Source organism: Arachis hypogaea, chromosome 13 (genome assembly GCF_003086295.3).
Source record: "Arachis hypogaea cultivar Tifrunner chromosome 13, arahy.Tifrunner.gnm2.J5K5, whole genome shotgun sequence".
NCBI classification, from domain to species: domain Eukaryota; kingdom Viridiplantae; phylum Streptophyta; class Magnoliopsida; order Fabales; family Fabaceae; genus Arachis; species Arachis hypogaea.
This window is the reverse complement of record NC_092048.1, coordinates 137,720,476-137,862,700: the sequence shown is the minus strand read 5'-3', so window position 1 is coordinate 137,862,700 and position 142,225 is coordinate 137,720,476. Positions and strand designations below refer to the sequence as shown.

Genomic DNA, 142,225 nt, shown 5'->3' with positions numbered 1-142,225 from the left:
GGGGGACAGTCTAAGGTTTTCGGACTTGTCGGGTTGGCTGGATAACCGACAGATGGGCCCCATCAGCCATAGGACAGGCATGCATCATATGCATTTGTTTGTATTGATTGCTATGCATTTTTTTGGGTATGCCTAATTGATATATATTACCTGCTATTTGTTATACTTGTTATTTGTACTATTTGATCATTACTTGTGCGTGAACTTGTTTGGTTGCTTGTTTCTGTTACATTCTGAATGATGAAAGGATGGAGAAAACGGAGGAAATGGTTTGATGTTAGGTTAAGCTTGAACTTGAGTAAGTTAGGCAGATTTAGAATACCTACCCCTGTTTATGGCTTCTGTTTAGTACTTAAGTTGGTTAATTGAATAACGGAGTTCTAGGATTGCCTATGGCATTCTCAGGACCGTATTTCTTATACGCGTGGCACTTTTACCATGCTGAGAACCTCCGGTTCTCATTCCATATTGTATTGTTGTTTCTCAGATGCAGGTCGAGAGGCTCCTCGCTAGGCGTCTGGATTCTGGAAAGCGAAGTAGTCCTTGGGTATATTTTGGTTTCTATTTGTATATATGTATGTATATGTGTAGCTTACTCTCCAAGTAACTTATGTATGCTGCTCCTCTTAGAGGTTGAGGGAGAGATAGGAGTTTACTTTGGTATTTTGGTATATTTTGGGGACACTTATGTATGTTTATATGTATATATGTATCCTCCGGCCAGCCTTAGCTTCGCAGGCTGAGTCAGAGGCTAGTTATGTTGTTCCTTGGCTTTTCTTTATCCCTTCGTTTATTGTTTTATCATGTTCCTATTAGGTTTCTTAGCACGCAAGTAATCCTATTCCTTGAGCGTTGCGCTTTTTATTTTGCGATTTTTGTTTACCCGCTCTGTTTCAAGGCTCCTAGTATATTATTTCTTTCAGTATTATATGTATATCCTTACTATTAAAGGTCTGTAATACCACACTACCTCTGTTCTATGACTTAAGCATAAAACACTGTGTAGTAGGGTGTTACAGTTTGCTTAGATGTTGAAAAGAAAATGGAAGGAAAGAAAATAAGAGAAAAGAAAATGGAAAAAAAATTGAGTTATTTGTGTGTTGTTTGGATGAATAGAAAATAGATGGAAAGAAAATAGAGGGAAAATTTTCTTTTGTTTGGATGAAAAGAAAAGTGAGAAGAAAGAAAATCATAATAGTATAAAATTATATTAATACCCTTATCATAAAATAAAGTATAAATATTTTTATTTATTCATGTTTTATTATATTTTATAAATATTATAAAATATTATAATTTTATATATTTGATTTAAATTATTTATCTAATATATAATATTAAAAATATAAAATTTTATTATAATAATATATTAAAACTAAATTTATATTAATATTTATTAATAATAATATAACTAAGGGTAATATTAGAAATACAAAAATATAGTATTTTTCTTCTTTTTTTTTGTTTGTGATGGAAAGAAAATTTTTTTAGTGAGACTCACACAAAAATTTTCTTTCCTTCCTATTTTCCTTCGTAACCAAACAAAGAAAAATATTATTTTTCATCTATTTTTCTTTTATCCATTTTCTTTCCATCCATTTTCTATCAAACCAAACATAGTGTTAAGTACTAAAATAACTTTTTAGAAAGTTATAATTTTATTTTGAAAATTGTATCAAATATTAATACTACACCTTTTCAAAAATTAAAAGAAAAAAATCACTTATAAACCTATCCAAACGGGTCCTAAGTCACAAACAGAAAACAAAAAAAAGGGTTGCAAAGTCTTATTAACCAGTAATACCAAGTAATTAATTGTTTTCGGTCAATATTAATTAATTTTTTAAGAATTATTTATTTATTTTAAATTTATATTTTAAATTGTTCTATTTGTATCCTTAACGTTTATAAAAGTGATTCAATGTTATTCTATTATTAATTATACTAACAAATCAGATTATATTTTTTAATTATTCTTACTTGGATATATTCATTCTCAATTAGATCTCACTTGAATGTGTTTGATTTTAATATTATACCCACTATTTGTGTTTAGATTCAATTATGTCCCTAAAAAAGTGAATTATGTAAATATTGTAAGAATTAGTTTCAACTTTTGATGAGTTATTTTTTGGAGTGGATTATCGATTCAATCCCAGACATTTGTATTCTAACTTTAAGAAGAGATTTTTAAAACCCAAACTAAAGTATTCATGATGTGTAATTGACGGCAGGATAACATTGAATCACTTTTACAAACGGGATACAAATAGAACGATTTAAATGTTAATGACACAAATAGAATTAACCCCAAACGTTGAAGACAAAAACAATACTTCACTCAAAAATTAATTATCTGTACTTTTTCATTTACATAATATTCTTAACAACAATTGGCCTATGATTTTGGTTGATTACTCCAATGCAATTTTCAACGTTAACTTTAGAGAAAAGTTTGTCACAAGAAAGGAGAATAATATGATGATGGTTTTTTATTTGTTATTATGACTTTTCCAATCCATCCAAATAAATTAGCTGGAAATCAATGAATGTTGAGGGATTTAAAATTAACACAATTTTGTATGGGAAATTTCAAGTGTGAGCTTCTATATATATCACATTTCTATCTCCAAATTAAATTAATTAGGCAATTAAGTAGACATATATAAGAAATTTTCTATTACCTAAGCTAGTTGTCGGAGCAAAGGCAAACCAACACCAACCAAGATTGGGAATATAATCATGAAAAATGCTGTGTAAACCCATGTGATTATGCCTATGGTTTATACTCCTCAACAGTAGCTACAAATAATAATGTCGGAGTTCGAATTCTACTTTGTGCATGTATTAATCTATTGGCCAGTGGTAACCTCTTAAATAAAGTTCAGTACTGTAATAAATTAGTCCTTAACCTGTCGGATTAGAAGATATTGTGAAAAACAAAAAAAAGCTACAAATTAAATAATAATATTACAAACAAAGAGGAATTATAATATACTCTTTCACATATGATCAGAAAATTTCTCCACTAAATAACAATCTCACCTTTTTTTTTTGGAGCTATTCTATATAGAGTGAGTAGTAGAATTAGAAATTAATCAGCCTGTGTATCCTTTAATTCATCATGAAAAATAATTTAGCACCAACTAACAATGCTAAATCTTATTGTTATTCACATACATTCTCTTAATTTTATATAACTGGGGAGATATTTCTATATATAACTTTATGTATATAGTGCTTTGGTATATGCTTTAAAAATATTATTTTCCAAGGTAAAAGGAACGTCACATTATTTAAATTGGTCCAACAATAATAACAACAACACAATTATATCTCGTTTGATAAAATCAATTACATGAGATGATACGTATTTTAAATGTTTGTAATATAAAAAATTTAAATATTATTTAAAATTTATTAGTTAATATTTTTAGAATATTTAATTTAATTTAATATATTTTAATTTTTGTTTATTTAATTATTAAATTAAGTTTTATATTAGTAATGGATTTAAGATTTTTATTATTTTAACTTAATAAAAAAATTATAAATACCTCATAAATGATTGTAGTCATTGTATAGGGTGATTAAAGAAATGTGAAAACACTTTTTGTTGGTTACGTGATAAAACTATGGTATAGACAAATAAGATTAAGTAAATCCCTCTCTTATTACATCGAAGAATTAGATAGAAAGTTGAATGACTCTTTTTTATTCAATTTACAAACTATAATGTGAACAAATTAAATTAAAATGTCTCTTATTTATTACATCAAAAAATTAGATTAAGTTAAAAGAAGATTTATTGACAACAAAAAAAATCTAAAATGAATATTAACACACCAAACCAAAGAGAATTTACAACAGTGTAATCATCTAGAGTAAACTAATGAAGTCATCTAAAGTTAAACTATATCACAGCACTGCACACCAATATATACATAGTGTTGCAAAATATCTAAAACAGAATCAATGCAAAAAACCTGGCTAGAAAAACTACTCTAACAACTTGTTATACTTCTTGACAGTTATCAGTTTTTTTCCCCTTTTATATCCTCAATAAAAAATAATTATATTTCATATAATCAAGATTATATACATGGGGTGATAAATACATTACTATAAAATAAGTCTCTTGGTTTTAGGTTTAGGAGACCAACATTTCATGTCTCTCAATTATTGCAACCCAATAGCTGTCAAAGTTTAACACCACAGATATAGCATACCAAGTTTCGTTGGGTGTCACATGTCAAAATAACAATTATCCAATGAGCTTAATTTTCCATAAAATCAGGACACTAATTTCAACATTTTATTCTTTTGATATAGTAGTAATAGTTAAGGCTGTTTGCCAATACTTCTCGATTCGATTGATTAGTTTTGTTTCAGTTAATTTGATAACTAAAATTATCAGCGTAAATCAAATGAACATACATAACAGAACCTTGAGTACTGGTGCTCCGAGTTGGGCCTAGTCCATTGGGCCTTGTTGGGCCCTTAATCCTAGGCCGTACTTCCACAACCAAAAAAAACGTCACCATACTTCCCTGACCCAAAAAATAAAATAAAAGAAATAATCACCATCGTTCTTCCAATCTTGTACAAGAGTTAATGCTATTAAGACATAGATTAATTTAGTAGTAAACATTTACTGTAAATTAAACCCTTTTTTTTTTGTTGCCACGGTATCCCCCAACCCGACAGGTCAACGACTAATCCGTCGCGGATTTGAGCTCCAATGCTCCATTTAAGGGTCTGCCGCTGGCTAATGGTTGCTACATGCACAAAGTGAGATTCGAACCCTGAACACTTGCTTAAGCGGATAAGTGAGCTGACCACTCGACTAATCCAAATTGGTTATAAATTAAACCCTATTTAACAACCAATTTATAAGCATTTTGTTGATTGAAAATTAAAGAACTTATAAACAAGCTTTTTTTTGTTGAACAAAACTACTTATTTTACTATATCATGTTTAGACAAAAATAATTCCTTTGAATGTATTTTTGCTATAGTCAAATTAATTAAACACAACTAATAAATGATTACACCTTCATTCTTCTTAAAACAAACCATATTTTTGTCTGAATTTTAACACCAATTATCTAAAGAGTGAACCGAAATGGACCTTTTATCTGTTTCATTAAAAAAACACTAATTATAGTCATGTTATGTTGTTGCATCAGTATGATTGAATATTTAATTTTAATTAGTTAAAGCCCAAAATGTTCAAACCATCCATCATTCAGTGACTATTGACAACTTGACGGATATTTTATTATTTTATGAAGAGATGATGGTTGAGTGTATAATCAGCTACTATATAGTTCAATCAGCCTCAACTTTGATTAATTAATCAAAATGACATACTATTTAAGAATTATTATTCTGTTTTATTGTTACTTTCATTATATTTTTAATTAATATCAAATTACTAACATCGTATTTTAAAACACATTTCACAAATTTAGCTTTTCCAATCAAAGTCATTTAACCATTTTGCAGATTACTATTTGTTTATATTGTGAATAAATGAAATGTGAATCAAAGGTTCATTCTGATGAGAATCTAATCGAATCGGACGGGTTGACTAGATTAATTAAAAATTAATCACCAAATTAATTTGTTGCAAAATAAAAATTATTGATTGTTAATGAATCTGTTAAAATCTAAAAAAAAAACGATAAAAAAATTTGGTATCGAATTAATATTTTTTTAGTAGTTAATTCCAAAAATATTATTCGTACATTAAAATTATATACTAAAATCAGCCACTAATGTATTTGTTTATAAATATATGTGTGATTTAATTTATTTTTAATGTGTATTTATATTCTAACATGTATTTTATACTGATAGTTAACTTTGATAGCTGATTTTGGTGTACACATAACATAGTTATAATTTAAAATAATAAAACACAAATATTTTTTTAATATATTTTATACAAAAAAATATTTTATTATATTTAGTTCAGCCTGATTGAATCTCAATTAAACTAAACCTTTAAGTTTTTAACTCTATCAATTCAATGATACATTCAATTTTCAGAACCTTAATCAAAATCATATATATTCTTAGAAGACTTTTGATTATGCCATGAATTCCATCAATATAATAACCATTAAATTTGAAAATCTCACTACATAGATCAATCTAAGAAAGTTTCCTAAAATCTAGAATTAATTTGATTCGAGCCATTTACTAATATGTTATTATTGATAACTTCTACACCAATAAGCAAGAAAATTAGACGAAAAAGGAAGACTCGGCTAAACAATATAATAGTAAACGGTATCACTATCATCATAATCGTCATTCATGAATATCATCTAATAGAAGAAAGTGTTTTTTTAAAAAAAAAAAGAGACTATAATTTATGAAGGTACAAAGAATGAATTGAGGTTGACGAAGCTTTTGCTCATTTGGATTATTACAAAAGAAATAGAATGAAATATGAACGTATAATGTTGGAATATTAATTATTATTCCAGTCAAGAATATAACGTCTAGGAATAAAGCTTAGAGAGGACAAAAATGGAGGCAGAGGAAGTTAACAGAACGGCAGCAAAAGAAGCGAGATCAATGGCAGTGACTAAGGGAATATCCTTCAACTTTTCTAATATTCCCACTTGAACAATCATCATCACCGCATGCCCTATTTTCGACTTTGCTTCCTCAATTGATTGCATCCCTACCCACCCAGGACCACCACCTGTCTGATCAAATAAATTTGATAGCTGATCGTTAAATGATTTGATATCTATCGGCTTTAACTATCAACTTCACCTGAAGTTAACTGAGGTTCCACCGTATATTCATTCATTTCATAATAATGATAATCATTAAAGTTATTTAATTTGTGATACCTTTGTATAGAAGAGATCAAGTATGTTTGATTCACTATGCATGGATGTTGCATCTTTTTCTTTCTTCTTATTATTATTAGTAGTCCTTGACCCCACGAACATTGTGTATAAACCCGCCCCAAAAACCAGCAAGGCAGTTCCTACAAGGAACATGTCTAAAGAAAAGAGAGTATAAATTTGAATACATACAAGTGAAGTTGATAATTAAGAGTGATAAAAATTTAGTTAAATAATCAAATTATTTAATTGCTTTTAATTATCAACTTTACGTGAAGTTGATTACACCTAAATTTTTTACAGGATATACAAGTCTTATTCATATATATATTTGTTGATTGTAATTTGTGAAACAAACCTATGGCTTCAATAAGTAGTTGAACGAGGTGATGCTGATCCAGCCTTTGACCCAAAGTATGGAAATAATGGCCGTAACACTCCACAACAAGAACACACCCCTTCATTAAATTAATTAATACCAACGAACCCACATGTTATTATTACATAAAAAAAAGAAAGAAAAAGAAATTAAATAATATTATTATTGTTATTACCTCAACAAAACAGAGTAGCGAGCCAAGTAAAGATCCTGCTACCGCAAGCAGTGTAAAAAATCTGCAATCAATTATTGCCTGCCACCACAAGTAGTAAAACCTAAGATTATATATTCTTAATTATTATATTAATTCCTTTATATTATGTTAAGTACAGAATTATTACCCTTTCAATGAGCATCTCGGGGTGTAAAATATTATTCCATGGCTTATTGATTTTGGCAGCCACGGATGCCGCCTTCACAGCCACCACTGGTTTTCTTTGTCTCGTATTATCTCCATTGTTGCTGTTCAATGAAGTGGCCTTGCTGCTTTGGTGCGTGCTCACACATTTGACAAAGCAGGAAGAAGAAGAAGAAGAATGAAGAAATCGAATAGGCCTATAATAATTAGTACTAGTGCGCAACAATCTTGCCATTGATTCACAATTGAATCAACTACTTTAATTTGGTCCAAGTAATAATATTATTATTATTATTTATGCTTTGGACATATATATACCACAAATATATGCATGCATGCATCAACAAAAGAGAATGAAGAATGAAGATTCGAGGCATATTATAGGTGAGTTTGGACACATGTAACTCTCACGTGACAAATTCGGGTTCGGTTTCTAAAGCGTGTGGGTCCTTTAATTTCCCCATTTGCCAACAATTTCTCTTTTAATTTAAATATTTTATATACTAAAAAAATTCACCAGTTATTTCTATATAAATTTAATAATTAAAAATTATTAAAATTTAATTTTGATATACTATAAAACATTTTATATAATCGTATAATTACATCTATTTTTTTTGAACAATTATTCACGTGATCAATATATAAAGTAGTTGATTTTACGTAATTAAATATATGTGTAAAATATTTACAGTATCTTAAAATTAAATTTATATTAATATTATTTTTATATAAAATAATTAATTATATAATAGGTTACTTCCTTGTATTTTTCGGATGTGGTAGGGTGACAATGCAAGTATGCAACCGCCATGTCATGTTGAACATATATTGATTGTGTCTGTGGCTATTATTTAAAGGCAATGGAAAATGAGAAAAAGTCTTAATGATTTTGGAGTTTTGTGGTTATATTTCAGCTATGAGGAAGCTTCAGGAACTACAAATCCAATTCGAACCAAAATGCTGAATACAGAATTGAGATATCTAGCACTTTGTTGACCGAACACAAAAAATCTAGCATCCCTGATTAGAAAATTAACTATTAATTTTGTTTGTATTTGATGAATTTTCGGAAAATGTATTTTGGACCGGCACCGATTGATTCGTCAACGAAAGCCCGGGCCATATTGTGTTTTGGGCCTTTGCAACTCGGTTAGGTCCAAAGTGTCTAACATTGCTTTCCAATATTATTATGCTCAGGAATGTGAGGAAAACGTTGGGATTGTATAATGCTTTTGGAAGGTTTTCAAGTGTTCCAGAAATATTAATATTTCAGTTGTTTTAACGGTTGATTTGTAATAAATTAAGATCAATAATTAAAATATATAAAACACATTATGGGAGCAATAACACGTCTACTCCAAAAAATACACATTTACACATTTAAAATTTTAATATCATAATTACATAACAAGATATTTGTATAAACAAAATTCAAACTTGTGGATGAAATTAGCTTTGCTTCGTCCTTTTTCTGTCTTTTTTTTCTTTATTTCTTTTTTTTTTCCTTCAGTTGTTAAGTGAACCGATCTAGCACCAAATTCACACGTTTTTCTAACCTTTTTTGACCATGCCTGCGTAAATCAATTTCCATTCTTAGCTACAATGGTAGGAATTTGGCCATGGTTAGCAAAATCAATCTTATTCAAGCGTAAGCTGCACAACACTTGCTCTGGAAGTTCCTCCTGTTTATGTGCCTGTGGAATAATAATAATAATAATAATAATAATAATAATAATAATAATAATAATAATAATAATAAAGGTATTAAAATGTGAGCATTTAAAATTATTCAGGAGTAGTGTGAAGGACATAATATATATACCTCAATAGTTAAACCTACATCGAGTATTACATTTTTTGAATGGTCTCGAATTGCAAGAAGCCCTTTTCTACATACATAGCTAAAGCGATGTATATCCAGATCAATCTCTAGATAATTAGGTCCCTGCACAATTTAAAAACAAAACAATTTACTATTACAAAAATATGAAGCCCATTAGCAATTTACTATTTTAAATTGAGGTTCACATATGTTACTAAAGTAATGCTTTGTACTATGATATTTCAACAAATTAAAGTTATTATAAAACTATAGAAGTGTGGGTTATTGAGAGAGAATGCACTGCCTACATGCAAAAACTATACAAGAGTAAATTACAAATTATTTTTATCATAATAGATTTAAAAGAGTCGGTAATTCTAAATTAACTCGACATTTTTTTTTTGAAATAAGAAACTCAACACAGTGGTGGAGTATTTAAAAAGTCCAGAGTTACAATACAAACAATTGACTCGACACTTATTATTATAGATTAGATTAATTCGACAAAATTACTAAACAATTAATTATTTTGAATAGTTTTCTTGAGCTAACTATTTTAAAGAATATATAAAGAGTGAGTTATTATTTAAATTTTTAAGATTTGGGTCAAATTTTAATTTTTTTTAATATTTTTAATATCCTATTTTAATTTCAAAAAATTTTAAATGTGAATCAATGTTATCCGTTATTAAATTTAACATAAACAATTAGCATATTAAAAGATTAATAATGTTTGATTTTAATATATAAGTAAAATCGTTTTACCAATAGTCTCTAATGTAAAAGTTTTTCATTTTATTTTAGGATGTTGATAACTTATTGTTAATATTTGAAATATTGTATAAGAAAGAGAACAAGAAGAAAAAATGTTATAAACAAGTTTTGGTTATATTTAGCTAAAATGCAAGAATAAGAAAATATGATTTAATTAATGATGTTGTTAACATTTACATTACTTGCTTTATACAATGTGTACAATGTGTACATATTAAACTCGTCTAAAACTTGTTAAGATAGAAATAAGATGTTTAAAATGTTAAAAACCAAATGATGATTTGGCTTAGTCGTTAAAAGACGAAAATAATATTTTATAATAATAAATAGTAATTAATTTTGCTATACCTTAAAGAAATTGTGATGAGGGCGTGAAAGCACTGGCTTGCCATTGTAGGCATCTATACACTTCTTCTCAGCAGCAGTAAGAGTAAGATCGTCTGGATTAACCACCCCAGCCAAAATTTTTAGCCTCTCCCTAAATGGAACCAAGTTGTCTTTCGTAAACCCTTGCACCTTGTCCATATCATCATTCACCAATTTCTACAAAATCAACCATTTCTTTGTTAATCGCTATATTAACTTTATACAAAAATAATGTTATATTAATACTATAAATTTTGCAAACAAATAAATATTCTGAAAATTCTACAAAAGATGAAGCATGTATAAGAGAAAATAATATAATACCCGGATGCTCTCTTTAAAGTGTGGAGAAATCTGAGTGTCGAAATTCTCGGACAATTTAAAATATAATACAAGGCTCATTCCTTCCCCATCACCATCATTAAGAAACATGGATGGTGTGTATGTTGGCAACTGAAAAAGATAAATTAAAGATAAAAATAAAATGGAACACATTAAGGCTCGTTATTATTAATAATTTTGATCAAAATGCAAAGAATGAAGTAAATGTATATAGTTTGAGATGGAGAGTAAACCTGTATATTAACAATAAGGAGAGAAGGTACATTCTGATGTTCTTTTACAAAGGGAAGTTCAAGATGTTGAGCAATGTGATTTACCTTCCTTGGACACAAAAATAAATCTACACCCATAGGTACATAAGGGCTGAAATCTGGAGCAGGACATTTCTCCTTATTTCTGCATAATTCTTAATTAATTATTGCCATATTCTAATTTTTTGAAAGAATTATGCATAGATTTATTTATTTATTGTTTAATGCTAAAAATTTTCAAAAACAATAAATATTATGCTCTATATTTTTTTTTTTATAAAATTTTTGATACCATATTATGAAACTACTTATTATAAAAATTTATGTTGTTAGGTTAAGTCCAACAAAAACACGGGCAATTTATTCAATTTGTTAACATGCCTGAAAAAATTTTCTCCGCGAAGATGGAAGACTGAAGGTGAAATTTGTGACCAAGAACCAGGGGGAGGCTTATCTTTGGTTGAACCAAGAACTTGAAGCCCTGCTTTAGGACGACGAGCAAATCTTTCAGGTGCTCCTCCTACCCATAACTGATTTAACATTTTAATTCATAACTCTCACAATCTGGATTTATGTATCTATTGTTGTTTGACATGAACTTTTGATCATGCATTGCCTTGACCTGTTCAAACTTCAAATAATAATATTAGAAACAAAAAACCATGTGAAAAGAATGCTACATACAAGTGGTTGGCAAGGAATGCTCCTAATCTTAGTCATCAATTGTTTTTACAGGTAATTTTAAATCTTCTATATATAGTGAAGTATTAATTCATTTCAACACACCATCAAATTTTATATATTTGGCCCCATTTTTTATTGTATTTGTTTATTTATAAAGTGCAATAATATTGCAATGTTCCCTTTCTTTTAAATGTTCACATGCTTAATTAATTGTTTATGTATAAATAACTTTAATTATTTGTAACCATGTTAAGGATACCCCCACCCATCATTATCTATAATTATTCTAGGACTTTATTTTGACCAATTTCTCAAATGTTCAAAAATCAAAACGGGGCTTCGTATTCTGCATTCCAATTCCAATTCCAATTCCAAACAGAAGACAGAAGCCATTATATTGGAATCTGTCTTTATCTTTCACTTCCAATAAGATGGTGACAAGCAAATTCCTTTTTCTTTTCTTTGGGTGTAACTGCTCTTTGCCGCAACAATAATGAAGCGAATAATTTTTTCGGCTTATTAACGATTCTGTGTTTCTTGTCTAAAATACTTTTAGTCGCCTGCATCAAATTTAGTTGTGATGTATTCACCGTATAAAATAATTTAATATATATTTAATTATATAAAATTATATTAATAAAATAATTATTTTTTATATTAAATATGTGAATAATTATTTAAAAAAATAAATATAAATAAATAAATAAATAAAATATTTTATATCACATATACATTAAAATTAAACTCTATATTAATATAGGTTTTTTGTACTTTTTATATTTAAAATGATCTAACCACGTATTATTTGCATAAAACTAAATTATATTAGGATCAAATTCTTTTAGTTTGAAATAAAAATATTAAATAATTAATATATTTTTTTATTTTTATCTCATTCTTAAATCAATACTGGTCAAGTCTTTACATTTATCTAAAATATTACTCTCCTAATGTTTTCTTTAAAAATATGATATTGAAGTATTTTATTTTTATGGAATAAAATTTGATTTTAATAAAATTATTGGTTTGAACTATTTTATTTCCTCTTCTCACTTCTCATAACACCATCTCCAATAGAAAACTCATCCCAGTTCCTGTTTATGACCCACCTGTCATAAAAAGTAACTCCACATTAATTTTTGCGTCATAAACAATAAAGAGGAACTCAAAACATCGCCATTTTCTCCATTAGGAGAAACTAACTTTAGTCCCTATTGTGGTCCTACTTAATTAATTAATTAAAATACTTGAAATTAATGTAATTAATTTTTTCAATAATGTAATTTAAATTTATAAATTTAAAAATAATTCACTATTAAAAGATATTAATATTAAATAAATTTATATATAATAATAATATACAATATATAATTCGGGGTTACACTAATTGTAACATTACTTAATACAAAGAAAAACATAATTAAGCTTTATAGTTGACGACAAGCATTGTGAAATTGTCATATGTGTTCAATCAAGTCCTCTTTCAATTGTCTATGCTGCTGCCTATTTTGAATTTGGGCATTTCTTTTGAGAAATTGATGGTATGGTGCGAAATCTTCTTCTCCCAGCTAAGGTTGTGATAAGCCATTTTCGACATCATCATACTCTAAGCCCTGAGCAAAATTTCCTGCATAAGTGTCTCTTTCATCATCAACAACCATATTATGCAATATAATACAAGTTCTCATTATGTTGGCAAGCTTCTTCTTTTCCCAAAAACGAGCTGGACCACGTATAATTGTAAAGCGTGCTTGCAATACTCCGAATGCTCGCTCCACATCTTTTTTTTGTCCTTCTTGGTATTGTGCAAATAACTTGCGTTTCTCCCCTTGTGGCTTTGAGATTGATTTGACAAATGTGGCCCATTCAGGATAAATACCATCTGCTAAATAGTATCCCATAGTATAATTATTACCATTAATAGTGTAATTTACCTCCGGAGCACAGTCGTTTAGAATATCATCGAACACTGGAGAACGATCTAACACGTTGATATCGTTATTTGAACCAGAAACTCCAAAGAACGCATGCCATATCCAAAGATCTGAAGATGCTACAACCTCAAGTACTATGGTTGCAACCCCACAATAACCACTCATGTACATACATTTCCACGCCTTTGGACAATTTTTCCATTGTCAATGCATGCAGTCAATGCTACCCAACATGCCAGGGAAGCCACGACCCTCCGCCATTTGTAGCAGGCGTTGTACGTCATTTGGTTTGGATTTTCGCAAGTATTCATCCTCGAATACTGAAATGACACCTTCAACAAATTTTTCCAAGCATTCAATTGTAGTGCTTTCGCCTATGCGCACATAATCATCAACAGCATAAGCTCCTACGCCATATGCTAACATGCGTATTGCAGCGGTACATTTTTGGAGTGATAACAAGCTTCTTCTTCCAGTTGCATCAACCCTCTGTTGGAAATACGGATAGACGTTTGAGAGAGCGTCTACTATCCAAAGGAACACATGTCTTCTCATTCGAAATCTTCGTCGAAAAATGTCAGCATTATACACCGGTTCATCTGCAAAGTAATCTTGAAAAAGGCGATCATGTCCTGCTTCTCGATCTCTGTTGATCCATCTACGAGTAATTGGAATAGAGTTTCTATCGATATCTTCTTCTTCTGAATCTTGGAGTAAACACTCATCGATCCAATTATCTATGACTGTGTTATCTTGCCGTCTTCTTTTGCCATACAAAGCCTCATTAAACATATCATCAAAATTTCTAGCCATATTTAGAAATATAATTTTTAGTTCTCTTTCGAGGTGAGAAACAAGAATTGAAGTGGAGTTGCAGAGACATGGATAGTTGATATTTATAAGTGTGTCTGCAATAACTACCTTAACGGCTAGTTTTGCAACGACTAGTTTTGCAACGGCTACTTTTGCAACGGCTATTTTTGCAATGGCTAGTTTTGCAACGGCTACTTTTGCAACAGTTAGTTTTGCAACTGTCACTTTCATGAACAATAAGGGCACAATAATATTGACTAATTTAAAAACTTACATCAGAAATAAATAAAACAAACTACATCATAAACCAGTAATACGCAATAAAAATAAGAACATATTACATAACTCTACGAATACAAGGAACCATTAAGTAAACCACTTGGCGATTATTTTCTCACATGCAATCTCATGAAGAGCTCGTCATTTTCACTCATTGTAGACGTGTCAGCATTAAGTATTTGTATATCCATTTCCCTTTCCCTTTCCTTGGCCATCCTTTCTATTTCCCTTTCTTTTGCTTTTATCTCCATTTCTTTAATATACCTTTGAGTTTGTAATTCTTTTTCTTTCATTGCTGCTTGAGCTTGTAATTCTTGTTCTTTCATTGCCGCTTGAATTTGTAACTCCTTCTCTTTGATTGCCATAATCTTTGCTCTATGTTCCTTCTCATCTTCTCTTTCTTTTTCCTTATCCATTAGTTTTTTTCTCTAATATTCTTAATATCTTCCATGAGAGATAATTTTTTGACTACCGATGATTTTCTTTCGCTAAAATTTTCAAACATCTATGCTTTTCCCTTACCTTTTCGCTTGCTCTTCTTTGATCCTTGTGGGTGAACGGGAGAATCCACACCGGGTTCGTCAGCCAACGGTGTTTCTGGGTTTGATGAGGATGAGTATGCTCCAGTTGTACTAACCTTGGTTCTTTTTGAGCCGCCACTCTGTGTAGGTAGTTGGCTTCTCTATTTTTGCTCCAACCGAAGCATGTTCCAATGCCTCTCAAAAGTGAACTTTTGACCATAATTTGTGGAATAAAGTTTATAAGCCAACTCCTTTATATCATCAGCGTTCGAACCACTCCTTATGTTTTGATTAGCTTGATCGTAGCAACCAGCAAATTGTGCAACAGCCTTATTGATCTTATACCATCGTTTCTTACATGCAACTACCTCCCTTATCATGTCGGAGAAAAATTCTACACAGTAGCTATAAATTCGATTCCAAAATGTTTCTCCCTTTTGATCGGTACCAACTACAGGGTCAGTTGAAACATTTAACCATCCACTGATCAGCATCTCATCCTCTTTCCAATGCCAGTGTTAAATACTATCTTGTCTCCGATCTTCAATATCATCATCATTAAGGTCGATAGCATCTAATCCACGATGGTTGGCAAAATCTGAATATTGCGAATTTGGACTAGATTGTATAGAAGTCTGAGAGGATGGGTTAGAAGAGCTACCAACACCAGATGAGTTATGTCTTGATGCACTGAATTGAGTTGGAAAAGGTAAGGAAGTTGGAGTAACATTTTCGATAGAGGGGTTAAATATGGACGAAAATGGAAAATGGGGTGTTTGTGAATTTTGATTTTGCGGCTGGAATATAGGAAACTGATTATTATAAGGAGCTTGAAAATTGAAATTAGAAACATTTTGTGGATTTGGATTTTGAAATGAATTTGGTAGTGTGAAGTTTTGATTTGGAACTTGAGAGTTTGAGGTTTGAGATTGTTGGGTATTTGAAATTTGAGGTAAGTTTTGTAAGTAATTGAAGAAAGAGTTGAGTTGGTTTGGATCCATTTTTTCGAACAAAAAATAATGGTAGCAAAACTTTGATTTCGTAAACTTGGAAGAAGATAAAAAAGAGTAGTAGATAGTGTGAGAATAGAAGTGTATCTAAGTGGTATATATAGAGTAACAAAATATTAATTTATTAATAATAACGGTAACATAATAATGGCTAGTTTTGCAACAACTAATTTTACGATGGCTAGTTTTATAACGGCTAATTTAATATAATAATATAAATATAAATAATATTTAATATTAATTATGATTTAAATAATTAATATAAATTATTAATTAAATAAATAATTAATTATTTAATCTAATTAATTATTATAATTATTAATAAATTAATTATAATTTAATTACTTAATTAATTATTATTTAGACAATTAATATAAATTATTAATTAAATAAAATTATAATTATTTAATATAATTTAATTATTTAATATAATTATTTATTTAATTATAATTTCATATATATTTATTTAAAAGGTAACTTGCCATGTGGCAAGTTACCATTGGTTATGCTTGAGTCCCTTCCACCTTGAACTCCGTGAAAAAACTCGTCTCTCTCCTTATCCAACGGTAAGTTCTTCAATGTGTCAGAAAAAAGTTGAATGGGGATCACCCATTGAAGGTGCTCTAAGTGACCCACTACTGCTGCCCATCCTTTGCACTGGCAGGCCTGAACCAGACTATTTACACTTCTCTTTTTCGGTGTTTCTTAACGGCTCCTTGATTGTGGTTAACCACCGCTCATCGCCACCTTGTTTGTCGTCGCCTCACTGCCTTCTCCATCACACTCGCACTGCCTCATTGGCTCACCGTCTTTGTTCATCAGCTGCGCTTAATTTTTAAGAATAAAATAATACAAGATATAAAAAACAAAACACAAAATATTGTATTTTTATATTCTATTTGATGATAAACTAAAATAAATCATAAAAATTTAATTTAATTTTAAAAAATAAGTTGTGTCTCTTAATAGTGTTTTAGTTTTTTTTCTGTCAGGATAAATATAAAATATACTAATTCAGTATTTTTGGATATAATGCCTCCGACTTTTTACCTATATTTCATTTGTTAAACGATTTTGTATTTCTATATCTTTATCTTAGTGTCTCATCTCTATAAACAAATACGGTCTTAATTCCTTACTTTTCATTTTTGTTAGGTTTCTTCGTCGTGGAGTTCTAGCATTCTACTTTTACTTCTATAATTTTACTTCTCATTCAGTCCTATTTTAGTTCTAGTTAATTGTTTTTCTTTACTTTTGTTTTAGATTTTAGTTTTGGTTAATTTAATTTGATATTATCGTTAGATATTACATTTTTCTTTTAAATTCTAATTGATTGGTTAAACTTGGTTAATTAATTTTTATTTTATTTTTTGAATTTTTAATGTTCTTTTCAGATTATCTGGTTGCGGATATCGAACTCAATTCAATAATTTCAATACAGATCAAATTAAAATTTTCATCATATTTGATCTCTTCCAATCTTTGACCACTCTTACTTTAAACAAATAAATTGTACCTATATCATTGTGTCTCAGTGTCTGTATTCTACTATTCTTTGGTTTTTGTCACTTTAAAACTCAAACGCACATCCAATAATTATAACAAGAGGGCATTTACCGTATTGACCTCCAGTTTTACAATAATGTATTATAAAAAGCAATTTCTTTGATGAAATAAAAAAAATAATAAAATAGTATAATTGATAAATAAACATATAATATAGAAAAAGTTTGAGTGTTTAATTAAATTAGTTTTACTTATCAAATAAAAAAAAATGAATGAATCATCTTTTGAGTGAACAATAAAATCTGATCCATATTATATCATCAAAGAGCATATTTATAATTATAATTTTATTTTAAAGTAATTACTCTAATAAAGATGTCAAAAATATCTTCTCATATAATTTTAATTTAAAAAATATAACTTATTTATTTTGTTATATTTTAAATAAAAATAATATTTTTATAACATATAAAAATTAAGTCCTAAAATTTATTATTCAGTGGTTTAAATAAAATATTTTTACATGATAATAATTATAAAAATTTTATTGGAGTATCACTTTATTGTAATTCACAGTGACATCCACTATTTTAGGAAGAGAAAAATAATACTTACATTTAAAAATATAATTATTTATCTATTTTTTATTTACTTAAAATTTAACAAAAAAATAATAACAAGATATAATATCAAAATTTAATATAATATAATATTAAAATGTCTATAACCAAAAATTTATAGTAGTTTAATTTTTATTAGATTCTAAAATAAAAATAGTATTTGACAAATACAAAATGGTCTTAGATAAGACTGAATTTTTTTAGTTTTTTTAATTATTTAGTAAAATATTATCTCGTATAATAATAATACATTATATTTTATCAAAAAATTAAGAAAAAATTGAGAAAATCTATTTTGCAATGCGCCATTGACCCTCAGAATGCCACGGTATGAAAGTGTAGTGTAGTTGTCCTAGAACGGTGACTTGACCTATGGGGCTATGGTTGTCAATTTGTCATACGGCATGGTGGCCAGTTATCCGTCTATTCAAATCACGTGTGTCATTTCATTATAAAATAAAAATAAAAATTATTGATTGACATTGTATTAATAAGAGCTGGACTGCCTGGATATGTTTTAAAATAAAATTTAGAGTAAAGTATCGTTTTTGTCTCAAAACTCGAAGAAAGAAGAGATAAGAGGGCCCTATGGAAAATATGCTCAGAAATTCATAATAGAGTCCGACCACAACGACCGAATTCATTATCTTCATGCATAAGTATACTAGATTACTTAGTATAAAAGATTGAAAAATCATCGCAAACCTCTATTTTTTATTATCTTCTGTTTTTAATTATCTATTGCAATCTCCTTATTATTATCTAATTTTAAATCCATATATTTATATAATGATTTTTCAACCTTCCATATTTCTATATAGAAATAAAGAGATAGACTAGAAACGACATCTCTTATTTTACTGACACCAAAGAGGGGGATCTAAAATAAGTGGAATTTTGATATGGGTGGAATATAATGAAATAGAGCCACTTTGAGGTTCACTTTGAAATGACACATGGAACGGAGCCATTGCGAAGAAGTTCCACCAGTTACGAAAGAAACTTCGAGCTCATATTGGTCATGGGTTGAGAACGGGAAATTTGATCTCTAGTAAGTCTCAGAGTTATCTCTAACATTTCAATCGTCCTATTTAAGTCAATAATGTTTTAGAATTGGTTCAATGTTGTCCTGTCGTTAGAGATCCGTTAACAGAATTGACGGAGGGACAAAATTGAAACGATTTTGAAATGTTAGGGACTTAAATAGGACGAAAACGTTGGGGACAAAAACGATACATAAAAATAAATTTTAGTTTTATCCTCCAATAATATCAATTTTTTACTGTATATAATATTTAATTATTTTTTAATCACATCTAAGTAAATTACACTTAATTACACTACTTTCCTTCTAAATAATTTTTTTATATTTTTATATTAACTTATAACTTTAAGTGTAAAATTATAAAAAAAATTATTAAGAATGAAAGTAATGTGATTAAGTGTAATTTACTTAGATGTGATTAAAAAATAATTGAATACTATGTATAGTAAAAAATTGATATTATTGGAAGATAAAATTAAAATTTATTTCTATATATTGTTTTTGTCCCAATATTTTCGTCCTATTTACGCCCATAACATTTCAAAATCGTCTCAATTTTGTCTCGCCGTCAATTCTGTTAACGGATTCCTAATGACAAGATAACATTGAGCCAATTTTAAAACGTTGGGGATTTAAATAGGACGATTAAAACGTTAGGACAACTTTATAATTTACTCCAAATGTTAGGAACAAATATAATATTTTACTCATTAAATTTATTAAATTGGTAATAAATATATATCCCATTCTAATCAATAAGATATAATTAATATATAAATATAAATAGAAACATAACAGTGAGATAATACATGATCTCTTTTTCGCATTTAGCAACACTTTCAACAATGTCACGGGTATAAGTCACCACTCATCACGGGATCAAACCAAAACCATAATCTTTTGTCTTCTGCGTACACCACCACTCCCTTGGCTTTGCATGCGTTCTTTTATTTATTTATTTTTTAATATATAATATACGGTTACTAATATAAATAATTAATAAATAAAACTAGGGATTGGGTGAGATAGATCTTGACAACATGTGCCAAATCCAACTATCTTAAAATTAATTAATTTATGAATTTAATTTTAATATATGATCAATATAAAATAATTTTATATATTATTTAATTAAATAAAATTATATTAATAAAAATAATTATTTTTAATATTAATTGTGTGAATAATCATCTAAAAGAACGGATCTAATTATATAATTGTATAAAATACATACAAATATTAAAAAGTCAATTTGTGCCTTGTTCTGTTATGTTCTTAAACTATTTGTGTTCCATGTTTTTGTTTTACTCCACGAGTTTAATATTCCCCTATAGGCTATAAGTTTTGTATTATTTGGTACATATACACTATTCAACCCTAATAAGTACTATTAAATATATATAGACTATACAAAAGTGAAAACAACTTTCTATTCGGGATTCACATTTATTGTAAAAAACAGTAGAGATAATCATAATAAGAATGTGATTATGTAATAAAATAAAATCAATTACATTTGTGTTACGGATTGCCAAGATCGTCCAGTCTAGCTAGCCGTCGGGTCAGAATACCACTCCCAATTTAGACTCAAATCATCCGCGGCAAGAAGAGTCCGACGAGTCGGGTCCTACCACCCGATCCGGAACACGCCTAATTTATCTTCTGTACGACTCAGGTCGTCGGTTGGGTTAACATCTTTGGGGTAGCACTCGGAGCCTCAACCTGAAGTCTAGGACGACCTGTCCTTCCTACGTGGACTAGGACAACTCATGGCAGCCTCTCGATCAATGGGCTAGGTCATTCATGGGCCTGTCCAGCACAGTATATAAGGGGAGAGGTAAGCTCTCCCTCCGAAGTACGTCACATTTTTACTTAATTCAACCACCACCTCGTATGGACATTGACTTGATCGTTGGAGTGTCCTTGCAGGTGGCCACCCCCTCGTTATTTCCTCTTCCGGCATCATCAACTTTTCGTTCGGACCAGTGGCAGATTTTGAAACAAAATTTTGGGGGGCCAGATAGAGGATAATTGTCAATATATTTTTTATATGGACCCCATTTAAGATAAGTTCGTCTAACTTCATCTCTCTGATTTGGTTGATATTGTCAAATTTGAAACTGTTTTCCAAGGTCTTGTTCCAAAGAATTAAGGCCAAAATCATCAGATTCAACTTTTTGAACTTTTAAAGGTTGTATCTCACTTTCTTTGTAATTCATTAAAGTAGAAGAACTATCTACAGGTGTTGATATTGTAAAAGTTATATGTTATCCTTCTTAAATATTAGTCTTCCTCTTAAAAATTCATCAATTTTTTTATTTTTCATGATTATTTTATATAAAAATTTGAATATATATCCTGTAAAATATGTAAAAAAGAAGTTAGAAGGACAAATATTAAAATTTATAATATTTATTGAATTTCTTTTATCAATTTATACAAATACAATAATATCAATACTTAGCGAATATTTTAATATTTTTTATCATATAAAAAATTAAATTAAATAAATAAAGAATACTTAATTTTTCATATTTGAACTCAAAGGTAGAAAGAGTGTTGCTTATTGAATAGAGAGCTGCGAAATGCGAATACACTCAATTCAGTCTAAATCCATCATGTTTTGAATGTTTAAAACTAAAAATTATTGTGCAATAAAAATAAAAGATAAAGATTAAATTTAGATACTTTAAATCATAGTAAAATATTTGAGCCAATAAAATTATTTTTTATTTTTTTAAAAAATACTACTAATTCTTTTTATGAAAAGTTTGGGAAGACCATGACCTCTCCTTCTCTCAATTAAGCTCCGCTCCTCGTTCGAACCTCCACGCCTGCGCCAAGTCCACCTGGGATTCTGCTCACCCACCTCTCCACCCGAACACCCGAAATCGGTAGGTAACGAACAACTTGAATAGAAATTTTCATATAATATAAGCAGTGGTGGTGTTTGGAATTCGATACTTTGTGCTCAGCTCAATGCTACAGCAGAGACTTGTACGAGTTTTTCCGTAGACGACACCGTAGATCCAAACAAATTCAATGAGCTGCTGCATCGACGTAACATAACAATAATTTATCCAATTCTATTTTTTTCAATTGCATATCCGATAAGTATTTTAAATATTTGTGACATGAAAAATTTAAATATTATTTAAATAATAATTAGTTTATATTTTTAAATGTTAGAATGTTAAATTTAATTTTATATTTTTTAATTTTGTTTATTTAACTAGTAAAATTTTTTATTTTAATTTAATAAAAAATTATAAATATTTTTAAATTATTATAACCATCTATGATAAAATCATATATGGACAAATAAAATTGCATAAGTATCTCTCTTGGGGTATTAGATAATTAGATAAAAAATTTGAGTAATTTTTTTATTTAATTTTTCGTGTGGACAAAAATAGATTAAATGAGTAATTTTTTTATTGTATCAAAAAATTAATAATTTTTTATATTCAGTTTTAATTTATTTTTTATTTTAATTTTATTTTTTTTATTTATGGGTATTTTTTTCTCGTATTATATTAATAACCTTTATTATTGAGAAAGTTTGAATTTTATTTTATTTAAATAAATTATATTGAATTTATTGGGCTCCACTTAAGTGGGACTCGTGACCCAAAATTAAAAGACAAAATGCGTTTGGACGAAACGGAAGCAAGTCTAAAAAGGCACTGAGTTCTTAGTTATGATTGTAATTGTGTAACAGTAATATTAGGAATCAATATATTTTATGATTCATAGTTATTAATTAGTTATTATTAATATTTTGAATAATATGAGATTATATTTAATAAATAAAATTATATATTTTTTTAATAATTAAATACTGAGTAAATTTTAATAAAAGTGTTGGACTGAAAATTTAGATATCTTTGTATTTGTATATTACCATATTCCAACAGCACGTACAGCATGTGTGCTTTCTCTAAAGTCGCTCTCTTACCACTTTGCATCCTTTAATGTGTTATTTTTAATTCTAGTCATTTTCATTCTTTGAAATTTGGGAATGTTACGTTGCATGAATTGGCTTTTTCGCTTGAAATTTGTGATCGATACAGATTCTAAAATTGACCATGTATTGTATTCGCCATTTATAAATCAGTGGTCAGGGAATAATGATAATAGAAAAAGAAAATGCTGGTTTTATGGATTAAAAAACATATTGAGCCAAATGTCAATAGCCATTAAGCTAAGCATACTTCAATGGAATTTTTCAAACCTTGATGTAAGCTAAGCTGACATCGCAACTAATCAAGATCAACCATATCGGTTGTGAATTGTGTTTGGTTTACACGTGATGATGTGCGTGTTAGAATGTAATAAAATAAATACAACGATTTAAATGATAGAAATATAAATTAAATAAAATTTACTTTAAATATTAAGAATAAAAATAATATTTTATTTATTAAAAATAATACTTTATTTATAAATTAAAATAAAAAATTATATATTTACATATAAATATATATTATTTAATTTATTTTAATATATATTTTATATTTTAATATTTATTGTATAGCAATAATTAATTTTAATGATTAATTTTAGTATATATTTAATATAATTGTTGTATATATGTAGATTAAACCAAAATGTATGGTTAGGTACGATTGGTTATACATATGTAGCTGCTATAACATGTGCATGGTGCTACGCCTGATATTTTTCCCTAGCAATATATAGCATCAACTGCCCCACACTTGATAATGGTTCAAGTGTTCAACAAAACAAGGTAGGTTAGGGTAGACCCCAAAAAATGACAAATAATATACGATAGGAACATAGTAGATAAATCCTTGGAGAATAGTGGTTTTTTATATTTAATATTGGAGAAGATATATAGTATGGTTTGTTGTATTATGAAAACCAGAGGTGTATTACGAAATTGTAAAGGATAATTAGAAGAAATTTAAAAGTTAGATTTGAGGTAAAAAAAATTGAAGATTAGATTTGTGTTTATACCAAAAATTTAATGGTCAAATTTGTGTATATACTTTTTTTTATTTTTTTTAAGTTATAAATTTAACGGCCAAATTTATATATCTAAAAGATTCTATTATGAAATTTGACTATCAAATTTTATTTATCTTCACACTAAAAATTAAAAGAAAAACTCATTATCTATTTTAGTGGATAACACATCATGTTTATCTATTTAAAAAAAAAAAAACTAAACTAGAACAGTGAAGTAAAAAGAAACTGACACAAAAATTATACAAAAATATTATGTATATATTAAATGTTAATTATTAAATTAATTATTATATATTTATTTATAAATATATATATTAGTTAAATTATTTTAATATATATTTTATATTTTAACTTATATTTTTTATGATTGAAAAGCTGATTTTTTTTTGTATATACTTAATATTATGGTTGAAAGATATATTGTACCAACAAATTGATAAAACTGTTTTTTTTTTATAATATAACTTCCGATAATAAGCTCTAATTATAACTGCATTATTTGTTTATTATTTCCCTATATATGTATTATTTCTTTTACTCTTCATTCTTACAATTATATTTGATCGAATAGTGTTCATCACTTTTATTTTTTGGATAATATATATGCTACGAAATGTGTGTAAGTTAAATCAACAATTTAAGATTTTTTATTTAAATTAAATAAATATAATATTTACGAAAATAAATAAACGGTAAAGTGATTACAAAATCAAAAATACATCTTCGGTCGTATCTCAGATGCCGAGAATATTTTTAAAAAATGAGCATATTCCGAATGCACAGATTCTGTTTTTTGATACAGTGATTGCGAATTATATCTTAGATGCACCCGTGATATAAACATGCGCTAATATTAGACACTAAACATCTGAGATACACGTGTTTTGTGATGGGGTCTCAGCATCCAAGATAAATTCATCTTCCAATATATGCGTACCTAGAAACAAGTGGAAACCTGACGACGTCGTAACCCACCAGACTAAAAGACAGGAACCTATGGTAGATCCACCATACAAGAAGCGGCATACACCCCACAATGTCTGTCACATCACACGATGCCGCAATGCACAATGAGTAGTAGGTACGACAGAGCAGTGCAGATTCCCATGACAACCAGCTGCAACGATCGAAATCCTCCAGCAGCGGCAACCATCTCAAAGGGACAAGTGTAGCCGACTTGTCTGTGAATAAAAACACCCCAATTAGCATCATCAAATAGCATCGGACATACTGACAGAGTGTATCTGGAATTGTCCTATCAGGAGTGTGTGCCACCCGGTCCTTGACCCATGTCATCCTGACCCAATAAAAATCCACTTCCCTTCCTCCGACTGTGGTGGCGGCCTGGCCTCCAGTAAATCTGCAACTCAATTTCATGTTGGGTGTCCATGTCATTGCTGGAAGTTTCTGGTACAACTCTTAACGGACTTACTAGCAGTGCACAGTCCAATGTGGTAGACAACATCTTGGAGCGTAATGTTGGCCTCACCCCATGGAAGGTGGAATATGTGGGTCTTTGACCTCAATCGCTCGACAAATAATGCAGTGATCAATGAATTGTCAAATATAAAATTCCTCAACTATACTACATGTCCAAATCCCGCCTCCCTTATATAGGGCAACAGGATGGTGGCAGCGGAAGACCTAGGGTCACATGGCTTGAAATAGTAATAGTGGTTTATGCAATTCCTAAAATATTTACTAGCGCATATTAATTACATCAAAATAATTAATTGTTGTTAAACTTTACTAAAACTTATAATCCACCTAGATAAGCATTTACATTAAATGTAATAAATATCTATTTATTGTACTAACAGGTTCAATGAAAGTTACTTATTTTATTTCTTTAACTTAATTCACAATTAGGTACCTATTTATTTATTTAACTTAATTGATTATAATCAATTATACAGAGTATACAACGATCCTATACCAAACAAACTAATGTATGTAACTCTTTTAACTTCACCAACTCATTATACCTACTCCACTAACTAAGTCACTAAAGACTAAACATATAAACCTATTATTAACTAACAATAAAAAATCTTAAATGACTAATCTCAAAGTCTAACGCTTCAACTACGTGCCAAGTAGCATTCAGTCTGTTGATGTCTCATTCGCGGACATATTGTTATGGGGCCATATTTTCTAAAGAAACTCGATTTCACACGTCAAGAAGCTCATAAAAATGGAATAAAGAATTGTAATACACGTTATTCTCGGATGCTGTGACTTATATACGCAATCGTCCTTATCTCGGATGCTGAGATCCCATCATAAAACACGCGTATCTCGGATGCTCAGTGTCTAATATCAGCACATATTTATATCATGGGTACATCTGAGATATGACTCGCAGTCACTCTATCGCATAACGGGTCTATGCATCCGAGATATGCTTATTTTTAAAAAACACCTTTAGCAATCGAAATATGATTGAAGATGTATTTTTGTAAATACTTCACCGTTTATTTATTTTCGTAATTATTATATTTATTTAATTTAAATAAAAAATTCAACAATTTAAAACTAGAATAAATAACATTAATATGGAAAAAAGGGAATTATAATATTTGGTTTGCTTGGTGTCATTTTTTAAAGGAAACATATTTTACTCACTTATTTATTTATTTTTGGTGCAAAGGGATGACAAAATGTTGTTTAGCTCATTCTGTCTTAATCTAAAAAAAAAAGAAAAATTAACCACTAGTTTAAAGAAAATAAGTAAAACTATTATTTTTTTGGATATCTACAACAGTAATTAGATTAATTGAGGGATGCAAATTATAAAAAGGGCTTTATATATTATTGTGAAGTTTGGATCTCAATTATTGTCTTGGGAAGATCTGAAGCCAATTGAATTTTGCGATTACAAGTAGAAAATATAATTAATAATAATAATAGTTAAAATATGTCTTAATAGTATATTTTAAAAGTATAATAATATACTTTTTAAATTTTTTATTATTTCATATACTGCAAATATAAATTAAATGTATCTTTTTAATTATCATTTTTAATAAAATATTTTTTATAATACTCTTAAAATATATTATTAAGACATAATAATAATTTAATTTTAATGTATTTATAATGTATAATTATTTAATTAAATTAATGTGTTTGGATGATTCTTTAAATAATAGACCTAAAAATGAATTTTTCATTGATATAATATTACATGATTGAATTTTACATTGTATAAAAAATAAATTTTAATAATAATAATAATAATAATAATAATAATAATAATAATAATAATAATAATAATAATAATAATAATTTAACCACCATATATTCTTAAAATACAAGTTAAAATTATTATTAGTAAAAAAATTTAAATATTGTATTTTATTTAATACACAATAATTGGATTTAAAACTAAAGTTTACACAATTTTTTATAATAAATTTATTAATTAATAATTTAACTTGTGTTTTTAGAATACAAATTAGCTAAACAACAACAACAATAATAATAATAACACTTTTTTTCCTCTTCTCTTCTGAGAGATGTTAAAATGATACTTTTTTCTATTCTATTTGTAAAATATATATTCCTCTCTCTTATAACGTTTAAAATATTTTCTCAATAATCCATTTAAATTTTTTGTGTTAACTAATGTTAATTTTATTCATTTTTCAAGAAAAAATAAATGATTTTTTTATAAAAAATATCCTTTAGTAAAATTTTTATTTTTTTGACATTAAATTTTTCTTACCAAAATATTCTTTAATAAATTATTTGTTATTAATTAAATTATTTTTTCTAAGATACCTTTTAATAATTTTTTAATTATTAAATGATGATTTTACCAAAATTTTTGTTAACAATTATAGTTATATTTTATTATTAATTTTTTGATATCAATATATATTATTTTAACATTAAATAAAAAATATTGGTAAGATTATTTTTCGATATCAATATATATTAATTGCTATACATATTAACAGTGGTAAGATTTTTTTATTTAATGTTAAAATAATATATATTGATATTAAAAAGTTAATTGTAAAATATAAAAATAATTTTTAACAAAAATTTTGGGAAAATTATAATTTAATAATTAAAAAATTATTGAAAGGTATGTTAAAAAATAATTTAATTATTAAAATTTTTAAAAGTATTTTAGTAAAAATATAATTTAATCAATAAAAAAATAATTTATTAAAATGTATTTTAGTCAAAAAATTAGTGACAAAAAATAAAATTTTTACTAAAGAATATTTTTGTAAAAAATAATTTATTTTTTCTTGAAAAATGGATAAAGTTAATATTAGATAATACAAAAAAGTTAAAATAAATTAAAAAAATTTGTTTTAAAAATTATAAAAAAATAATATATATTCTATAAATAGAGAAGAGAGAAGTGTCATATTAATATTTGGGCAATTTACGCAAATAAAATGATTGAAGAAAACGTTTACGCAAAAACAACATTGGCAATTTCCAGACGCAAATGCAACAAATGCAACTATATATAATCCGCTATACCATACAGCGGAACTTAATTGCACGTAATCCGCTACAGGGTATCGCGGATTACGTTGAGGGCGGGATACTCATAAACCGCTACACCCTGTAGCGGTTTATGACCAAATGTCTTTTATGCATAATCCGCTACACCTTGTAGCGGATTATGAGTATAGTGGTGTTTATATGTTAGGGTTTAAAACCCATGATGCAAAATGCACTAATTGATACAAAATATAATCGTCATTCGCAATAACTCGTACAAAAATAATACAGATATAACTGTCACAAGTCGTTAACCCTAACAGAAAATAAATAAGTCATAATTCATACATGGATAACTGTTGGAAATTAAGAGAGTCGGACGCTACTGCTGGTCACCGTCAACATCACGATCGCCTCCGAATGGACCAAGTAGGTGCGAGCTTGTGCCACATCGAGTCGGACGCCTAACCCTAGCCGCTCGCCGATCTCCCGGCGGAGCCTCCTGTGCTCCAACTCCAAATGCAGATGGTGGCGTCCCCCCCATCCCGAACCAACTGTTGTACGGGCTGCCTGTGGACTCATTCAAGTCGACCGGGAGCTGGGTCTTAGGAACATGGGTCTCAAGAACCTGGGTCTCAAGCATATACGCTGGCTGTGGCCTATACTCCGTAGGGTCTGAAGGGCCACCTGGAAACGGGCTCTGGTACTAATGAACGTCGTCATCCCGTATGAACTCATCAAAATCCGCATAGAACTGGGGTCCACCCAACTGATCGTCCAAATCCATGGTGAAAGAAGTGGTAGCAAGATCGGCTAACTGCTGTGTGCTACACCCATCTAGTACCTGAGAGCTAGATACGTGGGTAAAAGGTGTACAACCCATACTAGCCTCCGCGGTGCCACCAGCATGAGTGTCTGTAGGGTGCTGACGGGACGATCCTGCCTCGTCATTGTGGTGGACGGGAGGTGCTCTTCCACCACGAGCAGCCCGTCGTCTAGCAGAAGATCGACGAAGGCGATGATCTACGTGGCCTCCGTCATCACCACCAACCTGCTCCTCCTGCATCATGTCGTCTAGCCAGCGCCAGTCGCGATCAGTGGCACGTGTACCGATGCGCAGTCTCCGCTCCAAACATTTGTTATCTGGCATATCGGACGCTGGAACTCTAGTCGGCGCCTGCGACGACCCTCTTAGTATAACATCGTCAATCGATGAGTCAGTCGATCCAATGCCAGACGATACTATATAATCCGCTGTTCCTTCCCATCAGAAGAGGGCAAATATGTGGCCCATCTGAGTAGCAGAAATAGCACGTAAGTATGTAATTTAAAATATAGAACGTAATGAACTTGAAAGAAAGAATGAATTAAAGTATACTTGGATGCCAATGGAAAAGAGAAGGCATCAAAACCCGGCGGCCTCAACGTGGAGAACGGCCAAAAGATCCATGACTGTAGCAACTGTAGGGGTCCAGCCAAGTTAGTGACATTTCTGTTCGCCACCCTGCACATGCATCGGTACAGCCAAGCCAATGCAGCGGCGCCCCAGCTATAGCTGCCCATATCGTAAAGTCTCGCCACAAAAGGCAACCAGCGAATGTGGACTCGATTAGCACTCTTGTCCATGAACAACTGTGTCGACAGAAGCATCGTAATATACGCGCGTGCATATATGCGCACGGTCTCCTCCGAAGCATCCGCTGGTAACACCCTGAATCTCTCATGAAACCATGTGAAGTGGACTGTGTATAACTTTCTCTTATCCGGTGGCGGAAGCTCACCAAATAACTTCTCGAACCACTCCCATACCGGTCTGGCCCCCTCGATGTGCATGTGGAAGTCTGTCATGCACCCGAAAACAACCTGGCCATCCACGGGCAGCCCGAGCTGGTATGCCACGTCCTGGAGCGTGATAGTACACTCTCCGAATGGTATATGGAAAATGTGGGTCTCAAGCCGCCACTCTCAATAAATGCGCTGACCAGAGGTTCATCCAACCAGAACCAATGCGCGTTCAGCCTAGCCAGGTGGTACAACACAGCCCTCTCTAAGTAAGGTGTGATCCTATCATGTAACGGTATATTCTGTTGCCTACGGACGCTATACACACATCGGGTTGGCTGCATTTTCAGAAATAAAGAACATCGACTTAATTTCTAACAATAACATCACCAACCAAACTATAGCTTGTATTTCTAGTCTTAAGCTACTTGGGTTTTGAAATTACTAATTTACCTCTCTACCTTGACTATTAAATGTTAGATGTCAAAGTTTATATTTCAAATTTCCATTTACAAACCAAAACATAAACTAAGTCTCTATCTATCTAATTAATGAATTACTTCCTTAATATCGAATAAAATATACATTTATTAAAATAGTGTTTGGAAATACAGACACTTACCTCTGCATCGATGGTTTCGGCTACGTGAGCAACGCCGTCGAGCCAATACAACCGCCGTTCATCCTCCATTCTTCCAAACTGCTCAAATATTTTAAATTTTCTCTCCCTTTTCTCTACTTTCTCTCTCTAACTTTCTTTCCAAAATAACTCAAATTATTTTCGCTACAGCCTCACGCGGTATATATAGACAATCCACTATACTCATAACCTGCTACAGGGTGTAGCGGATTATGCATAAAAACCATTTGATCATAAATCGCTACAGGGTGTAGCGATTTATGAGTAATCCCACCCTCAACGTAATCCGTAATACCCTGTAGCGGATTATGTGCAATTAAATTCTGCTGCAGGATATAACAGATTATATAAAATTGCCAATGTTATATTTGCGTAAACATTTTCTTCAATCATTTTATATGTGTAAATTGTCCTTAATCTTTTAAGAAAGTGAAATTTTTTCTAATAATAATAAAAAAAAGAGTGAAGTTGGCCTCCCAATACTCTGTCTTTTAGTTATTTGTCTTCTACCTCAAATTTTAGTCTTTTCCTTGCTTTAACTTGGAGTCAACTTCTCATTTAATAAGGTTGAGAATGTTTATAACTACGAGTGTATTGGTTACATTAACTGTGTCGCTAAGTATATACATAATGGGTTGATCAATGTTGTGATGCTGCAAGGTACATATTAAAATTACAAACTGAATTTTTTATTAGAAATATAAAAATTTAAGTTTTTAATATATTTATTTTATATTTATTAAAATAAAAAATTTAAAATTTTTTATTAGTAATGATCTTGTTTTATGTTCTAAAAAATACACGTTAAATCCATATATAATTTAAGAATTTAGTTAATATATATCCAAAAAATACATAATAAAATTATTATTAGTAGAATATTTTAGATGTTATTTTTAATAAATATAAAATAAATTAATAAATATATTAAAAATTTAAATTTTTTATATTTTTAATAAAAAGAATTTTGATTTATAATCTTAATATATACTCTTAAGATACAAAATAGTTAAATTCATAATTTAATTAAAACTAGAGTTTTGTTAAGTTAAGAAACATTAATTGTATTTGTTAATTATAAATTTTTATGGTATTTAATAAGAAAAAGTCTAAAAAGCCAGCAATTTTATTAAATTTTGATTAGCATGTAATTAATAAAAGAAAAATGAGTAATTTTATGCTATTTGATGAAATTTTATACCATTAAAAATATTATTGATAGTTACTTGATAGTTACAAATCACAAAATTTGCTACCCTTAACACTCTTTATTTAATAAATAGTTAGTCCACTTAATTAATATGATTTTTTTTTATATTTTTGACTAAATAATAACTAGTTTTATGACTAAATTACGAGTTGAGCAGTAATGAGTAATTAATAGAGAATGATAGAGTACTGAGAGATTAAATATGAGAGAGATGGCTTTAAATTGAAACAAAGTCATGCTTGCTGGCACATACATACATACAAACACCGAAACATGATTTGCCCCACTTCTCCTTAAAAAGGTAACACTAGCAGGTTGCAGCTGCCGGAATAGCCTTACCCCTACTCAATACAATAACACAACTACTCTGTTAAATTAATAAGATTTACATGATAATTTTATAGATAAAACTTAAAAGATAGCATGATTATTAAATACTCTTATTAATATAGCACGTTACTCCATGAAACAGGTAAAAATCTTTCTTTTTTTTTTTCCAAACAGAAACGCACCACAAACATACATATACAGAAGGAGAGAAACCCAAAAAGTGAAAAGGTGTGCCCCAATGTAATTATGAGCATGGAAAGAGAAAGACAGAGAGAGAAAGAGAACATACGCCACAGTAGTCACAGATCTCTTGACTCTTGAGTCTTCAAGAACAACTACAAATAAAGTGTCTGCACCCACCACATAAAAAATAAAGAGAAAAAGAAAAAAAAAAAAAACTCACACACAACCCAAGAATCATTATCCAGGAAAGATTATTTCTTTACCTATTTCATAATCTGGGGTTTGCTTTCTCGTCAAGCACTGAACCACACAAAACCTCTCATTACTTGTTTCTTCACACCCACCACCACAACTACCACCACCTCAATTCTCATCTTTTTGTTTTGGTTCCATCCCAACATGTCATTCCAAGCTGCTTTCTTTCGTGTTTGGTTAACTTAAATCTGGGATTTTTTTCCCACCCCATTTATCCCATTTAACAAAAGAAGAAAATGAGATAACAGTGTTGAGTGTTGTGAAAAAAGCAGCAAAAAGCAGTGGTTGTGTTCTCTGATTAGTGTTCCCTTCTGCATTGCTTTTGTATGCCTTTTTGGTTCTGCTTCTTCAGAAACGTTTGCATTTCAACTTGTAAAATATGAGGAAGCATGGATGGCAGTTACCTTATCATCCACTCCAGGTAGGTGTCAATTTTAAAGTTCATTTCTTTTTTTCTTTCCCTTCTCTTGAGTGTTGTTTTTCCTTCAATTTAATTTATTTCCTGGTAAAATGCTTGTGTAGGTGGTGGCTATTGCAGTGTATTTGTCTCTGGGGTTTGCCTTCTATGTCTTCTTCGCTCCTTTTGTTGGTAAGAAGATGTATCAGTATGCTGTCATGGGACTCTACACGCCGCTGGTAACCCATCTTTGAATTTATTATTTTTTTTGGTGTTTTGAAAGGAATGAGATCTATGTTTTTTTTTTTAATTTTATTTTACATTCAAGTGTTTGATTTCATTTGTGTTTCTGACCCTGATTCCTTCTCATAATTTACCATTCAGTTTAGATAGTAATGTGGCTTGAGGTTTTAGAGAAAGTGTGCTTCTAAAGGGAGTGTCATTAATGGTGTAGTAGATAGTGACAAGGGTTGATACCACCATTTGGGAGCCTTTATGTTTTTTTTTTTTTTTTTTGTGAAGGGGGGGGGGGTTTGGTTGGATCCATGGAGGGACACTGGCTTGCCCTTCTCTGATGGCTGACACACTGATTTGGGGTTCAGAAAGAAACCATGTGCCGACGAGACCGAGGGCCGGCTTCCCTCAGCTACTGCTTGCCCTTTGACACCTTCCCCTCCCAGTGGATACTTCCAGATGCTGGTTTTCTGTAATGACCTTGCTAGTTGCCACCACACCTCACCACTATCTTTTATAGTTTAATGAAAAAGGGGAGGTGTGGCATAGGGTGGAATGGACAAATGTAAGTAAACCTTCTTGTTTGAAAGAATTTTTAGAGGGAGGAGTGTCCCATGGTCAAGGAGCGAAAAAATGTCTATTGCTTGCCATCCAAGATCCCTATTTTTAGTTTAGAACCTCCAAATTGGAAGGTCAAGGAGCGACACACTAAAAAATCTCATACATTGCCATTCTTTTCCATCATAAAAGATATTATACATCCAAACAAGAGAGTGGCATTTTCTTCTATTCCATTATGTGATTTCTTGAGTTATGTTTCCTTAACTTCATCTTCTAAAGTTGAAGACAACAAATTTGAAGAATTCCAAAATAGGGACAAATTTGCTAGTAGTACTACAATAATTGATACATTTGAGCTACTTCAGTACTTCCTCTGTTTTCAAATAAGTGCCCATTTATAAAATTTTATTTTTTCCACAAATAGCTGTTGGCAAATCACTGTAAGATTATTATTTATTTTAGTCATACCCCTATTAGTACTACTTTAGTCAATCTCGGAATAAGTGGTGACAGAGATAAATGGATAAACTAATTAGAGAGAGAATTATTACTGTAATAATCTAATAGGTAATTTTGTTAATTCACTTCTAAATATTGAAACTCCAATACATTACAATCGTTTTCATACTCCAAGTAGAAATTTAAAGCGGCACTTAGTTTATAACTGTGAGAGTATATATGATAAAGCTTCTGGAATGTTTCTTAGGTCTTCTTTGTGAATTTGGGATTTGCTCTGGCTTAGTAGCTTAGTTGTTTATATTGATTGTGAGCCGGATATGAAAAGAGTTGGTGTTGTTAAGTTAGTCAGGTTTTTTCTTCTTCAGTGGAATAACAAATGTTTTACTGTTCACACATAGGCTGATATGCACTTCTAAGCTCTGAAATTTTTCTTTTCCTTCTTTTTTCACAGTTGTTTTGGCTTCCACATCTATACATGACTTTCAAATGTATATTTTTTTTGTTGAAATATTTGATGTGATTTTGTACATGCTTGTAACAAAATTATTAGGAAAGAATCATAAATTTACTTGTGTCTTTGGACTGTACATCTGTTGATAGCTCTAGCTCACCTCTTTTGGCAGATTACTTGTGTCTTTGGATTGTACATTTGGTGTGCAGCAACAGATCCAGCAGATCCAGGGGTTTTCAAATCCAAGAAGTATCTCAAAATCCCATACAGTGAGAAACATAGTGAACCAAAGAATTCTAAATTAGGAGGAGAATCAACCTCTTCGATACACGGTGCAAATGCTTCAACGGTTGGAGCAATGTCTGTGGACAAGGAGGCACCTGGAACAGAAGGAACTGTGAAAGATGCTTCTGATTCAGTAGAGAAGAAGAATGCATTGTCATGTCTTCTCTTGATATGCTCTCCTTGTGCATATGTCTGTAGCTGCTCTAGCTCAAGCAAGGAATCTTGTGATAAGCAAATAAGCGAAGATGGCATGTTCTATTGCAGCTTGTGTGAAGTTGAGGTGGGTAGAAACATTATAAGCATTCCAACGAAGAAATGCATTTTTGGAATCTATTTATCAACATATTATCTTTGGTTACAATTTATTATGCTTATGCATTATATAAAAAGTTTATACCATTGAAGAACATAATGTTGTAGGTCTTCAAGTACAGCAAGCACTGTAGAGTTTGCGACAAGTGTGTAGATCACTTTGATCATCATTGCAGAGTATGATATAATAATCTGATTGCTCATTTATTTCCTAACCATTTAAAGACAAGATCTGAAGGACTTTTGCTCCTTGGTTTTTGCAGTGGCTTAACAATTGTATAGGGAAAAGAAACTACCGGCAATTTTTTGCTCTCATGGTTGTTGCTATCCTCTTGGTAAGCAAGATATCTACCTATGCCTACCATCATATCATTCGCATGATCAAACCTGCCAGTCATTACATAATCTCTTCAACTATGTAGGAAGAACTTCTTTACCCATCCATTCAAATATGCTTCTGTTTTGTGGAAATCCTTGGGCTTGTTTGCTTTCTGTTTTTATTTTTACTGTTTACTGTTTACGTTTTTCAGAATTTTGTGAAGGATAATATGAAAATGGTAAATGAAATAGAAAATATGATACTATTTTAACTATTTTTACTTTTTCCTTCACAAAGTTATGATACATGATAAGGCGTAATGACATCGTTTGATCCATGTAACCGACTCTACCTAGTGGGATAAGGCTTTGCTGTAGTTGTTGTTCTTGTTGTAAAGTTATAAAATCCCTTTTCTATCATAAAAAAAAGAGAAACTAAACAGGCCCATATGTTACCCAAAATATTTTGGGTCTTTTCCATGATTCTCTGATTTCCCTTCCAAGTGCCAAACTACTAAAGAGCAACACCAGTATTCATTTTTATTTCCTATTTATTTTAAATTTAGATTAACTACTAAAAGGTCTATACATGGTTTTTTAAATCTTGGGCTTGAGATTGCAGCTTATTCTTCAATGGTTGACTGGGATATTTGTGCTTATCTATGGTTTTGTTGAGAGAAAGCAATTTTCTGCTGACATCTCCTCCAAGTTGGGAAGTAGTTTCTCTATTGTTCCCTTTGTCATTGTGGTGGTAAGCATTCTGCCTTGTCTTTCTCTTATCTTAGTACATGGCTACTATACTGCTATAACATATTACTTTATTACGTGTTCGGAAATTGGAATATATTTCATTTCTTTTGTTTTCAGTCTGTTTGCACCATTCTGGCTATGATTGCTACCTTGCCTGTTGCACAGCTTTTCTTCTTTCACATCCTCCTTGTTGAAAAGGTAACTTGGCAGTTGCTTGCTACATCATTAATCTGGTGCAATGTTTTATTTCATTTGTAAAACATAGGCATTAAGAGGAAAAAAGAAAGCAAAGAGAAAATGATGGAGGCCAATTGAAAATATTCTGATATTTGTGTACCCTTTTCTGAATCCTCTACAAGTTCATCTTTCTAGTAATTCTCATTAAGTGTACGTTTTTGGTGCCAAATGTGTTATGGTTATTGCTGAGTTACTCAGGGAATCAGCACTTACGATTACATCATAGCTCTGAGGGAGCAAGAGCAGGAGCAGCAAGGAGTTGGTGGTCAACAAAGTCCTCAAATGTCAACTGTCAGCTCACTTACTGGATTCAGCAGTGCGAGCTCCTTCACTACGTTCCAGCGTGGTTCGTGGTGCACACCACCACGCCTGTTCGTTGAAGATCAGGTGACATTTTTTCTAAAAAAATTCAACTTGCTTTTGGCATTAATGTGCTTTCTTTGTCAGACATGACATCCCTGGTGCTTTTGTGTGTTCCATTTTCTTATATGGCACCATATGTTGCTTTCATTGGCTGCAGTTTGACGTAATCCCACCAGAAACCGGTTCCGTAAGCTCACTTGGAAAGAAGAGCATTAGAGAAGAACCATCTAAGAGAAAGAATCCTGGAGCAGTCAAAATTAGTCCTTGGACATTGGCGCGATTAAATGCAGAAGAGGTTTCCAAGGCTGCTGCTGAAGCAAGAAAAAGGTCCAAAATTCTGAAGCCTGTGGTGAGACACAATGATGCTTTCAGACTAGAGCCAGAGAGCAGTTTTGGTAGCCGGGGTCGACAAGTCCCCAGAATCGACAACAAACGGCGTGCTGCCAGCAAGCAGGGTTTCCTTCCTGCTGACATAGCTATGGCTTCCATGACAAATGTTTCTGCAAATAATATTGGTAAAGGCTTCAGTGGAGTGTCTAGCTTAGCCCCTCTTCAACTTGAACCACGCAGCGCATTTCATATGAGTCAAGCAATGTCAAGCTCAGCTGCGAATGTTGTGACTTCTTCTGAAAGCAGTATAGAGTCTCCCGATATCCACCCTTTCCGGGTGTCTTCGTCAAGAATTGAAGAGGCTAGGCAGCTTGCTGGTCCTTCGGCTGGTGGTGGCAGTGTTGCAAATTTGAATGGAATTCCACTGTCAAGGTCAACTAGCGACGGGTATGAAGCCTCAGGCGGGGAAGATAGTGATCAACTTCCTAGTAGAATTGTGGAGAGATCCACAAATTGGACCAATCTTCTTTTCAATCCTGATCAAGATGAGAGAGCTTTTAGGCACAAATCTTCATCCAACGTGGTTTATAGCAGAAAATTCTAACCATATCTGATTTTGACTTATGTTGGGGAATTGTTGATTCCTTGATTTGTGAGCTATAGGATTTTCTTCAGCATTCCTTAGCTGTGAACCTTGTTGATGTTAAGATGATGTCCTCTATTGAGTTTTGAAGGGAGGATCAAGCATTCAAGCGTGATGGAGATATTTTTGGAACCAATGTACAAAGTTGTAGGTTAACAACGGTAACTGGTGAGGTTTAGCATCCTAGTGCATTTTTATTTATGCTTTGTTTTGTGCTCTGCTTTTCTTTGCTTTGTTTTGTTTTGTGCATTTTTCATTTTTTTTTTGTGTCTAAACAATGCAGAATGCCAAATAGGTTGCATTTCTCAAGAGTTCAGCTGGCTATATTCGTATTAGATTTAGGAGTTATGACCAATTGTTCTTAGACTCTTCAATATCGTGTTCATGATTTAGAGATGTATCTCTCATCTTTGATTTCTCCCAAAACAAAGGGATATTTATTTGTTGACTCTGCTTTTTTTGTTAAAATTTATTTTATGTATTTCTCCTGAATTTTAGCGAGCATTTGAAAAGGGGAACAACAAATCAACTTGCAATAATTCTATTTCATATACAGTCCTTTCGAATTCACAGAAGACAAGTAATTAATTACAGGCCAAATCAACTTTATTTCACAAATATTAAATCAAATTAGGGCGTGCAATATCCAATAACGAATGTTATTGATCAAGACGCATTCTTTTTAGGTTTTTTTTTCCCCCTAAATTAAAGAGTGAGACTTGATTTCGCAATTTATAAGTGAACATGAGAAGGTATAGAAGACTATACCGTTTGAACCATAGCAACGATAGCCTATTTGCGACGCATTGTTCCAAATTTATAACTTTGAGCATTTTTTGTAATGCAAAATTACAAATACATAAATAAGTAAATAACAGAAAAATAGGTGATTCAACGCTTCTAAAGCTTGGGCTACTTACTTTTGGACTCCCTCAATTTCGAAGATTCACTCGTAAGATACGCGTTACAGCGCAAGTTCAGCCATTGAAGCAGCATCATCGTATTCGTATTCAATTCGAAAAAGGAAACAAAGACAAGCAATTTATTTCACAAAACTATTGATTGGTATCCACAAGATTCAGATTTTTGTTTTCTCCTTCCAATTTCCAACACGAACAACTAAATATGAAATCATTCAATAATTTACAGTATACACAAAAGTCTATAACATTTCATAATAAGCATTTAAGCAAGTCATTGCTAGTAAGTATTAATACAACCCTAGATCATGATCATAGAGATAGTGATGATGATAGCGTTGTTATGTTACAAACTAACCTCGTTGCCATCGAAACCAAAACGTGATTTAAACTGAAACACGAGGAACAACAGAGACGACATGAGGTACTTTCTCTTCATCGAAAGGGAGGCTAACATACTCCCTGGCGAACTCCTCCGCGATCTCCATCGCCAGCTCGCCGTGCACCGCCTTGCAGTACATGTACAGCACGGTGTCTGCGGCCGTGTGGTAAAGCATCAGCACCATCAGAGTCGTTGACGTCAGCACGATCTGTAACACAACGGCCCAGTCCTTCCACCAGGCGCCAACGCCGCCGGTGGTGACGAGCACGGAGCTGCTCCATAGCAAGAGTCCCTCGAGGAGGCCGAAGAAGAGGATGGTGGAGGCGGCGAGGGGTTTCATGGTTCTGACAAGGGCGGCGCTACGGCGGAGGGGGCGGAGGGCGTAAGAGGATTCGGCGACGGCGATGACGGGGGCGAGGGTCCATGAGATGCGGAGGTTGACGAGGAGGATGGTGAGGAGAATGAGAAGGAAGAAGTAGAGTATGGTTTGGATGAGAGGAGAGGAAGAAGAAGGGGGTGGGATGAAGAGAAGGGGAAGTAGGGGGAGGAGGAGGAGGAGATGGGAGAAGAAGTGGGTGGACAGGAGAGGGAGGAAGGAGGAGAGGATTGAAAGGAGGGCGGAGTGGAGCTTGACGGGGCGGCCGAAGAAGCCGTGGAGGACGCTGTGGGTTATGGAGGAGAGTGCGCCGATGGAGGTGAGGAAGAGGAAGATGGAGAAGCAAAGGGGGAAGAGGAGGGAGGTGAGGGTGAGTTGGGGATGGGGTTGGTGGTGGGTGTGGTGGGAGGAGGTGGTGGTGGTGAGGCGGAGGAGGACGTGGAGGCGGGAGGAGGTGGATTTGGCGGGGGAGGGGTCAAAGAGAAGGAGGAGGGTGGGGGAGACGATGAGAGAGAAAGAGAGAGGGAGGAGGAAGATGACGGAGAGGGCCAAAAAGTGGCGAGAGTGGGCGTTTATGATTCTCTTGGATTCGCATAGCACCGCCCAGAGGCTCAGGGTACCCATGGCTGCTGCTGCCGTCTGCTTGCTTCTTTCTTGCTTTGGGATCGCGAAGGATCTATTTCATCTCGCTTTTGTATTTATACACCGCTGTCTTGTCTACTGTCTAGCATCAAATTCTTGTTCAATTTACAAATTACTTTTTGTTTAATTGCTGTAAGATTTTCCTATAATTAAATGAATATTTTAACTTATTTTAGTTAATTAATTTTATATTAATATATAGATTCAAATGAATCTAATTAATTAATTTGAGATATTTGTCTAATTATATTGAAATCTTTGTCATGGAACTAATATTTAATTTGACTCCACTCAAATTAATTATTAAAATTACAATTAACTCAATTTAAAAATCAAAATTTATAATAATAATTAATTTTTGAATTTGTATAAATAACGTATTGATTTTATACATTAATATACTAAGATTTATTTTGTCACTGAAATTTATTAAATTTTCTATAAATTTGATTGATTCTTCAACAATCTCATAAAGACAACGATAACAAGTTTAATTTAAAAAATTTAAAATTTTAAAAAGAGGAATCAAACATTTAAAAGGTCTAATAAATTTCAATCACATAGAATTTAAATAAAAAATCTAAATCACAATAAGTTAATATATTAAATCACACCGTTAATAGAAATCAACTCAAGAATAAATGAGTGTTACCATATAAATTTTGAGATCTAATTATAAAAATAAGTTCAAGAGTTAATACAAATTATAATTACAAATTTTGAGATTCAACTTAAATTCATTAAAATTTTAAGAGTCAAATTAAATCTGATATTAAATTTTAGGAGCTAAATTAGATATTAATTTATTAATTTTTTTATTGTATTATTAGAGATACTATGGTGACATAATAATATTTTATGTTAATAACAATTAAATTAAAGACAAATAGAGATTTACTTAAAGGTTAATTTAAATATTTTTAAAAATAAAAAATTATTTTAATGAGTACTACAAATTTCAAGAACATCTATTTATATAAAGTTAATTTTTATGTTTCAAAATAATTTTTTACGTATATGTAGTAAATTTAATCACGTGAATAATAAAAAAATATGATCAATTAAGAAATTAATTATTATTATTTAGTAGTAAATAATTTGGAGCTTTAGACAGGTCGAATGCAAATCTGAATGCAGATGCCTTGCTTCCTCGAAATGTGACTGTTGATGTGAATGGGACACACACACACTCTTTTTCTGATCTCAGATAATCACGCATACATTCATCATTCCCTTCTTCTTCTTCTTAATTCAAACAACTTCACCTCCCTCCAGGGGCGGAGCTAGGTGGTGGGAAAGGAGGGCGATGACCTCCCCTAATTTTAATTTTTTACATGTAAATTATATGTAAATTTCAGTTTAGCCCCCCTTAAAATTTTATTTTAGTCTTAGTTTATTGTATAAATATTTTTGGCCCCCTCTAATGTTTTATCTAGCTCTGCCCCTGCCTCCCTCCCTCTCTCTCAAATTCCCCATAATGCCCCCACCCTCACTTCCTGATTCACCCTCTCTCACCTTAATCCACCTCGTCCAGATCTTGTTTCCTCCCAATCTTTGATTCCAATGAAATAATCAATCTCTTTTCCTTTCTTGTTCATATATAATTTTCTATTTTTTATATAATTTTCGTTTTAGCACTAAAAAATGGAGATTTCAAGTGGAGGTTGTTCTCCAAGGGGGATTTCGAAGAAAGAGGGATCTGAGGAAACAACCAATTTGCAGCTACAGGAACTCCCTCATCGTGTCCATGAGCATGTTGATTTCAATTTGAATAGCCAAGTCCAATCAATGAATGCATTGGATATCCTCAGAGAAACCGTGAGGATCCTCAGGTTCAATTCTTGGGGTTTCATGGCAATCACTGTTGTTCTAATTTGCCCTGTTTCTGCAGTTATACTTTCAAATGTGTTAGTTGATGAGTCCATTGTCAAGAGCCTTAGCATTAGGCTTATGCTTGTTGCAAAAACCAGTGGCCTCCCATTGAGGCCTTTAATCAAACAGTCTTGCCACCGTTTCGCTGAGATGGCGATTTCTTCAGCTGTTAGCTTCCCCTTATATCCCACATTGGTGTTGTGTTCTAAAGCTGCTGTGGTGTACTCTGTAGATTGTACTTACTCCAGGAAGAAGTGTGATGCTTCAAAATTTTGTATGATCATTGCTAAGTTCTGGAGGAAGATCGTTTCCACTTACATGTGGTCTTGTACAGTTATAGTTGGTTGCATCACATTGTTCTGTGTTTTCCTTGTTGCATTCTGTTCCGCATTGTCTGTTCTTGGATTCTCGCCCGATGTTATGGTGTATGCTGCTGTGATGGTGGGGCTCGTTTTCTCTGTTGTATTTGCCAACGCCATTATAATTTGTGACATTGCAATTGTTATATCTGTGTTGGAGGATGTTTCGGGTGCGCAGGCAATGATGCGGTCAAATATGTTGATTAAGGGACAAACTCAGGTTGGCCTGCTCATATTTCTTGGATCGACAATGGGAATGGCTTTCGTGGAAGGATTGTTTGAGCATAGGGTGAAGACACTGAGCTATGGTGATGGATCTTCAAGATTGTGGGAAGGGCCACTCTTGGTGGTGATGTATTCGTTCATGGTGCTTATAGATTCCATGATGAGTGTAGTTTTCTACTTCAGTTGTAGATCGTGTCGCATGGAGGCTGCAGATGGGGAAAGCAGCTCAATTTTAGAAATGGCCATGTCTGCTGAAACAATGGCCATTCAATGACATTGTTGTTGTGATTTTGATATACCATACCAATTGAATTAATAAGATGAAGAGGGAAGGTGCAAGAGATTGTTCCCAGCAGGTTATGTTGCCATTGAGGAACCTTGCAGCAATACTTCTTCAGAACATTGCATATAGGAGCTTATAGAGTGTATTACATCAGATGGCGTTCAACTTCACGAGATAGCTTATTTCAGAACTTGGTAATGGCTTCTTTTAGTGATTTTACCAACATGGAGAGGCTTAAAACAGGGTACCCAATGTTTTGTTTTCTGTAATGTCAATGGAAAAGTTAATACTTTTGTAGAAAAAAGAAATGAAGAATTTTTTTCAAAATGAGCACAAGCATTCAATTTATTGTTTCTAGGTGATACATAGTTACTTCCAATCTTTGAACACTGTATAGGGTAGCATTTGGAAATGTTTTTGGTGAATTGATCTTCAATTTAAAAAAAATTAATGAACTATAGTTGATTTATGTAGACTAATACATTCATCACTAGTAGTGGTTTATATTACTTTTTTTTTCTTTTTCTTTTTCTTAGGTAGAAGTTTAGTGGATAATTCATTCCTAGGTTAGGCCATATGCAATATGCTGAATTCAGGGTTACTATCATATTACAGTGATGGTCCAACATCCAGCGTTTGTTTAATGTTTTATATCTTCAAAGTTTAATAGAGACATTTTCTTTATTCTACAACAAAACACATGTTTATCTTGATCAACTTCATCTATGCTTTCTGTTTTACAGTTTTCTTCAGCTAAAATGAGAGTCATGATTCATCTGATTTTTATATATAAGCCTTCTTCAGAGTCATTTATCATTTTTACCTTTTCTTTTTTCCCCCCAGAGATTGCAAAATTTTTTGAAGGGTTTATATATATAAATATAATAAACCACTGATCACATAGCAAAACTAGAGCAGCTTTATTCATAACCATTAATCAAATTAAAGAATATAAGCTAAGATGCCATCCTCAATTACAAAAAAGAATAACCTATGCTATTCCAAATTTATTGGCAAAGTAGAATGAAAACCAATAAGATAAATCCAAATCAATTGAATAAGATGCTAATCCTGTTAGTGCAACTGCAAAGTCAAAGCTATTCAGGTCGATCCTGCAGCCTCAAACACTCACCAACACCAATGAATGTATAAAGACATGCTGAGAATTTTCTTTCATACTTCATCCTAAGCAATGGTGAATCATCCACATCATAATTCTCTTCCGCCATTGGCCCTACCATTTCCTCAGTTATTTCAAAAGGAGAAGAAGAGCAAACCAATGATCCAACAGTGTCCAAAAAGTGGAAGTCTATGAAACCAGCATTGCAGTCTTCAAATTCTCCTTTGGGCCTAACAATTTGATTGTTTCTTCCATCATCAACATTGTTAGCACAACCATCCTCCATCTTGAAATTTTCCATGCAAACCTCTTGGTCAAAATTTGCTACATTGTTAGTTCCACCATAGTCACAAGTAATGGTACTACAGTCACAACTAGTTGTGGCAGCAGAACCATAACTAGCACCATCATAATTCTCTCCAACAGCCCCATATCCCTCAATATCTAGAAAATTTTCTAATTGGTATGTTTGTTCTTCTATTAGTTTAGAAAAAAGTGGTTCTGGTTTTGGTTCTAGTTCTAGCTCTGGTTCTGGTTCTGGTTCGGCCTTTTTTTCTTGCTCAAAATGGTTACTAGGAAAAGTAGTAACCATGCAAGAAGAGGAAATGCTTCTAGCTTTGAGCCTAAGAAGGAGGAGCTTCGCGATCTTTGGAGGAAGAGCTGGAACAGAATTAGGATCTTGTGATGGAAAGAAATTAGTGCGGGTATTAGCGCCGCGAAGCAAGCGAGCAGCCTCATCATAAGCTCTAGCAGCATCTTCAGCAGTGTCGTAGGTGCCTAACCACAGCCTAATATTCTGTATGGTGTCTTTGATCTCGGCCACCCATCGCCCTGAAGGACGTTGGCGCACGCCAATGTAGCGCTTCTTTGCTCTTCTTGCTCCAAGTAGTGCAGCTGCCACTGATGCAGCCTCCTCCCTTATCTGCTCCCACTCATTGCTCAATTCTTCAGTGTTCTTAGTTCCCACTCCTTCTTCACTTTCCCTCTCTTTTCTTTTATTCACCATATTCCCATTCAAAAAGGGTTGGTATGTGGCTTGTTGGTGCACGGTAGCATATGGGGTGCTTTCACATTTATATAGTAGTTGTTTAAGTAAAAGATCTTAAGTTGAAAGTGAGATCTTTGGGGAATGGAGACCTCTCATCTAATGCTTTGTAAATTGTAATTACCCTTTTGTTCTATGTCCAATACGGCTTTGTTTACTTATGTACCTTTTTTTATTCTCTATGAAAACAAACTCAAGAACCGTACAGAGCTTTCCCTTTCATCTTGGAGGAGATTTCAAGGTATGTGTTTCAGTAAGAGACTTTTCTTTAACTGACACTTAGTTGGTAACTGCTTAAATTACAAGCTTGTATAGTTGTATTTATTAAAGAGTTGTTTGTTTAAACAACCAAAAGTGATTGTCTCTTTTCAGAAACACTTCTTCACTATTGGATGTGATGCCATAGTCATGACCATTCTAACAAGTTCCCCCATCACATCCAATCGTGATAGAAATGGTTCTCTAAGTTGATAATCAATTTTAGTTGTTCATGTAACATTTTTCAATTATAACTTAAACGTTTCATGGCAGAAATAAAAAAATGTTATTTGTATGAACATTATGTCGATATAGTCTCATTCTCTCCATTTGATACGAATCTCATTTGGTAGATAACATTGCATCAGTGCCATGCTTATTACAATATTGAGAATGTCTATGTAAATATAACAATTAGACATCTCATAGTGGTTGATAGGCTTTTTGGCTATTGTTTGGAATATTTGGTGGGAAAGAAATCAAAGGATCTTTTAGAATAAGGCGTCAGAAGTTGCTGATGTTATTCAATCTTTATTTAAAAGCTATAGAGAGTGGAGTTGTGTTGATTTCTTTAATTATTGATGACAATATCGGAGATGACAAAGGAATAGAGGTCATAAATAATCTTTTATTCTTGTTGTTCCACTTTGTTGTGTCGAGTTTTGTATTTCAAAAAAAAAATATTAGACATTTCATATTTGATGTGTGCATGCAGTTTATGCAGCAACTAATTAGGCCTATATGTGATTTAGTTCCTTAAAAAAGTGTCCAAATCACTTCAAATGGAAGATTTTGCACTAAGAACCCAAAAACAAAAGGAAATTCTTTAATAGAAATCTCATGTTGTGTCTGCTTTTTGATTGAGGAAATAGAAGAGACCATAAACAAAATGAGTGTAAGATTCCAAAATTTTTCACCAGTTAAAACATTTCAAAATATTCATTCCCCTTCTCTCTAAACAGACATTAGCAAAATAAAAAAAAGAGTAATGCTATGTAGCAAAAAATCACAAATAATATTTTTAAGAGAGTATGAATCACTCTCCTTAATTATAAATATCTCTTTTTATTTAATTATACTAAGTCAATTCAAATTTGATGGGAATCAAATCCCAAAAATCTTACTTTCAAAATAATATCATATGTTTTTTCTCCCTGGTACTCACGGATATATTTTTATTATAAGGAAATACAATATATGTATCCCATAAATGTCTATATCAGTTACACATTACTTCTCATGATCAAAATCAGTTAAATGTGGCTCAACAAAAAAAAAAAAAAAGTGCCTGGAATATAGTCATTAACTGGGGTTCAATCAAATAAATAATATCAAAAAATAGAAAGTTTAGGCCGTTTTGAACTAAATTTTATTGGTTACCAAATATTAGGTGAATTTATTTCCTATTGTTGGTCACTTTGATACGATTGTTCAGTACTTAGCCACTATAATACAGATACCGTATAGTCATATTCTTTCATATGTTCTGCTCAATGGTAGAAGCCACTATTCTTGAGTTATGACAGATTTTTCCACTGGATTTTCCTTAGATAAATAAATTTGGATTAATTTCCGGCATATGAGGACTATTTGTCATTGTCAAATAAACGTTGTAGAAATCAATCTTAATCAGTCATAAAAAGAATATACCATATGAAACCAATAGCATTAGCTTTTATGACGAGATTCATTGAAGTTTCCAGAATAGCACAACTTTTATAGTAAATATTATTATTTGCACATATTTATTTCTTGTTTGTCGTTTTTACCAACATGTAGTGTGCATTTTTTACGTTGTGGTAATTAGTTTTAGAAAGACAAGTTTTATCCAATGTAAAAGACGCATAAAAACAAGTTTAGGAGAAAGAGAAAAAAGTTGTGTAATAATAATATGGGTGCTTCAGAGCTTAGTTTATAGTTGGTGCATGCTTTAAGTCTTAAGATTTAGCCTAAGCATTAGTGCATCATCACAAATCATTTCATTTCAAAATCATTTCCCTTTGCGATTAATTCTTTTTTTTTTTTGGGTTTTCACAGTATTCTTCAATTCAGTAGACAAAGACTAATCTGTCGCCATCACGGATCAAAGTTTCATTTAAAGGTTTGCCATTTGTTAATAGGTTGCTATATGTACAAAGTAAAATTCGAACTCTCAATACTTAGTTAAACAAACTAATGAGTTAATCACTAGACAAACCAAACTTAATTTTTTCCACCAGACACTGCATAATAGCCCGGAAGAAAAAGGCCTAAAGAAGCGACAAGGATACCCCAAAGTGTCTCAAATATTCCCTATTTTGGTGTTTTTCATTTGTTGTTTGTTTAAGCGTTACAGATTATTGCATAGAGTGATTGATAGCGAGTTTTAGTTTATTTTTTAAATTATATATGTTACTTTTTAAAATATTTAAAAATTAAGAGAATAATTAGAACGATGAATTAAGATTTTTTATATATATATATTTTTTTCAAGATATATAATGTCTCCACCTTGGCCAAGAAAATAAAAAGTCTGAAAATAACTTTAATGAACTAATGTTTGCATTAATGTGCAGAGTGTGAGGGCAATCTAATAGCAGTTGTAACCTGATTCTGATACTATATGAAAAATTAAGTAGACTTAAATCAATCTCCAAAACTAGCTCAAGAAAAAAAATGTTGCATCACACACATGCTTTTATGTTTAAACAATGTAAAAACTTTATAAAATGTATTTGGATAGATTTTGGGTGTGTTTGGCAAACACTTTGGAGAGGAGAGAAACACATTTGAACTTCTTAAAAGCTTTACTTTTATGTTTGCCCATTTTTTTTTCCTGAACCCAGTATTGATTCTACTTCTGAACGCACGTTTAGGAGAAGCTAAAATTTATAACTTTTGCGTTTCATATTCATGGTTGTTTATTGTCTTTGAAAAATTAGGTGAAAAATTTATTTCTTTTTTACTAACCCTACCCTTCAATTTCTTCTATAAAAAGGATACCAGTAACTATTACCTTCACAATAATTCTTTGTAGTTCTTCCTAATTCTTCATAGTTCTTGTTACAATTTTTTTATTAAAATAGTTCAGATTTGTTTTAATCACTAACAAATTGAATATTTTAATTTTTTATTATTTTTAATATTCATTTTCATATTTTAATTTTTATGTTTTTTATTGTAATTTTTACTTATATTTTTTATTTATATAATAAATATTTTTATATTATTTGTGTAGTGTTTTGATTTCTCATGTTATATTTTTATAAGTTTTTTTAACATTTATTATACTATTTTTTAAATGTATGTTTTTATGAATTTTTTTTATTTTTGTTTGGCTTTGTTCGTATGATTTTTTATTTATTTTATCATATTTTTTTATTCATATCACAAATGTTGTTGACTTTTTTAAGGATATTTTTATTATTTTTTTCATATGAAATTTTTTTTATTCTTTATTGCATTATATTTATGTTGTGAATGAAATTTTTTTATTTTTTTATTTGATTTTATTCATACGAATTTTATTTATTTCTTATTGTATTTTTTTGTTCATATGATATATGTTATTGATTTTATGAAATTTTTATTATTTCTTATCTGTATGATTTTTTTTTCTATTCTTTGATGTACTTTATTTTTATTTTGTATTAATTTTTTTATTTTTTTATTCTGACTTTGTAAAATTTGTAATTGTAATTATTATATACTACGTTTATTATCAAAATTTTGTATAATATAAATTATGATCATATAAAAAAAGACAAAATAAATAAAAAATTAATTATAAGTAACAATAAAGCCATAAATAATGATAATTTATAGTCCAAAATAATACTAAATTAAAGAGTACTAACAGTACTAGAAAAATTATAGAATATTTTCTTTTTGTTTGACATTATAAAATTTATAGTACTCTCTTTCATATTTTTTTATTGTATTTATTTTATTTATATGTTAAATATTTTTTATATTATTTTTGTTAGTGTTCTGATTTTGCATATACATAAAAAAATATTTAAATTGATATCTTTTTTAGTAATTTTTCATCTAAAAGTGATTTTGAGTAATATAATCCAAACAACATTTGTTTTACTACAATCAATTTTGATATAAAGATTGTCAATCACGTTCACTCAAACTTACTTTTCATCCAAATCAATTTTATACAAACTCTCGTTTAAAAACTCTAATAAAAAAATACACTTTTTCGTTCACATCGTTACGTTTGATTTAATCATTCTAGAAATATCACTAAAGCTGGCTACAGCTGATCCAAAAAGTAAAGATGGAGGTTGAAGGAAGGAACCAGAAAAGCTGATGAAAGATAATGGGATTAAATTAAGAATTGAGTTTTAAAAGGGAACGGTCTTTCTAGCAATGCAACTTGGTTTTGATTTTTGGCCAATTGTTAAATATTTAGAATATCTTAACTTTTATACTTTTAAATTTAAAATTAATTAATTAACTTTTTTTAACAATTAAACAATAATTTTTAGACACCATATCAAACACCATGAATTTTATGCTTGGATAGCTATGTTGTATCTGTTTTTGCATTTTGGCTTTTTTTTTTTATCTTAATATTCATTACCTTTCTATGTTCAAGATTTTATCATGTTTTTTTCTTTTCGATTTCCTTTCTTCTATTTCTTAATGCACTTTCTCGCTTAAAACACAAATTTATGCAGCTTTTATAAGATTTATCTTGTTAAAGCTAAAAAATCACATTGGTGAACCTATTATGAGTTAAAAATTTGTGAATCTGAATCCTTTTGAGCAAGGAACTCATCAACCATACAGTTTCTGCATATTTTTGGATGTAACAATAAAGATTGGGCAAATATTGCTAACTCTAATTCACAACAACTCTATTTGCAGTATGCACACAATGGCACACCTGCATTCCACTGTTCTAAGAAATAGTAATTAATTTCGTATCACATAGAGGAACAGCCTATACAACTGGACATAAATGAATGAATATTGTGCCTCAGTGTTGAACTTAAGATAATAGGGGATCGAATAGATCATCAGTGTTTGATGTGTAATGAAATGGAAGCAAAGCAGGGTCTTTATAAGCAATTACCAACTTCTTGTAAAATTCAGCCATTCTTGGATCATTTTGGTCTTCTCTGTCCTTCTTAATCAAACTCTGGAAACATAATCACAAATTGATATAATCTGCTTAGAACTGAGGACTAAATGCAGCAATGCACTTACTCTTCGAAAAACATAGGCTACAGCACTTGACTCTTACCTCTGTAGAGTATGCGATAAATATGGGCAAGAATCGCTTTCGGCAGTACTCGTTAAAGAGAAGAGTGAGAACTGGTAGAGGAAGCATCCAGGAGGATGCTGGAGAAAGCTTTTTCAATGCGAAAATTCCCAGTGCAATCATGTGCATGAGTATCAGAGAGAAAATCATTGTATTGTGCACTGTAGGCCATAATTTCCCACCGGTTTCATACTTTGGTGCATATACATTTATAAACTGCACAATACAAAAGGTAGAGGATCAGCACAAGCTATATCATAGTGAATTTTGGAGAGTTGTGTTCTCAACAAAAAAGCTACTTTAATGATGTTAGATTCCAGAATGGCAATGATATCATGGAGACAATGTTCTTATTAATTTAAAAACCACCTCACCCCTAATGGTTAAATTGTTAGGCGGAGTCTTAATAATGGTTTTATATCTAACTCTTCATACATTGGAAGTAGGCTACTCAATATTTCAAAAATCATAACTATCCAAAGCAAGACATAATTGATAATTGTCATGTATGATAGAAAATAAAGATAAAAGAACCTTCCTTCCAGAAGTAGATAGATAATATAAGCATACAAAGAAATGCTGACCTGGTTTCGATAAATGATGTATGCGAGACAGAGATAGGCCAATAGGAATGGTAAAATTAGTGGAGCTAGGAAGAAATATGTGATACCAAGAAGTCCAAAGAAAAGGACCCTTGGAACATCCCTGTGGAAAGGAAGAGATGGTACTTCAAATTCATCATCAGGACTTGAGAAGGGCCTTGTAATCAAACTGCCAAGTAGAGGAATTATCCGAAAGAGCTCTGATGTCACACTTGTCCATCCTGATGTGACAACATAAGTAATGAAAAAAGATGCCTACAATAAAACAAAGATTTATGGCATTAAAAATGAAAGAAATAAAAAAACATAATGAAAGGTGGTAACTTGGTATGCAATTTATAGATCAACAATACTAAGATTTATAAAGAGTGATTTTAATATTTGAAGAGGTCACTTGGCAGTCAGGTTTAGGCATCTTGGTCTGTTAGATTAAAGATTTCTATTTCAAAGGGTTTGCCTGATTAAGTAGATTATTAAGTTTTCAATTTATTAAAAAAAATTATATTTTCTGATTCAATCACTCACTCAGGATGAGAAAAGAAGTATAACGTTTGAGACATAATTCATCATGATGTTTCATTACATGATGCCGAAAGACAGTTATCCTAACACTAGATTGCTTTACCCGACACAAAGCATTGTTTAATTCCGGCTATAACCCAATAGATATTGTCTAACCTGTGCTGGAACAGCAACTGCCAACCTCTCAGGAATGTGCTTTGGATCAAGGATGACAGATAGCAAGGATATAAATGACCCAGAAAAGACAGTTGCAAGAAAGACGTTCCATACTGTGAACCATATCACTTTGTTGCATGCACTACTTTCTATATCACTATGTGAGATGTAACCTTGCATGGAGGTAAGGAACCCCATGATAGGAGGTACCGCTTTCAGAGACAATTGAAGAATAAGACTGGGAAGATATCCTGTGATTATTTGGGTAACAAATTTTCTGCAAGCAGATTCATGAAAGGTTCAGGAATTATCCATTAACAGATTAAAAGAGAATTTAAGGTAAAGCTAGCATGCCTTCCTAATTAAGATATAGCATCAAAAATTAAGGTAGTTACAATGAATCTGACTAGAAAGGATTAATCACAGATGCAGATTATTGAGTTTACAGAAAATCGTATTGACTGTCCAATTAGCAATAATTGAAATCACAATCAGCATCAAGGAAACCTGGCAGAAAGCCTTCGAACAATTCATGGTAAATAATATACAATCAGATATCATCTTTATCAATTGCAAAATCCAAGTTACAAGCACAACCAAAATGTACTTCAAATGATGGTTTGGCATAGCAGTTCCTACATGTGACAGGCAATTCACAAGCAATCAAGTTATAATGCAAGTATCAATTCATTAAAATTTTTCTTTCAGCGGAAAGTGGAACACATGCTGATTTGCATTATGCTTGTAAAGTGTATACTCAAGAGATAATCGACTATATCTTTGATCTAGTTATCATATAATCCTATCCTAGGACAATGGAACCATCAGATGTGGGGAAACAAGATAGCAGAGTTAGCAACTTAGCATGACAAAGAAGAGATAAGCATAAACAATTACAAAAATATATCAGCAAACCAACTTCACTTACATGGTTAGAATACTTGTCAAGAACGGAAACAAAACTTCCAGTTGTTTGAGGTTGGTTAGGCCCTGTACAATCACAACTGGTATAAGGAACAAAAGTGTGAATAGAGTAGTTGCAACTAAAACCACCAATTTAGAAATCCATCTTCGCATGAATGATTCAGAAAAGAAAGGCCAGTAAACATCCCGAGGTTCTGGAGCTGGCTCAGCAATCCACTGGGTGGGATTGACTGATTGCTGCATATGGAAGGCAGTTGCAGCGGCATAACGAGACTTGAAGAACACAAACGCAGCTCGAGCCTCCTTGAACATTAAACAAGAATGTGGATTCCATCAGACATAAGGAAAGGGAAATGAGATAACAAAAGATTGAAATAGTTCTAATATTATATAGTATATTAAGAATCAGATGGATGGCACATACTTCTGTTGCCAGTGAATTCTCTGACTGATGCAATCTTACATTCTGTTCAATTTCGCTCAACTTCTTGCCATATTGATCTATAAGACCATCGTCTTGTCCAAAAAGTCGAAAATAATCACCTTGTTTATTCTTTTGGCGATTGTGTTTCCGTAATTGAGTAATCTTTTTATACAAATTCTTTGCTTTAATCTGTATTTAAGGGGAAACTCATATAATGAGCTACATAATTACTGCAAATAAAATAAGTACAACAAATGAAAGTCAACAGCATTGCTTCCATCTTTTACATGCAATGACAAATAACAGGTTACCAGCAAAGATGCTAAAATCACTGAAGTTAATAGAATAACAAGATATTACTCGAAGATTTTGCCATTTTGGTCACTAAAATTGTCTCAGAGAGTTTCCCTTTTGGAACAATAATAATCACCTGGGATATCTCATTAATGTTTTAGACCGTCTGCAACATGAATCTCAATTGCTGGAATATGGAGCTTAAACATTATTAAGTGATTGAGAAGTGGAGAAAATAAGGGGAAATAGTAAACAAAGGTTTTGTATGATTTAAAATCATTTGATATGGAAAGCCAAAAGATAGATAGATGGGTTCACACACACTTAAAAATTTCCAAGAAATTGTAAACATAGAGAAAAGAGTAGTGAACAGAAAATGGAAACAAAATTCAACAGAAAGCTTACTAGGAGACTTCTGATTTTGTTTGTGCGACGAATGACCACGTGCGACACATATGTAGATGGGTAAAACTCCCTAAAGAAGCTCTCAACACTGTCACTGATACTGTAACTTGAGGAGCTTGGAATGCTGCGAACCAAAATGGTGAACTGATGTGGCCGAGGATCGGATGAATAAAAGTAAGAGAGTCTTTTCAAAGCTATGTACTTATATTCCTGAAGATTCAAATATAAATGAGTAAAGAGTATGCAGTTGAATTGCTGAATCTTGTACCAGCCACTCCACCCAAATAGGGAGAGGGAAAAGAAAAACCTTATAAAGCTCTTCAGAATTATAGATATAGTATAGATGTGCTTACATGGTGAAGTAGTAAGCATATAAATCCAGTGAGAATATATACAGCAAAGAAATGAACCCACAACCTGAAATTAAAAAAAAAAAAAAAGCACCAAGGACCTCAATACAAGGCAAAGCTGAAACAGAGATAAAACCTGAATTTAAAAATCTACTGAATTAAAATTAGAATCATGAAGCAGTATTCACCAATTAGAACCACTGTTTACATTTGATATTGTGAACACATCCAATGAGTTGTTGGCGAAGTCAACAACATCAAAATCTTGCAGCTGATTTCCCCAGCAATTGACTGGAAGAAGCACAAAGATCCCTATAATCCCAGCAAAAGTAAATATTTTCAAACTGCACATTCAACAAATTACACAAACTGTTCAATTTATTCTTTTCTATTCATGAAGGCAAGCCATGGAATTGGAACCATCCTGCAACAGAGGATGTGCTTGCCAGTTGGAATTTTGGATAAGAAGAGAAGGCCTAGAAGAGTAAACTCATCAAGGCATTCCCTTCCCTCCAAGATCCCAACTCGCAAACACGCCGGAAGCTAAAGAATAATCTAATACCTGAACGTTATCATGCGCATAAACACAACAGCATCTAATCCTGACAATGATAAAAGTTCATCCTCAGAGAGCCTCCATGCTCTTGCAACCCAGTTGGAGAAAGGTAGTATTCTCTCTAGATTGAAACGTGGTATCCTCTTGGATGTTCCCTCAGCAAGTAGGCGCGGTATATAGACTGCATAGTTACTTGGTTGCTTCCTCAATATGGAGTAACATGCGAAGAACACTACACAGAGACCAGTGTTTATCCCAACGGATGTCAAGAGTGCAGAGATAATCATGTTCTTCAAGGGAAAGAGAATATCACAACACTTAAAAAGGAGTCTTCAAGTTCTTGGAGTTAGGTAGGTATGGTAAGAGTCTAAGATCATGCTATGTTATGTACCCCTGGAATCAATAAAATATTCAAAATAAGACCTTACAATTGTTTGTTTTATTATTGACTTATAAGGCTCGTTGGCCTTTTTAATAGAATATAATTAACGACCAAGCAATCATATTGAAAAAAATTGCAATTAGAGTCTTAGTTTCTCTTTCTGAATTTTTAAATAAGTATAAATTATTTTATAATTTTTAAATAGGTAAAATTTATTTAATTTCAGAAACATCAAAAAGTAAAAAAAAAAAAAGACTATTAATCATTTTTTATATTGAAAACAAATGCCTTGTAATCTTGTATAGTTGTATATATAAAATTTGGCATGTGTATTATTATTGTACTGGTATCTTGTTGGTCAAAAATTACCAATATAATACAATACTAATCATTTATGTATAATGTACAGAATAAAATAATTTATAGAGTTAGTTAAATACCCTTAAAAAAACACTAATAAAAAAAGAAGGGGGAAGTATGAAAACATTATTGTGGGAAAGGAAGAAAATGGCGTAACATGCAAGAAGCAAGTGACATAATTTGAAGAGAAATGTGAGAGGTGGGCTATTAAAATTTATTTTTTAAGTTATTATTTGATTATTAATTTAAAAATTTTATTTTAATGTACTGTTATTATAAAATTATTTTATACGTATATCTAATTACATAATACTATATTAATAAAAATAATTATATTTTATATTGATCACGTAAATAATTATTTAAAAAATTGATATAATTGCATGTAAAATATTTTATATTATTAATATATCAAAATTAAATTTATTAATTTAATTTTTTTAATTTAATAAAATATATTATATATTTTATTTTACACTTATAAATATTTATAATTAATTAATGATAAAAATTAATAAATTTTGATATTTTTTAATTTTAATGTGGTCATTCAGCGTGTACAGGTGTTAGCCAACGATTTATGCGTATTTCAAATAATTCGCAAGATTTGGTCCCACTTCCACAGATTAAGGACACATGGTCACCACCCCTTCCTATAACTACAATGGAGGGAAGGGATGGGCCGCTTGACAGTTTAACTTGCAATTGATTGATGATACTGCTGCAAAATTGTGATCCCAGAAGGGTCCAATAGTTCAATTCTTTCGGCTTCAAAATTCAAATTCAATCATGGTTTCATCTTCATACTATTATTGATAATTATAATATTATAGGAAATATTATTTATATATTAATGGAATACCTTCTGTGTCCTTTGGATACTTTTGAAAAATATCTGGCCCACCATATCCTTCAGTGTAAGGTAGTGAATTTTCCCCTACTAGAACAATCCTACAAAAGTTCAAGCCATCCAAAAATGAAAAACACCAAAATTACAAAGATATTTATCCACAAGGTTGATGCAGATATTTATGATCATCAAATAGGGATTAAGACATGCAGAAAATTGAAAGAAGATCTTTGTATTCAGTTTCAGCTCTAATAAGAAGTGATTGACGCTTTGCACAAAATTGAACTCATCATAGAATGGATAACAGAGATTCAGAGGACATCAACGAATGGCAAGAAATAGAACCAGGTCTCAGATGGGGCATGGTGACGGTCAACGATGACTACCTTCAGGTTCCCGTTGACCAATCCTCTTCAACTGACGACCCTCCAATTCACCATCAACAAGCATCATCGTCAGAAACTGTTTCGACGGCGGCGTCGGAGGACGACAACGGAGCTTCGTCGCCGTCGTCCGTTGAAGGTGATACGGCAGTGACGGCGGAGGCGCCTGCACCGTCGGATTGGAGGATTAGGGTTGCGAATGAAGGAAGGAAGCTATTGAAGCTGCGGTTAGAGGCTGCGAGAAACGGCGTCGTTCGTGTGGCTTCCATGGTTCGTGAATGTGTGGTGTGTGTGGGTACGTTTTGGTCAGTCACGTGCGTGTTTGGAGTGGCTGCGGCGGTTCTGGTTGCGGTGGTTTCCGTGGGGTTTCGGCGGCGGCGGTGGAGGAGGGTTGACCGTCGACAGAGCGTAGAGGAACTGGCAGATCTTTTGAGGGAGAAAGACGAGGTAAGTGTAAACATTTCTACGGCAAAGAAAGAAAAATAGTATTATTTGTACAATTAAATTCATATCTAAGGATATTTACCAAATTTAAGCATGTCAATAGATGAATAAATACAAGAAGATTAAACTGTTATTGATTACAAAATGGAAAAGTCTAGGGTTTAAGGTTTAGAGTACAGCACTTTTATCTTTTGATCTAATTAAATAATATAAACTTTAGATGTGTGTATTTTTTAACTTTTAGATGCATAACATTTTAATTTTGTGTTTGTATTGACTTTTTTTTTTTCTAGCACTAAGTTACACCACTGATAAAGTTAGTTGGACTAATTCTTAAGTGCTTCAAATGAAAATTTTTGCTTAGTTAGTTCATCTCATTTTGGCACAATTGTTTGTCAGAAATAGATAATGACGATCCATTTTAACAGATGATTTATTGTGATCCGCCCTTACTTAAAAGATATACGGTTAATATGGAAGACAGTATCCTAATTATATATCTGGTGCAGAAAATTGGGCAACTGTTGATTCAAATTGCACAATTGAATGAAGCATTGTCCTCACGTCGCAAGGTTCCAGTGCTCCGAATCAGCAGCTGAATATACATTATTGCAAGGCCAATCAGCCTGATGAGTTTTGTAGTGCTACTTTGGACTTTACACTTTAGTTTTCTTCTTTTTATATGAAAAACTGTATGTTATGGCATGAAACTTTGGCCATATGTCAACGTTACATTTTAAGAATCTTATATTCTTATATAAATAAAGTTCTATTTGTTATCATTAATTTGGTAGTTATTTTTTTCCCTGCACAATCTATAAGAATCAATAGTCAATATATCTAACCATTTATTACGTTTTCCATTTTTTGTGTTGATCGAACTGCTTTTTTTGGGGGTCGTGGATATTGTCATACATTCAATCACATGACATGAATGGCTCCAGTTTTTTTTTTCTCTTCAGAGTTTATATTTTTCTATTAATTCATCCATTAGTATATTGATAAGAGAGGCATATGTATACTATTGTTGCTTAATGGTTACGTTTAAAATTTGGCTTTCACGTGAACTTTGAAAGCTATTCTAGAAACCACCATTCTTATTAGAATCCAAAATTTGTGCACAAATAAATTTGTGAATTTGTTATATAATAGCTGTGGGTGGTGTCGTGCCTCACCAAAGAAGGAACGCCCTACTATTGGAACGTTTCGAATGAGGAATATCCGCTAGCTGCTCCTGCTACCAATACCATGTGCCAAAACTTCAGTTGGTGTCACCAATCTGCAGAATTTCCTATCGCACTTTTTCTTATTTGTGGGCTTTATTATTAAATAACGGCAACCCAGAACAGTTTACTATATTATATATGGCATTAGATATATCATGTAATGTCCGTTAATTGAAGTCAGATCTCATTCACTATTGGTCAATTTTATGGTATCTTATTTTAATGTCTAAATTATTTGACTTTTTTAAGTAAAAAGTTAAATATTTAAGATTTATCAAATATTATTGATTTATTTATTTTAATAAAATAGACACAATATTAAAAGTACCATAGAATTACCTTCACTATTTTAGATTTATCAACTTCTTCCCGTCAGTAAAAAAACTATTTATCAGCTTTCGCACTTGTAAAGGGGTAATTATTCAATATTATATATAAACTTTTAATACTTTGATTTACTTTGGAGCAGAGGAAGTATATAAATTTAATTATTTTTTAATATTCTGACAGTATAAATAAATTTATATTATTATTATCTGATTAAAATTAATTTAAACTTTTAAAGTTGAGTTACCCGCTGACGTGATAATGCATGAAAATAAGTAATTGTATGAACAAAAAGTTCATTTCTGCGAAATTCTATCCTAATTCCTATGACACGTGAATTATAATACATAGCGAGAAAAGTCAACGTCACCTTTTATTCTTTATGTTTTTGACAACTAGGATAAGAAAAAAAAATTAAAGGAAAAAAAACTTTACTTACTGGAATTAAAAAATAAAAATAGAGATGGTTTATCTGCTATCTGGAATGAGTTGAAATGTACCATTCTACTGCAAGTTGATCCCTTCCTTTATGAAAGATCTCATTTGAAAAAGGTTACAGGATCTGCATATATAAAGAATTGAACCCCACAATGCAGGGCAAAATTCTTGTTTCCTTGCTTCACACTTGATCTCACTATATAATATATAAACCCCAATTTCCCTGTTTCAGCTCATTAATATTAATAAATAAGAATAGTACACACAAATTTTAACACAAGCCGTCACTTCGATTCCGGTATCATGAGCTCCGGCGGCGATTCTTCCGGCGGAGGAAGCAGCAGCTCTGCCAACGCCGACAACAAGGAGAAGGACAAGCAGAAGGAGAAGGCTAGGGTGAGTCGCACCTCCTTGATACTGTGGCACGCGCACCAAAACGACGCCGCTGCGGTGCGTAAGCTTCTCCAGGAGGATCCTTCACTCGTCAAGGCAAGGGACTACGATAACCGTACTCCTCTCCACGTCGCCGCACTTCACGGCTGGCTCGACGTCGCTAACTGCCTCATCGAGTACGGCGCCGACGTCAACGCTCAGGATCGCTGGAAAAACACCGTAATTCAATTCAATTCAGTTCTCCGCCCTCCTTGATTATGATTTGTGAGAATTATGAGATTTAGGTTTTTCTTTTGGTGCGCAGCCTCTTGCTGATGCGGAAGGAGCTAACAGGACTTCGGTGATCGAGCTCCTGAAAACTCACGGTGGATTGTCTTATGTGAGTTCCATAACTTCCGTTACTTTCTTGATTTTTGTGCAATGATTGATGGAAAACTTGAATGCGTGAATGTGGATGTGGTTTTTTATGATGATGCAGGGGCAAAATGGTAGCCATTTTGAGGCGAGGCCAGTACCGCCGCCGTTACCGAACAAGTGTGATTGGGAAGTTGACCCTAACGAGATTGACTTCTCTAACTCCTCGCGTATTGGAAAGGTTTCTCCCTTCACTTCACTCCAGCTACTACCTTCTCTTTGTTTCAGTGCCAGTGTTCAATTGTCCCTGCATCATATAAAACTTAAGCTATGTTTCTGGCTTTTGGTCAGTTCTATTTTTGGTTGTTTTGTTCTAATACCCTAGATGATAGTTTATTCATTGAGAATTGACATTAAATTCTGTGATGCTTCAGTAGCTAGGGTGAAAATCAGAAAACACATGAACTCGCATTAATTTCAGGTTGTCTCTGTGCTCTTGGCATTTCGTTGTTGTTTGAGTAACTGATCACCGAAGGGAAGTTTTGTGTGTTGAATTATTTAGGACCGAGTTATGGAAAGAGGGAGAGGGAGATAGATACTTTGTTTATTTTCAGTTGCTGAACTTGTATTCTTGTATGCATGAAGTGTTTCTTGGTATTATTTCTGTCTTTTTGCTAGCTTATGTTCATTCTTTTTCCCTTCTATGCACAATGTTTCTTGATGGTAGCTTTGTTAGTAGCTGCATGTTTTCTTTCTTCCGTTGTATGCATGTATTGTTTCTTGCTGTTTCTTTGTAGGGGATATCACCTCACTTGTATTTTTAAAATTGAGCTACCAATAAACTATGTTGGCATATGATATCTCATGCAGGGATCTTTTGGTGAGATTTTAAAAGCCTATTGGCGTGGGACTCCAGTTGCTGTTAAACGCATTCTTCCATCTCTTTCAGATGATCGATTGGTGATGTGAGTCTCTTTCTCGCATTTCTAGCAATTTCTCCAATTTGGTTGCTGCTAATTTCTGGTTATTTATTATGTGAATGTCTTGTGATGCCATGTGGTTGATAAACCAGTTAAATTTAATGTCTAAGGATTTGCTGAACTGTTATCTATCCTATATCAAGTCTTACATGAGGCTATGGTGAACATCTCAACAAGTAATTGAACTATTTTCGCTGAGTGCATTTTGTCTGGTTAAATTTACTTCCTATTTAGGGCCAAATGATTTCATTCTAAACCCTTTTGATATTTGGATCTTATGCCTGTTAATGATGAATAATCAAAACTAAAGAAAGGGAAGATTGAGGGAGGGACACACACACACACACACATACTTGTGAGTTGTGATTAATCTGGTACTCATGCAGTAATAACTAATAAACCATAATATCTCTCTGCCCCATCTTTTTTATCATCTTATGTATCTGACTTATTTGTCTCTTTATCTTTCATTCTTTGTCTGTGTTTATTTTGTGTGTGTTGATTTTTCATGCAGTCAGGACTTCAGGCATGAGGTCAATTTGTTGGTGAAGCTTCGACACCCTAATATAGTTCAGTTTCTCGGAGCTGTTACTGACAGGACCCCCCTTATGTTAATTACTGAGTATCTAAGAGGGGTATGTGAATGACTATAATATGTTCCAGTTGTTGACTCTGCATCCAGTTTCTGGCCTAAATGTTGAACTTCTGTTTCATTCATTGATAGGGTGATCTTCATCAGTACCTCAAAGACAAAGGTTCATTGAGTCCTTCAACAGCTGTCAACTTTTCCATGGATATTGCCAGGTATGATGCCTTGCCTTCCTTTTCCTTTTTACTTCTGCTATAGTGCTATTCTTGATACCAATTCACAAAAGATAAGTTCATAAATGAAGGATAAGAAATCATCTTTTCTTTTAATAATTTAAAAATAACTGAAAAAGGAAACAGAATGAGAACTACTTGGCTGAACAGTTTTGGTCAAGAACTATGACATTGTGCTCCAACTGTGGATGCTACTTCACCACATTTCTGAAAGAACCTTTCTCTTTTATTTCTTTTAATGCTGCTCAAATGCAGGGATTGGCACCTTCAAAGATGTCTAAACCTACTTATCAAGAGTATTTTGAATGCTACTACTCAAATCCCAATCCCATGAAAGTTTGGGATTCCCCGTAAATGGACATATTGTCCAACCTAATGCTTACACTCCTTACATCTCACTGCTATCAGTATGCAGTGAGCTGTTTACCTTACCATGATTTCTGACTATCAACCAAACCTTCATCCTAAGCATTAGGATATGCTACAAAGCAAACATTAGAAGACTGGTTTCCAACAGATATTACATGGCTGTTTTCCTGTTAAGAGATATGGAACTTATCTTTTAATTCTAGTCAACCTTTATTTTACCAAGGGAGTTAGGGAGTGGGAGTGGGAAGCTGAAGTGGGAGGTGTTAAGACCTCCACTTAGAAATTGCAAGTGAATGTCAAGCAAGTGAACTAGCTTTTGTGTTAGTAGTACAGGGCTTGCAAGGAATTAAGCAAGTAAACAGCTGCGTGTGGAAGATTATTTCACAAGTTGATTTGAGAGATTGAGATCTTTTTTTATTACCGATGCCTCAGTTAAGTAATCTGAGCAAATCTTGTTTAGGAAGATGTCCCCCAGAAACTGCTGATGTATAGCTTTACCAATTTCAGAGCAAAGCATCATGTATTTATCATGCTGAGATCATGGCTTTAAAAAATGTATAAGCATTTGCAGAAGTCAGCTTCCCTTAATCAAATCATTTCAATAATCTATATTTGTGGATATTTTCTGCAGAGGCATGGCCTATCTTCACAATGAACCAAACGTTATAATTCATCGAGACCTAAAGCCAAGGTACGTTGGTCAATTGCCTCCTATATATGAATGTATCTTAGCATGGATGACCTGCCACAGACAGTATAATCTTTATGATATATTAATTTTAATTTTTAACAAATTGAAACAGAATTTGGTTTTCTTCCTAGATTTACTAAGAGCATGCAGCTGGAATATCGATTTCTTTATGCTGAAATTGAATTTTGTTACATGCTAAAATTTCAGGAATGTTCTTTTGGTCAACTCTAGTGCCGATCATTTAAAAGTTGGGGATTTTGGATTGAGTAAAATTATCAAGGTCAAAAATGCTCATGATGTATACAAGATGACCGGTGAAACAGGGAGCTGTGAGTATTCTTTGAAATTATTTTAAATTAATAGTCATTCAGATGCAAAATTTAATATAATTTCTTTTTTCTTGGATATACAAAGACCGCTACATGGCTCCTGAAGTTTTCAAACACCGAAGATATGATAAGAAGGTTGATGTGTACTCCTTTGCAATGATTTTGTATGAGGTAATTCAGCTTGCTTAAACATAGGAGTTTCTTGTGATATAAATTTGAAGCTAGTTTTGATTCAGTTATCCTCGTCTCATTTAGATGCTTGAAGGTGAACCCCCTTTTGCAAGTTATGAACCTTATGATGCAGCCAAACGTGCAGCAGAAGGACACAGACCTACTTTTCGGGCAAAGGGTTATACCCCCGAACTGCAAGAGTAAGTCATATATTTCTTCAATCCAATTTCCTAGCACCCAAAGTAGAGATTCAGTTCTGGACATGATATCAGACTCTTTGACCAAGGGGTCAAGCATTTCTGTTGTTACCATTATTCACATGGTTGACCTTGAAACTGAAAAGGATTTTTCATTTTTTTCATGACAGCAAATGTTTGTGATATAAATCAAATTTAGGTTTTCACCTAATAGCTGATTCTCTCAAGAGAGCAAGGTCCTTTGCAGTTTATTTTAAAAAAAGCCCAACTAGTGGTAGAAAACTTCTTGCTTAAATTTTTGTGGATAATGTGGTTACTTTTACTTCCAAGTACATAAGATAAGGGTATCTTAAAAGTGGTGTCCTCAGAAGTCCACTAGCCGATTCTTATATAAGTACATACTAAGATTCTTCTGATTGGGATGTTGTTTACAAGTCATGCCACCTACATTTAATTATATACTTGACATTAATTCTGGCATCCCGTTTGCCCAAATTCTGACTAAGGATTGATTTCATCACTTTGCTTGTTTATTGCATTCTTCTATAATGTGAACCGCCCCCCCCCCCCCCCCCCCCCCGAAAACACAAAAAAAAAAAAAAACTGATAGGCCGTTACTGTGGTTACAGTATTTCCCTGAATTCCAGGCGTCATAGTTTGTTGTCTCTTCTTTTGCTTTTACACTGAGCCTGTGAGCCAGCATGCTGTCAGTGAGCTGATCCCACATTTTTGCTCTTATCATCCTTCCTGACACATGGAGAACACTCAGAAACTATACGCTTATTAAAGTTACTATTGAACTTTTCACATGAACTGATCAACTTAATAATCAACTTCTGTATTCTTACCCTCCTTTCATACATGGAGATCATTAAGAAACTACATGCATATTCTTGCTGCTTAGAACTTCCATTTTCATCAAATATGAACCAGCTCATTTTTTGCATCAGTACAATTAGAGGTTCTAGAAGTTGCAATCAGCATACATTTGTTTTGTTTACATAAACCACTTTTGGCCTTTAATAAGTAATATCATGATCTCTGATTTGATTGTTCTTAGGTTAACGCAACAGAGTTGGGCTGCTGACATGAATCAAAGACCTTCATTTATAGATATCCTTAAACGGCTTGAAAAGATCAAGGAAAATTTACCGTCAGATCATCACTGGCATTTGTTTACTTCATAATTGTCTAATAGCAATGATATGTCCAGAAATTCAGATTGGTTTATTGGCCAATACCGTTCCGGTGGTTTGGCTTCTCTGTTATTGGATTTATGGATTGGTGGAGCCAACGGGAAAACCTAAAAAGTCACCGGTGGTTAACCAACCAATATCAACTGTTTTGTATTGTAATGAGCGGGAACAGGCGATGTTGATATTTTTTTCTTTTTTCTGTGATTTCTTTTCCCTATTGCTTTTTTTTTTGTACCTTTTATTTTTCTCTCATTGATGCTCCCGTTCCATTCAGTTTAGCATATGATAAGTGTAATAAGTTGTATACAAACTGTTCGAGGAAATAGGCCAAATCATACTATCCGCTATTCGATGTTTTATCTTTTGTTTAAAATCTACTGCGTCCATCCTTGGATATATTTTACCAGTTACAAATTCATGTTGTATAGATACCAGCATCATGTCTCAGATTGTCTTAGTAGAAGTTCTATTTTGCTGGTTTCACGTGATATTTGATGAAAAGTGAAATAATGCAAACAACGGATTAGGAAGATTATGAGCAAGTAACCCCAAAACGCAGCTCCATTCTTATAATAGTTAAGCCACAAAATGCATGTCGCAAAACATATTAATATTTTAAAAAGTATATTTTTATTAAAAAATAATAAAATCTCTTTTTTTTATTCATTTAAACATGTTTACTCTTGTCAATGAGTTATAGTTCAAATGACATAATCTTTCCATACTCATTTAAGAGGTTACGGATTCAAGTCTAAAATAAAACATAAAAAATATAAAAAAAATATTTACTTATTTATTTTTGCAGATCCGTATCCGATTCTATTAGTGTACGGGTCGAATACAATCAGTGTACGGGTTGGATACAATCAGATCACCTTACAGATCATATCGATATCACAATTTTCAAATTATGAACACTCGTAATTATCCCATAAAATATCAAATAAAAAAGTTATTCTCGTTTTATCTTTTGTTAAAAAATTACATAGCGGACATTTTACATTTCAGTTTAAACAATATTATCACCTATAAGTGTTTGGAAAAGAAAATGATAATAATTTAAATATATGTTTAATCCTATTTGCTGATGTTATATTAGCATTTTAATTTGCCACCTCCACACTTAACAGAGCACATTGACTGCAAAAACTAAAATAGAGACTTTAAATTTTAGAGCAAAACTACCAAAAAAAAAAGGGAAACTAAAATAAAAACCAAATTCATAAAGCAGATATTTTATTGAGAAAGGTTCTCGGATTGAAGAGCATAAACATTTGCTTCGTTTGGGGTTTTAAAAAAAAAAAAATTCAAGTTGACGTAAATTTGATTTGCATTTATCAAAGGTAACATTCTGAAAGACTTTACAGAATAACATTATGCTTATGCTCTGGATAAATTAAGCCGGTATATGTTACAAGAGTACACTAGAAACATGTAACAGCTATTAGCAAAATTTTAGATTAGTTTCTTTTTCTCAAAGAAGGACTTCAAGTGCCATAGCTGCAATCCTGCTACTGATAGGCACACTATGAGCGAAAGCAAACTCAACCAGAACATTCTTGTATTCGTTGTTCTGTTCAGCTCCTGCATTTCTTCTTCCCTGGAAAAGATATATAATGTAAATAAATAAGAGAGCATGAACAATGCTTGTTAAAATATACTGCCAATGTGAATTGAATTAAGAATTTACAGAAAAATTTTGTCATGGTTTTTAACCTTTCGCGAAGATAGAACATCTCGTCGTGAATGGAACTAACAGTTTCATACAGCTTTTTTAGCTCCAGCTCCATCACCTGGTAAATGTGAATGAAATCAATATAAGAAATTTTACTTGTATCAAACATAAGGGGAAACAAAATAAGCAAAAGACTAGTTTTAAAAACTAATAGAAAGATCAGTGTTTTCATTGGTTGGTATATGTTTCAAATCAAATGACAAGTGGGTGAAACGAGGAGGGTTTGGGCACGTCTGGATTAACTCAAGTATAGGGCAAAATATACAAGGAAGGAAAAGCACATAAATATTTGGAGTTCAGCAACCAACTCTCCCGATATTGATTGGGCTTGTTGCAAACATTTTACATAGCCAGATATACTGTTAAAAAATAAAAAGAGGAAGGTTGTGTTAAGCCTTCAACAGCCAATGCAAAGCATTGTTGAATATTTATGATATGGAGCTGGAGTTTAGCAATCATCATCTGGGAAAGTCAGTCATGTCGAGAAATTTAAGCCCAGAAGAAAGACACCCCAGAAGAAAGACACCATCGGCACTTAACAAAACGAAAATGGGTTTTGCTAAGGACACTAAAAGTTTACAAGGAAAAACAAAAGATGAGTTATAGAATAATATAAGAGGATATTTGCAAAGATGATTTATTGTCACCATTTGATATACCATTAGTCGAAAGTTTACAAGTTATAAGCTCAAAAGTGCAGTTCTAAATCTGTATCTCTTGTCCCATATACAGATACATATACCTTCTTTTCCATTTTCTTTTTTGGATAAAATACCTAAGCAAGCTGAGCTTCAGCTCAGATAGCATGCATTCTCACACCAGTATACGTAAGTAATAGAATGACTAAAAAAAGAGAGAACAACCTTGCATTTCCTTTGGCTAATATGTGCAACACAATCATAAACACTAAATTAGAAGCACAAATTGATATCCAAAACTACTTCAATTACTTGTTCAGTCAACTGAGTTTATCTATAGAGCACACACAAAGAACCAAGCATGCTTCCAACAAAATCATCTGGAACTAACACAAGCACACTACAAGGCAACCTATCCTCATAATCTTAACATAGCCAAATATGCCACTTTCACATAACAGAACATAGATTAGCTGAAATCAGCTCCCCTAAGAAAATCATTTCTTGTATGACATTCAGCTGGAAACTAGGTGGAACATAAACAGTATAGGGGGCAGAAAATCATCCTAGACATGAAGGGTATCAAAAAGAAACAATACTCAACTCAATAATCGATTAATGTTAGGAACTTATTTATCATACAGAGGGTTAAGTGATACACAGTATGATAGAAAATAGTAACTCACATCAACTTGACCTTTCTTAGCAACATTGGACCAATCCTTGGCAGCCACACCGGTCTTCCATTCAAAATCAACTGTCATAGTTGTGGAAGGGTTAGCATCCGCAGCCCAAAAACATGTCATGTAATCTCCAGCTTCAACTGCCACAAACGCAAACCCCCCTTGCTGAACTTTTTCTCCATAGTGATAGTTGTTCCCATAAGACGATGTTACCTAACCCCAATAAAAGAAAAAAAATTATTTAAAAAAAATCACCCCATTAACTAAAAACAGCTCAAATTGATCCAAATCACAAGAACCCAATACTGGGCATGGAAAAGTTTGGATTTTTATATTACCCTAACGGTGACTCTGTGTGAATCAGGCAAAGGGTAACCGTCGTTGTGGTTGACGACGGAGTACTTTCCGACGGTCATGGAATTGCTCTTGATTTCCTCGGAGATGCATTTGGTATGACTGGATTGGAGGTCGAATCTGAGGGATTCGATCCTCGGAGAAGAGAAGAGCAACGAAAGGAGAAGGAGAGAGAGGTGCAAAAGAGGCTTAGGGTTCGAACAAATCATCATCGTCGTAAAAGAAAAGATGCGGTGGAAGATTGAAGATTCGGATGAAGATCAAAAGTGGTGAAGTGTGGAGAGTTGCGAGAATTAAAAACGGGGCATTCAATTCAAGTTTCCAACTAAACCAGCAACGAGGCTCGTCAAACTCTGGTGCCTACGTGGTCGCCTTTCATTGGAAGATACACGTATCATTTTTTTATTATATTTTATTCGATAAAATTTGTAATTAATGCTCAGTTCCTTTGACTTCTCTAATTTATTATAAGTAAAAATATTTTGAGATTCTTGCGATCAATAAAAAAATTACAATTTTTATCCTCGAAAATGTAAAATATTAACAAAATTACCTAAAAAGTAAAATTAATATTATATGCATGAAATATAAATTTTATTAGACAAAAATACTAAAATTTTAAATTTTTATTAACTCTTTGAAAAATATATTTAGTTAAAAAAAAGTATAAAAAGCCAACTCCACTCTTAAAAATAAAATTATATAATCGAAACTAGAAAATAACCTTCACGCTAATTTCTCACAATGTATCTATAAGTCACTATTTAGAGCCACCACTATAAGAGGTGAATTTGTCCGAAGAAGACATTTAAGATTGCATGATCTAAAAAGAGAGGATGACCAGCTGATTAAAGCAAAAAAAAAAGTGAAAAAGAATAATAAAGGAAGGAGTTTTTTAGGAGAATCTTCAATGATCCCAAGGGACGAAGAATGGATGCATGGGGATACAGAGGAGAAGCAGAGTAAAATGTTTTTCAATAAGTCTTTTAGTGCAGCTGTAAAAAAAAGTTGTAAGCTAGTAATGAAGTTTGAAAAAGATGACCCTTTCTCAGAGTCAGAAGAAAAAGACTCATAGAAGGATCAGGTCATGAATTGTGAGCAAAACATGGAGAATGGTCAGACAAAACAAATAAGTCAAAGATCAAGAAAAAAATCACAAGGCCCAGATATCATAGTTGAGAAGATAGATGGAATCTTTAATGTAGTGATAAACGATATAGGGCTGAAGCAGTTGAGGAATCCCTGGTGAAAAACTTTGATTTTCAAGCTTCTTGAAAGGAAAATCTCCTTGCTAGTGCTCACCATAAGACTTGAAGCAATGTAGAGCAAACAAGAGAGCATTGAAGTGATAGATATTAGGAATGACTATTTCATTGTGAAATTTTGTTCCTAGGAAGACTTGGACTATGCATTAACTGAAGAACCCTGGAGATTCTTCAATCATTATCTAGCTATAAAGTTATGGATGCCAAACTTTAACCCTATTGAAGTTATAATAGACAATATAACAGCATAGGTAAGACTTCCAGGCTTGGCTATAAAGTATTATAAAAAAGAAGTTCTGAAAAAAATAGGGAACATCCTGAAAAGAACATTGAAAGTCGATACAAACACAACACAGAAGAGTAAAGGAAAGTCTGCAAGACTATGTGTGGAGTTAGACCTAACTTCCCCGCTAGTGTCACAATATGCTATTAATGAGAAAAGATACAAGATTGAATATGAAGAACTTTACAACTTACGCTTCCAATATGGAATGGTAGTCCATGAAAAAATAAATTGTCCATAGAAAGCTTAGACAAAAAAGAGTAAAAAAGGAAAAGAGGTGACGGTTGAAGGAGAGGGAAGCCATAGAAGACAAGAGAGGCCTCAGAGTCCACGTGAGGAGGGCAGAAATGGAAACGCAAAATATGAGAAGGGTAAGAAAGTAAATGTAGAAGAGGACAGTGCGTACGGACCATGGATGGTCGTACAAAGAACGAATTGTGGAAGGAAAAAAGCAAAAGTTGCGGGTGAAGGTAGTGGAGGTGCGGATGGAGCATCTAAAAGGAATCAGAATATGGAAGGAGGTACTAGGTTTGCTATTTTGAGCGAGGTGGGAGAATCCCCTATTATTGAAGAAGGTCCTAATGTGAATAAAAACCATTATACAAAGCCGATCGCAATAAGAATGTCACACAACACATCCCCAATGTTTCCACAAAGAGTAAAGAAAAGAACCCATTACAAGGAACCTTAGTAGTTGGTTCCTCCCAAGGCCAACAAACCCAACCCTTGAACATATCCTCTAATGCCTACATTAAAGCTGTCAACCAAGTCCAAAAAACACAGCCCTTTAATATATATACTTTTGCCAAGCCAAGCTCTAATAATCTGACCCAAAACCAAAACTAAGTTTTTCTTCCCATTTCTAAATCTAACCTGGACAACAACCAAGCCCACAAGAGCGACCCCACACCTGTTTTAATCCAGAAACCAAGCCAAGAGTACAACTCTAACTAGACACAACTCAATAACCACCCTGACTCAACCTTCAACATCAGGAATAACCCTCTTACCAACCTTGGCCCTAACCTTTCTTTTGACTCTTCACCCAAAAGCCAACCCTTAAACCTTTACATTTCCTCTAACATGGAAGACAAAGTCATTCCTGAAATAGTGGAACCAGATGAGGTCATGGACGAACAACAACAACCAGACCCGAAGCCTCATGATCTAAATTCCATCAATACTAAAGTGTTGATTGAAACAATGAGACATTATGAAGAACAAAGAATTACTTCTAACCTACCACATGCAATTCTAGTGCAAAAAGGAGAGGAGAATGTTCCGATGAATGAAGAAGCAGTAGTTGCCATGCATGAGGATGAAGAAGCCATGTAGATGGAAGATTAGGTAACCCTTTTGTTGCTCTCTATTTTCTATGAATATTCTGGTTTGAAATTGCAAAGGAGCAGCGAGTAAAGTGTTCAGCCATACTCTATTGGAAATGATGAGAGTCAATAGAACTGATATTATTATTTTATTAGAGACAATATGTAGTGGTTATATGGTGAGAACAGTGATCAGAAGATTGAGATTTTCGTTGTTTCATATAGAGGAGGTAGTTAGATATAGTAGAGGTATCTGGATTTTGTGGAGAGATCAGGACCTTTCCATAAACATAGTGCATTCCAAAATTCAATATGTTTACACGAAGGTTCAGAGGAGACTTGAAGATGAATGATTTTTAACAGCGGTGTATGCTAGTCTTCAAGAGGCTATTATAAGGGGTTCGTGGGAAGAATTGGAAAGATTCAAAAATAGCATATCAAAAAGTGGCTTGTAGTGGGTGACTTTAATGAGATAGCAGACCCATTAGAAAAAAAAAGGGGAGGTAAAGTAGATACTGAAGCCTGTATGAGGTTTAAGAAGTGGATAGAGGATTATTTGTTAATTGACCTGGGAGCTGTTGGAATGCACTTCACTTGGAGAGGCCCCAAATGGAATGATCTCGACAGAATTTTCAAGAGGTTAAATTGTGCTTTGAACAACGTGGATTGGAGAATCAAGTTCTAAGAAGCAAGGGTGGATGTCCTTCCAAGGTTGAACTCTGAGTCTCTGACCACTGTCCACTCCTTGTTATCATGAATCCCTATATTAGCAAAATCAAGGACAAGCCTTTTAGATATGAAGTAATGTGGAATTTGTATTTGGGGTTCAAGGAGGTCATCAAAATCCAATGGAATAACAATTTGAGTATGAACAACTCTCTTAACCTCTTGACAGAAAAGCATACTAAGTGGAGTAAGGAGATTTTTGGGTACATAGGGAAGTAAAAGAGGAAGCTCACGAGGAGAATTGATAGGATTCAAAGATCAGTAAGCTATGGGAGTAATCCTTTTCTAGAGAACCTAGAGATGAAAATTAAGAAAGGATTTGGAAGATATTCTTGATAAAAAAGAGATCATGTGGATGCAGAAAGCTAGAGACCAGTGGGTGGTAGAAGGGGATAGGAATACCAAGTATTATCATCAGAGAAGAAAAAATAAGGTGGTCAAGCTAAAAGACCATAATGGGGAATGGATTGAAGACTCAAACAAGCTAGTAGAGCATGATGTAAATTTCTTTAAAGCTTTGTACAAAGAACGAAACCCAAGCAGTCCCTCTATAGAAGGCGACCGAACCTAACCGGGTCTAGAAGATGATATTAAAAACAAGTTGAATCTTTTGTCCAATGCTGAGAATATTAGAGATGCTGTTTTTAATATCGGGTCCTTTAAAGCCCCTGAAACAGATGGATTCCCTGCTGTTTTTTATAAAGAACATTGGGATGTGGTGGGGGAAAGCCTGATTAGACTAGTGAGACAGTTTTGGATGAACCCGACGCTCATTAAGAATTCTAATGCAACCTTGATTACTCTTATTCCTAAAGTCAAGGTCCCGGAATCAATCATGCAGTTCAGACCCATCTCTCTTTGCAATGTTAGCTACAAATGTCTCCCCAAAATCATTGTTGATAGGTTGAAACCAACGTTAAAGGACAAAATTGCACCATTTTAATCCAATTTCGTGCCAGGGATGATAATACATGATAATATATTGATAGTAAAAGAGTTGTCGCATTCAAGAAAAAAGAGGGTTCATGGTAATAAAGTATGATTTTGAGAGGGCCTATAATTGACTTAGGTGAAAATTTTTGAAAGATTGCTTACTGAAATTTGGGATTGAAAAATAATTTACAAACCTAATTATGGCTTGTGTCACATCAGTGAAATACAATGTGATATGGAATGGGGAAAGACCAAAGAATTCCAACCTTCGAGAGGTCTTAGACAAGGCGATCCATTATCACCGTACCTATTCGTGATAGCGATGGACAACTTGTCTTATGTTATTAAAGAGAGAGCGGAAAAAAGAGAATGAAAAGCTATGAGGATTGGAATAGAAGGCCCAATCATTTTTATATCTATTATTTGTGGATGACTTATTGATTTTTGGAGAAGCAACAAAAGAGCAAATGGAAAAATTAATGATTGCATAGAAGTGTTTTGCACGGCATTGGGTTTGAAGGTTAGCAATACAAGCTATCATCTTTTCTAACAATGTGAAAAGAGAAGCTCGAAATGAAATATTGAAGGACTGCCAATTTCAAGAGAAATCTTTTATGGAAAGATATCTTAGAGCCATGATAACCAACCAAAGAAGCGGAAAGGAGAAATTAAAAAATGTCTTGGAACGCATGAAAAGTAAACTAAAAGGATGGAAAGATTAGATAGAGCTGTCATCAATCCAGTTCCCATGAATAGTGGGAATGACATGGTCTCAGCATATATGGATGAAAACGGATGTTAGAATTTTGAAAGCATGAAGGAACTGCTGCCAAAATCAATTTTAGATAAAATTAGAGTCATTTCTCCACTGATATATAATATGGAGGATAAGGTTAGCTAGATCTTAACCTCAAATGGAGAATTTTCTATCTCCTCCACCTATAAGAAGCTGGCTGGCTGGAATATAGAAGGGAATAACAATTTTTGGAGGGCCATATGAAAGTGGAAGTGTCCTGAACGGGTAAAAGTTTTTATGTGGCATGTGGTGCATGAAAGAATTCTAACAGCGAGTAGAAAAGCGAAGATAATGGGAACTAGCCCAGGTTGCCATTTCTGCACGAGTATTCAGGAGACTCTTTTATATGTTCTAAGATATTATCCAAGAGTAGTACAAATATGGATGCATTTTATTAATCCTGCAGCGGTAGCAATATTTTTTGGTACTGACTTACAAAATTGGCTAGAACTTAATTTATACAATAATATGGGCAAGTCTACCGAAGATAAATGGAAGGATAAATTTATGGTTGCCTGTTGATAGATGTGGAGTTGGAAAAATCAAGAGCTTTTTAATCATCTTTTTGTGAGGTCGAAGAATGTGAACCTAGCCATAAGGAACTCAGTGAAAAAATTATGAAGAGACTTTGGAGAGAAATTTGAAATCAATAGGGAGAATAAATAAAGAACTAACCATCAACAAGTGGAAGCTACCTCCACTAGGTTGGGTCAAATTAAATACGGACGGATTTGTTTGCAATGAATGCTTGAGAGCCGGGTGTGGGGGCTCATTAGAACACATAGGGGGAAATGGGTGGGAGGCTTTACAACAAAATTAAGAAACTGCCCAGTTATCCATGCTGAATTTTAGGGAGTGTATCATGGCTTGAAGGTTGCCTGGGAGCTAAGTATGAGAAGGGTGATTGCTGAGGTTGATTTGATGGAAGTAGCGGAATAGCTGAACAAAAATTAAGAGGATTCCATAAGCCATAATTCCTTGATCAGAGATATTCGGGAGTTTCACAAATGACCGTGGGATATCATGTTTCAATATACGCTAAGAGAAGGAAACCTATGTGCAGATTGGTTGGCAAAGCTTAGCCATAAGAAACAGTATGGTGTTTTATTCATGGATATTCCACATCTAGACCTTCTTAGCCGAGTGACTCAAGATGTAAAAGGGAATATTATAACCCCTATGAGCAGTAGCTGCTAGTCCTTTTGTGTTGGGCTTTTGTCCCGTTGGTATACGGAATTTTTTTTTTAAATTATGATTTTGAGAAAATATGATTAGGATATTAAAAACGCGTCATATAAGTCTAATGCAAAACACCCTCCACGTACTATCCTTGCTTAACTGCTCCCATAACGTGAATGTCATCTCCTCGCGTCGCCATTTCCTGAAGCTCCAGCAATCGTTGCGCGTCGTCGCCTCATCCACCATAATTGATCGCGGCGCGGCGTCGGTCCCCTCTGCATCGAAACCTCTTGTTGCGACGCGCTGATCTCCATGCAACATATCTTGTAGTGAGATTGGATCATCGATGTCGTGCTCCGGTTGCTGCGAGTCCCATCTATCGGAGTTCACTACCGATCGTTGCCAATCGTCCTAGACGGCATTGCTGTTCTTTCCGTTTTCAATTCTCTTAGGTCTCATGAGATCCCATTGGACCTTCAACATGAGAAAGTTTCTATCTATTTAAATTGGGATGTTTCTTTTATTAAATTTGGTATTTTTATTGTATGTGTAAAATTTAGAATATTTTATTTTATCAAACTAAGAGTGAGATGTTTTTTTCTGTTTAATTTGAGATTTTTTTTGTTACACTTAGGATGTTTCTTTTATAAAACTTGAAATGTTTCTAATGTTAAAATGGAATATTTCTTTTATTAAATTTCGGATATTTCTTTTTCTTAAACTTTGGATATTTTGGTGTAGGTCGCCCCGCACAGCACACTTACAAATGAGTTACAGCAAAAGGTATAGCGGTAACGTGACAGACGGTTGAAGATGATATACTGACAACACAAAAAAAGGGATTGAGATGGGGTTTTACGTTGATGGATCAGTTACAAATTTAAAATCCTATTTTAAAAATTCAAATTTTTATTTTTTAAAAAACGCTTACAAGTTTAAAATTCTAATTTTAAAAATTTAAAATTTTAGTTTTTTAATTTAAAAAGTTATTTAAGTTGGTTGGTACCTTAATTGGTTACCTAATCGAGAATTAGTTTAGTTAATATGTGCTTAAAATAGTTTTATAGAAAAAACATAAAATTTAGAGTACATTTAGTTTGCGTTTTTATTTTTTATTTTTATTTCACTATTTTCTGTTTTTTAGATTTTATAAAGGAAAAAATGAAAACAATAAGTGAAACAGAAAATAAATTTTTATTGTTTTCGCTATTTTTTTCACAAAATTTAAAAAATAAAAAACATTAAAAAAAAAGAAAAATAAAAATGCAAACCAAAACCACTTTTAAATTTCCAAAACCTTTGTTATACATTTATTAGACTAAAAAATTCAAAACCTTCTTCTAATAATAATCTTATTGTATATCCCCTCAACAAAATACTTTAAAATTTTAGTCAGAATTCCAAATCGCCATTATTCGGGTAAAAAACCCAAATGAGCCAAGGGGAGCTCACTTTAACCCAAATCAGCCAAATCAAACTTCGATACCTCAATCCACCAGAACTAATTTTTATATAATTCGAATCAATAGGATTCGAATCAAGTTTCCACGTAATTCGAATTGATTCAATACGAATTACTTTCAAGAAATATTCCAAGGTAATTCGAATCAATAAGAAACGAATTATGCATGCAAAATTCCTTAGTAATTCGAAACGACTAAGTTCGAATTATAATAGGGTAGTTCGAATTATATCAATTCGAATTAGATGGAGAAGGGCACACGAGTGAGGTTCGAATCATATTGATTCGAATTAGGTGAAGTTGGTGACACTAAGTCATTCGAATCTACTTGATTCGAATTACAAGGGTTTTGGCTATATAAGGAGTTCGAACCAAGTTCATTCGAATCACTTTGTCATTCTCATACCCCACCAAATCCCAGAAAAAACGACCAACATTCTGGCCGAGTAAGACCAGAGCGGCATATTCAGGCGATGGGGGACGATCCAGGGAGGCTTTATCGTTTGGATGGAGTTGCTCATATCGCCGGGGTGATCAACGACGAGGTTAGTGGTTTATGATGTTGCGCTGTTGATAGTGTTTTTTGTTAGTGGTTTATGGTAGTGGTTGATGAAAGCGGTTTATGATAGTGGTATTTGTTAATGGTTTTTGATAATGGTTTATGTTACTGTTAGTGGTTTAGGATAGTGGTGTAGGCAAGTGGTTTTTGTTAATGATTTTTTATAGCGGTTTATGTTAGTGTTAGCGGTTTAAGCTAGTGGTTTAGGCCAGTGGTTTTTGTTAGTGGTTTTTGTTATTGTTTTTTGTTAGCGGTTTTTGTTAATGGTTTTGGATAGTGGTTCTAGTGACGGTTAGCGGTTTAGGGTAGTGGTTTATGATAGAGGTATATGCTAGCGGTTTTGGTTAACGGTTTTACTTGTTAGTGATTGTTGTATTTGTTAATGGTTTTTGCACGTGGTTCATGTTAGCGGTTTGTGTATACAATGTTGGTCGCTTGTTTCATATATGTTGTGTCGCACGATTTCTTTTTTTGTTCTTTATGAAATAAATTGTATATGTTAGTGGTTTGTGCATCTGTTCTAATTATGCGGTTTATCTACTGGCCAGCTTCGTCGTTGCATATCCAGCGTTAGGCGGCAGCTGGGGATGCGTCTTGATGAGAGGTACGTTCCGTACTTGCAGATGGCCGGATTGTACCATCTTGCGAGACTGAACGACAGATGGTTCCGACTAGACGAGCCCCTAGTCAGCGCATTCGTCGAGAGGTGGCGGCCTGAGACGCACACCTTCCACATGCCGTTCGGAGAGTGCACCATCACGCTTCAGGACGTCGCATACCATCTGGGGTTGCCAGTGGACGGACATTACGTCTGTGGTTGCCTGACAGACTTCCACCTTTACATTGAGGGTGGGAGGCCAGCTTGGCAGTGGTTCCATGAGTTGCTCGGTGTTTTACCTCCCGAGAACTTGGTTCAGAAATTCGCAATCAACTGCACCTGGTTCCAGGAGACATTTGGAGAGTGTCCCGACGGGGCTGATGAGGAGACAGTTAAGCGCTTTGCCCGTGCCTATATCATGATGTTATTGGGCACGCAGCTGTTTGCCGACAAGTCCGGCAATCGTATACACATCAAATGGCTACCCTATGTTGCTCGGCTTGAGGAGATGGGTGGCTACAGTTAGGGGTCGGCGGCACTAGCATGGTTGTACCAGTGCATGTGCCGAGTCGCCAACAGACATGTCGTGAAGTTAGCTGGGCCTTTACAGTTACTGCAGTCTTGGATCTTCTGGAGGTTTCCTTCTTTTAGGCCTACTGGGTATGATGCGTTTAGCTGGCCCCTTGCCTCGAGGTACCGTTATTGTTTTGTATTATGTATCCTTATTGTATTTATTTTTGATTATGCAAGCAATTTCATGCATTGTAGAGTGAGTCATGAACGCATTAGAATGTTTAACCTCTTACGCAGATGGTCTGGTTAAAATCCTGGGATTAGCAACAAGGGACCTCGGGTACAGATGGCTCGCCTGAAGATCGACTTGTTACAGCCTCGGGATGTAAGTACGCTGAGCCCATATCTATCTCCAGTCGTTGTTTCAGTTTATATTGTCTAACAGAAGTGTCAAATTGTTTTTATTTGGTTTTTTTCAGTTCATATGGATGCCCTATAGCGCACTCGACGTCATCCAGGTTGTCCATCCGGAGGTCTTGGAGCCTCGACATACGATGTTATGGCGGTGTGTGACGTCCCTGATTTATTTTGCGGTAGTCGAGTGGCATCAGGTTGATAGAGTTTTACCGTAGTTTGGGGGCGTTCAGCCCCCACCGCGTCCCGCCCTGAACATCGACTTCTTGATGTCGAAGGACGGGAGAGGAGGTGACCGTTGGTTCCCGGCGCACTTACCTGACTGGCATCTTCACTGGCAGGAGCGTGCGGAGCACATTTTACAGTTCGACATCGTGGCTGACCCCGGTCCCTCGCATGATTTCTTGACATGGTGGCATCAACACGGAAAGAGGTTCCTGTCGCCGGAGATGTTATTGGGGGATCCGAGAGGTATTCCTATTCCGTATGAGGCGATGCAGTGGTGTATGTCGTGTTGTTATGTTTAAATTATGTACCTTCTTTGTTGGTTATCAGTGTGATGTATGGATTCCTTAATGTATTTGTTCATCCAGCAGTTACTTTGATGTTATGTTATGTATTATCAATCATCCCATCAGATAGTGTTGTTTGTTTTAGTAACTTAACTCCATAATTAGAAAGACATTCAACATACATATGTGGTACGAATTACAACTTTCATCACTTATAAAATACAACTTAGTTCCACGTAGAATAATGGTTGCTAACTGAAATAAAATACATGTGCTGATACTAAAAGAAATAAAAACAGACAAACCAACGCTCCTATTAATTCCCAGCTGTCCCGGTGGGTCGTCCGGCTTGCGGACAACTCCAACGAGTGTGTCCTGGCTGCCTGCAGAGGCCACATCTCTTTGGCCGGTTCGGATCTGCATCATCCATGTTGGTGCGAATGCGTGTGGACCTTGGACGACCCTCCTTCGCACGCCTCATGTTCGGATCCGGTATAACGGTAGGTCCGGCATAAGGTGGCCAGAAACCCTCCGAAATGGGAGGTGTAAATCCCATCTGATAGACACCGAAAACGGAACTAAGGCGATAGACCTGGTGGACATAAGGCTGCCAAGTAAGACGTGAATAAGCACAGCATGCCAGTGCGCGAGGACACGGGAAATGAAGTGCTTGGAAGTATCCACAATCACAAGTCTGAGACCCTAGTGAGACCCTGTAGGTACCAAGTGAGAATGAACCTGTCGGAGTCGTCTCTGCCACGGTGTACTCCGAGTTATCCCTGTCATAAACAGTCACCGTGAAGCACCTGGCTGTCTTCATGTTGGCCTCGATACACTTTACTAGGTATTGACTGAATTGTTGTCCGGTACCCATTTGAGCCTCGGCCTCCCTCCCCTTACGGACAAATAGCTCAGCCAGCCTTCCGTATGTGGCCTTCACCAGCGAGCAAACAGGGAGGTTCCTTACCCCCTTCAGGATTGAATTGACACACTCAGAAATATTGGTCGTCATGTGCCCGAATCTCCGACCCTTATCACAGTACTGTGTCCACAACGAATACTCAATTCAGTTCGCCCAGTCACACATTACCGGATTCTCAGAGCGCAGAATGTCAAACCAGTAGTCGAACTCCACTTCGGTCTTCGCATATGCGGCGTTAACAAGAAGCCTCCGGGCATCTTTTCCCTTGAAGGTCAGGGTGAAATTCGCTGCAACGTGTCGAATGCAGAACCCCCGGTATGCAGCCGGAGGTAGCCATCCCCCATCGGGAGCCTCGAGCGCTGCCTTGATGCCGTTATGCCTATCTGAAATAACTAATAGACCCGGCTGAGGTGTCACGTGCTCACGGAGGTGGGAGAGAAAGAAAGACCATGACTCAGCATTCTCACCCTCAACTAGTGCAAATGCCACGGGGAGTATGTTGGAGTTTCCGTCCTGTGCAATCGCGACTAGCAACGTTCCCCCGTACTTGCCATATAGATGGGTGCCGTCAATACTCACCAACGGCTTGCAATGACGGAATGCCTCGATACATGGGGGAAAGTCCAGAACAGCTTATGAAAATAAGCCTGAGACTCGTCATGCTGTGCCCCAACTCGAACAGGGCAAGTCCTGAGGACTGCTACAGTGCCAGGCATCGTCAGCTGAACTCCTAACACCCACCGAGGGAGCTCGTTGTACGACTCATCCCAGTTCCCAAAGATGACGGCAACGGCCTTCTGCTTCGCCATTCATACCCTCCTGTACGTAGGCCTGAACCCAAAGTGTGCGGCCGTGGCATTTTGAAGCACCTTGATGTTGACGGCGGCATCAGCCCTAACCATCGGCATAATGAATGTCGCTATCACATGGTAGTCCAGACTCCTATGGTCGCTGGAGATGGAGGTGGCGAGACAGATATGCAGTCTGTTGTACCGCTTCACTTCCCAGATGCCCTTCCGCTGTCGGAGACTCAACCGAATCAACCATGTGCACCCATTCCCAAACTCAGAACACTTTCCCACATACCTGCGGTAGTCAGACTCAACGACCTTGTACTGGACCCCTCGGCGGATGCTGTAAGTCTTCACACTCAACAGCGCCTCATCTTTATCCTGAAATTGTTGGCCATCCTGGAACTCTGTCATACCGGCAGACCCTTCCATATCTCTAGCGCCAAATCCAGAGGCCTGCACAGGATTTTCGTCCTGCCTAATGGCATCCAGGTCCAACGATGAAAAATGGGGTGGGTACTGCTGTGTGCCAGAACTAGATCCACCTGTAGCCCTTCTCGGATCAGTAGTTCCAAGATCATCGCCGCTGTCATCAGCGATCATATCCGGCTCGACATCATTGTCGTCTGCATCATCAAACAAACCCTCACCAACACCAGCCGGTGTAGGACACTGCACTTCGGTGGGAAGATGTTCCCCATATCGAACCTCGTCTCCAATATTGCCGCTCAGATCAATGGCAAACGATAGGGAGGCAACAGGCTGCATCGGTGGCTCATACACAGGAACGGAGGATGAAGCAACCGCAGGTCTCGAGCTTGAGCCGGCAACCGTGGCTATAGTATTGGCATTCCGGTTCGAACCACCCGAGCTAGATACCACATCAACCAACTTTGCCAACAACTCTGATGTCCTTACCTCTGGAAACTGCCTACGACAAAGAAACATAACCTGCAAGTCCTCATCACTCCCGATCGTAAAACAATCATACTTTACGGTATCATGGAGCACCGTGGTTGGGATGCGATAGAAAAACTTCTTAACCCTTTTAACTCCTTCCAGACCAAGCTTCTCCAGCACAGAGCTAACGAGAGCATCGTAGGTGGTTGTTGGCCTCACGATAATACATAGGGGATCCTTTCAGTGAACTTCAGGCCGGACCGAGTTTTCCTCTTAATCGACCCTCTGTGATGTACCAGCACTAGAAAACTATCCTCACTAGCCATCTCACCTCTTTGTTGAGAGCTACATGAGTTCACAGCATATATATAGAGCTCCGGTTCATTGTAATTCGAATCAACTACATTCGCACTATATATATATATATAATTCGAATCAATTGAATTCGAATTACAATTCCATACTAATTCGAAACAATATGTTTCGAATTATGTGCACGTTCAGCCTATCCTAGTAATTTGAATTTACTTAATTCGAATTACTCTATACTAATTCGAATTAAGTCACGTCGAACTACATGGGATTTTAATTTGAAACGATTAGATTCGAATTATATAATAATTTGCTTCTGGTTGAATGGTGTCTAGAAATTCAGTTTGGCTGATTTCCGTAAATTTTCCACTCCCATGGCTTAATCACGTTTTTTACCCCATTATTCCTTATCTTTAACTTCAATAAATAACCACTATATCTTTTTTCTCAAATCGCAAACTTCCATACCTCTCATATTACCATCTTAATCACCTTTATCATCATTATTACTCTTGCATTATAACACGTCAGAATTACAAACAAAAACCTATAAATTAAAAGGAGAAAAATATTAAAACTATAAATTTCAAGTATCTCCTTTGAACAAAAAGAATTATGAATAAAGATTACGAGCAATAATTAGATATATCAAAATGACAAATTTAAGGAAAAAAAACCTATCTTAAAGTGGATTCATAGAACAAAAAGACAAAAAAAAAAAAGATTCGAACAAAGATGAAAAAAGCACAAGTGGCGCGAATAGTAAAGGAGCACGATGAAAAGTACCATAATATCGATGAACATAGAAGCAGAGAATCACTACAAGAAGGCTAGGACCATGGTGAGTTGGTGGTGTGACAGTAGAGCGAGGCTGATGAGTTGCAAAGCTGTGGTGTTGATGTGGCATAAGGTAAAGAGGAAGGTACAAAGGAGATTGAAGAAGAGAAGAAGAGCTCAAACATAATAGTTTTTGTGCATTGATGATACTGTTAGTGATATTAGTAGTGGTAGTAGGAGTGACAAACCGGCCAATATCTGCGTGGGTTGGATTAAAAATTTGAGAATGCTGTAATAAAAATAACCCGCTTAACTCGCATCGTTTAATCTATGGATTTGGCGGCTTTCGTCGGAGGAGTGGCGGGCTTATCTGGTGGCCCCTCATTCTACTTTTTTGTAGAGGAAGATTTAGATGAGAAAAATTTTACAAAACAAAAAAGTTATTCTTCAAGAGTTGATTTAAATGATGTTATTGATTTATAAGAGAATAAAGATAATAATTGAATTTAGAACGTTATTTTTGTACTGATATTTAAAATGTTTGTTCGTTTTACTTTAAGTTAATTATAATATGAACTATGTTTGATTGATTAAAAACTTTTAAAATGTTTAATTATTATATATTTTAGATAATATTTATTTTGTTTTAGATAATATTAATTTTATTTTTTTGTTTTAAAAATTTTGGTTAATAATTATATTTATTAGATATTTAAAATTATAAAGACTTTAATATTTTTAAATTTAAAAATTTTAATTTTTTATATTATTAAAATTATAAATTTATTAAAATATTTATAAAATTATATATTTTTAAAATTTAAAATATAATATTTAAAAAAAAGAGAATTAAAAACTTAATTCGCCAACCTATCAATTCACCGTTAGACGAGATAAGATAAAAATTTGAGACGGTGTTGAGATAAATGAATCTTATTAGGTGTAAAGCAACTCCACATAATTGCGCTAATTTGATTAATGTTATTCAACAGTATGGCTCCCTAAACGGTCAGATTATCAATTTCAGCAAGTCTGCAGTATTTTTCAGTAAGAATACACCTCATGCTATTAAGGAAGAAATCGCTACTTTTCTTAGAGTCCCTAATATTGGTGCACAAGACAAATATTTAGGTCTTCCATCTATTGTTAACAGATCTAAAAGTCAGACATTTGCTTATGTAAAGGATAAGGTGTCGAAGAAGCTACAAGGTTGGAAGCGTCAACTATTGTCAGCAAGTGGAAGAGAAATCTTAATCAAAGCTGTGGGGTGTGCTATACCTGTCTATACTCTAAGTTGTTTCAAACTGCCCGAATCACTATTAGATGATATTCACAAAATGATGATGCAATTCTGGTGGGGTCAAAAACAGAATGAAAAAAACTCCAATGGATCAGCTGGGATACAATGAGCAGAATTAAAGAGAAAGGCGGTATGGGTTTTAAAGATCTCAAAGCGTTTAATCTGGCGATGCTGGCAAAACAGGGATGGAGACTAATGACTAAACCAAATTCTCTGTTTTATAAAGTCTTTAAAAGTAAATATTTTAGACTTACCTCTTTTTTAGGAGCGAAACCAGACCTGAGACCATCTTGGGCTTGGCAGAGCTTATTGAAAGGCAAAAAAGTACTGGAATAGGGTACCAAATGAAAAGTCACGACACAGGGTATAGTAAAATTCAAAGAAGAACCATGGTTTGGTAACTTACCTCCCTTTCAAGTACAGGAAGAAGACTGCAGTGATGGAAATCTGATCTGGCTAAGACAACTATTCAATGAGATAGGGGTTGGAATACACAGCTCATTCATAGTAAGTTCAGTCCCAACATAGCACAACAAATCTGCCAAATAGACATTGAAGAAGGTGAAGATTCAGTCAGGTGGATAAAGCATGATTCAGGTCAGTACAATGTTAGAACGGGATATGAAGTAGCTTACAAGTTTTTTCATAAGCCTATGGAAGATCTTCATGTCAGATTTCAAAGTAAACAACTATGGAGGAGCATCTGGGGGTTCGATGCAAGCCAAAAATCAAGGCATTTCTTTGAAAATTTGCTCACGAAGAGCTAGCAGTGAAGACAAATCTTCATAAGAGGGTACCTCAGATCCCCAATTTATGCCTGCGATGTTCTTCACTGCTAGAAACGCACCTTCATGCTCTGATTTTCTGTCCGGGAGTTGTGCAAGTCTGGAATCAATCACCAGTAACAAGTGTGATTCCCAGAGATCCGACTATGGAACCATGGGAGTGGTGGTGTCAGTTGATGGAAGCGGTGAGAAGAAGAAGAGACTCAAAAGAAAAAATCAGTCAAGTGGGTTATCTTCTATAGCAGATCTGGTTGTCTAGGAACGCTCTCATTTTTAAAAATTGCAGAGTTGAGGTTGGGAAAATTCTGTCCCAAACTCTGACATTTGCAGAAGAATTTGGGCGACTTGAGAGGCATAGCAACTGAAACTAAAGAGAAGAGAATAACTTGTCCTTTTTGTTTTAATCCCTACTGTTTTTAGCTTGATATTATTGTTTCTAGAAGTTCCCCAAAATTTTTATTATTGTATATGCTTATCTCTGTTTGTGTGAATATTGTAATTGAATCATTTACTTACAATAAAAGTATTATTTTTGAAGAAAAAAATTAATCTTATTAGATCTAACGAGACCATCCAAAACACTGTACTGTACTTGCATACGTTTCAACGCTATATGAATATATTTTGTCAACATAATTATATAGCTAGAGTAGTAGTCACATTGCTATAAAATTTACATATGGTAGGTGAAATTTTGAAATAGAAAAAAAAAGTTTTGGTAAACAATTTTTAATAAATTAATTTTAAACAATTATAATTAATAATTATTAATTTTGTATTTAAAAAAAATAAATTTTAAATAATCACTAATTAATAACAATTTAAAAAATAGAATTACCAATTGATGATAAATTGGCTGGTAATTAATTAATTAAGTGTTGGTTATCTAACGAAATTCATATAAAAAATAAACTACATTAAAAATTATCCAGAATATGAAATTCATAAAAAATTCATTTTCGTCGAATAGTACAAGTGAAAAAATTAAAACTTTTTTATTGAATTTGCTGACAAAATGTATTTTTTAATATATTTTTTAAAAAATAAATTTCTCTAGATATGAAATTTATATTAGATTTTTATATTTTTGGAAAAAATGAATTCGCCAATTACGAATTGTCAGCTTTTTCAATGTTTGGGAATGATGAAGCTTGAATGGCATTCAGTAAGCTGAAGAAAGTTTCTGGCTTTGTAAGCTTCATTCGGTGGAGGTAACGTAGTTTTGAAGTGGGAAGAAATTAATAGTAAAGTAAGAAGGAAGAAGACACGAAGGATATTTAAAAGCAAGTCGACCTTTTAGCTTTTATTCGCCGTCCTTGTTTCGTCTTAGATTAAGTTAGTTGACTAATTTTTTCTCTTTAAATAAATTTATTGCATATGTAGACATTAAGCAGGTTTTTTATTTTTATTTTTTTAAAGTAGGGATATAGTCCATGTCTTTGGAAGTTTGAATACATATAAAAGTTGTTGCTTATCTAAATTTTGTAATTAAAACTTAATGGCGTTAGATAATATCGAAGAGTTGGCATGAGTTTGTGTTTTGCAAATCTAAATTGAAGACTTGTCCTGCAGAATTTTCTAAGAAAAATAAAACAAATTCTTGTCTCTATCATGGTAGAAATTTCGTACCATATTATATAATATGAAAATTAGTAATAATGCAGTTGTTGATTTCTTAAATTTCAGATGTACTCCGTAAAAGAAATTGGTCTAATTCAGGTTATTTTGTACAGTTCAAATATACTTTCACACAGTCATTCTCTGTGGTTGAAGCCAATAAGGGTAATTATAGCTTGTGAGATGGATAATTACATGGATCTTTATTTTATTTAATTTTTTTAAAAAATTATTCAACTTATCTTCAAATCATGAAAGAAATTTTTATTGGCATTATTATTAACGACCGTTTTTTTTTTCTAGTTCTAAAAATATATAACCATAATTTGCATTTAAACTATCAATATAAAGTCACCAAAAAAAAAAAACTATCAATATAAAAAACAAAAACAAAAACAAGAGATTTAAAAAATAAATATTTTTTTTCCTTTTCTCCCAGAAAAAGTGAATCCAAATGCATGAGGCTTCTGTGTTTGGTTGTTTAGATTTGATCCTTTCTCTTCACTCTCTTCACACCTTGGATCTGTGTCCTTTTCCGCCCTCTTTCTGTCAGCTTTCTCCATAACACCCTTTTCGCTGCTTTGTTCCCTCAAAGAGCTTCACACTCAGCTGAAACCAAGATCCAATTTTGACTCTCACCCATCGTCATCCATTTCAAATCCCTCTTTGGGTCGATTTTGATTCCTCCAAAGGTGTTTTCCTCCGAGGTAATTCATGAGGTCACTACTTTTCAATGCACTGTGCTTTAATTGAGTTTTTTTTTTTTAATTAAAAAGATTAATTTTTTTCTCTGTGGTAAAAAGTGTGTGAAGGTTACGGTGATGAAGGAGCGGCAATGAGGTGGTTTGTGGCAGAGAAATGGAGGTTAGATCGGAGGGTGTTCAGGTGAGGTGCGATAAGCTTCAAGCACCTGTGATAGCGAGGACACGTTTGCGGGTTTGGTTTATTCGAGTGTGTTCAAGCATTGTGATTTGGACATGCCTCATTCAGCTACTTACAGTCACTGAACTGTGGCGTTCCAATTTCATTTCTGGAATTACAAGTCGAATATATCACACTAATCAGCGTCCTTTCTTAGCAGAAACCACTGTTGCTCAAGCCCCTCCACCTTATCCACCTGCAAGTTAGTAGTTTTAGTTTATTATTATTATTATTATGCTTTATGTTAAGTGCTTTTGACTTATGAGTTTTGTTTGCCAGACCCCAATTTTTACTAATTATTACAGATGGGCTTGAATGAAACATGATGTTGGTCCATGCTTTGATTTTTAATATTATACTGTTAGTTGTTAAAAGAATCATGTCAATGAATGTAAGTAGTCTGAAACAACACTTGTAAATAGGTAGGTTTGGTGGATATGATATACTTCGTTGTTTGTGTCTTTCTTCTGTTTAACTTTCAAATTTTGGTACATATTGAAGCCGTATAACCTGAAATCATGTAGGAAATTATACAAGTAATGGATTTCTAAGAGTGTCCTGCAATGGGGGCTTAAATCAAATGCGTGCAGCGGTTTGTATTTCCATTCTTCCATTTTTTTTTCTGTTCCTTCTATAACAACATTAAATCTTCATTTAGAAAGTTTTCCATTTCAGATTTGTGACATGGTAACAATTGCTCGACTTTTGAATCTCACATTGGTTGTTCCAGAGCTAGATAAGAAATCTTTTTGGGCAGACCCTAGGTATGTCCTTTCTTTAATAAATTGTGAGGATCATTTAAGTTGGGTACCTTGACGATTGACATTTTAAAGTTTTGTAGTTTTCTTTTTGCAGTAATTTTGAAGACATATTTGATGTCACACATTTCATCGGGTCTCTTAGAGATGAAGTTCGAATAGTGAAAAGAGTGCCGAAGAAGTTTAATACTAAAAATGGATATTCCACCCTTAAGATGGCTCCTATTAGCTGGTCCAATGAAAAATATTACTTGGAGCAGGTCTGCATATTGTTTTTTTTTTTTTTTTTGTCATGGTCTGCATATTCTATTTAGCTGCATTTAAGCTAAAAGTACATGTATTAATGATATTGGTGGAAGTAAAATAATTAATGTTCTTTATACATTATTGTATCTCCTTACTTTCAAGTAGATATATTGAATCGGGTTCAATCCTACCAACACCACACTGCAGATTCTGCCACATTTTAGCAAGCATAAGGTGGTACACTTCAACAAAACAGATGCACGCCTAGCAAACAATGGTCTGCCATTGGATCTACAAAAACTTAGATGTCGTGTTAATTTCCAGGCACTTAAATTCACTCCTGAAATTGAGACTTTGGGGCAGAAATTGATTCGGATTCTTTGTGAGAAGGGACCTTTTGTGGCATTGCATCTGAGATATGAGATGGACATGTTGGCTTTCTCAGGCTGTACTCATGGTTGCAGTTATGAGGAAGCCGAGGAGCTCAAGAGGATGAGGTATCTTATTGTTTGGTGTTTGGCTGGAAATATATTTTATTATGTCTAGTTTTTGACAGAGGATATAGGTGCTTTATATCTGACATTTACTAGGGAAGTTATGGATCAAGAAAAATTTTAGTTTTCCTCTATTGAAGCTAAACTACAATCAAATTCTTTTCCTTTTCAGTCTTGTAAAATTCTAATTAGTTAATTATGCGAAAATGAGAAATAATGTTTTATTGGGTTATAGAATCCTAATTGCTAGTCAATGAACTGGTGAAGGCACTGCCCAGTTTGAGGAGAGTATTGATTCTTTAGTTCTAGAATTATACAGTGGATTTTGTGTATTCACTTTTGTACCCTAGGAACCTTCACCTTTGACCAAATAAAGCATTAAGGAAACAGCAATGAAAGCTACTACTCTAGAGCTGATAATTTGTCAAATTAAAAATCCAGCAAAAACTACAAAGCTTTATCCCACTTGTCAAATTAGATATCGATTCAATATAAAGTTATCTTGCTCGTGTAATTCAGGTATGCATTCCCTTGGTGGAGAGAAAAGGAGATAGTGTCTGAAGAGAGGAGATTGCAGGGTCAATGTCCCTTAACACCAGAGGAGACAGCCTTAGTTCTCCAAGCCTTAGGTTTTGATAGAGACATGCAGATCTACATTGCTGCCGGTGAGATCTATGGTGGCGAGCATAGACTTGCACAACTGAGAGCTGCATTTCCAAAAATTGTGAGTTCATCACCATATACCCCCCCCCCCCCCTTTTCTGTTTATTTGCTGGATTTTCCACATTTTATGTATTTAGTAAAATAACATTCTGAAGAGTGCTGAATGATTCTTGCCGGGGCTAGGTGGATGTGTGGGGGTCATGTAAAACTGTTCATTTACAAGTTATACCGCTGATATTTATATGGCAGATTCAACAACATATTTTTGAAATAAAATTTCATTTTCAGCAATGCACAATTACTTGTTTTCATGTGGTAATCATAATTTCTGTTTGTGGTATGATTTTCTGCTTCATTTTAGTTAAAAAAAGAAATGATGCTGGCCCATGATGAGTTGTGGCAGTTCCAAAATCATTCGTCACAGATGGCAGCTTTGGATTTTATGGTTTCAGTAGCCAGTAACACCTTCATTCCTACCTATGATGGGAACATGGCAAAACTTGTCGAAGGCCATCGCAGGTATGTGCAGATATTTTTGCTAATCACAATTTGATTTCATATAGAAGGCAAAAGCACAACCTTGATGAATATCTACAGAAAACTCACTAATAAATTATCCTTCAGGTATTTGGGTTTTGAAAAATCCATATTGTTGGATCGGAAGAAGCTTGTAGAGTTGCTTGATTTGCATCAAAATGGAACCCTTCCATTTGATGAGTTTTCAGATGCAGTGAGACGGGTTCATGAAAACAGAATGGGGCAGCCATTTCGTCGTAGGGTGTCAGACAAGCCAAAGGAGGAAGATTACTTCTATGCCAACCCTCAAGAGTGCCTCTGTGAGGGGACAAAATGCGATGACCTGTCAGGCCCTCGCAATTCCAGTGAAGTCAGATGAGTACAGGCCGCCAGATGTAGGAATGCCAGCTGCACAACTATGAGTTTGAACTTTGACAAATGAACTTAAAAAGTTGCACATTCACACAAGTTCCTCAAGTTCTGTGTTGAAGAATCCATATCATTGGCATACTGTCTTAGAAATTTTATTATGTACACATGATTTTGTAGGAAAGCACGGAAAAGAAAGTATTAGCTTCTAATTCTATTGAGGTTTTGCAAAAGCTGTATCTTGATCTTTTCCCTTAATTTTTTTACTCCAACCACAGACTCGCATCAAGCATTGTAAAGTTCATTCTCATTACCATCTTGACTATATTTATAACCGGTATAGAAGTGTAATTCAAGCATTACATTATCCTCTTTGCAAGCAGCATTCAAGTAATGGGTTGTAAAATGTAATAAACCTAGTAAAAAAATTGATTAAGACCCTTTAAAGATTGATTGAGTGCATGGCATGGACTTGTCTTGAAAGATTCCATCTACCAAATGTTCTGTTTCATTGTCCTCTGGAAATGTATAGTAGTGTCCCTAAGGGGATGCTTCCTGCAAGATTACATGAACTTCTCAAGGTCCCCTAGTATATCACCACTTTCGCCGCACAGGCCAAGGTCCTTGAGCCTCCTTTCTTGGTAATACTCTAACTGGTCCAGTTCCAATTCTTTCTCCTTGAAGACCTCATCAATTTGTTGCAGAACTTTCTTCTCCCCTTCTCTTATTCCGACTGCTATTGCAAGTCTTGAATCTAATTTTGCTTCCTTTAACTTGTTATCCTGCCATTCAAATGCTTGTGTTTTAGTTATTTCTGGAGCTCAAAAGCTCCAAAATTAAAAAAAAAAATGTGTATATATATATATATAACAATTTAAGATATAATGGAGTAACTATCTAATAATGAACCTGCTCATTTGTTTATATGCTTATATTTACTGAACCTCATTTTTGTTTTGATGAATACCTATAAACTAAAGTGAAACCCTTTAATGTGTACGAGTTTATCTCATAAACTAGAATACAAAATCATATACCTCTTCAATGGTTGTATGATAACCAGCAAGAGCAGATTTGCAGGCCTCTCTAACCACCCTGCATAAAAGTTCCTCATTGTCACGGCTCACTGGCAATTCTAGATGACTCCAGACAGTGTTTCTGAATAGCGCTTCCAGTAGGAAAGCATCAGTACCTCCTAGAGCTACAAGTCTCAGGTATGGAATTATCCCTGGTGGAAGTGGTTGGTTGTAGAATATGTCAAAGTATGCTGTCTCACCAAAACCATTGGTCTCTGCAATGTCTAGTTTGTCATCATAGAAAGGGTCGGACTCAGGTATTCCAAGTGTCAAGGTATATGCATTACGGCCAGAATTTGGTTCGATGAAGCCATAGTCCAGAGCCAACTCGGCGTTGCTTTTGTTCAAATCATATTGGATATATATCTGCAGTGAGGAGTTTCTTCCATTGTTATGTGTAACTATAGTATGATTGCAATTCACATTATCAAGAATGGAGATGAAATTGGAATTGGCACCAAAAAATTAGCACTAATGCATATAGTTCACAGCAATTTGATATGCAGAGCTGGATAACTCTTGGTGGAAACCACTATGATGGATTTAATGTTCATCATTTTAATATAATGTGTATAATTAGACCAAAAAACAAAAAGAAACAGAAGGTAAAAGCCTTCACCTGTTCCCCAGCCTTGACAGAAAGGGGGCTTCTTAGGGAAAATAAGTAATCCCAAGAGAAAAGGCCTGCAGCTCCTTTAACTTCATAAGCATGATCTTCTGTAGTTACTCTTGCACTGTGGTTTATCTGATCCAGAAATTTAATTTGGAAAATATCAATTTTTTTCTGCACAAGATTGTAATATCTTCATAGGAATACCATGCAGTTCATATGTCTATGTTAGTCTCCTCTATGTTCTACAGTTATTGCAGTAGAAGAAGTGAATGGTGCATACTACTGCAGGATGCATGAGAGGAAATGGACCTTACCAAGTCTGCTAGTGGAATAACAACCAGATTTTCGTTGCGAAGTCGAGAAAATGCCCTTGATCTGAGAATTCCAAATGCCCAGAAGAAGTCATCCAGTGTTATAGGAAAAGGAAAAAGCTTCTTGTTAGGGAGTATGATTTCTTCTTGCAGTCTCATAAATTCATTCTGAACATACTCTTTCACACCCAATGTTGTGTTCAGAAGTTGAGTACCTACACATGCATATTACTTCAATTAGGTCTGTGTTAGACCTATTATTTTATATACACAAATTCATTATTCAACACTTTACATTGGGGGAAATATATTAGTTTATAGACCTAACAAATAACTAACCCATGAATAACTCCTAATAGGCCTAATCCTGATTACAGCCTATCTAATAACATTACACATAGGCATATAATATAACATTGCACACACACATATCAATAAGTTCTATGCACTTGAATCTATCTATTGTTAACCATTAAATGATGTGTGTGTCAAAATAAGATCACCAACCTTGAATCTCTGAGAGCTCCTCCTCTGACCTGCACTGGAATAACCAATTAACAACTCAATCAACCAATGTCCATATGTACCAAATTCTCACCAACCATTGTATCACTAGGAATTAAAAAAAAAAAAAACAAAAACAAAAGAAACCCACCAGTATATAGTAGAATCAGTTTCTTTTGGCAGAACAGGGAAGTAGTGCTTCCAAAGTGAATCATCCCTTGACCTCTCCCTAATGAGGAACAAAGCAACAGAAAGCCATGGCTTGAGACCACTACACACATTCCCAATCTCAGAAGCAGCAACTGCATCTGGGTTAATCCAAAACCTCTTTGGAACCTGAAGAACAACCTCGTTTCTTGATATGTCTTTGGTTGCAACAAGTCCAAGGCCTTCAGGGACCACACCAGGTTTCACTTGTGTCTTTGAAGAGATAACACCTTCTTCCTTAAGCCATTGCCAGAAGGTGGTAACTGCTGGTGACACTGATACTGATGATACTTCTTGAGTTTCCAAAGAAGAAAGGGATTTCACAGAAAAAGGTTTCTTGATGTGGTGAAGAAGTGGTGATCCTTTGGGTAAAAGAGACAAACACCTGGTGTGCGAAGTGCATGGAGAGAGAAAAGCAGAAGAACCCGAACACACTGAGAACACAGTAGCCATGATGATATTATGGTTTCTGATTGTGTTGTGTTATGGTTCAAACTTCAAAGGTAAGGATTTAATTATATTTGTTGGTTTTGGTGGTTGTGGATAAGATTCTCGCTCTTCTTACTGGTTCTCTTCATGTTAGAAGAATTTAGATATTAAAATAGGTGGTACCACTAAAATTCAAAGATGATAAAGTGAATGTTAAATGCAAAAGTGTACATGTTAATTCAAAGCTAATTTTTCATGGTAAAATTAGTTTTCATTTGAGCAGAAAGTTGAAAATAAACATGTGTTCACTAGTTTTGGAGCGACAGAAAGACTTTATATAGTTAAGATTTCAATTATGAATTTTATTACTTGAAAAATAAGATTTCTTAAGTTTTTGTTAATCTTTTAAAATTTTTAAAATTTTTTTATTTTCAAATTCTTTCAAATGGTAGGTTTGATCAGATTTTAATTTCATTTATATATGATTTAAGTAATAGAATTTTTGTTACGTTTATTAATTTCTTTCAATATTCTTATCAGTTTCATTTTTATACTTTTTAATTAATTTTTAAAGATATTTATAGTGGTTTATTGAAAATTAAATTAGGGATCAATTCAAAACGGTGATCCCACGCGATCAAATCATTCTGATAACTAAGTTCAATTAAATTAGACTTTGTCTAAGATCACAAAAATTAATAACTCGAAATTTTTAGTTAAAAAAAAAAGGAGAGACATGAAAAAAAAACTTAGTTAACTTATTAAAAAAATAATTTATTTACATAATAATTCTTAATTACGAATTAAAAACTTGTCATAATCGCTATTTGTATTCTCTCCTACCAAAATTCAAATTATTCTTAACAAAACAAAATTTTATTTTCTAGAAATACTGGGATTAATTCCTTATATTTGTTTCTGTCTACTACACATTAGCGCAATCCGACAAAAGAAAAAAAAAAAAAAACACAAACACGTAAATTATCTAAACAAAAGAAAAAAAAAGGGGAAAAGAATATAGGATTAGCTAATGATTATTGAAAAAGAGACACTCACATAAATACGTTTAAAATATTTTTTTAAAGATATTTTTAATAATTAAAATTTAATATATATAATTAATTAAATTATGTTATTTTTATCTAAATTAATTTGATCAAAAAATCGATAAATTAAATTTGGAATCAGTTTAAATTAATATTTTTTTATAAAAAATTAAAATACTCTTATTTTATATATATAGAAAAAAAGAAAGATGGAGAGAATTTTAAACCTTAACCATTCTTTTCTCTTTATGTCATCATAGGATTAAGATATTATAATCATATTCTATAAAAAAATATTAATTTAAATCGATTTAAAATTTGGTTCATCGATTTTTTAGCCAAATCAATTTATCCAATCTAATTTTCATAAAAATAACACAATTTAATCGATTATATATATTAATTTTTAATTACTAAAAAATATCTTTAAAAAAAGACATTTTAGATGTATTTATCTAAATAGCTCTCTAATTAAAAAATATTTCTAAAAACATTCTATATATCGTATTCTTTACCAACACTGAACTCATTTTATTATATTTAAAATCAATACAATTTTCCTCAATTCTCTTATATTTAAAATCAATACAATTATGTATCCATTAAACCCTTTCATTTTTCAGTCTTTCTTTTTTTGCAAAATTTTCAAATATATATCACAATAACGGCATATAAATTTGATGTTCTTTCTTTCTCTAGTAGTTAAAAAAAATCAATTTCAAAATTTAAAAAATAAATCATTTTAAATTAAATATAAAACTTATAAAATTATAACTTTTAAAGATTAAAAAAATTCTAAATCATTTAATATGGAAAGCAGGGAAAACAAAAACAAGGAAGAGTTTTGTAAAAGGTATATGACGACTTTAAATCTGAAGTGGGAAAGAAGAAAAACAAAAACAAAAAGCAAATAATTTTTTTAAATGAAGAACTTTTTGTGTGGATATGATTTAGATGTTTAATGATATTTATTTTAGATAAATTTTTAGACGATTTCGGATGTATTTTAAAAAAATTTTGTGTATTATTATATTATTTTAGATGTGCTTTATATTTATTTATTTTTTGATGTGTTTTGAAATTATTATATTTACGGTATATTAAAATCAGTCATCAAAATTAGCTATTGATAAAAAATATATGTTAAAATATAAATATATATTAAAAATAAATTAAATTATATATATTTATAAATAAATATATTAGTAGTTAATTTTAGTAATTAATTTTAATATATAAATCATATTTTTGTTATTTTGAACGGGCTTTAAACACAATTAAAATATTACATCAAATTTTAACTGCACATCTAAATTATATAATAACACATAAAATAAATTATAAAATATTACATCAAATTTTAACTGCACATCTAAATTATATAATAACACATAAAATAAATTATAAATACATCCAATTCCAAAAATGAAATGATGACGAAGAATCGATTGCTTCTCTTAAAAAAACTTGCCCCTATTGATATCAGGCCTCAAATAGTCGTCCATATAAGCCTCGAGTTCTTACCACTTAACACATCTATTAAGACCTGCATCAACAAATAAAATTAAAATATATCACGATGAATTCAGTGACAAAATTAATATTATATATTAGGAAGTGCTCTCCAATAGGGGGACTATTTGTACAATGGCTATTGAGTTATGAAATGAACATCTCCTATACTATTTAGAATAACCATTCGAGTACAAGGGATAATAAACATCTTTAATTTTTGGGTTCACCAAGAATCGAACTCTTGACCTTTCGAATCTAGCGCTTTAATACCACATCATGATACCACTCATCCCAAAAACTTCAGCTGATGAGAAAATGTAACACTAATAATTATATCTCTAATACTCCATAAACCTCCATTATACACATTGTATAAATATTTCATTGGCTCCTCATACTTTCCCAAATAATTATTCCCATTTTTATTTTTTTTTGCAAGGTCTCGTTACCCATTTTCTTATATTAAATATTTATATGAAAATTATAATTAAAAAAAATAAAAAATAAACTACAAAATATTATTACAAACATACAAACATATTTTATCTAAAATTATAAATTTAGAAATACAACATATAAATCATAGTTTATAAAACAAAATCTTAAAACATAATTTTCATTTAAAAAAATCATAAAAAATATATAACAGAGAATATACAAATTAAAATTTTAAACAGCAATAATCAGTAAAAAAAGACAAAAAACACAAAAAAAATATAAACTACAATAAATCAATAAAAGAACACATAATAGAGCATATTATTCAATATTCAGAATTCAAAAAACACATAACAAAGATTATACTGAAGAGGAGTATCAAATTCTAACTATTTCATAATTATAAACCCTATATGTCTAATTGCTTTAGATACATAGAAAGAAAGAGAATCAAACCTAAAGTCAAGTGGATGAGAAGAAGGAAAAAGATTAGAAGAGGGACAACCGGTGACTGCTGCAGCGTCAGCAATGATGCGCTCCAGTAGACGACGAGCAGAAGAGAGAGCAAAGAAGTGTGATGCGACGGTAGAAAGGGGAGAATGGACGCAGCGACAATGACGAGAATGGACGCAATCACGCAGACGCAAGAGTGGAAGGACGTTGTGCCTGAAGAAAGAGAACGACCCAGTGAAACTGTAAGGGTGACGACGCGGTAACAGTAAACACTAAACAGGAAGAGTAGTGGCCGATGACGACTGGCGAGGGGGTATGGTGCTATGGCTGTGAGTCTGTGACTGTGGACATAGCTCTAAGAGTTTTGAACTTTTGGAATTGGAGAGTTGGGGTTTGGGGATGACGCAGTAAATATGAAGTAGTAAGAGAGAAGGAAAGACATTCAATAATGTAAGGTTAGGGTTTTTAATAGGTGAAATTATTAAAAATTTCTATATTAAAAATAAATTAAAGGTATTTAAGCAAATTCAAGAATTCAAGGAATTATTGGGAATGGAGCGAGAATTTCCGCTTGAGTTCACGCGCCTATCTCGGGAGAATTTTAGTCTCCATCTCTATCCCTACATAAAAAATTTTTTGCCTTTGAGTCTCCATTCGAGACAATCTCCACGGAAATTCCAGCACTTTGGAAAATTTTGACACTCCTAAATAAGACTGACGATAATGAAGAGAAGAACAATGAGATAACAAAAAAAATAAAAAGAGAGAAAAAAGATACGAGCTTTATTTAAAAAAAAAAGAAGTTATACTCGTTAAAGAGATTTTAGAGATAAAAATTAAATACATTAAATTGAAAAAATTGTTTTTTGAAAAATAGGAAGATAACTTCATAAAAAACATTCAATTATTTCATGAGATTTAAAAGTTGAGTAAAAGATAATATTTTAAAAAATGGATATTATTTTTCATTTAAAATATGATGTAATTCTTACTCTAATACTTTTTAGGGTTAAGTATGATTTTGGTCTCTAAGGTAAGAGTTGAAAATTGATTTCGTTTTTGGCCTTTTTTTCGCTAAAAAATGGTTCCAAAAGTTTAACTTAATTTTAAAATAGTCATTTTTACCAAAATTTTAATTTTTATTACCAAATTATCCCTGAAAATTTTAATGGTTCGAAGGACGATTTTAAAATTAAATTAAATTTTTGGGACATTTTTTAGCAAAAAAAAAAAGGCTGGAGACAAAATAAATTTTCAGACCCTACTTCAAAGACAAAAATCGTACTTAACCTTACTTTTTATTTGTGTTTACATTTTGTACATGTCAATTGAACACATATTTTATAATTTTCAAATACCATAATTAGAATATGTATGTGATGGACAAAATATTTGGTCAAGTTATCTGACATCAGAACTTCACATTACACACATACACATCAAAAATGGCAATGAAAAGGCAATTTACGTAAATAAAATGTTTAGATTTTAATTTTATACAAATACAACTTTTGAAATATGAAGACGCAAATGCATTTTTTCATATTTTTATAGAAATCGCTACTGGAAGCAGCGGTTTATAGAAAAACATAACCCGCTATAAGTAACCACAGATTACGTGGTTAGGGTGCAACATAGAAACTGCTGCTGTAGGCCACAGCAGTTTCTATTGTTGGAGAATGTGCATAAATCGCTACTGGCAGTAGTGATTTATGTGTTTGGGGACGTGCGTATAATACGCTTGAGGCAATAGCGGTTTTCTTATGATATAATGAGGACAGAGAATTCGGCTAAGTGATATAATCTAACCCTCTCTAAATAAGGGATGATCCTGTCATGCATGTGTATATTTTGTTACCGTCTCACACTGTAGATACACTTAGGGTGTATTTGCTAAATGCCTTGGGGAAGAGAGAAGCGTGTTTGAACCTCTTGAAAGTTTCACTTTCATGTTTGGTCAGGAGAAGCTAAAATTTGTAGTTCCTGAGTTTCATTTCATGTTCATAGTTGCTAATTACTCTTGGAAAATTAGGTGAGAAATTTATTTCATTTTTATCAACCCTACCATTCATTCTCTTCTATAAAAAAGATACTAGTAACTATTACCTTCATAGTAGTTCTTTATAATTCTTCCTACTTCTTCATAGTTCTTCGTTTCAATTTTTTTTATCAAAATCATTCAGATTTGTTTCAATCACTAACAAATTGAATATTTTAATTTTTTATTATTTTTAGTACTCATTTTCATATTTTAATTTTTATATTTTTATTGTATTTTTTATTTATATGATAAATATTTTTACATTATTTGTGTAGTGTTCTGATTTCTTGTGTTATATTTTTATATGAATTTTATTTTATCATTTACTATACTATTTTTTATATGTATGTTTTGTATGAAATCTTTTTTATTTTTGTTTGGCTTTGTTCATATGATTTTTTATTTATTTTATTATATTTCTTTTATTCATATGATAAATATTGTTGACTTTTTTTATTTTTTATAATGCTCTAATTTTTTAAGTATTTTTTTTATTTTTATGATATTTTTATTTTTTTTGTTCATATAAATTCTTTTTTTTATTTTTTACTATATTGTATTTATATTATGTATGAAATTTTTTTATTTGATTTTATTCATATGAATTTTATTTATTTTTATTGTATTTTTTTCATATAATATATGTGGTTGGTTTTATAAAATTTTTATTATTTTTTATCTATATGATTTTTTTTATTTATTTGATGAAAGATAAAATAAATAAAAAATTAATTATAAGTAACACTATAGTCATAAATAATAAAAATTTATATTCAAAATAATACTAAATTAAAGAGACAGTGCTAAAAAAATTATAGAATATTTTTTTGTTTAAAATTATAAAATTTATAGTATTCTCTTTCATATTTTATTTTTATTGTATTTATTTTATTTATATGATAAATATTTTTTATATTATTTTTTTATTTTTTATTTATATGATAAATATTTTTTATTTTCGTATTTATTTTATTTTTGAAATTATTCTTTTTGTTTGAAATTATAGAATTTTTTATGCATATAAAAAATTATTTAAATTGATGTATCTTTTAATAATTTTTCATCTAAAAATGATTTTGAGTAGTATAATTCTAACAATATTTATTTTACTATAATCAATTTTAATATAAACATAAATCATGTTATATAGGCACTCACCCTCAAAATATGAAAAAATAAATATGAAAACTACATAATCTGCGGCTACCTATAGTGGATTATGTTATTCTGTAAACCGCATAAAAAATGCATTTGCCTTTTAGTATTTCAAAAATTGTGTTTGCGTAAAATTGGAATCTAAATATTTTATTTACGGACCCAATGAAAACGTTTGATATTAGTGGTGAGTTTGATTCGTAGTTCAGTAAGAGAGTTTTACACTATTTTTGCTATGCATCAATCTCTGTCTCCTCTTTCACTTTGTTTGCATTGGGTTCCACCTCCAGTTCATTCTGTTAAATTGAATTGTGATGCTAGTTGGTTTGCTCCTTCTGGCTATGCTGGTTTTGGTTGTATTATTCGCAATCCTGATGGATGTTGGTTGAAAGGTTGCACTGGAAAAGTCGAAGTGTGCAATGTTCTTTTTGCTGAATTGTATGCAATTTGGAGAGGTTTACTTCTTGCTTGGGAGAGTGGATTTCGTGAGGTTATTTGTGAAACAGACTGTTTAGAAGCTCTTTTCTTGGTAAACCAAAGAATGCTTAGTAAGGATATTTCGGAATGGGATTTGGCAAAGCATATTCAGGAGGTTATGAATTGGAATTGGAGAGTCTCTATTCTTTTAATTCAGAGGACTGCAAATAGTGTTGCAGATTGTATGGCTAAAGCAGCTGCTTCTGTCGCGGACATTCACTCGAATTGGAGCCAACCATGGAGTGAGCTTCAACATCTAATAGATTTAGATATGACCCTAGCCAATTAATTTGGTTTTGTCTCTTTTTTCTTTCTTTTCTATTTAGTCACAAAAAAAAAATAAGTTATGATGCACGGACACAGGACAGGATGCGAGACACGCTGACATGCGAATTTTAAAATTTTATATGACACGAGGACACGCATACATATAAAATATAAAGTATTTTTTAGATAAATTGTAATGATATTTTGATATTTTATTAATATTAAAATATAAATTAAAATTTTTAATTATTTTTAATATCTTATTTTAATTATATCAAGTATTTAAAATATTTTTTGTTTTAATAAATAATAATATATACTATATCTAAATTTATTTTAAGAATAAGACTAAACACGTTGACATGTAATAGTATTTAGGTGTGTCTAGACGTGTTCGAATAAAATTTATTTTTTATTAAGACATGGTTGAACACAACAGACATACATATCAGACGAGTGTCAATAAATGTCATATCTAAAATATATCCGACATACGGACACAATAACTCAGCAAAATATCCGTATTTAAGAAAACAAAGTTGTCCCAATAAATCCAAAACCACTCAAACACAGCTTGCTAAATTTATGAATACATAATATGTTTTTACAACTTTTCTGGGGGGCATAATAATTAAGCCCTATTGTCGCCTTTATCCAAATTTACCTAAGCTTCTAATTTCTAACTTGAGACTAAAAACGAAGGGAAACAAATATTTGTCATTCAGATCAACCATTATCTATTTGTTTGACATCTCGTTACAATTAGGTAACGAACGGTGGTACTTTTATTATTAGGCCACAAGAAGTCAAGAACTATATATAAAACTAAACTATGAAGGGATGCTAACTTCCAATAGGTATGCTAGACAGATAAATTTTATAAGTTGGCACAAGTCTAATAAAATACATGTGTATTACACTTCTACATTCAAAAATAAATATATGCACGTTACTTAATCACTTCCTGTTTCCAAAGCGCGTTACTTACCATTATAAACGACTCTTTTTCTTCTTCGATAAAAATCACAACTGTCATTTTTCTTCGCGTTTCTCTTCCTCTTCCTCCTCTTCTTCCTCCTTCTTCTCCTCTTTCTTTGTATTTTTCTTCCTTTTTTTCGCGTGTTTCATCTTTATCGTCGTATTTCTTCTCCTTCTTGTTTTAATTTTGTAATATTATGTATTTTTTTATTTTTTGTTTGATTTTTTCCTCCCAAAAAGAATTATGAGAATATGAAATAAGAAGATGAAGAAGAAGAAGTATCAAAAGATGAGGAGAAGGAAGATGAAGAATTCTAAATTATACAGAACTCATTAGAATAAAAATACACTCAAATATCTTCGTTTTACACTCAAATATCTTCGTTTTTACGCCAAAATATCTTTGTTTTTACACCTAAATTTGCTGCAGATATAGAAATGAGTTATGTTACGTGTATACTAAAATCAGCCACCAAAGTCAACAAGGACTGCAAAATACACCACAGAAGGACTGCAAAATATACAAAAAATACACCATATTAAAACAAGCATAAACTATAGAATGCAAATACAACTATAAAACCATCATAAAAATTAACAAAAACCAGATTCATGAATTATAACTAAACAGAAACTAAAACAATTCAACTAAAAGAATAAGACAATTCACCATCTGTCAGATAAAAAATCATAAACTGTAAATACACCAAAATTTTTATAAAAATACACCCAGATATTCCTTATTTACACTCGAACGTCTGATATAAAATGGACAAAATTATATTAATTCTAATCAGAACTAGTACATTAGATTCAATTCAAACAAGAAAGAATTAACAGTAAATTTCACAGGCAAAGTTTACACACTGGTTCATCTGACAATCTGAAGTTGAATTATTCATTATCTTAAAAAACGATTTCAGAACTTAATGTAAAAAAATAATGGAAATCGAAAATAACGAAAAAAGAGAAGAGAAAGAAAAAAACACATAAATGAAGAAAGAGAAAAAGAAAGTAAAAAATTAAAAAAAGAAAATAAAATCCTTTCAAAAATTAAAAATTTATTAGAAGTACATAAAACATATGTGTATAACAAACACGTTTAAATATAATATCAATTAAAAAATTTATAAGACTTATATAATAAAATTACTTGTATACAGAGATTAATTCAACTTTCCAATAGTTGCGCCACTACTTCCCACTCTTTAATATTGTTAGCAACATTTTGCATTATCCAAAAGGTACACCACCCCAATATATATTAGTCAAAGATAGGTTTCATGATCATCAGCAGATAAATGAATGCAGAAACAAGTTGACATAAATAGGGAAATATATAGAAAAAATATTGTCACTACCGTGTCTCATGAGTCATGACGTATATAGTTGTTAGAGGAGTTGATTATTAAAGAAAGCTTTCAAGTATATCAATATATTGATATTTTAGTAAATTTTAATAATTAATTTTAATTATATATATTATATATATTTTTTATAATTAAATTTAACAATTAAAAATGATTGAAATTAAATATCAGTGTGTTGATACACTTAAAATTTTTTCAATCATTTAATTTTTTATGTTATAATAATAATAATAATAATAATAATAATAATAATAATTAATCTATCAATCTTTATAATGTCACTAGGCATTAGCTAGCTCATTGGAATGCGATATTGGAAGCAGCAGCGAAGACAATTTAAAAAAATGTCTACCAAAGAAACATTATTACATCATAAAATTATTCTTCTAAAAAAATATTAAGTAGAAATGAATATCAAACTTGTTTATATTTAACCAGTATTTATAAAATATCTTATAATGTACGTCCTCTGAAATTAATATAAAAAATTGGCTTAAATAAGTTTTAAATATGCAACGTATCAAATTGATAGTTTCTGATTTTTATAAAATTTTTACTTTGGTTTTATTCCATTAAAACTTAAACTCGACTATTTTAATTATATTATTAATTTATTCCAATATGACAAGACATCACATTAGCATTTAACGTATCATGCACATAGAAATTAAAATAGTTTACATTTTAATTTTATTTGACTAAAAGTTTTTTTTGTAGAAATAAAAAAATAAATATTTTATATAGAAAAAAAATCTTATTTCAATTTAAAAAATTGATACAAACAATATTATATTCTAAGTGTAAAAAAAAAATAATTAATAAACTATAATTCAAATGGCAATCACAATGTATAATTAATCTGTTTTGGGTAAGGATATCCAAGGGCCCCATTATTGAATTGACTGTCCTAGTGTGAAAGATAATTTAATTAATCTGTCAAATGTTTTTGGAGTAAGATAATAATTCATTAACTATGAATAATGTATCATTCATCTCATCACTGAATATTTATAATAACAGAGAGATTGATAGGTATGTTACGATGCAAATTGACGAGTACGGTTGTATTGAGCAAAAATAGAACCTAAGAAAAGAAAGATACGGTTGTCGACAGAGTCTAATAAATTGCATGTTATTATTATATTTCCGCATGTACAATACGCTATAAATTTTATATTTTTGTTTGTAGTGTATGTATTGTCAATTTTTTTTTTTTTTTGGTGACTGTATGTATTGTCAATTTGATGAGATAGTAGTCGACTCAAAATTTTTAAATCAATTTTTATAGAGAATTAATTTTCTATTAACTAACAATTAGCTTTTAAAATAGTGGATGAATGATTATTACGGGAGAGAAAGAGAAATTTACAAAAAATATAATTGATTATTGTTCATTAAAAAAAGATTCTAAATTGATTTTGGTTTATATATTTTTATGTAAAAATAATAACCAAGTATTTTTACTTGTTTAATTTAATTTATTGTTATAACACGTATTAATATTTCAGTTATTATCCCCAAATAAACATATTTGAATAGCCATCTAAATTTAGTCTTGTATAGTAAAAAAAAATTTAACATAAAAATAATAATATTTAAGATAAATTACTGAAATAAATTAATAGGAGCTCAAAATTACACAAATTAGCTAAATATAAAAATGATTCATGAATCAACCGAGACACATATCTATATAATTTGAATTAGGTTAATTTGAACGTCATTTCTATGTAATTCGAATCACCCTGATTCGAACTACACACACGTACACACCCACTAATTCAAATCAAACTGATTCGAATTACATAGATATGTGTCTCTGGTTGATTCATGAATCATTTCTGTATTTGGCTGATTTGTAATTCGAATCAACCGGTGGGTGTAATTCGAATCAGGTTGATTCGAATTAGTAGGTGTGTGCGTGTGTAGTTCAAATCAGGGTGATTTGAATTACATGGAAATGAAGTTCGAATTAGGGTGATTCAAACTATATAGAAATCTCTCTTGGTTGATTCGTGAACCAATTTTTGATTTAGCTTATTTGTGTAATTTTTCTCTCCCCTTAACTTATTGAAGTGATTTGTCCTAATATTTATTACATTTTTTTTCGTAAAAATCTACATATAATCATTTTTATATAAAATTAATATTTAAACATCGTTAAATAATTTAATAAATTTAGTTAAAGGTAGAAACTCAGGTACAATCGATTTCATGTGAAGTTGATACCTGAGAGCTGTTAGATAATTTTACGTGATGTCGACTTCATCTGAGTTTTCACCTTAATTAAATTATCATTTAACAATTTTTAACGTATACATTGCAGGATCTGAGTGTTTCCTATTTTTTTACCCTTTATTGTTTCTTTTTGCGCTAGAAAATTTTGCAATGTTGTAATTATTTACTGTTGATATCCATATAAATAGGAGCATCACCTTTGATTCTGGCAGATCCAACCATAATTATTATTAACCACCGCATCAAATAGTACTTTGATAATTGATCAGTGCGGGTGCGTGCATGCAAGATGAAGTTTGGAAAGGAATACAAATCACAAATGGTGCCAGAATGGGAGGAAGCATACACAGACTACAATTACCTAAAAGCCCTTCTCAAAGAAATCCAAAGATTCAAACACAGCAGGAACAAAAAGCCATCATCATCATCAGCCATGCTCAAGAGAAAGCTAACACTCTACAGAGCCTTCAGTGGCCTCACACAGAGACCGCACTACCACCCTCTCACCCCTCCTGACATCGAGGCCCAACAAGAACCCATCGCCGTCCACCTCTGTGCCTCCTCCGCCGGCGATGATTGCTACCAGACCACGTTCCTGATGGCGTCGGAAGAAGGAGGTGAGTACGAGGTTGTGTTTTTCAAGAGACTGGATGATGAGTTCAACAAGGTGGAGAAGTTCTACAGGACGAAGATGGAGGAAGTGATGAAGGAAGCTGCAATGCTGAACAAGCAGATGGATGCTTTTATAGCTTTGAGAATGAAGGTTGAGAATCCCGATTTGAAGTTTGATAGATCTGTGGAGATGGCTCTTCTTGCTTCTCATGTTGCTTCTTCCACCTCTCTCTTGTCTGCTTCTACTCCAAGAGGAGCCAAGATCAAAAGTAACTATTTCCATCTTTACCTTTATTTTTTTTTTTACTCAATTATTTTTTCAAAACAGATTAACTAGCAGGACCAACTATTTATTGATTAATATCAGCTGCTACTTTTGGAATTTTATTTTTAACTCATCATGGTAACATCTAAAATCACACACATACATTGTTTATTTATGTTAAACTTTAATTCCAAAATTAAAAACATTCTAACCGTAATATACACCCAAATTCTTAAAAACATTCAAAATCTAAAATAAAAATTCCATAATATTATAAAAAAAAATATTTAAAAATATTTACAACGAAAAATCTAACACATAATAAACAACAAATATTTAAATAAAAAGAAGGTAAAAAGAAACTAAATCTCTACGATAGTCCTCTAAATTTATCACTTTTATTATTTTAGTCCTTCGAATCTAAAATTTATTATACTGGTCCCTAAGATGTTTGGAGCACTATACTAGTCTTTGGATTATTTTTAGTATTAAATTAGCGAACAAAGTGTCAAAATAGTTCTAACTTACTAGCCTAGTTACAGGGCTAAAGGGCAACGTTTCATTTTAACGCTTAAACAAGACAAAACGAGAAGATAAAGAATAGTCTATATGATATACAAACCATTTTATTTTATTTTATTTTGCAAAACGACCTCGTTTTTGTCTTGTTTAAACGTCAAAACGAACAAACATCATTCAGTCTCGTGTCTAGTGTAGCAAGTTAGAACTAGCTCGACATTCTATTTATTAGACTTGACGTCTGAAAGACCAACTGGATCTCAAAGACCAGTATAATAAATTTTAAATTTGAGAGATTAAAATAATGAAAGTCGTAAATCTCAACACCCACTATGAAAATTTAGTCATAGAAAGAAGCATAACTTGACTTTAAAAAAAATTAGTTGATGTATGTTGGTTTTTTATATTTTCTCTTTTCAAAAATATGTTATATATGTATATACTAAAACTTAATTATTTAATTATTATATATTGTTATATATATTTGTGTTGTTTTATAAACTTTTAATATATATTTTATAAATTTAGCGATTAATTTGCAGTATAGTGTTATTTGTTATCTTTTTATCTGAAACAATCTTGCCGAGTCAAGCATGACTTGTCAAAGTTTTTTTTTTTTAATTTTATTACGGTTACTCAAGTAGGGCTAGAAAGTAAGAGTTTCTCATCAAGTTAAACAATTTTTTATCAACTGGACTATCGTTGATTTATCTTTACTCTTTTATTCTAATTTTTTCTTTTAAAACCAAAAGTTATATTTATTTAGACATTTTTAAACATTAGAGTGGAGAAAATAGATGATAATTTCTTTTTTAATAAATAAATGACTTGAGAATAGATTCTGCTAACATGCTAAGTTGCTAACACGTTCTTCATGCTAGTATTATGACTATGACTATGATTAGCTTGCAATGCAACAAGAATAATTGTGTATTGTTTGTGTGGTCCACAAACGACATTCAATATGCAAAGTTGCAACTTGCAAAGCACCATCTACTAATAGTAAAGGCACGAAGCTACCACTTAGCAGTTGGCAATAATTGCTTGAACCCTGATCAGACAACAGTACCTTTCCTTCCATTTAAAATTTAGTATATTACTAATAATTCAATATATTTAAATATACAAGTTATATCAAAATTAAATATGTTGAATTAGGAATTTATCAAAGTAGCAGAATGAAAGATGTTTCAGAATGGAATGATGATATATTTATTTTTCAAAAGTTCTTATATTTATTTTGAAATGAACAAAGTATTTTTCGTAAATATGGTATTAGATAATTAATGATAGATGTTCCCTGATAAGATAACCGAATCATTGTTTCTTTCAATAATTAACAAAATTTTATAATTATTTTACACAAATAAATTCACCAATTATAATGAGCTGAAACAACTTCTTATTTATACATAATTCTTTAGATACCAAAATTTATTATCTACAAAAAGTATGCTCAAATAAAATTTTAGGTGGCTAACCAATTAGAGGTAATGAGGAATATATGTGTGTGTGTCTATGTGTGTGTTAAAATACCAAAAAAAATACAGAACCATAAGCCCATAACTTCAGGCTTGTTTCACTAAAATAATGTGTGATAAGAATTAGAATGATTCTTTGAACATCGTATATTTATCTTATAAAGAAAAGATCTAAAGATTAATAAGAGTTTATGTGTTTAAGTGAAAAGTGAAAACCAACTAAAATTTAAGAATAAATAATGGATGAGAAATTTTAAATAATAAATATTTTTTAATGTTTGCTTTACATTTAAATCAATACTAATAAATTCTCTTCCTTTTATACTAAGAGTGTTGGCTCTAGCATTCCGCAAATATAGACATGGAAATATTTATACTTAGATCAGAGAAAAAAATTGGGACATTACTTTTGCAGAAAATTTTAGAGGCCAAAAGTTTCTAGTAATTTTGGTCAGTATTTGGCCAACATAAATACTAAATTGTCTTCAACAAATAAATTTTAATAACTTATGTGTGTAAACTCATGTGTCGAAATTCTAATAAATATAGATGCAAACTATGTCTTTTATGTGTGTAAATTCTTGTAAATGTGAGTACAAATTATCATTGGTCAAATGCTGGTCTAAAATGATCATGTTTGCTCATCATGTAGTATTGTTGCTAATTTTGAAACTTTAAAGTTGAATTCCCTTCTGCTTAATGAACAGGAAATGTTTCCATGGTCATGGAAAAGATTGAAGAAGGAAGCACACATCATGATCAATCAGAAGATGAAGAAGAAGATGACAAGAAACAGAGAGTGAAACAAGAAGTTGAAGTACAGAAACAGAACAAGCCAAAGAACTTATTTGGAACTAGACCTACACCTTTGGAAGTGCTTAATCATGTGCAGCTGAATAACACTTTCGAAACTCCACGCTCAACTATAAAAGGAGTTCTCAATCACCCTGAGAATGCAGAGATAAGTTTCAACATGAAAACTCTGAAGAAAGTTGAGGATCAACTTCACCGTTCATTCATTGAATTCTACCGCAAGCTTCGCCTTCTAAAAAGTTATAGGTGACAACGGCATACCTTATATGCTGCACTCATCAACTATTTCAAACATGTTTCTCTAAACTGGACAAGGATCTAAGTAAAACTTTTCGGTTTTCCTGAAGGAAACAGCTTTCTGAATGTGTTGGCATTTTCAAAGATAATGAAGAAATATGATAAGGTGATGTTGTAAGAATCAATAACCCTTTTCTGTTTGTTTCCAAGCTCTTCTTTTCTGCTATCTAATCTTCATAGTAACTATATGCAGATTACATCTAGAGGTGCAGGTAAATCTTACATGAAAATGGTAGACGATTCCAACCTTGGAGGCTCCGATGAGGTAAGATAAGAATGTTACAATGAAGCTCCAAAATTGAAATTCATCATTATTAATAACACTTGTCAGCGAAAATCGTCAGTGAAACATTAAAGAGGTGTTCTGCAAGTTTTGATTCTGAAGGTTGAGGAAGGGAAGAGAGCAAAGGTGTTAAGTGTAAATGTATTAAGTTTTACATCTTCCATTCCATTCCAAAATCCAAACTCGCAAACATACCCTTTACTCACTTTGAATTTCTTCTCAATGTTTATTTGTTGCAACTTACTATATAGTCACTGTACCTGGCATAGGTCACAAAGCTTATGGATAGGGTTGAAAAGACATTCACTAAGCACTTTGCCAACTCAAATCGCAGTAAAGCAATGAGTATCCTCAGACCAAAAGCAAAGAGAGATACACATAGAGTTACATTTACCATGGGTAAGCACCAACATATTTATGTAAAATCCAAATAATGTACTTGTTTTTGTAGATCAAAAGAGAGGACGAACTTTTTATTTGTTCTTAACTTATACTATCTACATAAGAAAATAATTGACAGCCTGAAAAATATTTAGCAGAATTTTGTGGTAAATTATTAGAGAGACTTCAAAATTTATAACTGTCCATAATTTTGGAATTTAGATCCTCTAAAGTGAGGAAATTGGTAGTGATAAAGTGAGGGGTTAATCACTATTAAATTTGTAACTCTCATGAAATGTGTGCTCTACTATCTTTATTTAAGAGTGATTCCTCACTTTATCACTTTATCAACTTCACTTTAGAGGATCTTGATCCATAATTTTAACCTAACCATTATAAAATTGCCACAGAAACTGACAATAATTTCTGGCAAGATTCTAGCAAAAAAATCCGGGCTCTGTAAGATCACTCATCACCTATGCGCATATGTTGTTTCAGGTTTCTTAGCAGGATGCATAGCATCTCTAGTTCTAGCGCTTATTCTAATAATCCGTACTCGCAACATCATGGATCATGAAGAAACCACCAAGTACATGGAGACCTTGTTTCCTCTTCAAAGGTAAAATAGTTCTTCTAAAATCCATCTCTCATAGTGATAATATCTACACAGGGAAAATAACAGAATTGTTAGTAAATTTACCATATTGAACCTTGTTTTGTTGCAGCTTGTTTGGATTTGTAGTTCTACACATGGTTGTGTATGCAGCTGATATATACTTCTGGAAGAGATACAGAGTAAATTACTCATTCATATTTGGCTTCAAGCAAGGAACTGAGTTGGGCCACAATCGAGTCCTTCTTCTTAGTTTTGGCCTTGCAGTGTTGGCGTTGGTCGGCGTGATTGTTAACCTTGACATGCAGATGGATCCAGAAACAAAAGACTATACAGCACTCACCGAGCTTATTCCACTGATCTTGCTTCTTGTAAGACAACAATTACGGTTGAAAGATGTCTTTGAAATTTTCTTTCTATAATAACATGATGGATATTTTACGTTGTTTATTAATCTGCAGAGTGTAGTTGCTATTTTGCTGTGTCCTTTCAACATCATCTATCGCTCGAGCCGCGTTTTCTTCCTTACATGCCTGTTTCACTGCATATGTGCTCCTCTTTATAAGGTAAAGAAACTTTTTTTGCAAGCACGAGGTCTTTGCAATCTTGAGATTTTCTCTGGTATGCTAATTCTTTTGTTCACGTACCTCAGGTCACACTCCCAGATTTCGTATTGGCAGATCAATTTACCAGCCAGGTTTGTGACTAGAAAATGGGATCATACTGTTTCATTCCTTTGATTCTCATTGCCCAATTATAGTTAGTCTTAGAACATTCCCGATCCTTCAGTTATGTGTACTCTGAGATCAGGTGCAAGCCTTGAGAAGTTTCGAGTTCTACATTTGCTACTACGGTTGGGGAGACTTCAGACAGAGAAAAAACACCTGCAACTCAAGCAGCATATTCCAAACTTTCAAATTCGTTGTCGCTGCTATTCCATACTGGTCTCGTTTCCTTCAGGTAATAAATTTTGTTCCATCCCCATCAATGGTAAATGATGTGAGTTAGTACGATATTTTGCATATCATAAACATGCGTAACGTTTTTCTCAAATACAATCTTTTGCCAGTGTCTTAGGCGCCTGTTCGAGGAGAAAGATCCAATGCAAGGATATAATGGGTTGAAATATTTAGTCACAATTGTAGCTGTATGCCTAAGAACAGCATATAGCATCAACGATGGAGTGGGATGGGAGGTGCTGGCCTGGATTTTCTCAATATCTGCAGCAGTTGTTTCTACATATTGGGACCTTGTGATAGATTGGGGTCTTCTGCAAAGGCATTCCAAGAATCGATGGCTCAGAGACAAACTCCTAATCCCTCATAAAACTATATACTTTGTAGCCATGGTATGTACAAAGATATAAGATAAAATTATGTATTATTCAAGTTTTTTTTGGATAATCACTTACAAATCAGAACTTTGCAGGCCTTGAATGTTTTGCTGAGATTTGCTTGGCTGCAGACAGTTTTGAATTTCAAGTTTTCCTCCCTGCATGACCAAGCCATGATTTCCATTGTTGCTTCCCTAGAGATCATTCGTCGTGGCATATGGAACTTCTTCAGGTAAACAAGAGATTAATCAAGATTGAATCCAATGCTACAGTGTCTCCTAAAACCACATAACATTCTTGTCCACCTTAACCCTTTACATGACAAGCAAATTTTCCATGCCCTCACTCAAAGACTACATCATTTCCATAGTTCGTTTCGATTTTTATGTTATAATTGCTGCAGTTATGATTTTCTTTATTTTTTATGTTTCTTTTTCCAGATTGGAGAATGAGCATTTAAACAATGTTGGCAAGTACCGTGCTTTCAAGTCAGTGCCACTACCCTTCAACTACGATGAGGATGAAGATAAAGATGATTGATTTGTTCTTAAGCTCAATCAACAATAGCTCCAACATGATTGTATTTTACATTTGTACATGAGGGAGGAAATAAATTGTTGTCCTTCTTCTTTCATGATCCGTATGCTAAGATTTTGAGAGTATATTATAGTTTTCAACAAAATAAGTGTGCATTTCTTGGGTGACAGAAAAATATCTAGGGGTGAGAATGTGCCATTATAGTAGAAGCAAATCCTTTGTTTTTAAACATTGACGCTTCAATATTGTTGTTTCATAACTTTTCACAATTACAGTACTCACTAATTCGAGAATTTACAATAAAAGAAATCTAAGCATTGCAAAGAAAAGCAGAACGATGACAAAAAGTCACTATATGATTTTCCAAATCCATTATTTAAATAGCTAAGCTTCCAACCTTAAAATTTTATCCACTTCTAATATTGCTGGTACCCAAGTTTTTTTTTTTTTAAATTCAAACTTAAAAGTTCTTGCAAAATCATATTAATAACCAGTAACAGTGTCTTCCCTGACTAACAGATCATAAGAAGGCCCAGTTATGAGATCAAATGGTTACTTAGTCAAACTTATATGGAAGCAAGTAATGCTGAATGACAGCAAAAGAACAAAATAACGAAATTAAAAAGGATACCTAAACTTGCAGAGTCTCCTCAAGACAGATGCTGAATATGTATCAATCTAATCAAAGCTTTAGGAAGTCAAGAAACTAAGCATTTCTTCCTCACTACTAAATCAAGCACTTAAACTCATCATCAAGAAACAAATCTTCTCCACCACAAGCATTTGAGAAACATAATATTTTCTCTCCTAGGGCACAATAAACTACACAAAGTAGATATAGATTTGGAAAGCTCCTTAATGAGTTGCTTGCATTCAGGTTATTATCTAGCTAGCAGGGAACTGATTAGTAAATCAGTCAGCATAAAACTCAAGTCTCAAGATAATAAAAGGAGTGGAATGAAGACAAGTACACTTGGTAATATAAACTCATATCAACACATTATATGGAAACAAACTATAAGCAAACACATGGATCATCAAAAAATTTCATAGGGCCATACACCTGAATTCAATTGACTAAACAGAGTCCGAGGATGATGATCCATATCTTCACTTTAGATATTAGAGATTTTTCACATTCAACTACCACATACATAAGGAGGAACCACTAGAGCAAAACATGACATGAATTTTGTATAACTTGTTCAAAAATTGTAATCAGTTCATCATAACGTTATTTCTAATACAAATTGAATTATTGAACAGAGATAGATTACCTATCAATATCATATATGTGAATTCAAGTAAGAACGTATTCATAAGAAATTCCAATTTATTGTGAGTTCAAAAATGTCTCTTTCTGTAGTCAGCCATCCTCTCCATCTCCAATAACTTAAGCCTCTAAACTGTAATCAAAACTTTCTTTTCACAATAAAATACAAGCAAAACAATTGCTAAAAGTAAAAGTAAAAAAATTTCGAATTGCGAGATCTCACTTTTTATCAGAATCAGAAGAAGCCCTATCTTGCTCCTTGGACTCTTTCTCCATGGCTTCTTTCTCCAATTCCGCGAGGGCTTGCTTCTCGGCGGCTTTCTCTGCGCGGAGGATGGGTTCGTAGTAATCGGAGTGGGCCTCCATACACTGCTTCAGCGCCGCCGTGACATTGACGCACTTCTCAACGATGTCCTCTTTGTTCTTCTCTGCTTCATCGATGCACTTCTCCCACTCGATGAACGATTCCCTGCAACCGCCACTTTTCATGAACAAGCAAAACCCGCACTCTCCTTCTTCCTCCTCTTCTTCTACTTCCCCTTCCTTTTCTTCATGGTGATCGAGATTTTGCTTTGCTTCGGGTTCGGAAGGATCCGAACGAGGCTGATCCAACGGGAGAGTCTCCGGAGCTGGAAGATCCGGAGGGAGGAGCTGCTCAGGTTTGGGTTCAGGGTGGTCAGCTAGGGTTTGCTTCGCGGCGGCGGACATTGTGGGTGGCGGAGATTGGTGGTTGCGTTTTGGATGCTCTGCTTAAAACCTCCTAAAACCCTTTGTGTCTCTCCCTCTTCTCTTCTATAGTTAAACTCGATGCGATAAACCAATTTTAAGTGTTAGGTTCGAATTTGTCTTTTGCATATAGCAATTTATTGATCAGTAGTAAATTTTTAAATTTAATTCAGATTTGCAACGAATTAAAACTCATCTGGATAAGTTTATAAGTTATCTTTTTAAATTTTTAATTTATAAAAGGATTAATTATAAAAATATCTTAAATTATTCAAATACTGACAAAAATATACTCAAATTTTATTATTAACAAAAATACTTTTAAATAATTTAAAAACATAACAAAAATATCTAACATTAAATATATATTTTCAAAAAATATCTTAGAGATTGAATTTTGATGTAATTTTTTGTAAGCATTATTAAAAAAATAAAAAATTATTATTCTTAAAATTTGATAATTTTTTACTAAGTATATATTTTTTTGTGATTTTTTAAAAGTATTATGGGTTGTTAACAAAAAAATTATAAAAAATTATATACTTAACGAAAAATCACCAAGATTTAAGGATAATAATATCTCATTTTTCTAATCATTCTTGTAAAAAATTGTATCAAAATTCAATCTCTAATGTATTTTTTGAGAAATACATATTTAATGTTAGATAATCTTGCAAAAAAACTAATATTAAATATGTATTTCTCAAAAAATATATTAGATATTGAATTTTGATGCAATTTTTTACAATATGATTAGAAAAATGAGATATTATTGTTCTTAAAATTTGGTGATTTTTTGTTAAGTATATATTTTTTGTGATTTTTTAAAAGTATTATTAGTTGTTAACAAAAAAATTATAAAAAAATATACTTAACAAAAAATTACCAAATTTTAAGAATAATAATATCTCATTTTTATAATTATGCTTGCAAAAAATTACATAAAAATTCAATCTCTAAGGTATTTTTTGAAAAAATATATTTATTTTTGGGTATTTTTGTTGTGTTTTTAAATTATTTGAAAGTATTTTCGTCAATAATAAAATTCGGGAATATTTTTGTCAGCGTCTGAATAATTTGGGAGCATTTTTAGTGGTTAACCCTTTATAAAAAGATATAATATTAATGTCTGGTATACTTTTTAAAATTAAATAGCAACTTTTTAAAAAGTTATTTTAGTGTTTATAAAAAAGTTAAAATAAAAATTCTTTCATAATAAAAATATTTTTTTATCATTCTTTTTTAAAATAAATATTTTTAAAATTAAAAAACCAAATACAAAATAATTTATTTATAAATTATTTTTAATATAAGTATTTATTATTTAAACTATTTTTTTAAAAAGAGCTTAATTAAGTTGTTTATTGAAACTAAACTTTAGTCTTTGATAAAAAAAATCGATGCGATTAATTTCATGTAATAATAATAATAATATTAATAATTGAAAATAATTAAATAATTTAAGATATTTAATTAAATTATCGTTAAAAAATTTTAACTATTAATTTTATGTAAAGCTGTACCTAAATTTTCATTTTATTCTTGTCGAAAACCATTTATTTCCAAGTTAGAACGTGTGAAGTTGACTATTCTATTGGCGTAATTGACTTGAGTTTAGGAGGGCAGCAATTAAAAATGTTTCTTTAAAATAAACTGTTGTTTAATATAAAATAAGATTTCAAAAATTAATATATAGTCTGTTAAAGTTGCAGAGTGATAATTTAAATTGGTCTATAATATTTTTCATATTAGAAAATTCATTTTTTTAACAAAAAAATTAATAAATTAATCTGTATTTTTTAGACAAATTACACGTTCAATCTTTAAATTTTTTTTCTAAACGATAGTATGGTTGAAGTATTAAATTGTTTAAAATTTAAAAAAAATAACTAATCCATTCATTGTTAGAAATTATTTTGTGCAGTTTCTTTATGAAATAAAGACTAATTTGTCAAAAATTTTTAATTCATCTAATACAAAATGGTCAGAGAAGAAGAAGGAGGAGGAGGAGGAGAAGGGAATAAGAAGAATTACTTGTACGAATTTTGAAAAAAAAAAAAGAAGAGGAAGAAAAAGAAAAAATAGAAAAAAAGTGTGTAATTTAAAAAATTATTTAATTACAATTAATTAAGTATTTTACTTCAATTCAGAGTTTTATTGATTAAACAACGCTCTATAATTATTAGTTCCTCCACTCTTCCATTGCTTTATTAATCAACTAGCTAGAACTACTACATGTCAATTACCATGACATTTTGTTTTAAACAATAATTCTAATGAATTAGTAGTATTTAATTTTTTTTTAGAATTTAGTAAAGTGTCGAGATTTATTAGGAATAACATAATGAAACATATAAATCATGGGTAGGAAGGGGAACATTTAAAAAGGGTGTTATTACGCCCAACTCTATAATAACTATATTAAATATTTAAAGTAGATCTTTAGATTTAGGACTTTTATTATTTTAGTTTCAAATTCAAAATTATTATATTTGTTCGAAATCCAATTCTGAGTATTATATTTATTTTTAAACCCTTTCTAATATTAAATTAGTAAATTCAATGTTAAGTTGATTTTAAATTACTATATTGGACACAAAATTAAATAATATCGTTTCGTATTGGCCCTTAAATAAGTCAAAAAGGATAAGAGAAAGAAAAGTTTATATGATATAAATTATTTTATCTTTTCTTATATTCTAAAATAATTTTGTTTTTGTCTTATTTAAGAACTAAAATAAAAAGACATTATTTATTTTTGTATTTAGTGTAGCAAGTTATAGTTAACTAACATTTTGTTTGTTAAGAAAAGATTCAAAAATTAATATAATGCTGAACTAGATTTTGAAGATAATTAAATTTAAATCTAAATAATTAAAACGATAAAAGTCATGAATCTCATGTTGAGAATTTAGCCCTATTAAGTAACATGTCACCTAATATTGATATAAGATTTCGGCAGAAAGTAGATATATACACTTCTGGAAATATGAAAAATTTCTTATATTTTAAAATAAAACGTTCCATGTTCATGTACTAATGTGCGCTTGATTGAGATGTACAGCTAAATTGATAACTGCAAGTCTGCAATCCTTCATAGGAATGTCAAAAGCTTTGACTCAACTTTTCTCCTACAATTTTTTCTTTTGTGATGGAGAAAAATTGTTTGCATGCAATGATATACACACACTAGTTTTACCTAATTCATCAAGGAAAGAGTTAAAAATCCATTTTATGTATAAAATTTTGGTGCATATTCTCGGCATGACATTTTTATATAAAAATAATATTGTAATTATTAAATAATAATTTGATACATTAAATTAAATATATTTAATTAAATTATCTAATAACTTTTAATGCTATCTTTGTAGGAAGACATTTTTATAGAAGCATATCCCCTTAAAATTTTTTTGTCTATATGTACATTATCTCAGTTACAAAATATACATTATCACATATTTATCAATGTTAAAGTATTGATCATCTAATATGTTTTTTCCTTTATGTCTCATCCTTTTGGGAATGAAATAAATTAAAATCAAAGATAGTCGCCAAAAAAAATTAAAACCAAAGAAAAAGAAAGAGAAGAGAAGAAAAAGAAAGAAAGAAAGAGAAGAGATGAAGCTTGAAACATTGTTGTTGAAAGTCCTATGAAAAATGTCAAGTACTCACCAGAGTTTCCATTGATAAGAGTATTTAACTAACCATTCCTTTTGACTTTCCTAGCTATGCGATGCAATTTCTTCTAGAAACTCAACGAGAGATCATTATTATTAGGGGTGGCAAATGGATAGGATAGGATAGAGTAGGGTTTAGAATCAATCCTAATCATATTGGTGGGTTATTAAGATTTTTATATAAAATCAATTCTATTGTACTCGCGGAGTGAGAATATCTCAACTTTAATCATACCCATTCTTAATTTGCGGGTACCCGACCTTACCCGCGGGTTACAAAAAAAAATACAATATTATTATATAACTTGATGATAATTTAAAATAAAACTGACTTTTATATAAAAAAAGTTTATTAAATTATCAATTAATGATAGGGAAAATATGAGGAGCCAATGAAATATTTATACAATGTGTACAATGGAGGTTTATGGAGTATTAGAGATATAATTATTAATGTTACATTTTTCCATTAGCTGAAACTTTTGGGATGAGTGGTATCATGACATGGTATTAAAGCGTTAGATTCGAAAGGTCACCGGGTACCGCGGATAGGGTACATGTTGCCACCTTAATTATTATCACTCTCCATTCATCATCATTACCATTATTTAATTATATATTCACCATTCCCCATTCCCCATTGCTCATTATTCTTCACACATATCACTACATGCGTAGCAGCTTCATCAATGGCACCTTCTGCTTCATTGATGAAAGCTTGCAATGTCAATACCCTTTCAGTTCCTATTTTCAAACCATGCACAAACCCTTCATCATCATTACGTGTGTTCTTCTCAAAATCCATCATCGAACTGACACTTCATACCTCAAATTCTGGCCATAATAATCATCACAGTAACAATAACTTCCCACTATTATCATTCCCAAGTTGTTCATCAAAACCAGATATCAGCACAGACAGTAGTGACATAGAAAACAAACCAAAGGGTAGTAGTGAACAGAGCTCATTAGTTTCTAAACGCCAAAAGGCTTCGAAACTAGATAAAAATCATGCAAGTGAATCACTCACTACTTCTCCTGCAAAGTCCTCGTCGTCTTCTTCTTCACCATCCAGAGGGTTGGTGTTTAGTTTAGGTCCTTCAGATTCTTGGGACGGTGCAGAAGTTGGATCACCAGTGGTTAAGAGGTTCCTCAGCGACGATGAAGAGAGATGGTTCATGTGGTATCATGGAAGATCAAATAACAGAAACCCTTCTTCTTCTGATTGGGTTGGTCTTGCAACTTCAAGCAATGGTGTTCACTGGGAGAGAGGTTCTGATTCAGCAAGATCAAGTAGTGGTGTTGGTTACGTTATGAAGTGTGGCAAAGAATGGTGGGAATTTGATACAAAGGGAATTAGGCCTTCAGAGATACTTATGATGTGTAGTTCCTGGGCTAGTGCTTCTAGTGCTGCTTACTGGCTCTATTACACTGGCTACACTTATGAAAATGTAAACTTCAATGAAAACCCATGTTTGTGTTTCAACGATGATGGAGAAAGTTTGAATCTTTACAAGTCTCTACCTGGTTTGGCTGTGAGCCATGATGGGAGGCACTGGGCTAGAGTAGAAGGAGAGCATCACAATGGAGCATTGTTTGATGTTGGTGATGAGAGAGATTGGGATTCATTGCCATGGGAACAGTGATTTCAGGATGTACTACCATTCATTTGATGTTGAAAAGGGTCACTTTGCTATTGGTTTAGCAAGGTCAAGGGACGGTAGAAGGTGGGTGAAGTTGGGGAAAATAATGGGTGGATCAGTTAAAGTTGGAAGCTTTGAGGAGTTTGGAGTGATGAATGCTTGTGTTGCAAGAAACCTCAGAGATGGGAACTATGTGATGGCTTATGAAGGTGTTGGTGCTGATGGGAAAAGGAGCATTGGTGTGGCTGTTTCTGATGATGGGTTAATGGAATGGGTTAGGGTTCAAGATGAGGCTGTTCTGAAGCCTTCTGAGATTGGTTGCTGGGATGATAAGTGTGTAGGATCTCCATGTTTGGTTCAAATAATGGATAGAGGAACAAACAATGATGAGTGGAGGCTGTATTATACAGGTGTTGGGAATGGAGGAAGAGAAGGTATAGGAATGGCAGTGGGAGACATAAGAAATTTTAGGAGGTGGAGACGTTTTCATGCATAATGTACATAAAAAATCCAATTCACTTGGTCTAAAACCGTCTCTCCCCTTCATCGTTGCATCTTTCAACTTCCAATGAAACCTCAATCTCAAGTATGAATATGATTCATTGATTTCAGTTTGATTTTTGTTTTGTTTATTTTTTGTTATGTTTGTTAAAGTTTTTATTTTTTTAATTCTGTTTTGAATTTCTATTTTTATGATTCTAATTCTTGACGTTCTATTTGTAAGTTTGTTGTTATGATTCTGATTTTTTAATCTCTGTTTATATGATTCTGTTTCTTTGATCATAATTTGTTGTTATCATGCTGAATTTTAAAGGTTTTTATAAATTATGGGTTGCAGCTTCACCAATACCAAGTGGTGGGTAGGGCTCTTCCCATAGAGAAAGACGAGCATCCTAAGCTCTACTGCATGAAGCTTTGGGCCACCAATGAGGTTCGTGCCAAATCCTAATTTTGGTATGTGATCACTTTGATCTGATTTTTCACATATTTTTACATCTCCAATATTTTCTGCTTTTAGTTTAAATTCTAAAGTTAACACTTAAATCATATATTCTATATATCACGATACTACATGAAATTTTGGATATTTAGTTGATCTGTAGAAATTTTGGATCAAGCTGTTGAGATTAGTAAAGTGATTACAAATGATGGAAGTTATAAATTCAAAAGTGATTGACTCCTTCTCTTCATCACTTTACTGATCTCTTCACTTTAGAACATCTTTTTTTAGACATTTTTGACATAAATCTAATCATCTAGTGTATATTTGTGCACCAATTAGATTGTTAAAATGGTGGATATTTTCTATTACTAAAATTGCAAAATTGATTTTAAAATATCTTTGAAGAACTGTTTTAATGTCTTGTTTTCAATCTTTATGGATATATTTAAGCTTCAATTTTGATATGCTATTATGTGTAAATGACATAGAAATGTTGTTTTGGAAGTTTTTTTTTCCTCCAAGAATAACCAGTTATATTGCATCTTATTTTCATGTTAATTTTTTTAGGTATTTTTGTGATTAAGGAAGAGTATCCTTATCGAATTATGCTAACTTTCTCTATTTTCCCAACACCTAAGGTCTCAACACTGTTGTGAAGCCGATGAGTGCACTCTGTTTTATCATCCCCTAAGGTTTTCTTACATTGGTACAATGTTGAAGGTATGGATGAGATAGAGTTTCCTGAAGCTGAGAGCAATATGAATGATCTTGTAACTGAGTATCAACAATACCAAGATGCCACTGCTGATGACAAATAAAATGAAGACTATGAAGATGAGGACGTTCATGAAGAGGCTTTAAGTAGTAGTAATGCACGAACCCTTTTCAACTCAGGGAGAATGATGCATGACCATATATTTTTATGTTTGTATCGTTAATTAAAGTAGTCTAGTTTAGCATATATTATTATATTGTGTTATGAGTTAGTCTCACATCGTCTGAGTCATAAAGGTTCTCCTTCCCCTACTAGTATACATATGCGTATGTGAGTTGAATATATTGAGTTACATATCTAAATAAGCTGTGTGCTTATTTGCTTTCAGGTTCTTTGAGAGTAAGAGGTACATCCTTAATTTAGCTAACCTTAATTTAGCTAACCAAAGTGGCTTCTTGGCTACGGTTCGTCGTGAGTTCAAACGCAAGTTCCTTCCTGAACATTACAGGCAAGACACCTTCATCAAATTTTATAATTTGAGACAAAAGTCATTATCTGTAGAAGAATATACAATGGACTTTGAAAAGTTGCTTATGAAGTGTGACATTCAAGAACTTGAAGAACAAACAATTGCTCGTTATCTTAGAGGACTGAACACAGAAATTTCTGATGTCGTTCAACTGCAATTATATTGGACCTTGGATGATGTCATTACGCTGTCACTAAAGATTGAAAAACAAAGAACACAAATGAATAACACTCGGCCACCGAAGGACAAAGAAGTTCCTTGATGTTCAACAAGAAATGAAGACAGGATCTTTTAAAAGCAACAAGGAGCGTGGATCATCAGATAAGAAATGCTTCAAATATCAAGGTTTTGGTCATATTGCTGCTGATTGTCCAAATAGAAGGGTTATCACTCTTGTCGAGGAAGAGGTTAATGAAGAATCAATTCAGGAATAAGAGGAAGAAGGTGAGGTTGACTATGCAATTGAAGAAGTTCCAGCCGATTGTGGAGAAGTTTTAGTAGTTTGTCGAAGCTTCAATACTGCAAGGGTAATAGAAGACGAAAGTTGGCGACGCCACAACATCTTTCACACAAGATGCACAGTTGAAGAGAAGGTTTGCATGGTCATCATAGATAGCGGAAGCTGTGAAAATATTATCTCAAATTATATGGTAGACAAACTGAAGCTTCCAACTGAATTACATCCTCATCATTACAAGTTGCATTGGTTAAAAAAGGAAAATGAAGTTAAAGTCACAAAGCGATGTTTAGTCCAATTTTCTATGGGAAGTAAATTCAAAGATAAGGTGTGGTGTGACGTCATTCAGATGGATGCGTCTCACTTACTATTAGGACGTCCTTGGCAATATGATCGTCGAGTTATTCATGATGGTTTCAAAAATACATACCCTTTTATCAAAGATGGCAAGAAGATAGTATTAACTCCGTTACAACATGTAGATGGTTAAAAGAATCAAGTTGAGTTATATCTTTTCACATCTTTCAAGACCAAATGCACTCACCAATGGAATCTTTCGCCAATACAAGAAGAGCCTTTTTCAACTCAGGGAAGATAATGTAGAAGCCCTTTCCAACCCACGGAAATTGATGCAGGAGCATGTATCTTTATGTTTGTGTCGTTAATTAAAGTAGTATAGTTTAGCATATATTATTATATTGTGTTATGAGGTAATCTCATATCGTCCGAGTCATAAAGGTTCTCCCTCCCCTACTAGTATAAATATGCGTATGTACCCTTTTTTATTTATGAGTTGAATTGATTAAGTTATATATTTAAACAAGTTGTGTGCTTATTTTTCTCTGAACTCTTTGAGAATAAGAAGTGTATCCTTGGTTTAGCCAAATAAAGTGGATTCTTGACTAATTTCACCATAGCGGAATTGTTAACCTCACCAAAATTGGTAGGCCAAGCGACGTTCCGATGTCAAGTAGTATAATTGAACTGTGTGTGTTTTTTTTTTTTTTTTTGTGTTGTGATCTTGGACTTGATGTTTTTCCTTTTTTTTTTTCCTTTTTTACCTGGAAATGGGAGTTGAGTTGCATCCTTATGCGTATTACAAGGGTAGACTTGTACAAACAATGTAATCATGTACGAACAATATAATTTAAATTGAAATATAATCATGTACAAATAATATCATCACATAACTACTGAAATTGAAATATAATCATGTATGAACAATATAATTTAGCTGTGACGATCTTAATATATTAAAATTGTTCAGTTTGTCAGTTAAACTAAAGCAAAGGAATTTAAGTATGATGATAATGCACTAAATTAAGAAAGTAATATACTCACGTATATATAAAACTGTATGCTAAGTTGTTAACTTTTTTATGGAAATATTTTGGTGAAAAATTTTTAACTAACTTTTCATAAAACAATCGCATAATGCTTTCAAAAATAGAAAATAAATTATTAATTAATAATATAATGATTTGATTCTCTAATTTAAAAACAAATAGTTTGTATAATTATTATATAATTTGTTACAACAACGAACACATTTACTACTGTTGTTACTGCAATCACAAGTGTAATTTTTATCATTGTCTTGTGAACTGAGTTGTTCCAAATTAACATTCATTGCATTCTAATAAGATGAAATAAACAAAGGCAATAAATAACAAAAGACACTCACGATCTATTGGAATTTTGATACAAAATTAGAACTGTTAAAACAGTTTTATGTACTATACAAACTCAGAAGCAAATCATATCTTACTCAATAGATAAGAACAGGCAGCACAAACTAAGTTTATTGACAGCACCCATTTTTCATGCAACATCAGCAAACACAGCTTTTCATTAACGATCAAAATCACAGGGAAAGACGCTGGATGTTATAGATCATTAACCGCTATGCAAGAAATTGAAGTCAAGAACACATAATACAATGAATGAAGAATGAACCAATTTTGCATACACAAAGAAAAATGAGATCCAAGTTTTGCACCTTTGCAACTAGCAGAAAAAGACTAATAAAAAACACTAAAGCTACGACTCCTATGATAAAAAGAAAAACCTTTTTTTATTTAGACAAACTTAGGTCCATAACAACAAAATCAAATTTACATTGTCACCAGGCCAGCAATGGGAAAGAAATGTTTGTTTTGTTTCTTTCTTTATTCCTTCCTTCCCATTCTCTTGATCACACTAATTGTCCAGCCAATTCTTCAACTTAGTAAGTAATAAGAGTGCCAAATCAAAATGGTACACCAAAAAAAAAGGACGTTAAAAGAGAGTAGCTTGAGTGACGTTGAGGGAGAAGGGAGATGTTAAAATAGCTAAACGACCTAGTTTCATATATTTTAAAATAAAATAAAAAACATGATCCGAACCGGTTTATTTAAATTGAACGGATTGAACTGGCTTTGGAAAATAAATTATTAATCCGTTATTAAAAAACTACTAATCACAGTGTGACACATCAATAATTTTAGAAAAGGTTGTTTTGGATATCTTTATATGAGTGCTCCTCAAATATATATTAGTGAATACTTTAAAGAAGATTTTATAATTGTCTTCATACAAAGATCCTTTATTTTGATCATTGAATGATAAATTATAGGATTTAATTTTTATATATTATAAAAATGTTACTTTTATTTAAAGCATAATTAAATAAATAAGTCACACTTTTTAAATAAAAATTATCATTAAAAAATATTTTTAACATCTTTATTAAAATAACTGCCATATATATTAAGCGTATGTCATGTTCTGTAAACTACACTTATGGTAAACTACTTAAGGTTAAGGTATCATTTCAAGTTTAATGAGTATTTATAGTTCTATTTATCAAAGGAAGCTTCACAGCAGAATGCTTATTAAGTTATTATTATGTGTTTTCTTCAGAACAAAGCTTGAATTGCAACATTTTATATATAAGTTCAAAGTTAAGGTTAAGGGAAGATTGAAACATGCGGGAGCTCCTTTAAATTTGAATTTCATGATTGATGGTTTGATGTACTTCTTCTACACTGATGTTCAAACTTCAAAGAATTTAACAAAATTGGAAGAAAATCTCATGTTTTAATCTGTTGAAATTATGATATTGATAGTTTGATAAACCAAAAAATTAAGAGGGGAAGAAAAATAAGTTCTTCTCATTTTGAAAAGAAAAAAAATCGCTTTTAAAAATATTTGTTGAGTTATTACACCTTATATACTATATACTATGTACTTTTTATGTACTCCTATTAAAAAAAATTACAACAAATAAGTCTACATCTACTATTGATAAAAAAATAATCTAGGTAACACCCTTTTGCAAGCTATAATTGTATAAATTTAATAATTCTAACTTAAAAACATTAGTAAAAAAAGGACTCGTTGGCAGAGTCTTGCTAAGAAAATCAACAAATTGGTCTTTGGAACAAATTGTCATAAGATGAATGAGACCAAACAAATGCTTTTCACAAACAATGTGATAGTCTACTTCAATAAGTTTGGTTCTTTCATGAAAGATGAAATTTTTGGCAATGTGAATGGCTGATTAGTTGTCAAAAATAGAATGATAGCCTTTTGAAGCGGCAAACCAGTAAAATCCATTAAGAAAGATAACCAACTAGCTTCACAAGTGACAACATCAAGAGACCTATATTCCGCTTCGAGGACTTGGCAACGGTGATTTACTTCTTGCTCTTCCAGCTAATAAGAGAGTCCCAAGCATAAAGCAATAACCAGAAAAGGAACGACGAGTATCAGCACAGGTAGATTAGTCAGCGTCGGCAAATCCGGTGAGATGCGGATTAGAAGTAGAGGAGAAGAATAGACTAGTTGCAGGTCTGCCTTTTAAATATCAGAGTAAGCAAAAAGCAATCTGTAGGTGAGAAGTGGTTGCACAGTCTAAAAACTGGCTCAAACGTCCCATTATATTGGGTCTAGTGTTTGTGAGGTAAAGGAGTTGATGAGGTGTTATCCGTTAAAATGGTACCGATTCCTTCGAGAGTTTCTAACTATAATCAAACAGGGGAGGAAAGAGGCTTGCAATCTAGATAACCAAAATTCTTAAGAAGGTCTATGGTGTACTTCCGTTGATAAATGTGAATTCCAGAGTTAGAGCATGCTATTTCCATTCCCAAGAAGTACCTGAGATCACCAAGATCTTTTATTTTGAATTTGTCATCCAAAATTTGCTTGATAAAATTGATTTCGCCAATGTCATTTCCGGTTAAAACCAAGTTCTCAACATATACTAGAATGACAGCGAAGCTTTCAGATTATTTCTTGATGAAGAGAGAATGATCATAAAAAAATTGCTTATAACCAGCATCAACAAGAATCTGAGTGAGTTTAATGTTCCATTGTCTGCTTGCTTGCTTAAGCCCATATAAAGACATTTACAATTTACAAACCAAATCTGGTTGTGACACAGCCAAATCGGGTGGTATCTTCATATAAACTTCCATGTCTAAATCTCCGTAAAGGAAGACAGTATTGATGTCCAGCTGTTCTAAATGCTATTTCTTTGCCGTTGCTAATGCTAACATTATTCGTAGGGTATTTATTTTGACAATTGGACTAAAAGTATCACCATTATCCACTCCTTGCACTTGATGAGTGAATCTTTTTGCAACTAGCCTCGCTTTGTACCTTTTTATGGTGCCATCGGGATTGAATTTTACCCGAAAAACCTATTTGCAACCCACAGTCTTCTTGCCTTTTGGAAGTTCAGTGAGACACCAAGTTCTGTTCTGATTTAGAGCTATCAATTCAGCTTGTATTACCTTTCTCCAACATTCATGTGCAGCCGCTCCCTCATAAGTGCTAGGTTCTAGATTTGAGGTGATGGTTAGAGAAAAAGACTTGTATTTTGGGATAGTTTATCATATGATAAGTGTTGTAAGATAGGATATAAAGAGTTAGAATTGGCAAAGTTGCTAGAGTGAGCTACGTGGGTTATCATACAATAGCAGTCCTTCAAATAAGCATGCGATTTCTTGACTATTTCAGATTTTCTAGTGATGTAGTCATATGTGATGTCATAGTTTTGTGATGCAGGTACATTGTTAGTGTGTGGTGTAGTAATGGGTGCAATGGTGTGTGAGAAAATTGGTGAGTGCATTGAGTTTGAGAAATGTTCATTTGAATCTGTGAGTGTGGTATGTGTAGGTGATTGCAAATGATGTGTGGATGGTGTATAACATTGAAAAAGATCAATGCATTGTGGAGTACGAGTGGGTACTGCAGGAATGTCCGTGCTAGTGGAATACGAAAATGAAAAATGAGTTTCACATAAAGTTACATTTTTAGATATGAAAATTTCTTTTGATTTTAAATTAATAAGTCGAAAACCTTTTGTTCTTAATTTAAAATTGAGAAAAGCTATTTTTCTGGCTCTTATGTCTAATTTTGTTCTTGAATTTGTTAATGTGGATACATATGCAAAAGAACCAAATATTCTTAAATATAAAAGGTTAGATAAGTTACCGTACAAAAGCTTATAAGGACAAGCATTATCCAGTTTAGTGTTGGACAGCCTATTAATAATTAGGTAAATAGCGTGAACAACTGCGTATTGCCAAAAACAATGTGAAATTCCTGATTGGAATAACAATGCTCTAGCAACACCTAAAATGTGCTGGTGTTTTTGCTCTACAATTTCATTTTGCTCTGGTATTTCTACACAAGAAGTTTGGTATAAAATGCTAGTTGATGCAAAAAAAAACTTTAGAGTGAATTCTGTCTCATTGTCAGTCCTTATACACTTAACTTGTTTTTCAAATTATACTCTGACAAAATTTACAAAATTAATAACCAATTGTGATGCCTCAGATTTAGTTTTCATAAAAAAAATTAAGTGAATTTGCTCTTGTCATCCACCACAGTAAAAAAACACCTATGTCCTTCAGTGGAAGGAACAGAAATGGAACCCAGATATCCATATGAACTAAGTTAAAACAATCTTTTATTTCAATTGTACTAAGATTAAAATATAATTTCTTTTATTTTACAAAATGACATGAGTCACAAGGAAGTTTTGAAGCAACACAATCTATAAAAGGATAATATTTCTTCAGTAAAATCAATTTATGCATGTGTATGTGTTCTAATCTAAGATGTCAAATATTGTTGTGCTCAGTGTGTAAAGGTGTTGTGAAATGAGTAGTAGTTGTAGTTGCCGCCAATGAAGCTTGCTTTGTTGGAAGAGGGAAAAAGTGAGAGAATTCTGGTTCTCTACTCATTGTATATAACCCTTTTATACACTCAGCAATGCCAATCATCTTTGATGTGGATCGATCTTGTATCTTACAACACTTATCATCGATTAACAGTCGGCAATATAAGTTTGAGGTTAATTTTGACACAGAGATAAGTTTAAAATCAAAAGAAGAAATGTACAAAATATTTTTGAGAAAAAAAGTTTTTAGAGAATGTGATTATACCAATGATGGTGCTAACATTTTTTATCCCATTTGGCAATATCACATTGATTGGAGCAATATTTTGAAAGTTTGCAAAATCTTTTAAGTCAAAATTCACATGATCTGTTACACTGGAGTCAATGACCCATAGTACATATTTTGGAGTGATAATGTTCATAATTCTCGCATTAAAATGTAATGCAATGGTTTTACCTGGAGTGGAGGTCTGAATGAAATTAGTTAAAATTTGATTTGCATTATGATGTTGTTGCTGCATACTTTTGTCTTTGATTAATTCTAACAAGACAAATCTTTACTATGAAGTGAACTCAGATCTTGATATTTCAGTATTATCTTGGAGACAATTGAGTTAGGATTGTTTGTCATTGAGTATATCATCATGCTCCTTAGCAAACGATTACGTGGTTGACAGTGGTGTTATGTTGCTGCCGTGGATAGAAATGGGAGGAGTACCCATACTTCTTATAGCACACATCTTTTGTGTGCTCTTGCTTGTTATAATGAGAGCATGTCATTGTAGCTCCATGATCTCTATTACTTAAATTTTCTCTACGATGAAAAAATAAGGGTTTGATTGATATTGAATCGAAATTGTGGTGCTCTTCGAAATTTGAGATTGAAGATTAGTGAGTTGATGGAGGAGATTGGCATTACTTCAAGGATCTATTTACCATCATTTTGAAAAATCCATGAACCACAAGTAATAAGAATTCAGATCTTCTTCCTTCCAACTAGTTGATCGAAACAGCTATGTTTATCAAGAAAGAATATTGCAAACTAGCCTCTTATCAATGTCTATTGGATGAGTTTGAAAGAAGAGATAAAAAAAAGCAAAAGAAAATGTAGAAAAAAAATTAGGGAAAGAAAGAAAATGACAAAATTGACAACGATTAGGATCTCAATTCACGACTTTTTCAATTTGATTCACAGTTTAGTTGTTCTCCACGCTCACTGCACCATGCAAAAAATCTCATGTCCTAAGCGGGTTGAAGGTGTGATGTTGATGGTTTGATAAATCAAAAGGATTAAGAGAGAAAAAAATAAATTCTTCTCATTTAAAAAAAATTCCTTTAAAAAATATTTGTTAGATTATTACACCTTTTATACTATGTATTTTTTATATATTTCTATTAAAAAATTATAATAAATAAATTTACATCTATTAATAATAAAAAAATAATCTAAGTAACAAAATATTAAAAAAAAAAGGTAGAGGTATAACTAAACAAACATAGGCGCTTGCCGCCAACAATTTTCAAGAATATAATATATTGAGCAATGTTATTGGAGTTTGCAAACATAAATCAGTAGCATTGATTTGTTGAGAATAAATTTTATTATTCTTTATCATAATTAAAAGGTTCGAAGTAAATAAAAATAAAGAATTTTATTAATTTGTATTAAAATTTAACTTTTATATTATATCATTGTAAAATAGTTTTATACGTATATAATTAATCTTATATTATGATATGAGTAAAAATTAAGGTTATAAAAATTAAACTAGTTACTAAATTAATAGAATTAGAAGTTCAAAGATCTAAAAATTTAACCGAAAAAACAAACATAGTAAAAATTATATTGAATTTAAGATATTTTGTTCATAAATATTTTTCTATCATGTGATGAATTATCTTTTCTAAAACCGGTGGAAGATTATAAGTATATGAATAATTATAAATGTAACAAAGAAAAAAAATAGTAATTACATTAGCAAGGGTAGAATTGTCATTATGAACTTATTGGAAGGATTAAGCAGTAACCATATTTGCAGGAACATTTTTAATACTATTCTTTAGTTGGTGTCCAAATATACACCGTAAATTTATTTCTAATGAAAAAAATGATTTTATTTTTGAAAGAAAAAACATTTGCAGGAAAAAAATGTCATTAGAGTTTTCCAAAGGTTATAATAGTAAAAGTATAATAAGGTTTTGGGACGGAACACCTGTACTTGTATTTAATTCGGTATTAGGAGTGGCAATACTACTCGAATCCGCGGACATCCATCCCGCTCCTATCTGTTCGGGACGGGTAATTATCCGCCCCCGCATCGGGGCGGGTTTTAACGGGACGGGTTTTTGGGAGAGGCAGAGCGGGGTTGGATTTAGGTTAAAACCGCCCCTATTCGCTCCGGTATATATAATATATATATAAATAAATATTTTTAATAGATAATATATGTAATATATATAAAATAATTAGTAAAATGATTAATAATATTATATCATATTTAAATTTTTATTTTAATTTATGTCATGTATATAAATAATGATTATATAATTTTTAAAATTTTATTTTATTTATTAGATTTAATAATTATAGGGGCGGGGCGGGTACCCGTAGGGGCAGGTTTAATATTTTACTACCCGCAGGTAGAGGCGGGACGAATTCAAAACAAATTTTTGTTTAACGAGACGGAATCGGATAGAATAAAAACCCACTCCTAACTATTCCGTTGCCACCCCTATTCAGTAGTCGGTATATAACAACCATTTAATATGGCCCTTCATCAAACGTAACATACAATTCGTATGTGGCCTCTAATAAGTCTTCAAAAAATATATATCGCAATTTTCATTTCATGAAACTTAGCCAAACGTTATATTCACTTATTTATTTAAGCACAACCAAAATATCTTGTTATTTTTCTTCCTTACCTTAATTATATATGGGCAGAACTCTCACAAGAACTAAATATATTTGTCATGTGTAAGAATTATTATACGAAAGGTCTAAGTTATCATAATCTAAAAATATAAATGTTAGGCTCCTCTTTAAACAAATTTTCTAATATAAACCCCCACCAATTAGGACATAGATGCTTTAATTTAACAAAAACAAACAGATCACATGCAAAACATAATGGCTCAAACGAAACCCATATCTTTATATCAAGCAATAGAATAACGTAAGAGAGATGTGCAATAATAAATAACAAACAAGCAGGGATGTGTTGATCAGTAGCAGTTTTGTCTTCTTCTTTTTTTGAATAATTAATGTTTCTTCTTGTACTCATTGGATTCTTGTTATTTTCATCATTATAGAACATTAGAGTATGATTTTCATCTCTTTATAAATGGTTACACTTCATTTTGAAACAATAAATTTATCATTTTTCTCTTACTTTGTAAGTTATAAGATTTTGGGATCCATTTTTTGTTAGTAACAAAAACTCTTTATATCAGGTCTTTTTTGTTTATCTAAATTCTCAACGTAAACACTAATAAAATGAGTTATACAACTTTAGAAATAAAATCATCACCACAAAAATTAACTATTATAGTAGAAAAAACTAAAATCTTATAAGATTCTTTTTAAATATTAATCCCTAGTATAAAGTCTTTTCTATATTATTTTAACTAAAAGAAACAATTTTTCATTAACAATAAACAAATAATGAATAAAAAATATTATGAAAAAATAAAAGAAATTAATTAATTATTAGTTAAAAATTTATTTTTTACTTTTTTTTTTCAAAAGAACAATGTTATATGCCCAACAAATATTATCATTTTTTGTCGGTATTTGGCCAACAATAATTTACACAGATATTTATAAGAATTTTATACATACAAAATACATATAATTTATATTTATATTTATCAACATTTATACATATAAATCAGTATAATTTATATCTAGGGGTGGTAATGGGACGGGTTTTTGTTTTACCCGACCCCATCCCGCTCAACAAAAACCCGCATCAAACCTGTCTCGCATCTACCCGCGGGTAGTAAAATATTAAACCCTAACCCGCCCATGCGGGTATCCGCCCCGCCCCATATCCGCCCCAATAATTATTAAATCCAAAAAATAAAATAAAATTTTAAAAATTATATAACCATTATTTATATTCATAACATAAATTAAAATAAAAATTCAAATATGATACAATATTATTAATCATTTTACTAATTATTTTATATATATTACATATATTATATATTAAAAATATATATATTTATATATCTATTATATATACCAGGGCGGGTAGGGGCGCGTTTAACCTAAACCCGACCCCGTCCCATCCCGCCCAAGAACCCGTCCCGGTACGGGTGCGGGTAATTACCCACTCCGAACGGGTAGAGGCGGGGTGGGTACCCGCAGGTTCGGGTAGTATTGCCACCCCTGTTTATATCTATTATTCATACCCTGACCCAAATAACAAACATAGGCCCAAATCGAGTTAAAAGGCCCAATTTAACAGATTGGCCTCTACCACTTGCCCGACCTCCTTCAAGGAGTCGGGTTCGACGTAAGCAGACACTTAACACTTATCTAAGTGGATAACTATCTCCGTAAATTTCTCTCACTTTTAGAAGAGACATCCCAATAACCCTAAGATAAATGGACGGTTATCTACCATCAGAAGTGGAACTACTTCAACGGTAGTTATTGGTTCATTTCCTATAAATACACTGACCCACTCAGGTACACTCAAGTCCAATGCACTAAAACCTGCTTAACTCCTTACTGACTTAGACATCGGAGTGTCTTGCAAGTACCACCCCACCTTTTCAAATACTTAATTCGGAAGGCGGCTCTCTAATGCAGGACAAGTCAGAGACCACTTCATTAAACGTTTTGGCCTCGTAAGCAAGCTCAATCCACATTCGATTTTAAATAATCTGCGAAACATTTATATTTTTTAGAATTTATATGCATAAATTAATAGAATTTATTTATTAAAAGTAATTTAATATTTATATTAATTAAATAATAATAAAAGAAACTAAAAATGACTGACTTTCTTTTCAAAATATTCACTTCCTCAAAAGTCAAATCAATGCAAAAAAGAAAAGGAAGAAATCCATTCAAACCAGTGATATCAGATCACTGAAAACCAAGCCACAATGATTGCTTAATAGCTAGCATATCAGTATATAATGATTTTGATCTGAAAAATGAAAGACACAGAACAATAGATACACCCAAGGACTTTCAAATCACTACCCATTGGAGATAAACTATATGAGTGATTAATTAATCTCCTGAACTAAAAAGAGCATATTGTGGCTAAACAATAAAGATATGCTCTAACCTCTCTAAAGATAAGGTAGAAAAAAACGAAGATTTTAGGTGACATTAGAAAAATAAATTAAGTACATAGAATATGAAATTGTAATATAAAATTTAAATCTTAAAATTATTAAATTTAATATAAACTTTTAAAATTGGCTGACTTATTTAAAATTATAATATTAAAAAATATTAAGAGTTAAATTGAGATTTTATTTACTATACTAAAAATAGTTAATGAGTAGTTAGTGTGATTAATTAATCTTCACAAAAAATAAAAATATGCTCTAACCTCTCTTAAGAAGGAAATAATGTTAATGAGAATAGTATTTTACCCACTAGGCACTAGCTATCTAGAAGCCAAATTTTTACATACCTATATTCAAAATTTAGTTCTTACTTATGGAAACTCACATGAATACATTATACACAAGAGTGGTCAATACAGATTATTATTAATCTCGCTTGGATTGTATGTTCCCTACAAAAGCAGCATCAGATATTGCTATATAGATACATACATAGATGATGGTTCCAACTTCTAATAACTCCACTGGTAACGGACATTAATTGATCAAAAAGCACTTAAGATGCGTCACTGTCATATTTGAAGCAGATACCTTCTCCACCAACACACATATCCCATTAATGCAAGTTCTTAATTGAAGCAGTGTCCGTACAGTTATGACAACAAAGAAACAAAATATACAGGGTCACTAAATGATTCCACCAAACTCCAATAACTATTCACAAACCTCTATCTATCTCAGCCTTTTCCCTTCTATGGCTGGAGAAACTACACACTTTTACGTTAAAAGTCCTGCCATATATCATAGATTAACAAGAAAACAATCGTGTGTATCTGAACACACACATGCTGAATATGGATCCTTCTTCTCTGATCTTCTTTCCCAGAAGAATAAAACGCATAAAAACCTCCATACTTTATATAACACTCTCTGAAATCGTCCGTTCCAAATATCTTATAATAATTAATTATCATAAATCTTTTTACTTTGTTTTTTATTCTATATCCTAATTTGGCAAGTCATAAATTAAGCAATAAATTAATCTGTTATATATATAAATTTCATTTAAAAAATTACTGTAGTTAATAAATTACTATATACATCAAATAAAATTTAAATTTTAATATTTACCTATTTTATGTAGTAAATTAATCACTGTACTTATCCAACTTAATTAAAATTATCATAAAGTTAACATCATATATATTTTCAATTTGTCATATTGTTTAGTCAATAATAATCAACAATTGGGTCATCATTACACACTTTGTGCATCAATTACTGCCATTTATGATTGACCTGAGTCCTATACATATAGCCCGTATAGCCCAAGCAAGGCTAGCTACGTACTCTAACCAAAAATACTAGAGACAGCCACAATTCATCATCATTATTGCCAGAAATACTGTATTATATATATTAAAATATTCTAATATTATTAAAATTTATTATTTTTATTATTATTTTTAACTATTAATTCAATTTTTAATCTAATAATCTAATAACATATTTTTAGTCTATATTTTTAAACATTAATAACTAATTACAAACTAAAAATAATAAATTTTATTAGTCTTAACAGTCTTCTTATATATATTATTTTTAACTATACATGAATGGAAAGTTTTGCTTTAATTCTTTCACCTATATCCATTCAATTCTTCTTCCATGCATGACAAGTTCTGGCAGAATAATTATGGCTATGTTAATCTAGAGTAATAATAGAATAAGTTATTTTTACTATATTAATTAAGAAGAAAAATTATTCTTTATCTTATAATAATGAAGCAATGAGTACATAACGATAATAACTAGAAAAAAAAAGGAGAAAAGTGGTAGAAACATTTCAACTAACCCTAACATAACCCTAACATGATTAAAATAAAAAAAAAGGGAAAAAAGGAAATTAAACATGCGGGGATTAGAACATGACTTGAGCATCATTGACCAAGTTAAGTATGGTGTTCCAATAATGCTTATTCTCTTCGAGGCTGACGTTACAGATGCTTCCATCACCATCATTGATGATTGCCAAGGTGTCGTTGGAATCGTAAGGCATGTGGGCATCATCATCACCGTTGTTATTGCTACTGCATATGAGTCCTGCTTCCATGACCACAACATCGCCGGTTGAGGACAGTGTTGGTGGGACAACATTAACACCGTCGTAAGCCCCTCCGCCTCTTCCTCTGAATGCTTCCACTGCCACCATGATGTCGTCATCTCTGAAGCCGTTATTATTGTTGTTATTATTATTTTCCACTATTTCATCGTCATCAAGTTCTATTTCAGGGTTGTTCTGTTTCAACATGTACCATGATGAGTCAGTTTCATTATTATTACCTCCTTTCGTAATGAACACTCCTTCGTCACATGGGGTTACCATGGTGCCGTTGCTATCAATCTTAGTTTTGGTGAGAGAAGGATTAAGTAAGTTTTCGTTGAGAGCATCTACTGTGATAGTAGTGGCGGAGGTGGTTGTGGAGGACATGATGGGAAGCATGGCGCTACTTCCACTTCCAGGAAAGCACAAGGTGGAAGTTGGAGATTCAAGATTCTCATCAGTGGAGAGCATCATGGCATACATACTATGCATCTTGAAATTTTCCCTTGATGGTACGGAAAGCTGCGGCTTGGAAGACCATGAGTTCTGCCAGGCCTTGAGCACGTCAAGGCAGGGCGGAAGCAAGGGCTGTTGTTGAGCCGCCGTGATCTTGTTAAGGACGAGGCGCGCCGGAGGAGGTTGTGTTGTGGTTGTTTGTTGTGTCTGCTGGGCCTGAAGAAGAAGCTTGGATTCTCTCACCAACCTGGCTTCCGCTTCGAGACGAGCGTTCTCCCACTGCGCCATGTGGCTCAGATTGGCCAAGTCCTTGGATTGCGAAGCGGAGTTGGTGTCTGAGCCAGCGCCGATGGGATCAGTTTTGGGCTTGTGGGTTGTGGGATCTATTCCCATTCTTGTTAGCCTCTTCTTTAGGTGCGTGTTCCAGTAGTTTTTGATCTCGTTGTCCGTCCTCTTGGGAAGCTGAGCCGCTATTGCTGACCATCTGTATACATACATGCCCACTATGTGTTCGTCAAAAGTTCAAAACACCTTTTACGTGCTAGTCATTAATATTTACTGTTTGTGGTGATGAATATTGATGATATAGATATATATGGGGTGTATACCTGTTTCCAAGAAGGGCATGAAGCTGAATAATGGTTTGCTCTTCCTGCAAGCTGAACTTTCCTCTTTTTATATCTGGTCGGAGGTAGTTAGTCCACCTCAGTCGACAACTCTTTCCACATCTTTGGAGTCCTGGTGGTTTTACCCAAAAAAAGACACATATATCATCAATATATGAGATGGGAACCATTATTATTACTAGCTATATATCCTTCTTCATTACTACTACTACTACTACTGCTGCTACACAGTGATGTATATTTATTATTAGTTACCAGCTTTGGAAGGCAAAGCACGCCAGCTTCCATGGCCGTGTTTTTCAATATAGGACATGAGCTTTTGGTCTTCTTCGGGAGTCCAGGGCCCTTTCTTCAATCCAACCTTCTCACAGCATGGTGACCTGCCCATTTTTGAATTCTACCTGTCTGCAACTTCAAAAACCAGTCAGTGGAATGCTGATGATGATGAAGACTTGAAAGGCTTGTTTTTTGTTTTTAGTTTTGTGGTCCAATATGTTTGCGGCAGAGTGTTGTGGAGAGTACAAGCAAAGAGGAAAGCAAAAGACAAGAAACTATTAAGCAGGCTCAAGGAGAGAGGGAACCAACAATGCCATTTGCCATTTTTATAGACCGGGGAGACTCTTATTTTTACCATGAGTTTTATTTGAATTGAGCCAATTTTAGAATCAATTTGTTCATGTTATTTAAAAAAAATTCTTGAATATCTATCATAACTCTTAAACAAAATATCAATTCAAATTAATTTTTTATATTTTTTATTTTAAAATTCAAAAATTAGAATAATAAAAAATTATTTTTTTCAATAAAAGACCTCTTATTTTCCTTTTAGTTAATTCTCTTAATTAATTCTCTAATAAAACCGTTACTAATTATTACTATTATTATTATTCCCACTTTTATTTACGAAAGATGGTGTGTATTTTATTTAATAAATATTATATACACGTAAAAATTATTTATGTATAAATATATATTATTTAATTTATTTTTAATATATTTTTTATATTTTACTATATATTTTATATTAGTAGTTAATTTTTTATATATCCTTAAGTAGTTTATTTTTTTCTTAAATTTGGGACAGTTTAAGTATACACATTTTTAAATACTAAAATTGTAATTAAGAATGCATAATGTTTGTGTGTGTTTACTTCGTCCACACAAATCTAATTAAGAAAGCATAATGTATGTGAATCATTGATTGCTACATTTCCTGCACATGTGGGTTATGTACTAGGTTATCCGTAAATTAGTAGATATTGTATATAGCTTTTTAATATTAATGCACGGTGATTATTATTGGAGTGACATTTTAACATGTGCTCTTTTTCCTTAATTGATAATCTCTGCTTCAAATTTCAAGCTAGAAAAATATCTATATGGTTTCAAATATATATAAAAAATAATTTCTAAAAGTGTTACAAATTTCTGGTTTTGATATTTGTATTCATAACTTTTGGTGATGAACTAAAATTCATTTTTTTATTATCTAGACTTTTTATATATTAAATGTATAGACGGATATTAAAAATAATTTTTTATTATAAAAAGGGAAGTTTGTTTCAAGATTATAAAAAGGATCCCGCTAGAGACACAATGAACTATTTATATAATATGTACTGGGCTATTGAATTACAAATGAACATCTCCATATTATCTAAAATACCAAAAGTTTAAACTGATTTTGGAGTTCATCAAGATTCGACTTGACCTTTCAGATCTAGCGCTCTAATACCATGTCATGATACCACTCATTTCAAAAGTTTCAACTGATGGAAAAAGGTAACACTAATAGTTATATCTCTAATACTCCATAAACCTCCATTGTACACATTGTATAAATATTCCATTGGGTTCTCATACTTTCCCTTATAAAAAATATTTCTATTAATTATATTCCTAGGAATATCATATTTGGGTATTAGAAAAGAAAATTTTAATATTAAACTTTAAAAGTTTATGGAGTTGATTTTGATATTCCCAGAAAACTAAAATGACATATTCTTATTTATGTAATAAGTTCAAAAAATCCTTAATATTTAGCATATATACCATATGAATTTAATATGATTGATAGGCATTCGTATTTTTTAGATAGTAGTAAGTAATTATTTTTATGACATTAAAATATGAAGTTGCTACCTTCAAAAAACGGAAATAAAGATAGTAGTCCTTTTAAACGCGAGTGTTTAAAATAACTGGAAATAAATTATATATAGAATCAGAGTTTTAAAATCTGAAATAAACAAAATAATATGTTATTCACATATTATAATTCTTGAAAACAATATTGCTCATAAGACGTGAATTCAACTATATATGCACATTATACATGCTTACTAATAATTATAAAACAGAAAAATTATAGATATCATATTTGTTACTAGTCGTTGTATTCAATTGAGTGGACGGAGGCTCGGTGCAAGACTGCCACTCTCTATTTCTTTTAAAGGAAAAAATTCAATTGGGTGGCCCAGGTATAAGCCTTCTACTCTCTAATTATTTTTATTTATATCAAATTTTATGTTTAGTTATATATATTTACTACAGTTTGGTAAAGGACATGAATGTAGTAAGGTTTCAACAGGAAATAAAGTTATGATATGGTATTGTGCCTGTGCGTATTTATTATATAAACTGACATCGCTTTTCTTAATGCATTGGCATGTTGCACCAGGAAAATGAGTGCGTGAATTAAGGTGGAGACGCAGGTAACTCGATTACCTAATTAAATTCTTTTCCTTTTTTTTCTAATTTTTTTGCTTTTTTTCTCATCTTTAGAATTAAATCGAGTACTCGATTACTCGAACCCACCCAATTCAAAATTAACCAATTTGGAGTGGTTCGAGTATGTTCTCAAAAATATCTAACTCAATTTAAATTCGATTTGGTTTTAATTACCCACAATTTAATTTAACCCAATTTGATTATTCTTGTTCAATTGTGTCTAATTATTATTTATGAAGTTTCTTTTATATATATTTATAATATCTGATCCGTCTATTGGCTATAATTCGGCTCAACTAAAATTATAAATTGAAATCTATTTAAAATTAAATACATACTGCTATATTAGGAGGATGTGAAGAGTACGTGTTTTGCTCTTGTAATGGATTTATCCTATAAAATCAAATAACTACGTGTCAAATGGTCACAGGAATTTTTCCGCAAATCTCTCTAAAGAAGAGCACTAAAGAATAGTTATCACCCACTAAGAGCAATTATCACCCACTCAGTAACAGCTCCACAATATTAGATTCACGAGAAGTAACTGTCTATAGCACAATAATTCTATAAATATATCCACTTCTGATACGAAAGAGGTACGTTATTTATTCTAAATAATTTATTTTTATCTTTTACTCTTACTAACTTGAGCGTTGTAGTCTCTTTACAGATGCCCAACACCGCCGTCTTTACAAGAAGACAATATTCCTTCCTCTTACTCTCAAGAAAAACAAATTCAAATATCAACAGAACGAGCTATACCTCAAAATTTACTTTCACACAGCAACAATATCTAAAAAACATTGAAATAATTCTAATAAATTATATTTTAAATATTTTAAAATATAATGATGAGTTTTGAGACCGTCACTATATAATTTACATAAGTTACCCTCTTTTGATATATTAAAAGTTAATCTCTTTAACGATATAAAAATTTAAAATTAGACTCATCAAATTATTACTCTTATGCCAATTAAAAATATTATATATATATACTAAAATTAATTATTAAAATTAATTATTATATATTTATATAAATATATATAATTTAATTTATTTTTAATATGTATTTCATATTTTAATATATACATTTTGTTATAGATTTATTTTACTTTTTATACTTATTTAAGAAGTTACGATTTCAAGTTTCTGTATCTTTGATAAAATATATATATATATATATATATATGCCACCAAGAAAAAGAGAGTGATGCAAGATATATCTGACCTTGTCGATAAAAATAAAATTAAATACTTGCGTCTTCAGTGATGATTTCTTTTTATTGTTATTACATAAAGATACGTGATGCATGTGGAATCTTATCCCAAAAAGATAAGTGTATGTGATGCAAAATAATGATTAAACAATTATTGGTTCCCCTTTTTGCTTCATCAGTAAGGGAACAAGACAACTAGCTAACTAACACAGAGAAATCAAATCACCACAAAGGCCACAATAATTGATATAGTAGCTAGTGTGCATATATGCCCTTAATAGAATTCTTGAAGGAGATACAACTATGAATGAAGGAAGAAGGAAACAATAGTAGTGCAGCAGTGATAGCACGCTGAGAAAAAACAATAGTGAAACAACTGTATCA

The 142,225-nt window shown here is 32.3% G+C and overlaps 18 protein-coding genes across 24 annotated transcripts; 7 read left to right on the top strand and 11 right to left on the bottom strand.

The window, feature by feature from the left end:
• Positions 1-6,402: 6,402 nt before the first annotated feature.
• On the bottom strand, positions 6,403-7,981 carry LOC112791968 (uncharacterized). 2 transcript variants are annotated; one of them, XM_025835031.3, is made up of 5 exons: positions 7,590-7,981; positions 7,424-7,501; positions 7,228-7,327; positions 6,873-7,027; positions 6,403-6,722 (listed from the first exon to the last, which is right to left on the bottom strand). In XM_025835031.3, exons 1-5 carry the CDS (start codon positions 7,839-7,841, stop codon positions 6,513-6,515), a joined length of 795 nt encoding a protein of 264 aa, XP_025690816.1. In that variant the 5' UTR covers positions 7,842-7,981; the 3' UTR covers positions 6,403-6,512. The 2 variants fall into 2 exon arrangements, with proteins under 2 accessions (XP_025690816.1, XP_025690817.1); XM_025835032.3 differs by having other exon boundaries at positions 6,403-6,718.
• A 981-nt stretch (positions 7,982-8,962) lies between these two features.
• Positions 8,963-11,816, bottom strand: LOC112791967 (protein ENHANCED DISEASE RESISTANCE 2). Its single transcript, XM_025835030.3, has 6 exons — positions 11,546-11,816; positions 11,147-11,309; positions 10,896-11,024; positions 10,554-10,748; positions 9,432-9,554; positions 8,963-9,303 (listed from the first exon to the last, which is right to left on the bottom strand). Exons 1-6 carry the CDS (start codon positions 11,704-11,706, stop codon positions 9,190-9,192), a joined length of 885 nt encoding a protein of 294 aa, XP_025690815.1. The 5' UTR covers positions 11,707-11,816; the 3' UTR covers positions 8,963-9,189.
• Positions 11,817-15,556: 3,740 nt separating this feature from the next.
• LOC112783283 (glutathione S-transferase T3-like) lies at positions 15,557-15,889 on the bottom strand. Its single transcript, XM_025826167.1, has one exon. The coding sequence runs from the start codon at positions 15,887-15,889 to the stop codon at positions 15,557-15,559; it is 333 nt and encodes a 110-aa protein (XP_025681952.1).
• A 17,328-nt stretch (positions 15,890-33,217) lies between these two features.
• LOC112791965 (probable protein S-acyltransferase 22) lies at positions 33,218-39,267 on the top strand. Of its 2 annotated transcripts, XR_003197305.3 has the most exons (10): positions 33,220-33,856; positions 33,958-34,071; positions 35,710-36,102; positions 36,243-36,311; positions 36,398-36,469; positions 37,075-37,203; positions 37,320-37,400; positions 37,638-37,826; positions 37,960-38,943; positions 39,059-39,267. XR_003197305.3 is itself a non-coding variant. In XM_025835028.3 (9 exons), exons 1-9 carry the CDS (start codon positions 33,815-33,817, stop codon positions 38,734-38,736), a joined length of 1,866 nt encoding a protein of 621 aa, XP_025690813.1. In that variant the 5' UTR covers positions 33,218-33,814; the 3' UTR covers positions 38,737-39,267. The 2 variants fall into 2 exon arrangements, 1 of the variants encoding a protein (XP_025690813.1); XM_025835028.3 differs by having other exon boundaries at positions 33,218-33,856; positions 37,960-39,267.
• Positions 39,268-39,799: 532 nt separating this feature from the next.
• Positions 39,800-41,191, bottom strand: LOC112791966 (uncharacterized). Its single transcript, XM_025835029.3, has one exon. It carries the CDS (start codon positions 41,075-41,077, stop codon positions 40,082-40,084), a length of 996 nt encoding a protein of 331 aa, XP_025690814.1. The 5' UTR covers positions 41,078-41,191; the 3' UTR covers positions 39,800-40,081.
• Positions 41,192-42,247: 1,056 nt separating this feature from the next.
• Positions 42,248-44,161, top strand: LOC112791964 (uncharacterized). Its single transcript, XM_025835026.3, has one exon. The coding sequence runs from the start codon at positions 42,740-42,742 to the stop codon at positions 43,823-43,825; it is 1,086 nt and encodes a 361-aa protein (XP_025690811.1). The 5' UTR covers positions 42,248-42,739; the 3' UTR covers positions 43,826-44,161.
• Positions 44,162-44,931: 770 nt separating this feature from the next.
• Positions 44,932-45,960, bottom strand: LOC112783273 (uncharacterized). The gene has a single exon (XM_025826156.1). It carries the CDS (start codon positions 45,958-45,960, stop codon positions 44,932-44,934), a length of 1,029 nt encoding a protein of 342 aa, XP_025681941.1.
• A 5,111-nt stretch (positions 45,961-51,071) lies between these two features.
• LOC112791963 (CSC1-like protein At1g69450) lies at positions 51,072-57,435 on the bottom strand. 3 transcript variants are annotated; one of them, XM_025835024.3, is made up of 11 exons: positions 57,352-57,435; positions 55,754-56,140; positions 55,400-55,535; positions 55,195-55,258; positions 54,842-55,051; positions 54,143-54,331; positions 53,723-54,021; positions 52,795-53,071; positions 52,099-52,371; positions 51,497-51,730; positions 51,072-51,391 (listed from the first exon to the last, which is right to left on the bottom strand). In XM_025835024.3, exons 3-11 carry the CDS (start codon positions 55,447-55,449, stop codon positions 51,242-51,244), a joined length of 1,746 nt encoding a protein of 581 aa, XP_025690809.1. In that variant the 5' UTR covers positions 55,450-55,535; positions 55,754-56,140; positions 57,352-57,435; the 3' UTR covers positions 51,072-51,241. The 3 variants fall into 3 exon arrangements, with proteins under 3 accessions (XP_025690809.1, XP_025690808.1, XP_025690810.1); XM_025835023.3 differs by lacking the exon at positions 57,352-57,435 and having other exon boundaries at positions 55,380-55,535; XM_025835025.3 differs by lacking the exon at positions 57,352-57,435 and having other exon boundaries at positions 55,400-55,503; positions 55,754-56,132.
• A 39-nt stretch (positions 57,436-57,474) lies between these two features.
• On the top strand, positions 57,475-58,952 carry LOC112791962 (uncharacterized). The gene is made up of 2 exons (XM_025835022.3): positions 57,475-58,169; positions 58,676-58,952. The coding sequence occupies exons 1-2, from the start codon at positions 57,636-57,638 to the stop codon at positions 58,763-58,765; spliced, it is 624 nt and encodes a 207-aa protein (XP_025690807.1). The 5' UTR covers positions 57,475-57,635; the 3' UTR covers positions 58,766-58,952.
• A 1,205-nt stretch (positions 58,953-60,157) lies between these two features.
• LOC112791961 (serine/threonine-protein kinase VIK) lies at positions 60,158-66,018 on the top strand. Its single transcript, XM_025835020.3, has 11 exons — positions 60,158-60,769; positions 60,855-60,929; positions 61,029-61,145; positions 61,775-61,869; positions 62,399-62,519; positions 62,609-62,688; positions 63,707-63,766; positions 63,974-64,095; positions 64,181-64,266; positions 64,351-64,466; positions 65,524-66,018. Exons 1-11 carry the CDS (start codon positions 60,461-60,463, stop codon positions 65,648-65,650), a joined length of 1,308 nt encoding a protein of 435 aa, XP_025690805.1. The 5' UTR covers positions 60,158-60,460; the 3' UTR covers positions 65,651-66,018.
• A 953-nt stretch (positions 66,019-66,971) lies between these two features.
• Positions 66,972-70,587, bottom strand: LOC112791960 (transmembrane emp24 domain-containing protein p24delta9). The gene is made up of 4 exons (XM_025835019.2): positions 69,054-70,587; positions 68,719-68,928; positions 67,376-67,452; positions 66,972-67,259 (listed from the first exon to the last, which is right to left on the bottom strand). The coding sequence occupies exons 1-4, from the start codon at positions 69,279-69,281 to the stop codon at positions 67,115-67,117; spliced, it is 660 nt and encodes a 219-aa protein (XP_025690804.1). The 5' UTR covers positions 69,282-70,587; the 3' UTR covers positions 66,972-67,114.
• Positions 70,588-79,950: 9,363 nt separating this feature from the next.
• LOC112783269 (uncharacterized) lies at positions 79,951-81,365 on the bottom strand. Its single transcript, XM_025826142.1, has 3 exons — positions 81,168-81,365; positions 80,725-81,069; positions 79,951-80,676 (listed from the first exon to the last, which is right to left on the bottom strand). The coding sequence occupies exons 1-3, from the start codon at positions 81,363-81,365 to the stop codon at positions 79,951-79,953; spliced, it is 1,269 nt and encodes a 422-aa protein (XP_025681927.1).
• Positions 81,366-87,330: 5,965 nt separating this feature from the next.
• Positions 87,331-91,372, top strand: LOC112791957 (rhamnogalacturonan I rhamnosyltransferase 1). The gene is made up of 9 exons (XM_025835016.3): positions 87,331-87,745; positions 87,842-88,161; positions 88,484-88,551; positions 88,635-88,723; positions 88,815-88,977; positions 89,171-89,460; positions 89,977-90,181; positions 90,482-90,639; positions 90,745-91,372. The coding sequence occupies exons 2-9, from the start codon at positions 87,897-87,899 to the stop codon at positions 91,013-91,015; spliced, it is 1,509 nt and encodes a 502-aa protein (XP_025690801.1). The 5' UTR covers positions 87,331-87,745; positions 87,842-87,896; the 3' UTR covers positions 91,016-91,372.
• On the bottom strand, positions 91,298-94,450 carry LOC112791958 (ribulose-1,5 bisphosphate carboxylase/oxygenase large subunit N-methyltransferase, chloroplastic). Its single transcript, XM_025835017.3, has 6 exons — positions 93,661-94,450; positions 93,513-93,541; positions 93,009-93,220; positions 92,701-92,826; positions 92,043-92,447; positions 91,298-91,787 (listed from the first exon to the last, which is right to left on the bottom strand). The coding sequence occupies exons 1-6, from the start codon at positions 94,167-94,169 to the stop codon at positions 91,569-91,571; spliced, it is 1,500 nt and encodes a 499-aa protein (XP_025690802.1). The 5' UTR covers positions 94,170-94,450; the 3' UTR covers positions 91,298-91,568.
• An 11,861-nt stretch (positions 94,451-106,311) lies between these two features.
• Positions 106,312-113,586, top strand: LOC112791955 (phosphate transporter PHO1 homolog 3). The gene is made up of 13 exons (XM_025835012.3): positions 106,312-107,004; positions 109,708-110,059; positions 110,168-110,216; positions 110,304-110,375; positions 110,663-110,792; positions 111,273-111,393; positions 111,500-111,758; positions 111,849-111,953; positions 112,040-112,084; positions 112,198-112,347; positions 112,457-112,735; positions 112,816-112,952; positions 113,161-113,586. The coding sequence occupies exons 1-13, from the start codon at positions 106,413-106,415 to the stop codon at positions 113,258-113,260; spliced, it is 2,391 nt and encodes a 796-aa protein (XP_025690797.1). The 5' UTR covers positions 106,312-106,412; the 3' UTR covers positions 113,261-113,586.
• Positions 110,836-115,363, bottom strand: LOC112791956 (uncharacterized). Of its 3 annotated transcripts, none has more exons than XM_025835013.3 (4): positions 114,754-115,354; positions 112,799-112,946; positions 111,579-112,657; positions 110,836-111,436 (listed from the first exon to the last, which is right to left on the bottom strand). In XM_025835013.3, exons 1-2 carry the CDS (start codon positions 115,236-115,238, stop codon positions 112,922-112,924), a joined length of 510 nt encoding a protein of 169 aa, XP_025690798.1. In that variant the 5' UTR covers positions 115,239-115,354; the 3' UTR covers positions 110,836-111,436; positions 111,579-112,657; positions 112,799-112,921. The 3 variants fall into 3 exon arrangements, with proteins under 3 accessions (XP_025690798.1, XP_025690799.1, XP_025690800.1); XM_025835014.3 differs by having other exon boundaries at positions 112,799-112,943; XM_025835015.3 differs by lacking the exons at positions 110,836-111,436; positions 111,579-112,657; positions 112,799-112,946 and adding an exon at positions 114,427-114,663 and having other exon boundaries at positions 114,754-115,363.
• A 4,185-nt stretch (positions 115,364-119,548) lies between these two features.
• LOC112791954 (uncharacterized) lies at positions 119,549-124,525 on the top strand. Its single transcript, XM_072212757.1, is given in 5 exon segments — positions 119,549-120,566; positions 120,568-121,165; positions 121,418-121,533; positions 122,161-122,389; positions 122,626-124,525. Coding segments are annotated over 2 exon segments (1,449 nt in total). The 5' UTR covers positions 119,549-119,625; the 3' UTR covers positions 121,076-121,165; positions 121,418-121,533; positions 122,161-122,389; positions 122,626-124,525.
• Positions 124,526-136,459: 11,934 nt separating this feature from the next.
• On the bottom strand, positions 136,460-138,460 carry LOC112791953 (uncharacterized). Its single transcript, XM_025835009.3, has 3 exons — positions 138,150-138,460; positions 137,877-138,006; positions 136,460-137,752 (listed from the first exon to the last, which is right to left on the bottom strand). Exons 1-3 carry the CDS (start codon positions 138,280-138,282, stop codon positions 136,630-136,632), a joined length of 1,386 nt encoding a protein of 461 aa, XP_025690794.1. The 5' UTR covers positions 138,283-138,460; the 3' UTR covers positions 136,460-136,629.
• Positions 138,461-142,225: the final 3,765 nt, after the last annotated feature.

Bases quoted from the DNA above. Each gene is read 5' to 3' on its own strand.
- LOC112791966 (XM_025835029.3), bottom strand. From the start codon at position 41,077: ATGGGTACCCTGAGCCTCTGGGCGGTGCTATGCGAATCCAAGAGAATC.
- LOC112783269 (XM_025826142.1), bottom strand. From the start codon at position 81,365: ATGGCGAAGCAGAAGGCCGTTGCCGTCATCTTTGGGAACTGGGATGAG. The intron at 81,070-81,167 runs GTATCGAGGCAT...GCGATTGCACAG, and splicing joins TGTTCTGGACTTTCCCCCAT to GACGGAAACTCCAACATACT. The intron at 80,677-80,724 runs GTAATGTGTGAC...TTGTGGACACAG, and splicing joins TTCTGCGCTCTGAGAATCCG to TACTGTGATAAGGGTCGGAG.
- LOC112791955 (XM_025835012.3), top strand. From the start codon at position 106,413: ATGAAGTTTGGAAAGGAATACAAATCACAAATGGTGCCAGAATGGGAG. The intron at 111,759-111,848 runs GTAAGACAACAA...ATTAATCTGCAG, and splicing joins TTCCACTGATCTTGCTTCTT to AGTGTAGTTGCTATTTTGCT. The intron at 112,736-112,815 runs GTATGTACAAAG...AGAACTTTGCAG, and splicing joins CTATATACTTTGTAGCCATG to GCCTTGAATGTTTTGCTGAG.
- LOC112791963 (XM_025835023.3), bottom strand. From the start codon at position 56,034: ATGATTATCTCTGCACTCTTGACATCCGTTGGGATAAACACTGGTCTC. The intron at 55,052-55,194 runs GTAAGCACATCT...TTGAATCTTCAG, and splicing joins TATGCTTACTACTTCACCAT to GAATATAAGTACATAGCTTT. The intron at 51,392-51,496 runs GTAAGAGTCAAG...TTATGTTTCCAG, and splicing joins TTATCGCATACTCTACAGAG to AGTTTGATTAAGAAGGACAG.
- LOC112791956 (XM_025835013.3), bottom strand. From the start codon at position 115,238: ATGTCCGCCGCCGCGAAGCAAACCCTAGCTGACCACCCTGAACCCAAA. The intron at 112,947-114,753 runs GTGAGATCTCGC...GTTTACCTGAAG, and splicing joins TCTTCTGATTCTGATAAAAA to AAGTTCCATATGCCACGACG.
- LOC112791965 (XM_025835028.3), top strand. From the start codon at position 33,815: ATGAGGAAGCATGGATGGCAGTTACCTTATCATCCACTCCAG. The intron at 33,857-33,957 runs GTAGGTGTCAAT...ATGCTTGTGTAG, and splicing joins TACCTTATCATCCACTCCAG to GTGGTGGCTATTGCAGTGTA. The intron at 37,204-37,319 runs GTAAGCATTCTG...TTTTGTTTTCAG, and splicing joins TTCCCTTTGTCATTGTGGTG to TCTGTTTGCACCATTCTGGC.
- LOC112791967 (XM_025835030.3), bottom strand. From the start codon at position 11,706: ATGTTAAATCAGTTATGGGTAGGAGGAGCACCTGAAAGATTTGCTCGT. The intron at 10,749-10,895 runs GTATTATATTAT...TTGATTTTGTAG, and splicing joins ACTTTAAAGAGAGCATCCGG to AAATTGGTGAATGATGATAT. The intron at 9,555-10,553 runs GTATAGCAAAAT...TAAATTGTGCAG, and splicing joins CTCATCACAATTTCTTTAAG to GGACCTAATTATCTAGAGAT.
- LOC112791968 (XM_025835031.3), bottom strand. From the start codon at position 7,841: ATGGCAAGATTGTTGCGCACTAGTACTAATTATTATAGGCCTATTCGA. The intron at 7,328-7,423 runs GTAATAACAATA...AATTTAATGAAG, and splicing joins CGCTACTCTGTTTTGTTGAG to GGGTGTGTTCTTGTTGTGGA. The intron at 6,723-6,872 runs GTATCACAAATT...TTATTTGATCAG, and splicing joins TTGATCTCTTCTATACAAAG to ACAGGTGGTGGTCCTGGGTG.
- LOC112791962 (XM_025835022.3), top strand. From the start codon at position 57,636: ATGGATAACAGAGATTCAGAGGACATCAACGAATGGCAAGAAATAGAA. The intron at 58,170-58,675 runs GTAAGTGTAAAC...TATCTGGTGCAG, and splicing joins TTTTGAGGGAGAAAGACGAG to AAAATTGGGCAACTGTTGAT.
- LOC112791953 (XM_025835009.3), bottom strand. From the start codon at position 138,282: ATGGGCAGGTCACCATGCTGTGAGAAGGTTGGATTGAAGAAAGGGCCC. The intron at 138,007-138,149 runs GTAACTAATAAT...TAAAACCACCAG, and splicing joins TGCTTTGCCTTCCAAAGCTG to GACTCCAAAGATGTGGAAAG. The intron at 137,753-137,876 runs GTATACACCCCA...GTATGTATACAG, and splicing joins CATGCCCTTCTTGGAAACAG to ATGGTCAGCAATAGCGGCTC.
- LOC112791961 (XM_025835020.3), top strand. From the start codon at position 60,461: ATGAGCTCCGGCGGCGATTCTTCCGGCGGAGGAAGCAGCAGCTCTGCC. The intron at 60,770-60,854 runs GTAATTCAATTC...TTTGGTGCGCAG, and splicing joins AGGATCGCTGGAAAAACACC to CCTCTTGCTGATGCGGAAGG. The intron at 64,467-65,523 runs GTAAGTCATATA...GATTGTTCTTAG, and splicing joins TATACCCCCGAACTGCAAGA to GTTAACGCAACAGAGTTGGG.
- LOC112791958 (XM_025835017.3), bottom strand. From the start codon at position 94,169: ATGGCTACTGTGTTCTCAGTGTGTTCGGGTTCTTCTGCTTTTCTCTCT. The intron at 93,542-93,660 runs GTGGGTTTCTTT...ATTCCAGTGCAG, and splicing joins ACTGATTCTACTATATACTG to GTCAGAGGAGGAGCTCTCAG. The intron at 93,221-93,512 runs GTTGGTGATCTT...ATGCATGTGTAG, and splicing joins GGAGCTCTCAGAGATTCAAG to GTACTCAACTTCTGAACACA.
- LOC112791957 (XM_025835016.3), top strand. From the start codon at position 87,897: ATGGAGGTTAGATCGGAGGGTGTTCAGGTGAGGTGCGATAAGCTTCAA. The intron at 88,724-88,814 runs GTATGTCCTTTC...TTCTTTTTGCAG, and splicing joins TCTTTTTGGGCAGACCCTAG to TAATTTTGAAGACATATTTG. The intron at 88,978-89,170 runs GTCTGCATATTG...ACCACACTGCAG, and splicing joins AAAAATATTACTTGGAGCAG to ATTCTGCCACATTTTAGCAA.
- LOC112783273 (XM_025826156.1), bottom strand. From the start codon at position 45,960: ATGGTGAATAAAAGAAAAGAGAGGGAAAGTGAAGAAGGAGTGGGAACT.
- LOC112783283 (XM_025826167.1), bottom strand. From the start codon at position 15,889: ATGCTGATCAGTGGATGGTTAAATGTTTCAACTGACCCTGTAGTTGGT.
- LOC112791960 (XM_025835019.2), bottom strand. From the start codon at position 69,281: ATGATGATTTGTTCGAACCCTAAGCCTCTTTTGCACCTCTCTCTCCTT. The intron at 68,929-69,053 runs GTAATATAAAAA...TATTGGGGTTAG, and splicing joins CACACAGAGTCACCGTTAGG to GTAACATCGTCTTATGGGAA. The intron at 67,453-68,718 runs GTGAGTTACTAT...CACATTTACCAG, and splicing joins CTAAGAAAGGTCAAGTTGAT to GTGATGGAGCTGGAGCTAAA.
- LOC112791964 (XM_025835026.3), top strand. From the start codon at position 42,740: ATGGAGATTTCAAGTGGAGGTTGTTCTCCAAGGGGGATTTCGAAGAAA.